Source organism: Nelumbo lutea, chromosome 2 (genome assembly GCF_056320005.1).
Source record: "Nelumbo lutea isolate HS-2025 chromosome 2, American lotus-T2T, whole genome shotgun sequence".
In the NCBI taxonomy this organism is placed as follows: Eukaryota; Viridiplantae; Streptophyta; class Magnoliopsida; order Proteales; family Nelumbonaceae; genus Nelumbo; species Nelumbo lutea.
In genome coordinates, this window is record NC_142685.1 from 32,924,577 (window position 1) to 33,031,715 (window position 107,139).

Genomic DNA, 107,139 nt, shown 5'->3' on the forward strand with positions numbered 1-107,139 from the left:
CAAACCAGTTAGTTACAATAAGGAGAGATCGGATCTGCTCGTCACAGGCACATCCTACGATGTTCTGATGAGGATGCTGTCTTAAAAGTTAAAAATTGGAATTTACATTTACGTGGTCCCACCTTGTATTAGCATTAATCCCATCTGATTTCAATCCAATGGTCAAGAATGTTCCCCCATGTGAACTCCATTGAATCGCCTCCTACGAACGACCGCATCGGTAGGTGCTGATGCTGACTGATGATGTAAATGCTTCATCGTTTTTACTCATTTTGATTCTCCTTGCACGATAAATGCTTCCTCGTACCGGGTTTACATCCTTCTAACAAATTTGCATTTGCTGACTTTGTACTGCGTTCTCTCTCTCTCGTCGACGATTCCGCATGGCACAGTCGCTGAGTCGGGCCACTCTTGGCCTCACTCAACCTGCCAACACTGAAGTTCCTCAGGTCTCCCTCTGTCCCTCCCTCAAAAGTTTTCTCGATCTTAAACCCTTTTTTACGTAATTTTCATTGCTCAAGATTGAAATCTCCAGATGGGTTTTACATGTAATACATTGTTCGGTTTAAATCTTAAAATGTTTGTTGCTTGTTTGTGGGAATTCTCGACAGATTGCTTTCTCTGCAAAGGAGATCGATTTGGTGAAATGGAAAGGAGACATTCTCGCAGTGGGTGTTACGGAGAAAGACATGGCCAAGGATGAGAACTCAAAGTTTGAAAATCCAATTTTGAGAAAGTTAGATGCCCATTTGGGTGGTCTTTTGGCAGAAGCGTCCTCGGAAGAGGATTTTACAGGGAAATCCGGGCAGTCAACGGTTCTCAGGCTTCCGGGTTTAGGTTCAAAAAGGATCGGTTTGATTGGGCTTGGGCAGTGCGCACCATCATCGATCGCAGCTGTTTACCGGAGCCTTGGTGAAGCTGTGGCAGCGGCCGCGAAGGCTGCCCAAGCCAGTGATGTGGCTATTGCGCTTGCTTCTTCTGAGGGCCTCTCTGGAGATTCCAAGGCTAATGCTGTTTCTGCAATAGCTTCCGGTATGTCTTCGATGAGTGGTGCTTCATAGATTGAGATTGACATTTTTGTTATATTTGGCTGAATTTGTTGGGATGCACTTATCGTTACAGGAATTGTGCTGGGAGTTTACGAAGACAATAGGTTCAAGTCAGAGTCCAAGAGACCATTGCTTAAGTCGGTTGAGATTCTTGGTCTTGGTGCTGGACCTGAACTAGAAAATAAGCTCAAGTATGCTGGTCATGTTTGCTCAGCGATAATTTTTGGAAAAGAGCTTGTAAATGCACCGGCCAATGTGCTTACACCTGGTTCGTAAGAGATCTCCTTTGCATCCTTCTTAATTTACATTTCCATATTGGATTTCTACGCATATTTGAATGTTCCCTCATAGTCCTACATAGTCCTACATCTCTATATTGGGACAGTTGCCTACGCTTTGTTATCATCAAGTATCGTTTCTGGCTTTGTATTAATACAGTGGAAAATCTAGTAGTAACTGAAGAACTTGCCTAGGGCTGCAATTAAGTTAGATTTGATTTGATTTGAATATGGATTTGATCTGCTAAGAGCTGGATTTGGATAACCGCCTTGATCCTAACAAATTGGATCGAATTGAAAGTCAATTCAATTAATTAATGGATCGAATTTGAATACACCCCAATTCGATACGTGCCAATCTGATATGTTTATATAATTTTTTGTGTGACATTTATACCCTTAATTTTACACTTTAAACATCATTTATAGGTTTGTCATTTTATATTTTTGTCATGTATAAAATTGTAAATTGGATTATAAGCCTAAGCCTAAAGCCCTAAACCAATCAAAATTATCAAGCAGGGATAACTATTGGTTCGAATCGGATCTGATCAACCCCTTACTGAATTTGATTCGATCTATTTGCAGCCCTAAACTTGCCTTTGGATTAGGAGGACTATCAGACTCCAAGTGATGCAGGAGAGCACAATGTTTTTCAAATAATCACCCTTATGTTTTTTTTAATCTTTATATTCTTATTTTGTCATAGTTGATTGGTATCATTTTATGTAGCAAGCTATATATACTATATTTTTCATAGAAAATATGGCCTATTGTGTGATGTCTATGCAGCTGGCTAGTTCATTGATTTGAGGGACCATTAGGCAGTTGAACTTATCATCATGTACTGTCTGTATGGCTGACTAGCTCATCAATCTGGGGACCCAATTGGCAGTTGAACTTGTTTGTTAGGCTTATTTATCATTGTGTTTGTTGATGCTTGGAGCAGGTTGAGAAAGAATACTGAGTATGACTTGAATTGTTTGGTTTTCATATCCAGGTGCACTGGCGGAAGAAGCTTCCAAGATTACTTCCATGTATGGTGATGTTCTTACTGCAAAAATATTGGATGAGGAGAAATGCAAGGAACTGAAAATGGGCTCCTATTTGGGAGTTGCTGCTGCTTCTGCAAACCCCCCACATTTCATCCATTTATGTTATAAACCTCCCAGTGGGCCAATCAAAGCCAAGTTGGGTTTAGTTGGAAAGGGTTTAACATTTGACAGGTAATTATTTGTTTCCCTCATCTGGTTCTTAGTTCTTACTGAAAAACAGAAAAGGAACTGGTAAATAATTGCTTTAGTAGTATTGCAGAAGTGGAACTACGTTCTTGTCTGTATGCATGTGGTAGATAAATAAGATTTTACAAAGAATATTTGATTGATTTGCCACTACCACCATATAATTCGAATGTTATTTATGTGATATTAGTGATCCATCTATTGTGGTTGGGTTTGACTTATTTTTATAGTGGAATTTTAAATTTATATATGTTTCATGAGTCCAACACACAGCTCTCTCTCTCTCTCACACACACACACACACATACACACACAAACACACAACTTTTAGGGTAAAGACAACTTCTGTTGGACTAATGAAACAAACAGCATTTACTCTTTTTTCTTTTACTTGTTTCAACAATGTTGAAAACTGATATTTACCAAAAAAGAAAATAGGAGTATTTTTGTTTCCTTTTAGGTTTTGCATGTGATGAGGCACAGCCTATATGGCTTAAATTCACTTATATTTTGTTATTCTTTCTCACCAGTGGTGGCTACAACATCAAGACTGGACCAGGCTGTTCTATTGAGATTATGAAAACTGATATGGGGGGTTCAGCTGCTGTTCTAGGTGCAGCAAAAGCTATTGGCCAAATAAAACCTGCAGGAGTAGAGGTAACTGGTTCTTTATCAAGTTCATGTTCTGTGAACAAACAGCCTGTCTGGTCCATAGTTTCTCTCTCTCTCTCTCTCTCTCTCTCTTTTTTTTTAAACTTTTTTCCCTTCTTGTAGCAATTTAAATCAGTTGAGTATGCTTTTGGACATGACTGAGTCTTGTATATCCAGGTCCATTTCATTGTTGCAGCTTGTGAGAACATGATCAGTGGTACAGGCATGAGACCTGGAGACATAGTTACAGCTTCAAATGGTAAAACTATTGAGGTATTCTTCATTGTCCTTTTAGGAAAAGGAAAACATGTAGGCTTCAACTTATAGGAGACCTTATGGTGTTTCTGAATTAAATATACTCTGATCTTTTGTTTTTGATGATTGGTGCTCTAGTAAACTGCTAAAAAGGCTTTATACCTTTTCCTTGTTTATGTTCTTGTAACTTGTCTTCTAGAACTTTAAAATATTTGCTTTTTTTTTATAATTAGATACTTTTATCTGTTTTTTTTTTTTATAATTAGATATTTTCTTCTTTTAATTCCCATATTTCTTTCTTTACTGGGAAAAATAAATAAACAACTTCATTTGCTTGTAGAGGAGGGTGCCTAACAACATGACATACACTATTATACAAAAGGGTAACGATTAGACTATGATTTCTATATATATATATATATATATATATATATCATATAATCATTGACACTTTGGGAAAGAGATAGCTTAAAAATTAAAAACTTAATTCCTACTTATTTTTTCATTTTCTTTTGTTCCAATCGTATCCTTTCCTAAAAACCAAACTGGGTCTGTAATTCACTTAACATCCATTATTGGCATGGTTCCCCTTTGATAACATTCTGGTGGTTAAAGTCAACAGTGCAGATCTAGGCATTCTTATTAGGATTGTTAATTGATCTCAGAAAGAAGTGTTTATGTCCTAAAATTGTGCCCAAGGCAAGTGGTCCAGTATGTTATCATTGATTATGTCAAATCTGCACGGACCTGGGTCTGTTACTTTAGACCAGGTGGGTCAAAAGGCTCCTTGATTGGACTCCAGGTCCAATGAGCAATAATCTTTGCTATCTTTAATGTATTTAGTGTTCACTATTTCATGCTTCATCTAACCTGAAAGGACCAAAGATTAATTTGATTTTCATTTTCCTTGGTAGAAAACCATAGAACAGTGAAATGGTTAGCTCAGTGCTGTTTAAATGAATCACTCTTTGAAGGCAACTATGATTATTAAATCAATGCAGATTTTGTCAACTAGTGACAACAAGTCAACGTTAACAAAGGCAGGTTTTCAACTAAGGGGCTTTTTGATAACAGCTGAGGTAGCTGAACTAAATGACTTGTTACTGTCTTTAGTGAGAGTAGAATCAGCAGAAATGTAAAATATTATAGAAAGAGAAGAAAAAAAAGAAAAATTTGTGAGAAAAGAAGAAGAAGAAGAAGAGAAAGAATGGAAAAAGAAAAGAGAAGCCAATAATGCTGGCCTCCCTCTCCCATTAGCTTTTATACTTTAAGTAAAAAAAAGTACAAAGACATATATGCCCTTAATAGGGTGGTTGGTTCTTACAACTCAAAAAAGAGAGATGAACTACTTCTTAGGTAACTTCTAACTAATAGAATGTGGTCCCAACAAGCTAACTAAACAAAAATAAATAAGTAAAAACAAACTATTAACAACAAAGCAGCAAAATACTCAACACTCCGCCTCAAGTTGGGAGTAAATGTAACACATTCCCAACTTGCATAGATCATGTTCAACCTTATTCTTTTTAACTCCCTTGGTAAAGACATCAACCAATTGTGAATTAAAAGAGACATATGGCAGGCAGACTTATGCAGCTGTCACCCTCTCTCTTATGAAGTGTCTATCAACATTAATATGATTTGTTTTGTCATGCTGGGTTGGATTATGGGCAATATTATTTGTCGCTTGATCATCACAGTATAACATCATAGGTTCTTTTGCATCAATCCCAATCTCACTTAACAAGGACCAAATCCAAAGAAGTTCTGAGACACCATGTGCCATAGACATGTACTCTTCTTTTGCACTTAACCTGACCACAACTGACTGCTTTTTACTTTTCCTTGAGACCATATTTCTTCCCATAAAGGTACAAACTCCTGTTGTAGATCTCTTGTCATCTAGGCACCTTGCCCAATTTGAATCTGTATAGAGTATAGATTTCCAATTTCAAGTGCCCGTGATCAGCAAACAAAATTCCTCTGCCAGGATGTTTCTTTAGGTATGTAAGAATCCTATCAATATCCACCCAATACTAAACCCAAGGAGCATGCTTATACTAGCTCACACACTAATAGCATAAGAAATATTTGGAGAAGCCATGCACAAATATAGTAGTTGGCCTACCATTCTCTGATACCTCCCTACATTCTTAAGCAACTCACCATACGAAGCATTAATCTTGTGGTTTTGATCAATAGGAGTATTAACTAATTTGACTCCTAGCTTTTCAGTTTCCTGTAGTAACTCCAAGTCCAACACATAAATATACCATGTTTGGATTTTGCAACCTCAATCCCCATAAAATAATTCAGCTCACCTAGGTCTTTGATTTCAAATTCTTGAAGTAATAACTTCTTAAGTGCATCAATTTCACTAGATCATTCCTTGTAAGAACTATATCATTCACTTATACAGTTTGCACTAACACAAGTGATCCTCTCCTTTTCACAAAGAGAATATGATTTGATTGAGTCTATGTATATCCAAAGCGGATAAATGTTTCCCTAAATTTGTTAAACCATGCTCTAAGTGACTACTCCAAATCATATAAGAACTTCTTTAGTTTACATACCTTTCCTTCACCAACACCATATAAGTAGCTTTCAATGACAAGAGAATCCAAATTGGACTGATTTTATCCACTAGTGAAAAGGTTTCCAAAAATCTATTCCATAGGTTTGTGTATACCTTTCTGCAACTGACCTTGCCTTGTACTTCTCTATATTGCCATCAACCTTGTACTTTACAATGAACACCCACCTACATCCAATTGTCTTATTCTCTACAAGTAAATCAACTATTTCCTATGCCTGATTTTTAATCAAAACCTCCATTTCCTCATGCATAGTTGTTCTCTACTTAGGTTTAGAGAGAGCCTCACCAACATACCTGGGCATAGATACAAAATTAAGAGAAGAAAGGAAGGCATGGTAGGAGGTAGAGGTGTTGTTAGAGTGAGCCGAATAGGGGTAGTTTAGTAATCTCATGTCAGTTAAGTACTTTGCTTATGTGGCTGTTTTATTAGAGTACTCTGCCCCACACTTAAGTGAGGGCAGTTTAGTCTTTGTAAGTGTAATTAGAACCTAATAAACATAAGGGGGTCGACTGAATGGGAGACTAATCAGTTTTCGACTAAACCCTCCTGTTCTCTCTTTCTCTTGTCTTCTTCCTCATCTTCTTCTTCCTTCTTCACTAGTTCGGATTACTGTAGCTGCTCCAAAACAAGGTATCAGAGCCAGGTTTCTGACCTGCTTCCGCTTGCAAAGCATCTCAGCTGTGTTCGTGGCACCCTCTTCTTCGCTTTTCGTTAGTTAATGGAGAGAGCTGGTTCGTCCTAGGTCTGAGACATCACAGCTCGTTGCTCTCTGCTACGCACAATTTTTCTTCATCAAGGAAGGTGATTTCAGCAGTGAATGGTTGGCTGATACTCTCAAAGGAAGGTTGGTTATTTAGTCCTTTTGTGTTGCTGGTATTTCTAGGTAGGAATCCTTCAAGAATCAATTAGTACTGATTAGAACCTAGAGAATTAGGTTCATTGTTGCCCTAAGAAGGGCTGTGTGTGCAGTAGCCGAATGGTGTAGGGCTGTTGTGAGTTGTTGAGTGGTGTTAGGGCTGCTGTAGGTGGCCGAGTGGTGTAAGGTGGAATGCAGTGACCTTGCCAAGCTCCTTGTGGTCGTGTAATGCCCTCTTAAGTGTGCTAAACAAGTCTGAACCGGCCGAGTGGTGTAAGGTGGAATGCAGTGACCTTGCCAAGCTCCTTGTGGTCGTGTAATGCCCTCTTAAGTATGTTAAACAAATCTGAACTGGGTGTAGCAGTTTGACTGTGTTATGGTGCTTGTGATGCACAATTTTTTTTTATTATTGAGTGGTTGTAAGAGGGCCTACTGTTGTGTTGTGGTGCTTGTGATGCTTATGTGGGTCGTAGGTGTGTGAAGTCAGCAGTAGTGTGAAGAAGAACAAGTGTGTGCTCCCACTGTTGTGTTTAGGGGCTGCAATAGGTGCTGAAGTATCAAACTGTGAACAACATCAATCAGCTTGTAGCTGAGAAGTAAGGTTAGAGGCAACTGTGAAAGAGTACAATGGTAGCAATAGGAGATGGCTACAATGATTAGAAACCTAATGTGGTAATTTCCTCTGACTACCTAGGGGTACAAATGACCTCAATTAAGCTGAATTGGGAGAACTATGCTCCATGGGCTAAATCAGTGGAAGTGTTTTTCAAGGCAAAGAAGAAAGTAAAGCATGTAAGAGATGAGAAGCCACCGGAGGACTCTCCAGGGTTTGATGATTGGGAGCAAAAGATGCTCAAATCATGACTTGGCTGTGGAATAGTATGGAACCCAAAATTAGTGCCAACTTCATGTTCCTTGATATGGCTAAGGATATATGGGAGCATGCTAAGAAGCTATATTCTGGACAAGATAACACAACAAGAGTGTATTAGCTTTATCGGGAGTATTTTGATTTACAACGAGGAACCAAAACACTAGAAGAGTACTATGCCAGCATGAAGAATATAAGGAATGAACTCAATGTCTATCACCCCCTTACTCCAGATATTAAAGTTCAGCAACAGCAAAGGGAGCAACTAGATGTTACAAGATTTTTAGTGGGGCTGAAGTCGGAATATGAACCAGTTAAATCCCAAATATTGGGGGGCTCTACTCTTCCTACACTTGAGGAAGTATTCTCAAGGCTTCGTAGAATTTCTTTGGGACAGACAGAGAACTCCACACAGTCTGATAGACCAGCACTTGTGACAGCTAGAGGGGTTGGACGTAGTACAAGAGGGGGAGGTCATGCTCCCCGAGGAGGCCGTGGCAGAGGGAAGAATAACTCTACAAGGAAATGTACTCATTGTGGTAGAGAGGGACACACAGTGAATTTCTGTTATGATCTACATGGCCCTCCCTTTAAATGGGCTAATCATGCTATAGCAGGTGAGGTTGATATCAGTGACAGTAAATCGGCAGACCGAACTCCTCCCACATCTACATCTACCTCTAGGAGGGAAATGGTGAGCGTACCGTGTGATGAGTATGAATGGTTCCTTCAAACTACTTCATAGCATACCACTGCCACAATTGCCCAATCAGGTATTGCTTGCATGTCATCTAAAACCCCTCCTTGGATTATTGACTCTGGAGCCTCAGATCATATGACCGGGATCCAGGTGTGTTCTCTTCTCTTTTTGAAACATCCACATCACAAAATATTACACTTGCCAATGGGTCATCATCTCCCATATGTGGTGTTGGTAATGTTGCCCTTATCATCTGTTTTATATGTCCCTAAGTTTCCATTCAATCTTATATCTGTTAGTAAAATAACCAAAGCTCTTAACTGTTCTATTACCTTATTTCCTTCCACTTGTGTTTTTTAGGATCTCAAGACGGGGAAGAAGATTGGTGGGGGGCATGAAGCTGGTGTACTGTATTATCTTGATGGTGGTGGATCTTCAATTGCTTTTCAGACTTCACTTACTCCTCTACAATGGCATTGCCGACTGGGACATCCATCTCTCAAGGCTCTCAAGATTTTGGTCCCGTCATTGAGTCATTTGTCAGTTTTGCAATGTGAGTCATGTCAGTTTGGGAAACATCGTCGTGTGTTCTTTAGTCCAAGAGTTGAGAGTCGTATGTTGAGTCGTTTTTCTTTGGTTCATTTAGATGTTTGGGGTCCAATCAAAATAGAGTCTTATAATGGGTACAAGTATTTTGTCTCCTTTATTGATGATTGTTCAAGAATGACATGGATTTACTTAATGAAAGAAAGAAATGAATTATTTTCCTTTTTTCAAAAATTCCATGCTGAAATACGTACACAATTTGGTGTTCCAATCAAAATTCTCCATTTAGATAATGGTCGTGAATACTTTTTTACTTCATTTCAACAGTATTTAGAACAACATGGAATTATTCATCAGACATCATGTGCATACACCCCTCAACAAAATGGGGTAGCTGAACGGAAGAACCGTCAGCTTCTTGAAACTGCTCGGTCTATTCTTCACCACATGAATGTTCCTAAACGTTTTTGGAGTGATGCTGTACACACTGCATGTTTTCTCATTAATCGGATGCCCTCCTTCATCCTTCATGGTCGGTCCCCCTTCTCTATCTTGTTTCCCACTTTATCTCCATTCCCATTGATTCCTCGTGTCTTTGGTTGTGTGTGCTTTGTCCACAATCTGAGCCCTGGAATAGACAAGTTAGATGCACACTCAATTAAATGTGTCTTCCTTGGCTACTCACGGACTCAAAAAGGGTACAAGTGTTATAATCCCATTACCCGGAAGTGCTATGTCTGCCCTGATGTTACATTTTTTGAGTCAGTCCCCTTCTTCTCAAGTCCTGAAGCGCCTTCGTCTCCACCCGCACTTCCTCTTCCTCTCCTTGTCAGTGATTTAGTTCCAGATGTTGTTGTTGGAGTAGATTCATCGTGCAGATCACCACCGAACGTCCACCAATCCGGCAGGTGTATACACGTCAAATGACACCGGCCCCTCCTCCAGCTTCTACCTCATTTGCGGATCCTCTCATGGTTCCTATTGTTGAACCTTCAGACCTTGACCTACCCATTGCCTTACGGAAAGGTAAACGCAGTTCTACCCTCCATCCCATTTCCAATTTTGTTTCATTATCTCGTCTTTCTACATCACATCGCCAGTTTGTTTCCCTTTTATCCTCTATTTCCATACCTAACAATGTTCAAGAAGCTCTCAATTCACCTGATTGGCGGCGGGCAATGGAGGAGGAACTTTCTACTCTTTAACATACTCAAACGTGGGAACTTACTACTCTCCCACCTGGTAAGCATGTTGTGGGATGTAAATGGATTGATACTGTGAAATACTTGCCAGATGGTAGTGTGGAGCGTCTGAAGGCCAGACTTGTTGCTAAAGGTTACTCACAGTTGTATGGAGTGGACTACATGGAGACATTCTCTCCGGTGGCTAAGATTGGTTCTGTTCGTGTACTATTTTCCCTGGCAGTTATGTATGATTGGCCTCTGTTTCAGCTTGATATAAAGAATGCCTTTCTCCATGGTGATCTTGTGGAGGAGGTATATATGGAGCAACCACCTGGGTTTGTTGCTTAGGGGGAGGATGGTAAGGTATGCAGATTGAAAAAGGAAATTTATGGGCTGAAACAATCGTCGCGTGCTTGGTTTGGGAAGTTCAGTGAAATGGTGAAGAGTTTTGGAATGTAGCAGTGCCGGGTAGATCATTCAGTGTTCAACTATGACTCAGAAGCTGGGAAGATTCTATTAGTGGTCTATGTGGATGATATTGTCATTACTGGCAGTGATAAATTGGGGATTGGCAAATTAAAGGTATTTCTACAAAATCATTTCCAAACAAAAGATCTTGGAACATTGAAATATTTCTTGGGAATAGAGGTTGCCAGGTCAAAACAAGGTGTAAATCTGTGCCAAAGAAAATATGTTCTTGATCTATTGGAAGAAACATGACTATTAGGTGCAAAACCGGCTGAGACCCCTATGGGAAAGCTGAACTATCTGACTATCACGAGACCTGACATATCCTTCGCAGTCAGTGTGGTGAGCCAATTCATGCAGAAACCTCGTATACCTCGCTGGGATGCAATTTTTAGAATTGTGAGGCATCTGAAAGGAGCTCCAAACCGTGGACTATTGTATAAACCAGGAGGAAAACTTGAAGTAGTGGGGTATACAGATGCAGACTGGGCAGGCTCAGTGAATGATAGAAGATCTACTACGGGCTATTGCACATTTCTTGGAGGAAATCTTGTGACGTGGAAGAGTAAAAAACAGACGGTTGTGGCCAGAAGTAGTGCTGAAGCTGAGTATAGGGCCATGGCACATACTACTTGTGAGTTAGTGTGGTTGAGGAATCTTCTACAAGAAATTGGGTTTCACATGGATAAACCTATGAGACTGTATTGTGACAACCAAGCTGCACTCCATATCTCATCCAATCCTGTATTTCATGAGAGAACAATGCACATAGAGGTTGATTGCCACTTTGTGAGGGAGAAGGTCCTTGTTGGAGAGATAAACACAGAACATGTGGGCTTGAATGATCATTGGGCAGATTTGTTTACAAAAGCTCTAAACTCAAGGAAAGTGAACCATCTATGTAACAAGCTGGGATTATATGACATATATTCTCCAGCTTGAGGGGGAGTGTTAGAGTGAGCCGAATAGGGGTAGTTTAGTAATCTCATGTCAGTTAAGTACTTTGCTTATGTGGCTGTTTTATTAGAGTACTCTGCCCCACACTTAAGTGAGGGCAGTTTAGTCTTTGTAACTGTAATTAGAACCTAATAAACATAAGGGGGTCGACTGAATGGGAGACTAATCAGTTTTCGACTAAACCCTCTTGTTCTCTCTTTCTCTTGTCTTCTTCCTCATCTTCTTCTTCCTTCTTCACTGGTTCGGATTACTGTAGCTGCTCCAAAACAGGTGTAAATCGGGCCGTGCTGCCCACGGTTCGACACGAACTTGGACCAGCCTGACATGACGGTCTGTGGGCCATGCCAGGCCCGCCATGATCATGCGGGCCATGCTGGGCCTGGGGTTTTAAGTCCACGGGCTGGCACGCCTAAGCCTGCGTCATAGCCCGACACGGCCCATATATATTTTATATATATTTATATAATAATATATAAATTATAATTATATTATAATATATAGTATAAAATATATTAATAAAATAAATATTTTTTAATTTTATTATACTAATTTATTTAATTATTGTATATATAAGCAATTATATACACAAAATTCATATAAAATTAAAACTTTAAGTTTTTTGTCAATTTTTTTTAAATAAATAGATTTGGCCCGATGCACGGCTCGACCAAGCCCAAGGCTCGGCCCAAGGGCCAGCCTGGCCCGTGGCACAGCATGGGCCCACACGGGCTTGGGCCATGGGCCGTGGGCCGTGCAGGGCCGACCCCCAAATTTTTCACCGGGGAGGGCGACACGACACTTTACACCTCTAGTGGGAAGGAGATAGGCTACTGTAAGAAAGATGGTGTGAAATACAATGGACTGTACACTTTCTCTTTACCTTGTGGAGAGCATCGGGAAGATTAAGATCATCTACAACATCATTGTTAGGTACAAGTGTATCATCAATGGGAACAAAACAATAGCAGGCTCAAGGGGAATACTTGGAAAAATATCAACTAAACCTAGAATCTTAGATGATCTAATGGAGAGTGGTGTGGGTTGCCGACCCCCAAAATTTTCACCGGGTAGGGCGTCATGACACTTTACACCTCTAGTAGGAGGGAGATAGGCTACTGTAGGAAAGATGGTGTGAAATACAATGGACTGTACACTCTCTTTCCCTTGTGGAGAGCATTGGGAAGATTAGAATCATCTACAACATCAGTGTTAGGTACAAGTGTTTCATCAATAGGAACAAAAACAATAGCAGACTCAAGGGGAATACTTGGAAAAATATCAACTAAACTAGAATCTTAGATGATCTAACGAAGAGTGGTGTGGGTTCCCTTATTGGAGCATGGGTGGAATCAACCCTCTTGCACTGACACTGAAAAAACTGTGAGGCAGGTCGTAATGGGTCGGGTAGAGCATTGGGATGAGTTGGTGGACAATTGATGGAATTGGTGGTGTAACAAGAGCGCAAGTGACTGGTACAAGTAAAGGAGCAAGAGCAGGAATAGGGAGAGGGATAGATTTTGAACTTCCTTTCACAAAACACTCCCCCTTAGGAGAACGGCCAAAGAAAAAATATGGACTCGAAGAAGGTGACATCCATAGTGACAAGCTTACTCCCTGACACAGGATCATAACGATAGTATCCCTTTTTGTTTTGTGCATAAACAAGAAAGACATATTTCTTGGCCTTAGGATCTAACTTACTATAATGGGGACCAATAATATGAACAAAACAAACATACTCAAAGATTCTCAAAGGTATGTGAAACTTCTCCCCCTCTGGAAAAAGAAGATTGTATGGTACCTTAAACACAAGAATGCGAGAAGGTGAATGTTGATCAAGAAAATAGCCATGAGAAAAGCGTCAGCCCAAAACTAAACAAGAACTAAAGCACACACCTTAAGATTTCTTGCCACCTTTACAGTATGTCTATTTTTTTTTCTAGTACCTCGTTTTGCTGCGATATATAAATATAACTGCTCAAATGAATCACCCCATGCTCCAATAAATATGTGGTTGGATCATTCTTAAAGTAGTCTTTAAGATTTTTTGATTTGAAAACCTTAGTCCTCACCCAAATTGTGTAAGAGCCATTTGATGGAACTATTGCACCAAAGAAAGTATCTCATCATGTGATCTCATTAAATATATATAAGAATATTGAGAATAGTCATCCATGAACAAAAGAAAATAACGATAGCCATTCACGAAAAAAATATGATATAGCCCCTCAAACATTAGTGTGAGTAATACCAAAAGCAGTACTTTTATTACTTGATTTAAAATAATGTCTGAAATGTTTTCCCAATCGACAACTTTCACACTCCAGATTGGATGACTTAACAAACTCAAATAATTTTGGAAACAAACAACACAAAGAACCAAAAGACAATGACCCAAACTATTATGCCATCACATAATTTGATTCATTGACTCTAACTCATCACTCTTGCTACTAACATGATGACTCTGGTATCTCAGAAGCACATCTAGAAGGTAGGTTCCATTCACCTCTTGACCACTCTCAATCATCCTCCTTGACTCTAGATTCTGTAAAACAGAATTACCAGGAAGAAAAGTCCTTGAATAGTTCAAATTCTTAGTCAAACTACTCAGAAAAAGAAGAGCAGTGTGAAGTCTAGGAACTTGTAAAACAAAAGACAAGGTAATGGCATTAGTCACCCTAACTAGTCCTTACCCAACAATGGGAACATGGGAACCATCTACTATAGAGACTCTATCCATACTAGAACAAACTAGTATGAAGTAAATAGGATGGACATATTGGTCATATGCTTAGATGCTCCTGAGTCTATAATCCAGGGAGGTTCCTCCTTACCTGAGATTGAAGCATAATTTGTAGTGGCATATGAACTACCTATATGATCAAAGGAAGTGGTGTGACTAGCCCTTGAACTTCCTATGTTTTGCTGTCCTCCTGAAGAGGAACTACAACTAATTGTATCCTTCTAACTTATAAGTTGCCCATACTTCTCCAATTCTACCCTAATAGCTCTGTTGCTGCAATAGACTCCAAGTTAGTTGGAGTAAGAGGTTTTGATGAATCTCTAGTGATTTCCATGTTAGCATTTCTTTTCTCGTTTCTAACTTGAGCTATATAAAATGTTGATGGAGTTTCCAACATGTATCTCTGGTATGCTTAGGCTTCTTGCAATAGTTATAGACTAGGTCTTTCTTATCTTTCCACTTAATCCCATTACTCCATTACTCCCCTTATCTCCATTGGGCTTAGGTTTGGTGGTGCTAACCATAACTGATTGGTCAATCCTAAACTGTCTCATCATAACATTCCTTCTCTTCTCTTCAGACACAAAAGCATATGCTTGAGAAAGAGTTACACTTTCTTTAGAAAGGATGTGTTCTCTAGCAATATCAAATTCAGGGTTTAGTCCAACGAAGAATTCAAAAACCCTATTCATCTCTACCAACTTTTGATAAGTTGCTACATCGTTAGTACTCTCCCAAACAACAGTCTTTAAGTGGTCCATCTCTTGTCAAAGAGTTTTCAAGATAGAGAAATACATAGCAAGAGTCTATCTCTTTGCTTTGTATTAATCACTTGGTTCCTTAATTGATAGGGTTTGGCTACATTTTATTTATAGGAATAAATTTTAGTTACTCTATCCCATTGTATCATCAGCCAACAAAAAATTTTTGCCAATATGAGGTACCATAGAATTACACAGCCAATACATCACCATGTAATTCTCCTGCACCCACTAGAAAGAATTTGTACCAGGTTTCTTCTCCTCTCCAGTAATATACCCTAGTTTTCCACATGCACTAATAGCCATTTTGGATGATTGTGCCCTTTCTAGATAGTTTGTACCATCCAATTTAACTATAATAATAATAGTAAGGGAAAAATTCTTATAGTACTGTCATGGTTTAGGAAATTGACTAACTCTACCCTTATTGTTTTACATATTGTCTTAAAATACCCCTAAGTTTTTTTGACAATTGTCATCGTCGTTAAATATTGATGGAAAAAAGTAAAATGTCAAATTTACCCTCCATTATTTCTCAAATGTTCAAAATAAAACCCAACTGATGGAAAAGTAATTGATGCTATTTCTGCCACTAGAAAATTCTTTTCTTTTCTTTTTCTCTGTAATGCTTATTCGATGGCTGCTAATCACACCATCCTCAAACTCAACTATCCTCATCCAAGCTCTCCACTTCCCAAACACTTTGCACCTCTCCACCCGTTTCTAGCCTTCAAATGCCACCATGCAGAATTCCCAGAGTTGCACATGACTTGTCATCGTAATTCAGAATTCAGAACCGAACCATTTAAAAGTATATGCGCAAAGTCAAAGAAAACCCTTTCTTTCTGCTGCTAAAAATAATTAAATCTGGAATTGGAAACCATAGCTTGAAACGTTAGAAAGATGACAGATCTCAATGGTTCGGGTCCAAGAAGAACCCAAACAAGGTTACTCGAGGTTAATGGAATGGAACTGTGTTATTGCCTTCATTATCCACCAAAAAATGCGATTGGAAAAGCACTTCATTATCCACCACTCCACTTTACCCAATACCCACCCCCTTTGTCTCTCACTCTCACCTATGCTAGCTCTCTCTCTCTCTCTCTCTCTCTGGTTTGCAGACAATAGTGACTGGTGAGGGGCTTATATCCAAGCAAAATAAAAGATGCCATCTCCGAACCCTTTTTCTCTTTTTTGCACTATTCTTCTTTGCGTACCTCTTGCATTCATCTTCACAGTTACCGGTCCCACCAACAGTAGCAGCACTGGTGATGCCAGCGCCACCACCACCACCACCACCACCAACAGCAATTACATTCGCAAAATCAGGCAAGAAATATCGTTCCAGCCACAAACAATGAGCAAAACAAGAATAGTGGAATCAAAAGGAAAATTGTTTGTAGACCGCAACCACCATCAACAGTTATTCTGAAAGAAGATGAATCTCTGTTCGACATCATTGGTTGAGTAAACTGAAACCCATCACCTACTGGTGCAACAAAGAAATTGGCGTTTATTTTCCTAACTACCTCGGATCTCCCATTTGCCCCACAATGGGAGCGCTTCTTCCTTCCAGATCAAACCCAACAAAAAAACAATAGAACAAAGCCCCCACTTCAATGAGGAAAAACACTTCATTGCCTTCATTATCTTGGTGAGTACTTTAGGGCAATGAATAGACTCGGTGGGTTTTTAAATTTTAATTAGGGTTTTAGAATATTAATACTAGACTCAAAAGTCACCTGTGGCTCTCTGGATCTCGGCCAGAGGCCAGAGTAGCAATTCTGTTTTTTTCAAGGAGAGGAGCTTCTCCCAACCACCCAACCCTTTCCAGAAAATAAAAAAATAGCAGAAATTCTTTTCTGAGAAAGAGAGAATTCAGGAAAGGTTTCCAAAAAAGAATACCCAGAAATCTAGAAATCAAACCAACCCTCTCTCTTTGTTCTTCTGTGTTTCAAGTTGACAGCGCAAGGAAACACAGAATCCTTCTGGAGGCCGTTCAAGTTCTCATGGATCTCGTGCAGGACTGCAGAGCAGATACCATGTAGGCTGTTAATCTCTGCTCTAGATTGCCTCACACGTTCGAGATCTGATTTAGGTGTGCCAGAGTTGCCATAGCGGCTTCCGTCCTCCCTTCGGCAATAGCTGCAGCTGTGTCAAGTAACGATTGCTTCAAATTTTTAAAAGGTGTTTTGCGATTTTTTTTTTTAATATATCAGTCATGTGATGCCACATGTGAACAGAATGTGACAGAAAGTTAATGGCAAGGGAGGTTTTAGACAATTGTCAGAAAGCTTAAGGGTACTTTAAGACAATATGTAAACAGTAAGGGTAGAGTTAGTCAATTTCCTAAATCATAGGGGTAGAAATTTGCCCTAATAATAATCCCAAACCCAAATAGATCACTGCCTTTTCCTACACCTGGGCCTAGGTCACTGGTTGATTTCTGTTCAGCACTACAACCCTCCATATCAAATCAATCAACTTAAGTCAACAAGAAAATCAAATTAAATCACTTCTAGATCAGATCAATCTCACCAAAATAAGTGGGAAGCTCTTTGAGAAGAAGAAAACCCTACCTGGAGAGAATTCTCCCTTCCTGGGAACCAAGAGAAGAAGGAGAACGGTGTGTTGATCCTTCCAGGAAGCCCAGAACTTGTTAGGAATCAATCAACTTAAGTCAACAAGAAAATCAAATTAAATCACTTCTAGATCAGATCAATCTCACCAAAATAAGTGGGAAGCTCTTTGAGAAGAAAAAAACCCTACCTGGAGAGAATTCTCCCTTCCTGGGAACCAAGAGAAGAAGGAGAACGGTGTGTTGATCCTTCCAGGAAGCCCAGAACTTGTTAGGAACTGAGGCCCCATTTTCCATGACAGAAATTCTATTTCTGGTTCCTGAGGAATAACTGAGGCGTTTGACACTTCGTTCTTCGGGAACAAATTCTGTTCTATAGGAATAGAAACAATGTTTGGATAACACCATTGAATCTTTAGACTAGTGATTCAAATCTATGCACACACAAAATGTTGAGTTCAGTGTAGTTGAAACAAGCCTGACAAATTGTAATACATCAGATATAATCCTTTATAGAAGGCCTTGGTCCTTTATTTATAACAAGACTGTCAATCAAGAAGCTGTCATTCTAAATTACACGTTTAGATAGACCCCAAGATAATCTAATTATTAAACTTCACTGGCAAGGGAAGGGATGGAGAACATAAACATGTTATCTTCGGTTAAACAGAGATACAACTGAAGGCATTCCTTTTAGTTCAACCAAGTAAGCCCCATGTTATCTTCAGTTTTATTTTTGAACAAGTACTTTTTGGTGCCAATTTAAGATTCTTATTATAAGAATATTTTGCCAATTCAGGATTCTAATTATAAGAGTTTTTTGTCAATTTGGGATTCTTAGCATATTAATTATTATCAGTTTAGATTGATAAAAAATTATTCAGTTTATTCGTATTTCTAACATTACATGGAGACACCAATGCTGTGTTCTGAGCTTTGATCCAACAAAACTAACATTGCATTTCCAGTTAAAAGCTAAAGCAAACTCAAGCCAACAATAAATGAAAGAGGAAGAGTGAGAGTTCTGAGTTATGAGTTTTGTTCTTGACCTTAACTTGACACTTCAGACACTATATGTGGTTAACAATCTCGTCCAGCACCAGCACTGTACCAAAAAATTGCAAAATTTTGGAAGAACAAATCGTGAAAAAAAAAAAGAGTAGAATAGATATTTCAAAGAGAAAATAATGGCCAGTGAATGATCATTAACAGAAATTTGGAAGGGCAAAACGTTAAGGAGAGGATGACAGATACTTGGAGGATGAAATCATGACTGGTGAATGATGTTAACAGAGATTTGGAAGAGGAAGTCATGAAAAAGAAATTGAAGAAAATCATGGAAAAAAATAGAAGCAAAAGGAGAGGAGCCTGTGGAAATGATCCTTAACAGTAAAACCACTGATCCTGGTTATAATGAGCTCTCCCCTTCTAGTCGATGTCGCGGTGAGTAGAAGAAGAAGATGTTAGGGCTATTTTTCCCCGTCTCTATTTTATGTTGTATTATATCATTGCAGTCGAAATTGCTTATTTAACTATACTCATTTCTCATTGCATTGTAGAAGAATGTTCTGATGAAATTAACTTTTACTTTTAATGCTTATACAGTGAAGTTCTTGAAAGTTATATTTAAGTAGTCCTTGGTTTCATTATTCATTGCAGGTGAACAATACTGATGCAGAAGGCAGACTTACTCTTGCAGATGCCTTGGTATATGCTTGCAACCAAGGTGTAGAGAAGGTATGGTATTCCAATACAAAAAGTATTGATATCAGCTGAATTTATGCAATGATAAAAATTATAATTGTTCTCTAAGAGAACATATGGCCATAGGGCAAAATGGTGGAGCAAGATTTGTATAGCAGGTAAGCTAAGGCCCTTTGGCTTTGATTTTTCCATTTGGATTAAAGCATTTCTTGCACATATCTCTGATGTCTTTAATACATTTACAGCATGCGTACATCTTGTATGCGTGTGAATGTATCCAATGCATTGCTGTGGCTGTAGGTATATAGCATGTTTTTCTGATTTCATTTATTTGAGAAATTAGAAATAACATGACATGTTTTTCAAGAATTAGTGGTTGAAAGTTCATTTACAATTTGATTAACTTTTACGAAGAATCATGTAAAAATACCGAGTACAGACTACAGAGCTGTAAGTTGGGTTGCATGACTTGAACAGTTTCAACTACATTGGGCTTGGGTTAGGTTTTGGTCCTATTGAAAATTTTACAAATTCCCAGCCCAACCCAAGTTGCATCCCTCACTGAGTACCCTCAGTGTTCCCTGTTTACAATTTAACAAGCGAAAAGTATAAAGATCTCTTTTTAACATATAGTTATGTTATCTATTTTTTTTTTTACATATTTTCAACAAGACACAAGATAAAAAGAAATATATATTTTTTTATTTCCTGAAAACTTCTATTATTTTTATTCTAAATTAAATTCAATCTTTATTTTGAAAGAAAAATCATTACAACAGCAGCCAAAAGGGAAAAAAAAGAAATGAAGATTATACACAAGGATGAGGATATGTTACTTGAGTACCTTCTAGAGCTGGATGAGGTGCATCACACTTGTGGTGACTGGTGATTTTGTTAATTGTTGGAGATTCATTTTCTGTTTTTTTTTTTCTTGTCAAATGTTGTTTTATCAATTCTTTATGGGAATCAGTAACATTCATTAAAAAATCAAAACATTGTTTTTTTCTTGTTGTTTTAGCAATTGTTGTTCTTATTATTTCTATTTTTGCTCCATTTGGTGGCACCTTAGTCATGTAGATATGAAGGGGATTAGTCCTGTTAGAGCTAGCCAAATAAGGGTATATTAGTTATTTTATTTCTATTAAGTTATGTGCTTATGTGGCAGTTTTAATAGAGACTTTCTATCCTATACTTAAGTGGGGGCAGTTTAGTCTTTATACAACTAATTAGAGGCTACTCTAAAATATGGTCGACTGATAGGGTTTACCCATCAGATTCGACTGTTCTTCTTCCTTCTTCTTCTTCTTCTTCCTCCCTTCTCTCTACTGGTTCGAACTCCTGAGCACAGATGTTAAACATGGTATCAGAGCCACAAACGAAGGAGAAGAAGGTTGCGACTTCAAGGTTTCCATCCTGTGACTTCAAGTTCTTTCTCTCTCTTCTTTTTTACTTCTTCTCTGGGCTGCGAATCTGAGGTACACAATCTGAATGCTGCTGCATCTGATATTAATTTTTTTTAGGACTGCTGCAATCCCTATTACAAGTATTAGAAAGGTGCTGCAGCCCTAGGATATCAGCCTAATACTGCTGTCACCATGTGTGACAGCCCTAGTCGTGTGGTGGTGCTTGTGGTGTTTACCCTCTACTGAACCATTTCAAGAGGGTTTGTGCGTGGTTGCTCGAGTGGTTACATTGCTGTTATGGTGAATACTATTTCTGGGTTGTTAGTAGTGGTGTGAACAGAATTTTTGTGTGGTTGCTTGAGTGTTGTGTTGTTGTAATGGTGCCTAATATTTCTGGAGTGTCAATAGTGGTGTGAACAGAATTTTTTTTTGTGCTGAAAGAAGTGGCCGAATAGCCTTCATCAATGTTCTAATCTGGATGGTAGCCAAATCTGGTTAAAACATCCAGTTCTTAACCTGAATGTTACTCTACATCAAGTGTTGATTGTGACTAGTTGTGAGATTGTTATCAATGAGCTGTAGTGTTGCCCTGACAACAGTATTTGGTTGGTGTTTGAGAGTTCAATATTAGAGATAGCAGTGGGGGAACATAATGGCAGCAATAGGAGATGGTTCTGGTAATCAGAAACCGAGTGTGATGATCCCCTCCGACTATTTGAGTGTGCAGATGACTTTCATTAAACTTAATGGTGAGAATTATGTGCCATGGGCCAAGTCAGTGGAAGTTTTCCTCAAGGCAAAGAGGAAAGTGAAACACATGAAGGAAGATAAACCATCAGCTGGGTCTCCAAGGTTTGATGACTAGGAATAAGAAGATGCCCAAATTATGACATGGTTATGGAATAGTATGTAACCCAAAATAAATGCCAACTTTATGTTCTTAGATGCAACTAAGGACATATGGGAATATGCCAAGAAGCTTTATTCTGGGTAGGATAATACTACAAGGGTATATCAGCTCTATCAGGAGTATTTTGATCTACAACAAGGGAATAAAACCCTAGAGTACTATGCCAGTATGAAAAACCTCAGAAATGGTTCATCATCCCCTCACTCCAGATGTTAAGGTTCAACAACAACAACAAAGGGAGCAATTGGATGTCACTAGGTTCTTAGTGGGGTTAAAATCAGAGTATGAACCAGTTAGGGCCTAAATATTGGGAGGCTCTACTCTTCCTACACTTGAAGAAGTTTTTGCATGGATTCGCAGGATTTCTTTGGGATCTATAGAGAATTCCACACCATCTGACAGATCAGCATTTGTGACAGTCAAAGGAGGTGGACGTGGTACTAGAGGGGGAAGACATGCCTCCCAAGGAGGTCGTGGTAAAGGAATTTCTGTTATGATCTCCATGGCCGACCTCTTACATGGGCTAATCATGCAGTAGCTGGCGGGGTTGATGTCAGTGATAACCAACAGGCAGATATAACACCTTCACAACATACTACAACCACCCTTGCACACTCAGGTATAGCTTGTCTGGCATCCAAATCCTCTCCCTGGATTGTTGACTGTGGAGCCTTTGATTACATGACCGGGACTCTAGGTGTGTTCTCTTCCCTCTCTGAAACTTCCACATCTCAAACTGTTACCCTTGCCAACGGTTCCTCTTCTCCTATATGTGGTGTTGGTAATGTTGACACAACTTCTCTTTCTATATCATTGGTTCTATATGTACCTAAATTTCCATTCAATCTTATGTATGTCAGTAAATTAACTAAGACTCTTAATTGGTCTATTACATTTTTCCTTCCTTTTGTGCTTTTCAGAATCTCAAGACGGGGAAGAAGATTTGTGGGGGGCATGAGGCCGGTGGATTGTATTACCTTGATGGTGGTGGACCGTCAGTTGTATTGTATTACCTTGTGGGGGACTTCACTCACTCCTCTACAATGGCATTGTCAATTGGGGCATCCATCTCTCGAGGCTCTCAAGATACTGGTTTCGTCTTTGAGTCATTTATGGTATTTACAATGTGAGTCGTGTTAGTATGGGAAACATCGTTGGGTTCCCTTTAGTCCTAGGGTTGATAGCCGTATGTTGAGTCCTTTTGCTTTGGTTTATTCAAATGTTTGGGGTCCGATTAAAATAGAATCTTATAATGGTTATAAGTATTTTGTCACTTTTATTGATGATTGTTCAAGGATGACATGGATTTATTTAATGAAAGAAAGGAGTAGATTATTTTCCATTTTTCAAAAATTCCATGCTGAAATACATACACAATTTGGTTTTCCAATCAAAGTTCTTCGTTCAGATAACGACCGTGAATACTTTCGTTTATTCATCAAACTTCATGTGCATCCATTTCTCAACAAGATGGGGTGGCTGAACGAAAGAACCGTCATCTCCTTGAAACTACTCGATCTATTCTTCATCATATGAGTGTTCCTAAACGATTTTGGAGTGATGTTGTACTTACTGCTTGTTTCCTTATTAATCGGATGCCCTTCTTCATTCTTCATGGTCGGTCTCCCTTTTCTATTTTGTTCCCCACCTTGTCTCCCTTTCCCTTAACACCCCGAGTCTTTGGCTGTGTGTGTTTTGTTCATAATCTGAGTCCTGGGATAGATAAGTTAGATGCACACTCTATTAAGTGTGTCTTTCTTTCTTGGCTACTCTCGGACCCAAAAAGGGTATAAGTGTTATAATCCCATTACTCGGAAGTGCTATGTTTGTCCTAATGTAACATTTTTTGAGTCTGTCCCCTTGTTCTCGGGACCTAAAGTATCGGTATCTCCACCTTTGCTTCCTCTTCCTCTTCCAGTTTGTGATCCCGTTCCAGTTGTTCCAGTTGGGGCTGACCCTTCACCTCTTCCAGTGGAGACCCCTATTGAACGACCACTGATCCGACATGTGTATACTCATCGATAGACATCGGCTCCTCCAATTTCTACCTTGTTTGCGGATCCTGTTGTTGCTCCTGTCCCAGAACCTTCAGGACTTGATCTTCCCATTGCTGTACGGAAAGGTAAACATAGTTGTACCCTCCATCCCATTTCCAATTTTGTTTTAGTCTCTCGCCTTTCTGCTTCACATCGCCAGTTTGTTTCACTGTTGTCATCTATTTCTATACCTAAGAATGTCCAGGAGGCTCATACCTCACCTGGGTGGCAGAAGGCAATGGAAGAAGAACTCTCTGCCCTTTAGCATACTCAAATGTGGGAGCTCACTATTCCTCCCGGTAAGTATGTTGTGGGTTGTAAATGGGTGTATATTATTAAATACTTGCCGGATGGTAGTGTAGAGCGTTTGAAGGCCAGAATTGTTGCTAAAGGTTATTCATAGTTGTATGGGGTGGACTATATGGAGACCTTCTCTCCAGTGGCTAAGATTGGCTCTACCTATGTCTTAATTTCCCTGGCTGTTATGTATATCTGGAACAACCACTTGGGTTTGTTGCTCAAGGGGAGGATGGTAAGGTGTGCAGATTGAAAAAGACAATTTATGGGTTGAAACAATCGCCTTGTGCTTCGTTTGGGAAGTTTAGTGAAGTGGTGAAAAATTTTGGAATGAAACAATGTCAGGTTGACCACTCAGTGTTCAGCTATGATTTAGAAGCCAAAAAGATTTTATTAGTGGTCTATATGGATGATATTGTCATAACTGGTAGTGACAAATTGGGGATTAATAAACTAAAGGTCTTTCTGCAAAACCATTTTCAAACAAAAGACTTTGGAACGTTGAAGTATTTCTTGGGTATAGAAGTTGCCAAATCAAAACAGGGTGTAAATCTGTGCCAAAGAAAATATGTTCTTGATCTGCTGGATGAAACGCGATTGTTAGGTGCAAAACCGGTTGAAACTCCCATGGAGCCAAATGCTAAGTTGAGCAGCGATACAAGGGAAATATTTGATGATCCTAGAAGATACAGATGGTTAGTGGGGAAGCTGAACTATTTGACTATCTCAAGACCAGACATCTCCTTTGCAGTTAGTGTGGTGAACCAATTTATGCAGAACCCTCGGATACCTCACTAGGATGCAGTTCTTAGAATTGTAAGGTACCTAAAGGGAGCTACAGGCCATGGGCTATTGTACAACCAGGAAGAAGACTTGAGGTAATTGGGTATACAGATGCAGATTGGGTAGGCTCAGTGTCGGATAGAAGATCTACCACAGGTTACTGCACATTTCTTGGAAGAAATCTTATGACATGGAAGAGTAAGAAGCAGGCAATTGTGGCAAGGAGCAGTCCTAAAGCCGAATATAGAGCCATGGCACACACTACATGTGAACTAGTATGGTTGAGGAATCTCTACAAGAAATCGGGTTCTCCATGGACAGACCTATGAAATTATTGTACTGTGACAATCAAGCTACACTTCACATCTCATCTAACCCTGTTTTTCATGAGAGAACAAAGCACATAGAGATTAATTGCCACTTTGTGAGGGAGAAGGTCCTCATTGGGAAGATAAGCACATAACATGTGGGCTCAGGTGATCAATGGGTAGATTTGTTTACAAAAGGTTTAAACAAAGGGAGAGTGAACTATATATGTAACAAGCTGGGATTATATGACATATATTCTCCAGCTTGAGGGGGAGTGTAAGAGATAGCCAAATAAGGGTAGATTAGTCATTTTATTTCTATTAAGTTATGTGGTAGTTTTAATAGAGATTTTCTGTCCCATACTTAATGGGGCAGTTTAGTCTTTATACAACTAATTAGAGGCTAATCTAAAATATGGTCGACTGATAGGGTTTACCCATAAGATTCGACTGTTTTTCTTCCTTCTTCTTCTTCTTCTTTTCCTTCTTCTTATTCTTCTTCTTCCTCCCTTCTCTCTACTGGTTCGAACTCCTAAGCACAAATGTTAACAAGTCCTAACTTGGTGGACAGGAAAGGGGAATCAGGTCTTTTATGTTATAAAAGAAAGGGAAATGGATAGATTTCAGATCTGAAATATAGGGAAAGGATGCTATGTTTGGTGGTATATTGGCAGAAGATTAAGGACAACAACTAGAAAAAAGAAAAAAAAACTTTTGAATATAAAGCAAAAGGGGAACTTAGGATTTGCAGCAGAGAAAGTTGCAGCAAAGAGAAGAAAAAATAGTAGAAGAGAAGAGGATGAAGAAAGATTGCACCTTTTAAGTGTTTACCTAAAATACCAACTTTTCTTTAGGCTGTAGTGGGTAAGAGTGTAAATGCAAACATATTCAATGGAAATCCAAATGTGCATGGTTCAAAAAAATTCAAAGTTGGCTTGGTTTTGCGTTGATAACTTTTGTATTCTTTTTTTTTTCTTTTATAGGAAGCGGTAACTTTCTTTAGATAATTGAAAAGATTACAGGCTAAAAAAATCAAAAACTTACAAACAAGCCCAAAACAAAGCCTCCCTAGTAACTCCTTGCATAGCTAAAGTGTCAACCATTCCATTTGTTGACCTTCTTACCCAATTAGAGTGCATCCCAATCTCCCTTGCTAAACTAATAATATCTCTTAGAGGTTGTCTGTTAAGGGCCCGCGAATAGGATCTCGTCACAGGTCGGTTAACGGGGAAGACTTCTTGTTTTTCCTTGTTTTTCCATTTTCTTGAGGAACCTATCTTTAGCGCCTTTATGATGATTTGTTAAAGAGATCACCCACTCTCCTCTGCTCTTTCTTGACTAAAATTATCGATAATTTTATTGAATATCATCTGCTCCTTTAAATAGGAAATTACAAGAAGATGAGAGTCTTTCTTTAGGAACACTTCCTAACAACATTTATCTTTAAATAATAATGCTACTGCCTAATTAATAGGAACACTAAATTTGGCTAAGAGATAAGATAAGAACATTGAATTTAATGCCCATTATTGCTGCTGTCTGTGGCTGTATTCCTTATTACTGCTGCTATCTGCGGCTGTATTTCTTTCCAACAAAAGCATCCACAATATTACTCTCCTCCTGGACTAAGAGCTTATCCTCAAGCTTGAATTCAGGATAGGTGTCTTGAAACACAGTCAAAGGAATCCAGGTAGCTTCAACCAATGGTAAGCTGGCCCATTCCACCAGAACCTCAACAACACCTCGATTAATTCTGGAACGAACAATAGACTGAGGTTGAGGAATGATTTTTCCCTCTTGGATCGGGTTTCAATGAAGAGGGTTCATCCTCATCTTCCTCTTGTTCCACCAGGAGGCAGAAAAGTCTCTTGCACTTGTGCCCTGTTGAGTAAAGTTCATCACAATTAAAACACTGTCCCCTCGCCCTGCGTTCCGCATCTCAGCCCTGGACAAGCGCTTAATAGGGGGTGCAACAACATTGCTTCCCACACTGGATGCCGACTTAGGATTGTTGCTCGTTTGTGGTTTCTGTTCTTGGCTGGCTGCTGAAGATGGAGCCATTTCGAGTGGTTTCAGGGCTGCCCATGTTGTTTGAGGCCGTCCTATACTGATACTTCTACGGTTGAGTTGCAATTTGCGTTCAAAAGCGTGAGCCAAATTCATAGCAGTAACCAGATTGGGGGGATTTTGCATCTCCACATCCACCCTCAAAGTTTCTGCTAACCCCATGGTGAACATGTCAACCTGTTGGTCTGGTCATACTGGAGATGCTCTTGCAAGAAGGGTCTGAAACTGACGTTGATACTCAGCCACAGTTCTAGTCTGTTTGAGGTTGATTAGTTCTCCTAATGGATTGCTTATTAATGGAGGCCCAAATCTGAGAAGGCAGTAGGATTTGAATTGGGTCCAACTGAGCCCAGGTTCCTCCTGCTCCAATTTATAAAACCAGAGTTGCGCCTCCTCTATCATGTGGAATGCGGCTAAGCCTACGTTGTCCCTGTCCTCTGTCCGTTGGTTGCGGAAGAACTGCTCACATTTGTACAGCCATCCCAAAGGATCTCCAGTTCCATTATAGGAAGGAAATTCCAGCCTGCTGTATTTGGGAACGATCGCGGTTCCCTGGGCAATGACCTGCTGCTCGCCGGACGATTCTACCATGTCTGGTCGGCGGCCGTCTGTGGTTGCAGCCCCTTTTGAACTCTTTTCCTTGCCGGAAAAATATAACTCCATCAAGCGCCTCAATTCTCGGACGTCGTCCTTGATCTCACGCACCTCCTTGCTGTTTTTAATGAGTTTGTGCTCCAGATCATGAAACCCTAGTCTTCAATTGCTCAAAGTTACCCATGACGCCCTGCTCCGATACCAAGTTGTTAAGGGCCCGCAAATGGAATCTCGTCACATGTCGGTTAACGGGGAAAACTTCTTGTTTTCCCTTGTTTCTCCCTTTTCTCGAGGAACCTATCTTTAGCGCCTTTATGGTGATTTGTTAAAGAGATCACCCACTCTCCTCTGCTCTTTCTTGACTGAAATTATCGATAATTTTATTAAATATCATTTGCTCCTTTAAATAGGAAATTACAAGAAGATAAGAGTCCTTCTTTAGGAACACTTCCTAACAACATTTATCTTTAAATAATAATGCTACTGCCTAATTAATAGGAACACTGGATTTAGCTAAGAGATAAGATAGGAACACTGAATCTAGCTAAGAGATAAGATAGGAACACTGAATTTAACACCCATTACTGCTGCTGTCTGCGGCTGTATTTCTTTCCAACAAAAGCATCCACAATATTGTCTAAGAGACCACACTCCCAGGTTTCCAGTTTGCATCCACCCTATTACCAGCTTGGAGTCTCCTTCCATTTCTAATTGCTGCATGCCCCATTGTTTCGCCAGTTTCAAACCTTGAAGTAAGGGTTCGGAGCACGGATTCAAAGACTGAAGTACCAAACATGTTTTGTTGTGATGGGTAGAAGCACGGATTCGAAGACTGAAGTCTACCTTTTTCTACATTGTCCATTCTTGAGTGCAAGTTTGCATCCATTTTTTGAATCCAATTTTGCTCCCATTTTGAATGCAAATATTTTTTTTGATCAGTCTTTTGAATGCAAATATTTCAGAAAAAAAAAAAAAAACAAATTTGCTGTCATTTTCAATACAAAAATGTTTTCTAACCAAATGCTTGCAAAACTGAACTGGAGTGCAAATTCTCTTTGGTTCAGTGTTTGCACTCTTACTAAATGCAGTCTTATTTCATATTTGAAAAGTTTCTTCTAGCAGATGGCATAAAGAAACAGATACACACAATTGGTTGAGTTGGTCAGCTCTTGTTCTCTACTAAGAAAAAGATTCAAAATAGCAAGTTTAAGACTATAAGTTGAGGTCCTAGACAACTGGGTACCCTACTAGACAACTTTATGAACCTCTTTTACAATTTCTGAAGGCTCTAAAATACATTCTTTTGGAGATTGACGCCAAACAGAAGACTAAAAACCAAAAATCAACATATTTAAGAATTATTTGAAACTATGAATTACCCTTGGCTGAGTGTTGTTTTCTTTTCTTTTTTTTTTTTCGCTTCACTTTTTTCTAATGATGATTGAATTGTAAGAGTTGGGTTTTTGGTCCCACTAGAGTCCCATGGGCCCCATGTGAGGAAACCCCGTTTGTTCAAAACTAAAGAAACCAAGTAAACAAGATGATGTCTTGGATAAACATGCATATTTAAGTCCTTTTTAATCCTGAGGTTGCAGTTGAGTGGTTGTTGCTCATATTGGTGGGCAAAGCCAAGATGCCAATTTGTAAAGTTAAGGTCCTTGAGCATGGGATCAGTCCACTGAAAATGCACTGTATTTCAACATTTATGAGATGGTACCTATAGTTTTCCACCTAATCTGTTGTTTGATGTGGCAGTTTACAGTTTCAAAATTGCATCATATTTGCATTTTGCATGGATTCACTGTTGCAATCAAATTCAAACTTCTATTTATTTGTGAATTTCCCTCATCTTTGATATTCTTTTGGATTATAGAAAAAAGGTCGATTCTTATTGATTATTTTTTGTACCTTACAATTTGCATAAAACATGGATCTGACAATCTGGATTGTAATTATTTGTCAAAGCCTCTATTCTTTTCTAAGTTCCCCCTTAAATATTCATTTGGATTTTACCTAGGTCTGTCCTTGATAAGATCTTTCTTTGTTTTTATTTAAACTCTTCAATGCAGATAGTTGATTTGGCAACGTTGACTGGGGCATGTATAATTGCCCTTGGACCTTCTATTGCAGGTATATGAACTCATATACCTTACTTTCTGATTCTGCATTTCAGGAACCTTCTTTTTTTTTTTTTTTCTTTTGTCCTTCGAAATAATAAAATTGCTCAGTCCAGTGTTTAAACACAGTGCAGTAGATAGCAAGACTATGTGGTATATTGGCCTATTTCCAGCTATATCCACACTCATGTGAAAATGTTCAAAACTTGTCTAAAGATTTGAAGTTAAGTTCTTGTCCAGCTGCTCAATGAAGAACCTTTATTTGTGAGACAGGAGTCTTTACACCGAGTGATGACCTGGCTAAGGAGGTTTTTGCGGCTTCACAAATAAGTGGGGAGAAGCTCTGGAGGATGCCATTAGAAGAAAGCTATTGGGAGTCTATGAAATCAGGAGTAGCTGATATGGTCAACACAGGAGGCCGCCAAGGCGGTGCTATCACTGCAGCCCTATTCCTGAAACAGGTATCCACATGATTATTTTCTTTGTTATCCCTTCTGAACATGGACTAGACACTTGTAAAGGAAGAGGCTACCTGATAGGGGATTAGAGCACTGGCCTAATAAAGCAACTAAGTTGACTTGCCAAATTTGACATAAAGCTTTAATTGCTCAAAAATATTTAATGTAAAGCTGCCTTACATGTACATTTGCTAACTGGACAACTTGGAATACTGGGAGAAAAAGAACCTAGTAGAATTCTTCAACAAGAATAAAAAACATAGTTGTCTACTTTGGCGAAGACTTTTTCTCATCTGAACTCTATTGAGTGGACTTGTTTCCTGTGATTCATGATCATGAATTGGTTAATTCCCTGCCATTAGATTCCTTCCACCATGGAGGTCTCTCAGGATAAAAGCAAGGAAATTTGAAATAACTGAATGATACTAGCCCTCATATCACATTCCATTTTTTATTTTTGACTAAAAAATTGTCAAATTACTTGTGAAGACCTAGATGGGACATGGTTGGTAATTCTTTACCCACTTCATGTTAAGCATATTGAATATTTTTAGGTCAGGTTTGATAATATGCTATTATGCCTTGCTGAGTCTCACCAAGTAGGGATGGCAACAGGTAGGATACCCGTGAAATTCTCCTTCCCCTTCCCAAACCCTCCTAAAGCACCCTTTATTCCAAACCCATTCTTTTCAATTTCCCAAACCTATCCTGTCCCAAACCCATCATCACAGAAGTGAAATGTGATGTTCCTCTTAAACAAAAATGGTGCGGTAGGCTAGTGGTGAAGACACCTATACTGGGACACAAGGGAAAGGATTTGAATCCCTCTAAACCCTTTTTACTATATCTGCTATTTCTTATTAAACACTTGAGATATATTTATCAGGGTTTGACTATATACAAGAAGAACGTACAAAGTTATAACCAATCAACTGGTATCATAATGGTAACAAATCAAATGTTTTTTGTTAAAATTCACAGGGGATTTTAATTGGTCAAAGCTTTTCCAAATACGTGCCTTCTCGGCATCATAGATTTTCTAATATATACATGGGTTTATAATCAAGTAGTGGGAGTATGTACCTATGTTAAATATAATTAGGTTCGGGTATCAGATACCCTAAGGACAAAATCAAAACCCTATAGGGTTTTAATCTAAAATTCCAAACTCTATAGGGTTTTGATTAACGGGTCCTATTAGGGTCAGGATGGGTCAGGTACCCAAAATTCCCACAAAATGGCCATCCCTATCAACAAGGAGTTAGGGACTTGGGCCATCTGGAACCATGACCAAAGGTCTACATTACCATCTCCAAATCATAGTGGGTTTACTGGGAAATGAATAATTTGATTCCGAAATTGATTAAATTTTCCTTTGCAGTTTGTCAATGAAAAGGTCCAATGGATGCACATAGACATAGCTGGCCCTGCTTGGAATGAGAAGAAACGCACTGCAACTGGGTTTGGTATCTCGACTCTGGTAGAGTGGGTTCTAAGCAACTCTTGATAATTATGGTGAAGGACCTGAAGGTACAGTGATAGGTATAACAAAATTCCAAGAGGAATCTCAATTGGGCTAAGTATTAAATAAAATGTGATGGACAAGAAAGAAGAGGAAGAGGAGAAAACTTGAGATGACTGGTGTAAATTTGAAAGAGGAGAAAACTTGAGATGACTGGTGTAAATTTTAGCTTATGGTGCACAAAGACGATTACAAAAGCGATTCATGGATTGGAATGTCTCTGGCTTTGATGATCAGTCATGCATCTATGGTAAACTTCGATAAGAAGGAATTAGATTAATTTTGGAGCCTCACAGTTCAAAATGATGTGGGTCAAGTTGTTTTGATGTTTCATTTTAATGGCCTGGCCTTGATAAAGTATCAAACTATGCTCCATTTGGTTTGCAGGAATAGGGGTCTGGATTATTCTAATTCCAACTATTTGGTTGCATGGAATCGGAATCCCATTCTCATTCTTGCCGGAATGGCCATTCCCTGCCCGCCCCTTGGGAATGAAATCTCATTTTTGCTGATTCCAATTCTCATTCCTATTCCTGTCTGAACCAAGCAGACTATGGGAATAGATCATTCCGGTTACAAACCAAACAGACCCTTACTTTCTTTACTGCGTGTTTCTTTAATCGGATATTATGTGTAACGATTCATCTTGAACTTTTTATGAAGAGTATTTTATGACTTCTGATACAAGTCTACTGTTGCTAGATGGCCAATGGCCTCTTTTGAGGAATAACCAAGAAGAGGTGGATTCGGCAGTTCAACTGGGCGGTTAGCCTGTTGAGCATCATTTTCTTACAATCTTACCACTTCAACCCATGCTACTTTGGTTTGGTCCTAATTCTTTTGGACCTTCAACTTGTATACATTACTTCGTGTCTTAGATGGTCTTTTCCATAGAAGATGAAACCATCCTAATCTAATTTTCTTCATTTTTCAACCCTTAGAATCACTCCTATGTTTCTTTGAATATGTTCAATCCTGATATTGGCATTTTTGGTTTTTGGGTAAATCTATGGTATTGGAAGAGTTTTGATCAATCAAAACCCACCAGTGAATTTTGATAAAGTCCACTTTATTGGTAACATGTTTATGTTGCTAGTTGATTGATTAAATTTTTTTTTTTGAAAATCACGTCTTTCCAGTATTATAGTATTAGTGTTAGTTTTTTTGTTTTTCTCTCATTTGTCTCAACATTTAAGATGTGTTTGGTTGTAGTGCAATTTTATTTGCATTAATACAAATGCGTGGAAGTGCAAATATAAAAAAATGCAAATTCTTGTTTATTTTTTGTTTTGGATTTTACTTTATTGTGCTCCATGTCTTAATTTACTTTATTTGTACTGTAATCAAACAAAATAAGTTAAAATTCAAAACAAAAACAGGTCAGAATTTACACTCAAATAATTTATACTGCTACGGTTTTGCATCGTGCAAATTTATTTTCATTGCAATCAAACACAACCTTACAATTTTTCCATTCAGGTTTCATGTCCGTGCTACAAAAATCTAATTAAAATATTTTAGGGCCTATTTGATTTGAATTTGAAATCGTAAACAAAATCCTTTTGAATCAGAATGAGAATGATTTATTTTCATAGTCTATTTGGTTTAGACAGGAATCAGAATCGGAATTGGAATAAATTAGAATAGAATTTATTTCCAAAGAGGAGGGAATGATCATTCTTTCAAATAGGGAAATGCCATTCTAGAAGGAATGAGAATGGGACTCAAATTCTATCCAACTAAACAATTGAAATCAGAATGATTTTCCTCTGAACCAAATAGGCCCTTAGTAACATTACATATGTTGATGTTTGTAAATAATAATTGTCCAAATATTTTAATCCTATGTAATAATTGAATTGAATCATTCAAATAATTGAATTAAAGAATTCAATGAAACACAATAAAAAAATCTTTCAAAATCCAATGTCTTTTCATCTTTTTATGGTTTTAAATTTCTGTTATTTGCATGGCATGTCCTTTTGTTAGTATAAAAATGATTTTGACAAATTCATTGTGGTAGGGCTCATGAGTCCTCTAATGTGTACAAGTAATATTAAAAAGATATTATATATAATGATCAAAAAGAATCTTTAAACAACCACTGTCTCTTTTAGCAAAAATTCAACATCAAACCAATTTAACTAATTTAGCACAAATTTTTTTAGCTTTATTTCACTCCTACCACAACAAAACGGAACGGTGAAATAGGATTCTAACCATCTCTTGATTTACAAATAAAAATAGTTTTTACACATCTAAACCCTAACCCCCAAATTTTAAACCCTAATTCCTAAGTCTTAAATCTTAAACCTTAAAATTAATTGTAGAAAAAAAAAAAAAAACATTCGGTGGGACACATATCCTTTGACTGGCTATGAGCTAAAGTTTTTCTCCCAAATTTATGAATACTTGTTGGTTGGTTGCCACTTGTAGGATCGGTGGAGATTATTAGCTTTTTTCGCTATTGTCGTGTCTTTGACATCATAGTGGGGTCCCTAACAAATGTGCCAATTGCTTTTGTGTTCAAATGGTATCTGATTCTCTGAATTCAAAATTGAAATTGATCCCATTAAGGGTGAGCTAAATTCAATCAGATCTAATAAACAGATCTAATACGATAATTTTGATTTGATTCGATTTAAAAATTCATACTCATTCTGTTTTATAGAATTTTTCTTTTTAAAATGCAGATGCTAAAATGGAAGAATGGAAAAATTAAAAGAGATAGGATTAGGAATGAAAGCAGCTATAGGAACTTGGGAATAACTCCATTATGTATTAAAATGAGAGAAAGTAGACTAAAATGGTTTGATCACTTGCATAGAAGACCACCAACAACTTTAGTTAAAAGAAGTTATTTGTTATGAGTTGAAAGAGCTAGAAAAACTAGGGGCAAACAAAAAGGAGACGGGTAGAAAAACTAGTTGATCCCATATAGTTGGGATGAGACATGGATGATGATGAACTATTAGAAAAGTTGACTTAAATGTTATATATTAGTAATTTCCAATTAATTTTGTTCACAAATTATAACATTAAAGTCATCTTTATCATTTTATTAATGCTATATAATATTTTAATCATTTCTAGTTCAATTTATTTATATTATTCAATACCCCATTGCAATGCAAATTCAATTCAAGTCTAACATAAACCCAATTGATAATATCCAATTCAAATATAAGTGAATCAAATTTGCATTTGCATGTGCTTGATTGGAATATCTGGTTCAATCCTTTTGTATCACCACTCATTAGGGATGGTAATTTCTATCCTACCCGGTGGGTGCTTCTGCCCCAACAGTGGCAGGTTCATTTTGATTGAAGGACAAATTTTGGGGTAAGGATGGGTTTTGGCCTTTGGGATTCTACAACACAGGTAGGGTATTGTATAGGCTATAACCAAACCTTTCCAATCCACAATATTGTTGGAAAGCATATAAAATTTATGTATTAGATGTTGAATTTAATAACATTTTAAAGTTTATGTGAAGGATTGATAGTTTATGTATTTTTTATACATCTTAATCAAATAATTGAAAGTTTTATTATTTATTCATATTATTTTACTTATTTAGTATATATATACAAAAAAAAAACTAATAGAAAATTAGATTCGAGTTCTAACCGCCCAACCCTTAAATATAGAGAGAATAAGATTGGGAAGGCTTTTGAATTTTCATATGAAAAGGGTTTGGATTCTCAAAATCCAACTCAGAAGTTTAGGAAGATGGATAGAGAGTCTATTCACACGTGTGTTTAGACAATTTTCCGATTCTTCACGTGCGAGCTTTACGGGGAAGATCGGAGTTCCTTACACGGAACATGACTGCTTCGGTTCAAAAGACCCATGTTTCTGACATGATTCGACTAGTCTCCTTCATTCGAGCTTTACTCAGTTCCAAATTCAATCCAGTAGCCTTGGATTGCTTCGATTTTATCGCAGAGGAAAAGGAAGAAAGCTGCTTCGTTCTGTTGTTGCCAAGAAATTTCATAGATTGATTGATGATCATGTAGAGCTACACTTAGATTTTGATAAAATGAGTGTTTCTCTTTCTGTAATGACCTTCAATCTTCACGGAGATCAGCTAGAAGATAGTCCAAACTCATGGGAGAAAAGGAGAGATTTATGCATAAGCGTCATTACCAGCTATTCTCCCATGATCCTCTGCACTCAGCAAGGTTATTCTACTTGGTTCTTCTTTCTCTTGCTTGCCTTTTGTTGCTCGATCTAGGAGTCCTGTAACTGAGATTTTATAGACGGATTCCTGCTGTAGGTCTAAAGTCTCAGTTGGAGTTTCTTCAGCAGGGTTTACCAGGTAATTTGTCATGTCGGTCTGGTCTTGCGTGTAAAAAGAATAATACTAGTCTTCTGAACTAATGAGCTCCATAAATGTACTAATTTATTTCTCTCTAGCTTGCGTTGGATTTAGTTCATTTTAGCTCTTTCTGAACTTAACCAGCTTGTTTTGGATCGGAAAAGGAAAACTTGTGTACCGTTCATCTACTCAGTTTCTGATCTTTGCATGCATAACTGGCATATCTGTTTGTTATCTCGTATATTCATTGTTCAACTTTATCCAAGAGGCACGATATCTGTTGCATCCTCACAGCCACAGGCATTAAAGTAGCCAGGAAAAGAAAAGGTTTCTCCATCATTGACCTGTATAGCCTGACCTTTGCAAGCCAAGTTAGGCACTCCATTGTGGAATAGAACAGAGACCAAATGTTAGTTATGACCAAACATTGGGTATTTGGGTTTTTAGTTTGGGATACTATTGATAAATCGTTACAGAGGGCTGAGGTATAACCCTGTTCTGAATGAGATGCTTCTTGCACAAGACTCCAATTTAATAACCTCAGTCGTATTGGTAATCATTGGAAGTTTTTGGTTAATTAGTCCCTGCAGCTAGATGCATGACATATTGAATGCGAGGTTACATCTGTTCCCCTCTTTTTAGGAAGTTTACCAAGGTCTTTTCATTTCCTTTCCTTTTTATGATGATCTATTCATAATATCTTCTTTCATTTCCCTTTCTTCCAATCTTCTATTCAAGATCCTAGTTTTGAATTTCCACCCCAATTGAAGACTAGCCATTGCTGTGCCAGTTTTATGAGTGGGATTTAATTTTGTGGTTGTCCTTTATTATATACACACAGGAACTATGTTGGTAACCTCTAGCTAAATTGTTATAGCAGTGAAAAAAATTGTCATGAAGAGTTGATGGCCTGTTCATGATAATCAATATTGGTAGAAGATGAAGGATCTTATATGCATATTTTTTAACAGTAACAATAGAAGTTGGTTTTTATGGATTAGATATGATCATATGAGAAGTATGATTTACAAGGGGGACACCCATCAAATAATAGTGAGACCCATCCAATGTTGCACATGCATTGATGCCTTGCATCTTGAGGGCTCAGGGTTGTCCATGAACTACAGTTTAGTTGTATTGATATAGTGGAATTGCTACTAGTGTTTTAAAAAAGGCCATTACCTGTTGTTGGTCTCAGATATTTGGGGTCTTGGGAGAGGTGGATTGTATATGGTCCTAATATTTGGCATTTTTTTGCACAAAGTGGCCATCTCAGACTTGAACCCACGTTCTCATGCATGACAGCCTGAGGTTTTACCATTACACCAAGAATGGCTCCTTATTAGTGTTTTTCTATCAATTAATGGGATTGAGAGGATTCATCTCAGAAATGAAGAGAATTGAGTGAGATGATATGTTTTGGCTTAAGAATATGTTGAGATTGTGGATGCCATTGCTAGACTCTACACATGTTTCAATGACGCAAATTATCATCTCCTATACTATTTGTTTTAATGAATTGGTCACTTGAACTCTTATATCTTTCTGTTTTAATTGCATTTGGATATGCTACTCTTTTAAATTCTAATTTAAGGTTTAAAAACTTGGATGTGATGGAATGACATATGGCTTAAAGTTTTCTTCTTCTTTTTTATTAATTCATACTTGCACACACAATATGTTACTTTATTTTGAACTTAGAGGAGTTTGGATATGCTGCTGAAGCTTCAGAATCAAATACTCAGATGAGAGACTTGAACATGAGGCATTCATGCAAGTGCATTTTGGTCTATACACAAGAGGTGTTTTGTAGCAATTTTTTTGATAAATGGAAAAAAGGATTATATTATAGTATGAAATTAAAAAGGAGGGCAAGACACCCTCCACTATACAAGTATCACTATATCATGTATTTGACAAAAGAATCACTATACCATGTACATTGATATACAAAAGAAATCACAAAGTAATTGAGTTCCAATCATTTGTAAAATCTGCTACTGAAACTCCAGAGAATAGGTGCAGCACTCTAGCCCACTGAATTAACACCTTCTCTGTTCTGCTTATCACCTCCTCCCATGAACAAATTTTCCTTTGAAACACCCTTTGGTTCCTTTCTTTCTAGCCTGCCAGAAGGTTGCAAAAGGTAGCTGATCCCATAAATAGCAGGCATTGTCCACGTTCATCCCTTTTTAATCAGAAGATTGAAAGTTTGATTTTGACCCCATCCAGCCAACCATAACATGAAAAATGACATTCGTAGGCACCTTTGCTCACCAGATCCAGAGTCCACTAAATCTTGGGGAAATCATCAATCAATACCCTATAACAAGACTTGGTGGAGAAAGACCTTGAGTGCTCCAAGGTCCAGATCCTTTTGTCCCTTGATTGCATGTTTAACTGGACATCCTCCAAACATCCATGAAACTCACCCACCATCCCAACCTCCCAATCATTCAGTTTTCATCTGAACATTGGTGCCCACACCCACTGAGATCTAATCCACTCAATCAGGTATTTTGTAGTAATTCTTCCTTGTGCATGTGCAAATGTAGCATATAGATATGCTGCTGAAACTTTAATAGCAGATACAGACTAACATTGAAGACCATGCTAAAAGAGGATGTTTTTTCCTTTTTATCCTTAAGGTTATGGCCAATTTGGAATTTCAAGAAAAGGATCCCATGACCCTTCAGACGAGCACTGCACCATCTTCTATGACAAGGAGAAGGTATCAGATCCTTTGTCTGGCTTTTTTATTAGATGGTAATAGTACTTTTTTTGAAGGGAATTTTATAAATTATACCCTTTTGCTAAGATATTGTCATATTTAATGAAGGTTGACTTGCTAGAAGGGGGAACTTTTTGGTTATCAGAGTCACCGTCTGTTCCAGGAAGCACATCATGGGGGTCTGCAGTTCCATGTATTGCAACTTGGGTGATATCCTTTTCTAAAGCTCCCATATACATACATACTAACATGATTTCCACACATATACACTGTAACTTGTTTCTTTGACATGATTTCCACACATTTCAACTCAAAGGAGTTGAGCCACCAGGTTTTTCCTTCCAGATAGTAAATACTAACATGGATGAGTTTAGCTCTCGTGCCCGTAGAAGAAGTGCTTTGCTTACATGGCAGCATATAGCATCCTTACCTCCTACCTTGCCAGTTGTATACTGTGGAGGATTCAACACTCAGAAGGAATCAACTACAGGTCGTTTCCTGCTTGGTACTTCAAGGTATCAGTTTTGAAAGTGCCTTTTCATATTATTTATTCAAATATTAAATTTTTATATTAGTGCTTACATCATTTATATTTGGTGTACTTTTCCTTTTAAACTAGAGAATGAACCTGTACCATGTATGGGGCAACTACACCCATATATCATTTTGTTTATATTTTATTTTTGTGATTATAATATCATTTTGAGATTCAATATTTATCTGGTAATTATATCTAATTTGAATCCCTTATTTAATTTAAATATTTAAGTCAAGTTTAATTTGTAATTTAAAAGTCTGTACGAGTTTTATTTAAATTAGGAAATTGAATTACAAAGATTAATACGGGTCATGTATCTTTTGGAGTGGATACTTTTCTTATAGGTAGGTAGCCATGTGTCTAAAGTTAGAACTTTTTTTCTTGTGATTAGAGATAACTACTCTCACTTTTTTGGGAGTGGATAGACACATGTTGAAGAAGAAAGCTTTTATTTGAGAGTAGAAAGTACCCACATTTGGATACTGTTTCTTGAAAAAATAGAATGCCATGTGTTTGAAGGATAAACTCCCTATTAGGTGGATGTGTGTGTGTGTGTGTGTGTGTATGTATCTTCTCATATTATGTCATCCTACAATTTTCCAGTGGTCAAATGATTAATCTGGACCAGACAGATGGACTATTTGGACTTCGAAATGGTTATCAAACTACCAAACCAATTTTGACTAAATCCTGATCATTCTTAGGTCAATCTTGGTTAGAATTCTTTATCTATTTATTAAACCCCCTCCCCCCCCCAAAAAAAAAATTCTATATTTTCTTGTTTTAGTGGATTTACTATTTTATATTCATTCATTGGACGATCCAAACTAAACAGAGAAACCATTTGAACTTTGAAATGTTGAACTTCCATTGCTAATATTTAGAAATTCAATTTTACAATTTGGCAAGTAGTGGGAGAAGTGTGATTTAGTAGTTGGAAACCTTGATAGATTGGACTTCTCATTAGTTCTGAGTTCTGGTATAATGGTCTGATTAGGAATAGAAGGGTGTTTAGGGGGGATGAAAATGCAATGCCATTTAATGGCAAAGAGAATTGGAGAATCTGTGTGTGTTGCATGTTTTACTCATGCTCTTTGGGTTTTATAACCACTATGGGGGTGTTTGACAATATGAATGGTTTTGTTTTCATATGTTTTTTCTTTTTCTTTCTTTTGAGAAAGACAAAGTAAATTTTATTGACAAAAAGAATGATACAACACTCCATTGATGGGCATTCAAGACTACAGAGTCCTCAAACAAACCACAAACATCACATCACATCGGTACAAGGTCAGCATGATACAAATATCGCAATGGGGTAGTCAGTGAGACATCCTTAAAGACTGAGGCCCAGGAACCACTCTGCCTGTGGCTATATTAATAAAGCTCCTCTGCACATTTTGCCTTAGCTTAGAAGATTTTGCTATTCCTTTCAGACCAGATTCTCCAAAGATTAACTTCTGGTACCAAAGCCGGGACTTGCTTTTGGAGCTCTACCTTGAATCTGCTAGGCATGCTAGAAGTCTTAACATACAACCAGCATTGCCCAACACATGTTAGACATTTTGAAGAAGTGGATCCAGATCTGACCAACAAATTGGCAGTGCAAAAATATGTGGTCGATGGACACCAACTCCTTTCAATGGAGAAAGGAGCTCTTCCAACCAGTAGACCGTAAAAAGTAGTTGACAGTTCAATTTGAGAACAGCTTTTGACATTTGAGACAGGTTTCTATGTCAATGATCCAGATGTTCTCCTAATTTGTAAATTTATATAACCAGTTGACCTGATTGAACTTTCCACTATGACATGATCAGTTTTAGAGCATCAGTCATAAGAATGCAGCATTGGTTTTGGAGGGCTTCCCTCCCACTCATCACAGTTTGAAACATTTAGCACATAACCATTGGATGATAAAGATGTAAATGTTGATTTTCTTGTAGTACAGTATTGATTAAAATTTTATTGTTGTATGGGGAAATCCACTTTGTAATCAACTGTTGACTTGCTAGAAGATGTTTGATTTCTTGTATGGGATCTTCCTCTGGTTCTTCAGCAGTGTGATGCTTTGTGTTTTTATTGGATTTCTTGTATGGGATCTTCCTCTGCTAGCAGATGTTTGATTTACTAACACAATTTGCTCATTAATGCTCTTTCATTCAGCTGTCATGCTTTTTCTTTCCGTTTTATGTAATGCCATAGTTGCAATTCATTTTACTAGGATAGATTGGTTTCTCTGATGAAGAAAATTTATTTTAGTATAATGATTTTGGCCTTTCCATTTTTGATAAACTGGGCAATCCCTAATTTGTAGTAAAAAGGGCATGTCTTTTAAGTTTATTTGTATTTTCAATGGGAAGTGCTTGTTTTACCAAATGGAATGTTTCCCTATCCTGTTTTGGAAGTCTGCTACCACTTGAGCCTTGACATGTAGATGCAAGTGCAAACATTTGGACTCAAATGTTGTTTATGTCGGGAATGATGATTGCTGCCATCTCTTCTCGCTACTTGACTGCAGAGAGCATGGCGTTGTGGGTGATATGAGGGATGCATGGCCTAACGCTCGGGTGAGGAAAAATGCTTCACTTATACGCACTTTCCATGGATTCAAAGGTACTCCAACTTTTCTTCCAAGGGTGCTTATTTCCTGATGAAGTTATAATCTACTCAAATTTCATTCGATATTGCAGGTGACAAACAGGGAACTCTTGAATTCCTCAAGTTGATACTTAGAGCACTTTGCCTCTGCTGGGACCGGCAAACTCAGGATCTACATGTGGATTGGGTTCTGTACAGAGGGCGATCTCTAATTCCTGTTTCCTGTGAGGTGGTGAATGACAACATTGATGGATTTTATCCATCATCTCACTATCCAATATTTGCCGAGTTTATGCTTCCTCGTAATGTGAGGCTTCTTGGCGTTCCTGCTCAAGAAAGAAGCTAGGCTTTGGCCCCTTAATTTCCCCCTTTTATTCTACTCCTTTTTTGCCTTCAAAATATAATGCGAATGCTGCTTGTGATATAAGTTGTTTCAATCTGTTATTTTCCTGATGCTTTATGTGTTAAAATACAAATAGAAATTTCATAATTTTAGAAGGGTCTGAGAGGAGTGAAAAGGGATGGTGTTCCAAAAAATGGGGATACCCAGTGACTATATGTGCATTTGGGCATGCATTGGCGTGTTAAAACAGAAATAAGATCAAACATATCTATTCCGTTTCAGTGTACAAGAAAGTCTCAACTGGATTCAAAACTTATAACTGAACAATAGATATGGCATTAAAAAGAATGGAATTAGCACCATCTCTTGCATCATGACCTTATAATATTCCTTTGTTATGAAAAAGCCACAAGGAACCACAGAAGCCACTGGTGCAAATGCAAGGAGTTGGCAGGAAATTCAGACACTGGAAAATAACTATCCGCTATAAGTTTTTTTTTCTCCACATCTACCAGACTACCACCACATCTGAACGACTAAACAGATTATTCCGTTTACCATTCAAAAAAGGAAAAAAAAAAAACTGATTATTCCATTTTTTATTACTGGATGTCTGAGCATTGAGCTTCCTCCCAGCAAGTTTGCTAATTTGATCATTTGTAATTTAATCTCGCCTTCTAAGATTAAGCAATGGTGATTGGGTATTGCGACGGGGTACAGACAGCATTGACTTATTGTGTATGAGTTATAAGCATTAAGCAATGGTGCTTCAGCAAGCAAGCAAGCTTCCCTTTCAAAACTCCCACAACCCTGATTGTGTTTGGAATTGCAAAAGGACTCTTGTATTGGCATGAAGAGTGCAGAACCTAGATCAACATCCATTGTGATAAAGCCCCAAAGCATACTTACTGATTGTTTTACAGCAAAGATTTCTGATTTTGGATTGGCATTTACTCATCTTCTGCCTTGAGACCCCTCCATGTCACCTCTCGTCCATTCAGCTGGAATTTCATTTCAAGCTCATCAGCAAAATTCCAGGTGATGGGCCCCAACGTACACAACCATGGGAGACCAAGTACCACGTCAGCACCTTCAAGTGGTAATAAATAGAAATCAGCCACGATGGTTGTTCTTTGCAGGTTCAATGAGATCCCTGAACAGCGTCCCTGGCTGGTCAACCTTCTTCTAGGGGCAATCACCTCCATCTTCTCACGTGGGCAGCTCACCTGAATACCAGCTTTGGTTGCAATCTTCTCACTCAGAAAATTATGAGAACTGCTAGTGTCTATCATCACCGTCACTAACACTCCTCCAAGGTGTGCTTTGATTCGCATAGTCTGAGATGCTGGACACCCAGTCATGGCATGTACTGAGATTGCTGGAACTTCATATTCTCTCTTTTCTTCTGGTTCTTCCCCATTCTCTTCATGTCGCCCAGCATGGCGATGGGCCTCATAGAGGCAAAGCTAGGCCGACCGCAGACAAGAGAGAGCTAGGTCTCCGAGCCTGTACTTCAACTCTGATGGAGTCCTTGAGACCACTGATAAAACAACTGATCTGCTGAGCTTGAGAAAGCTTCTCTGTTCTACTGAGTAGTCGTTCAAATTGGGACTGATATTCCCTCACCGTCCCCGTTTGTCTTAGTTTGGTAAGCTCCCCAAAGGGATCATCATATTGACTAGGCCCATATCGAGCTCGCAGTTCTTCTATGAGTATCTCCCATGAAAGCACTCCTTTTTCTTGCTTCAGCAAGTGATACCACAATTGAACATCCCCTTCCAGATGATAAGCTGCCAATGGTAACTTTTCATTCTCCTTGATCTTTTGGATCTCAAAGAACTGTTCTACCCTGTAAATCCAACTAGCCGGATCTTCGTTCCCATCAAAGCGAGGGAAATCGAGATTTATCAGCCAACTAGTCGATGTTCCCATTGTCGAACCAGAACTTCTGACTGCGGATTGCTCCATCCTTTGAGTTAGAGCTGCCAACATGTCCTGCATCTCCTTCATCATTCGTTCTTGCGCAGAAACCAAGGTCTCCACGATGGTCTCGAGTTGACTGGTCCATGCACGCTCCCGCCGACGAAATGATTCCATTTGTATCCGAGCTTGACAACCTTTCTTCTTAGAGAGTTACAGGAACACAGGTTCTGCTCTTAGAGACAATCAGGCATCTAAAAGTGAACAAACATAACCAGATCTAAAAGTGAAACACTGCACTATCGTCCCCTTTTTGTTACAGGTCTGGTGGAAGAAAAAAAGCATAAAAACAAGAGAAAAAGATGGACACGATCACAGACGACCACCTATTGCGGAGCTTGACTCTGAACAAACTAACGAACCAAGAGACTCGTTCTACTAACACCACCGAAATGATCGAAATGGATGGGTAGATAATAAGTCACGTAACTGGGAACTCGGGGAAGTCATTGTGGTTGAGTAGGTACATGTCAATCGTTCAGACCTCTTCTGTGTATCTTCTCTTATTTCAACCTTGTGAGACACTGTATTTACCCCAATCTGGACATTTTATCTCTCATGTATTGGAATAGGGATCGCTTTGGCTGCACATAAAACCCAGATGATATTCAATAACAAAAAAAGGAGGACTCATTTTCATAGCGTTTGGCTTAGCATGAAAAAAAAAAACCTGGATTTTGAAAAATATAAGAGTGCCGGGAGATTTTTGAAGCGGGAGGAACTATAACCTTTAATAACAGGCATTCCGGTGGTAATTAAAACCTTTAGCAACAGTTTTTATCGACTGTTGCTAACGTTGTTTTTCTTTTTAAATTTAAATTCATTAGAAGATGTTCTCGATGATATTCAATAACAAAACTAGTCCATGCACGCTCCAGCCAAATTTAAATTTAAATCTGTTAGTACAAATATCTCAGAGTTGTCAAAGTTTTTAGTGACAAGACTTTAAACCAACTATTCCTAAGACAGACTAGAGATACCCATACACATAAAAATGTCTCGTCTCTGTAAGAGATTCAAATTTTGCTCAACACTGCTATTGTCATGTGCTTCTTTCCTGGTTTCATGAACAATTCTGAGAGTAAATCCAAGCTCTTATGAGAAGCAACACCACTTCTATGTTCACATAGGTGAATTTCCACTATGTATTACATTATTTGACACATTTCAAAACCTCGTTAAGAGATTATCTCAACCTCTCATCATAACAGACAAAACGATTTATGTTGCGATGGGAAATTTCTCAATTTCTATGCTAACAATTACATTACAATAACTTGTTGTTAATCGTTAACCCCATCACTGATGTTTTCAGTTTAGGTTGGTTTACCATTACTGGTGACTGAGTAAAGGGTTTTAATCTCATCTCTTTAGTTGTCGTTCTTACCAATTGTCTGAGTAAACCTTTGGTAAGAGGATCAACCAAGTTTTTACTTGATCTCATATAAGGTATAGTGATAATTCTATTTTGAATTAGTTGCCTAACAAATTCATGTCTCAAACTTATATGTCTAGACTTACCATTGTAGGTACCACTATATGTCATTGACAGAGTTGCTTCATTATTACAATAGATGGAAATTAAAGGCATCGGACTAGGCTAAAGTTTTATATCCAATAATAAATGCCTAATCCATTCAACTTCTTTTCCAACCGCCGCTAAGACTATAAATTCATATTTCATGGTCGAATGAAATATGCAAATTTGTTTCTTAGATGCCCAAGAGATCACACCCCCATCAAGGACAAATGTCCATCCAAAGATGGACTTATTATCTCCATTACCAGTAATCCAACTCGCATCAATATACCATTCTAATATAGTTGGATAATCATAGTAGAATAAGCCAAGTGCCAAGGTCCTTTTGAGGTGCCAAAAAACTCACAATTGCCTTCCAATGCTCTGCACCGGGATTACTTATAAACCGATTAAGTTTACTTAAAGCATATGTGATATCAGGTATAATAGAAAGCATAACATACATTAGACTTCTTACTGCATTTGCATACTCAAGTTGTATAATTGTTCTATCAGAATTTTCTACTAGCTTTATACTAGAATCATATAGTGTGTTATATTCTTTAAATCATAAATGCTTAAGGTTTTCAATTATTCTCTCAATATAATGTGATTGGCTTAATGCACAACCCTTACTATGCTTTTTAACTTTTATTTCCAATATTGTATCCACTCCTAAATCTTTCATCTTGAAGATAGGGGATAAGAGTTTTTAATTTCATTTATGCCAACCATATTATATCCACAATAAGCATGTCATCAACATAAAGACATACAATCACACCATAATTTTCAGTAGACTTTGGATAAATGCATCTATCAACACTATTATGCCTAAAACCAAATGTTGGAATGCAAGAATCAAAATTTTCATGACATCATTTGGGTTCTTGTTTTAAACTATATAATGATTTAACCGGTTTACAAACTTTCTTATCATTTCCAAGAAAAACAAATCCCTCTGGTGTTCTATATAGGTTTTTTCATTTAAATCACCATTTAAGAAAACAATTTTAACATCCGTTTGATGAATATATAAGTGATAAATGGATGTTAGTGCTATAAGTATTCTAATAGAAGTTGTTCTGGCCACAAGCGCATAGGTGTCAAAGTAGGCAATCCCTTATTTTTTACTAAATCTTTTGGCTACCAATCTAGGCTTAAAAGTTTGTATAGTTCCATTAGTGTTGTTTTTTTTTTCTAAACACCCATTTACATTTGATTAGTTTTGATCCCAAAGGCAAGTCTACAAGTACCCATGTGTTATTTGACGTTATTAAATTCTTTCATCATTTATAGCTTCCTTCCAAAATGTATTCTCTCTAAAGGTCATGGCCTCATTATGTCTTTTTTTATCATTTTCAATGTTTAATACAATGGGTATTTTATTTAAAACTTTTTTCTTTATCAGCTTCAACCAAAAACACAATTGATTGAGTAGAGATAAAATCAAAACCTAAGTGTTTTTCTATTATTTGTCTTTGACTTCTTCCAGGTTCTACTGTAGATGTTACAGTTGTATCATTTCTTATTTTAATCTCATTGTTACCAATAGGTATTGATATATAAGTTTCTCTTACTGATTCTCTATCATTTTCTATGGATTCATAACATAGTTTATTTTGCTATACTCTAGAAGCCTATAGGCCTTGCTATATTTTGCATATCCAACAAGCATAATTATTTTTATTTTGAGTCCTAACATGGTTCTTTTAGGGTCTGAAACTCTATAATATGCTAGGCACCCCCACACTTTTAGGTATGTTAAGTTAGGCTTTCTTCTTATCCATACTTCATATGAAAACTTATTATTAACTATAGAAACAATTTTGTTATGTAAATGGCAGATTGCTATGAGTGATCCTTGCACAGGTTTAAAGGTGCATTATCTTTCATCAACATACACTTTATCATTTCTGTAAGTGTTCTAATTTCCTTTCAGCCAAGTCATTCTACTAAGGGGTATAAAGATCATAATATTGATGTATTATTCCAAATTCTTCACAAAATGAATTAAACTCATTCTTAAAGTACTCAACACCCTATCACTTTTAAGTATTTTAATTTTATTTTTCAATTAATTTTCAACTTCACTTTTGTATTGTTTAAACATGTCAAAGGCTTCACCCTTAGTTCTCATAAGGTAGACAATATATCTTAAAAGATCATCAATATACCATTAAGTTCACAGATGTCAGAATGAATTAATTATAAAAGTTAAGAATTTAAATTAACACTTGCAAAAGGTTTCTTGGCCATTTTAAATTTTACACATATCTTATATTTGTCATTTAATTCGTTACTATAAGTAATTAGACTAAGTTTATTCATATTCGTTATGGATCTAAAATTCAAGTGTACTAATCTATCATGCCATAAAGAGAAATAATAAACAATATAAGTAGAGTATTTTCTTTCATTGATACTCAATTTGAAATACCATTACAACCATATCCCTTTCCAACAAACATTTCATTCTTAGACATGATTAATTTGTCGGATTTAAAAACAGTTTTAAATCCTCTCTTGTAGACAAGGTTTACTGAGACCAAGTTTTTCCTAATGTTAGAAACATGGAGAACATTCAAGAGAGCAAATGTCTTTTCGAAGGTGAAGTTCAATTCCATGTTGCCTCTTCTAGCAATTCTGGCACATGTTTTGTTTCCCATTTGTACCTCCTAACCATCAATTTATTCTTCATACATTTTGAACAAGGATTTGTTCTTACATGGACTATGGCACCTGAATCAAACCATCACCCAGAAGATGATTCTGCCATATTCACTTCAGTGATCATGGCCATTAGATTGTCTTCCACCATATTTGTAGATTTGGTTTCATATTTTTGATGTTGGTAGACTAAAGTATAGTGCCCCTTCTTTCCACAAACATAGTAAGATCTTTTGTTATTGTTGCTCTTCTTGAATTTCTCGTATTTCTTCTTTACTTGTAATACATGATTAGTCTTCTTTGATCCGTTTTCCACAAAGTTTACCATAGAGTTTAGCATCTTACCCCTACTATCTCTAATTCGAGACTATTGTTTAATACGAAGGCATTGCTAAATTTGCTCCAAAGTAAGTTTTTTCTGCTTTATGCAGAAGCTTCTTCCTGTATTCCTTCCAAAAGAGTGGAAGCTTAAAAATTATTGCTCCCACTTGGAAAGATTCAGGAATGATGATATTAAGTGATCAAATTCTATTGACTATCACCTATAGTTCATGAACTTGTTCCTGTATAGACTTATGGTCGTTTACGGTGAGGTCAAAGTATTATGCAATAAGATATTTGTTCATTCCTGCTTCTTACACCTTGTACTTGAATTCCAAAGCCTTCCAAATTTTTTTTAGAGATGAGAGTTTCTTGTAGAAGTTGTAGAGGTGCTGGTCTAATAAGGCATTTAGTATATGTCTTCGACACAAAAGGTGAATCTTCTCATTTTGTTCTTTCCTTCTTTAGCTTTTCGATGTCCTTGTCGATGGGTTTAGGAAGAGATTGGAGATGTGGATCCAGGAGATAGTACAATTTCAGTATGGTAAAAAAGAAAATCATCTTGTCTTGCCATCGACTAAAATTTACCCCATCAAACTGGTCCAATCGAACAAGGTCTTGGTTCATCATCTTGATTGAAGCCATGCTTGTTTTCACCTCCATTACAAAATAACGTCCTAAAATTGTTGAGAATTTGGGGTCACTGAAACTTGGAGGAGAAGCTCTAAGGCATGTCTAAAGGCATTGTCTTTAGAACGCTATTTTCTCTCACTCAGTTTTACTGAATTTGTTGTTGGGTTATAAGCAAATCCATTCCCATGATACAACAAACCCTTGAGTGAGAATCTACAACTAGCAAAGTTGAAGAGTCTCTGAAGAAACCTTTTGTGAGACAGTAGTAGATCGAACTGAGAGAGATAAAAGTAATTTTAAAAAGCTTGTGTTTATTTGCTTGATTCACGCTCCTTAAATAATTTCTGAAGAGTCATGGAGTAGAGGAAGGTACTGGTTCAAAAAATGTTCATTGAACAATCATAAATTCAAATATCGTGACAAGTTCAAAGTTAATGACTATTAACTTTGAATAGTGCCTCTTGATCACACCCGATTGAATCATGACCATTGAAACATCAACAGTCAGCATCGCACTAAAAGTCAAAGTACACCTCTAAAAAGCCTCATTGCACCGCACACACACACACACACACGTTGTGCAGTAACAAGCCTTTGTACTTTCCTCTTTATTTTGGGGTGTAAATAAGCTCTTATTTAAAAACTTAAAATAAGTTTTGTAATTTTTCAATGTAAGACAAATTGAAAACTGGTTTTAATAAGAGAAAAAATTATTTTTGAAGACACATGTGAAAATGTGTTTTTAATGCAATTGATCAATCAAATTGTATTAAGTTTAATCTCTAATGAGATTAAAATCCAACAAAATTTAAATGCAAATACAATTCACTTGGCCTATCAGAAACCACTGAGTTTCTATCCCTTCCCCTCTCTTAGTTAAACGATCCTAGAGAGAGAGAGAGAGACCACCATGCAATGATCGGATTAAACAATCTAGCATGTAATCTTTTTCGTATGGCGAACTTGACTAATAAATTTCTTGGTCAGGCTTGGTGCACCTTTTTTTGACTATTGTAAGCATTGAAGCCGATTTCATTTTATAGATAGTTCTAATTTGGTGACGGGATCTGCTCCTCACAAATTCTGCATCTCACAGGTACATTTACCATGCATTGGGAACATCTCCCGTGAGTAATAACTAATAACTAGGGGAGATGTTCCCCATGCATGTGCGTGTGAGACGCCTGTGGGGCGCAAGATGTGAAGAACAGATCCGGTTCATTTTCTTCCTACTGTGGCAAGATTCTTGAGAGCGTTGATACTAATCAGGCCTGACCAAGATATAATGGGCATGTAAAATAGCAACATCTCTCGGCCAAAATGCAGCCAGAAAGTGTTGATATATCAAGATTTATCAAACATCAGCTTCAATGGGCAGCATTAGATGATGTCTCCTTGCTTCCAGATGCAATTGCTACACACAATGGGTTTCGGTGGCTTTTGATTTTGCATCTATCTGCACCTGATTATTACTGCTAGGCTGTATTTGCTTTTGCAAGTGAAAGCATTTATCTTTAGGAAAAATATAGACAGGCCCAAGGCCCAATGTAGATTTTTAAATTTTACTACAGACCTATAAACATTCAAAATGTCAATGCCGGTCGTATGTGAATTGACATTAATTCCAAGCACATTTGTCGAGCCTAAAAATTATGACCTTAACTGAACCGTCACTCTCCCTTTATCTTTTCAATGAACCGCGACCAATAAACCAAAGTTCCCCAGCCGTGCTAAACAATGGATTGGATTTAAACGTGGACGTGGGTGACCGTCTGACTGATATAAAAGGGTAAAATTGGGTATTAAGAGATTATTAACAGTGGGGAGGTTTAAGTTCTTTTACCCTTTAAAAAAAGTGTGAACAAAGGGGGAAAATGAACAGGTGTAGCAAATCAAGATATCGAGAATACAAAAAGAAAATGTAAGGACACGTGTTATAAAGAAAACGAAACATGTGAAGCAAATTAAAATTAAACAGAACCCCATTGTATCCAATTTATTCAAAGAGAGTCACACAACAACAGACGATCGAACAAAACAAAACACAACAGACGACTACAGAGTACAGACGCAAGGATATATCCTCTGATGGCAGATGGCAATTGAAAAACACAAAATATCATCCTGATTCCTGAATAAAGTTCACTTATTAGAAGCCACTCAAGCGCAACTCCAGACCAGTCGATCATCATCACCACTCTAAGTCTCTAATTCTGATTGGTTAATTAGAACCTCATCAGGTGGAAACAGGTAGAATTGGTTCATGGAGAGGCCTAACATGCACACCGATTGAATTCAGAAACGAACCAGACGTTCCATGGAATCCAACGATCATGCCACTGGCAGCCTGATAAGTGAAGGATCGTCTGGCTTTTCCAAAACCAAAGGGTCCGTAACTTCTTCTGTTTGTTTCAATTTCAAGTGTGTGAACAACCTTGAACCCTGGAAGCCATACAAAGGTACCATAGGTCACATGGATTGCCGTGATAAACTCGTCCGGGTAATCAAGATCTATCTGCATGATTGTAGGCAGTGAAACAAAGGATTAAAATACCGTATTGTATAAAATAATTTAGATATGATTTAAATGCGGATACAGATATGCTATGCTTAGGAAACACATGGATACATTCAAAAAATATGAAAATGCTTGGATATGGTAGGGAAATGTATACAAATTTCATAAATATTTTATTAGCAATAATTTTAATGTCAAAATAACTATAAATACATAGTAATTATATATTTTAATGATATATATGAAAAAATATATTATAATCAATATAACAGGATGCACAAATAATATATAATTTTATCAATGATGCATCAATCAAGAGTCAAAAGACATATTATATTATGGATTTTTACAAATTAATACTTGTGAAAAGCCATTATTGTTTTATTTTCTATTAAATTCTAAGGCAAAATCATATGCAACTATTATATCTATTATTTCTATCTTATTATTTTTTATTTCTAACATTAACAAAAAATTAATTCTCAAATGTTTGGTAAATAATATTTTCATTTTTATAAACAATAAATATTTTATTATAAAATGTAAATTAAAATAACAATTAATAATTTATAAAAATAAATAATCTTAACTTAAAATATATCAAACCTATTAAAATTTTTTAAGATGCATATCATATGAAAATTCATAAATTTTAATTACTAAAACAATTATTCCAGTATTAATATTTTTATTTTGATAATTTTTCTAAATAAAAAAAATATTTTTTATATAAATGTAGACTAGTCAATTTAATAGATTCAATTTCTAAAATCTATTATATTCTCAGATATCTTGTAAGCAATATTTTTATCTTTGTAAAAAATAAATACAATGTTATTTAATGTAAATTAAAATATTAATTAATAATTTATAAAAACTTTAAGATACATAACATGTGCAAATTTATAAATTTTAAGTATTAAATATTTTATTATTATTTTTTATTTGTATAATTTTTTTGAAATTAAAAAATCATCTTTAATATACATGTATATTTGATAAATTATTTATTCTATCGATTTATAAAATACTAATTTTAAATATTATTTTCTTTTAATTTGTAGTTGGATTTATTGAATATAAGTGTATGCTTGATTGCATGCAGACATTAATATTAATAAAAGTTAATTTATTTCAGCTATTGTCATGAAGTAAAGATGGCATAGTGGCTAAATACGTATGCACTCTACAGTGTTGTTGTGCTAAACGACTTGGGTTCCAACCAAGCTAGGTTTTCTGATATTTAAATCCTTGGGTTATAGTTCTTGTGTATGGTTTGCAGCAGGGCGGAACCAAGATTTGTTTTCTATTTTTTAGGGGGTAAAAGCTAATAAACAACATTGGCGATGCAATCTGGATAGCCCAAACCATCCCCAACTTGACCTAAGATTTTGCATAAGTTGGGCCTAAACTCAGGTTGGGCTTGGGTTGAAGTCTAAGGTGGCCCTAACCTGGCCTAGCCCACCCAACTTGATCCCTCCTAAATAAATACATACATACGCACATACATATATATGAACATTTTTATCTATATAAAATTATCATTTGCCATTATGTGTGTACATACATATATGTGTTATGTATCGATTAATTAACTAGTTTAATTTAGTGATGGGGAACAAAAATGCCTTAAATATATAATTCAATGAGGAAAAATTGGAGATAATACCTTAATGCGGGACTTATAAAGGGATTTAAATTAATTAAATAATAATATTTAAATTACATTTTATGCCCTCACAATAAAATGGGGCGATATTTCAAAAAGATGGTTACTATATAAAATCAAATACGTGGCCCTACCTTAAATTAAATTAAATGAACTGACAACTTGGCAGGGCCACATATATAAATCAAAGGCCTTGATTTTGTGTTTTAGCCTTGTGCTACGACACTGACTAGCAAAAGTTTAATTGATTGTGCTCTCAGTTGAAGAAATGAGCTGTGTCTTATCGTAGATTTAATTTTGAAGGCCCATAGACCTGAGATTGGATTCTTAAACTGCACTACTCTGGTCCATGACAAACAGATAAGGGTTTGTGCTTAGAAAAATTGTCTCAGTTCAAAACTTCCATTTATATAAATATTTTTTTTCATGTAATTAATTTCCATGCACTCTTGTACATGTAACTGGATTAGTGCCCGGATTATAACAAAAAAAGAAAAAGAAAAATCTGTTGCTCACCTCACTGTGTATAATAGGCTATGTAACTAATTATGAGTACACATGGGTGTCCAAGTATTCCATACAACCTGCTCACCACTCTCCCATGTGGACCTGTTTATGAACCGGACTTCGGGCCCAACTTTACATTGTCTTGAGTTCGGACTTTGGACCGAACCTATTAAAATTTTGACAAAAGTCAAACATGTGCCCGACCCATGAAGAGGTCTGTGTGTATGGAACATTGGCCTTGCGTGTTCACTTGTGATATTGGTTATGTAGCTTATTATGCACAGGGTGTTGAATAGATCCTGCGTGGACTACAAGAGCACTATTCTAAAAAAAATAGAAAACTACAAAAACCTCCCTATAGATCTGATAAAGAAAATGTGTAAATATCTCAATAACAGAAATATTAAATTTATAAAAATATATACCCTTACATTTAAGGCATTATCATAGAATTTATGAAAATAACCTTATTATCGTTAAGAACAAATTTGTTTTTTCTTTTTTGAGAAATTTTAATAAATACAAATATGAACAAATTTGATCAAGGGCAAATCTAATATCTTAAAATTTTAAAGAGGTATTTAGATGCTTTCTTTTAATAATACAAGGGAGGTTTTCTTTTTTCAAGAGAAATAGAATATAGAGAGAAGCATGAAAATTTTAGTGTTGAGTAGTTAAGTGGGCTAACCTCGGATCGTGTGCCACCACCCCCTCCGTGCCTCCCAGGACAGAATGATCTGCCTTCATCATCTCCGTACTCGACCGCAATGGAATCAATTACCCATCCATGCGATATAATCAACCGCTTTACGGTTGAATGGGATCCGTCGTCCCACTCTCCCCCGCCACGGCCACCCCAAGGCCCGTCTGATATGATGTTGCCGTTCGGTTCCATCATGACTACCACTCATACACACTAACATTAATCCATGAAAGTTTGCATTTTAGGTATCCATCCAGAAATCAGAAATGAAACACATATAAATAAATGAAAGCCGATAACTTGCTAATCAATGATATCAATGATTTTGTCTGCCTTCGGAGTCTGAATCCCCTGTCAATAAAAAGTGTTCCAACACCCTCCCAACACTTTATGATAGGCCTCAACAATACCATAGTAAGATGTGTAGTGTCTAATCATGTTGGATATTGGAACGTATTTTATTGACAGGTGATCCCAACTCCTGCTTTTTTATTTTATTTTTTTCTGATCTCCTGCTTTTACAGTTTTGGGGCGCATTCTGTGAGTACATGTCCATTTCCACTTGAATTGCAACTGGGTACCCATGGGGCTCCTGTCAAAGCTCAAGACTTCAAGAGCCAGAGTCAACCACTCTCGGCACTTAACAATTGTCACCCACGATAAAGCTGGCCCTCTTGCCTTCATATTACTTAATTGTGTGGTCGGTTGGCTGGTTAGCCTTTGTATTAATGCAAAAGATAACTACGGTTCTTTTCACTGCGTCTTTTCATACAGACTGTCGATTTCTGATAATTTGCCTTTTGATATTTTCTTATTTGATTGGAAAAAAATTTAATTATCAAAAAATTTTGTTCCGAAAAGATACATAAGGTTCATTTTGGACTATTTTTATTTTTTAGAAAGTTTCAAATAGAATTTTTTGATTTTTTCAGCGTATTTTTATGTGAAAAAAAAAAAAAAAAAAAACATCTTAACCAAACGATATTCAAACTACTAAAATCTTAATGCAAAAATTCATATTATCTTTTTGACTGTCAAATCTACTTTCAAAAAAAACTTGACAAAAGGCATCTAATTTGCTAATAGTGCTTCAGCCAGCCTTCAATTACAAAGCCAAGCTTACTTGCTCATCTGCCCACGCTGCAGTGACATGCGTTGTTTGTGGTTAACAAGACCCAAGAAAAAGTATTTACCATCTTGTATTGCTTTGTCTAAGGCTGGAGTTCTGCTTATGTGTACAATTATTTGTGAGAAATCTATGGTGAATATGGACACGTGGCATGATGGCAATAGCAAATGATATTGGAGATATTACTTATTAGGATTGGTTTTGGTTCACAAGTGGGCTTCATTAGTGTTATGGATTTAATTAGTAGAATTTAATGATAAGAAATGAATAAATCTTAAATTTAGAATTAAGTGACAAAATGAGAGTGAATACCAATGTTTTAAAAACTGAACCATTTTTGCCTTCGAGTCGTGGGTCACCAGTTCGACCAGCTAGGTCAAACAGTTCAAACCATGCCAAGTCAGCACATATATGTATTTAAATATGTATGTATATGTATGTATGTATATATATATATATGCATGTGTATAAATATGTTTCAGATATGTTATATTTATTATTCTATATTTAATTTATGTTTTTAATTCAGCTTTTTATTTGTATTTATCAAAAATATAAAAAATTGCAATTTGAGGCCAAAAGGGGGGTTTTTCGTGAAAATAACAGGGCTTGGAACACATAGATCTCAAAAAGTTACCCAAAATAAAAAAAAAAATACTCCAATCGGACACCGAAGTGCAAAGTTGTGGCCTCTGAAAGTTTGCATGCATTGAGTGTGCAACCCACGACCCAATCACCGGGTTGAACGGGTCAATAGTCGAACTAGCCGAGTCAAATGCTTCTTAACTAAGCCAATGGTTTTTTATTGTCTGACGGGTCTTGACTGAATTGGACCTAGAATCCTTACCGGGTGACGGTTCAAACAATTCAACCGGTTGGGTCAACAAAAAGTTGAAAACATTGGTGAATACCTTAAATATAGGACTTAATATGAAAACAGTTTTATTTTTTGTTGGATTTTAAATTTTATGTTCCACATTCGTCATTAATGTGCCCCAAATTTTCTTCGTTTTCTATATTTTTTGTATTTTATCTATTTTTGAATTATTATTGTTTATGGCATCTTGGGTTGGCCCATTTGACCCAAAAGGTTTAACTTCTTACCACCACCTATATGAAAAAAAATGGTTTTGCTTTTGGGTTGATCTTACAAATTTTAGCTTTCATACTATGAAAATTTTTTGCATGTATTTAATTAGTTGAATTTAGTGATGGGGAATAACAATGCCTTAAATATATGATTCAATGAGGAAGAATGTTGATTATTACCTTTATTGTGGACCTTAATGAGAGGGAATTGAATTAACTAAACAGTAGTACTCAAATTACAACTTCTGTCCTCACAATAAAGAGTGACCATATTTCAAATGAAAGGGTATTTTAGTCAAGAAAAACTCCAATAATATAACATCCTATTCATACTTTTTATAGTAATATAGATGTCTAAAATATGTATGTATGCACCTATTAATGAAATTTATACTTATGAAGTGGCCAATCAAATGGTATTCATGATCACTATTTTCAAAACCAGACCAAACCAGATGGCCGGAACAGAAAAACCAATTCCTCCAAAACCGTTGATTTTGGTCAGCAAACCGCTGAACCAGCTGATTAATCATTCGAACCGTTTGAACGGTTTTTGACCGTTTTTCAAATTTTTTATGTTTTTTTATCAGAATGGGCTGGCCATTCGAGTCGAACGATTGAACAGTTCGAACCAGTAACCAGACCCCTGACCGAGTCAGTCACCAGTTCGTTTTTAAAAACCATGTTCATGACAACTCACAAGGGTGCTTTGATTGGTCAAAGCTCTCCCAAAATCATGTGTTTTTACTATCATACATTCTTCCTTCAACAAAAGTATAATCACAAAATTCTTTAAACCCAACCTACCCATCCAAGCCCAGCCTAACCCAACCTGAACCCGAACTCAACCCAAGTTGTGCTGAATTAACCTCAAGTTGGGTCTAGATTAATAAATTCAGGCTTAACTTCGAGTTAAGTCAGGTTTGAACTATATCTTAAGGTTGGGCCTGGGTTGACTCCCAACCCAACCCAAACTATGCGATATCAATACAACTAAGCAACTAACATGGAAAGAACATACTATCTACCAAGAGACCTGGTTTCTTTTACAATTTTTTATTACAAAAAATTTAACTGGAAAATATGATAATAATGTAACAACCAAGATCTCTTAGCTAAGGGGTGTACTGTTTTCAAAGCCGAGAAATCCAATCACAAGAGGGAGATGCAGGCAAAGTGGACTAACCTGAGTTCTTGTGCCTCCATCACCACCGTGCTTGCCAGGCCAAAATGATCTGTTTCTGCCTACATCATCTCCGTATTCGACCTCAATGGCGTCTATTATCCATCCATGCGATATTATGAATTGCTTTTCATGGGCCGGGGCCCGAGCCCGAAATTTAGTCTATATTGTTATTAATGCTGAAGTGGCTAAATAGAGAGAAACTATAAAGAAAAGAATAAAAAATATATATATTGAATTATAAATATATATTTCAATAAATATTATATTATTTATATATTTTATATAATATATAAAATACATATTATATATTTTATAAAATATGTAGTGTTGAATCGAGTGAGGCTTTTTGACAAATTCCAAACCCGACCCGAAACCTAGTCGAGCTTACTGTGTTGGGCCCGAGGTCAGGCCCGCGAGCTTAATTACATGACCAAGATCAACCAGTGTGCAGGCCGGGCCATCGGACTACCCGGCCCATGAACAGGTCTACTCCCCATCATAGACTGCGGCCCTGTTTGAAAGAAAAAAAAATGGTACTTATTTTTATAAGTACTTGAAAGAAGTATTAGGATCATATATTAAGTGGAAAAAAGCACGATAAATAAATCAGATATAAGTGATTATTTAAAAAAAATACTTAACAAATAAGCATGTTGAAAATGGTTTTTTAAGCATTTATTCAAGAAATCTGAAACAGTCCAATCCCTTAAAAAAATCATAATGATCAAACTACCCTCACAGATGGAAAAAAAACCCTTTTCTTCTCTATTCATTCAGTTCAAATAGGACAGCAGTGGCAAAATCATCAAACATTACCAACTACTACTCATACACATACACATTACTCAACCCAGAAATCAACTAAAGGAAGCCGAGAACCTACTAATTAGTGCTACCAATGACTTATTATTTTTCTTTTGAATAACTACGTTGGTGTTTGGTATATCTTTTCAGCGCTGATTTTCAGTTTATGGGAAGTTAAAAAAGACCGAAAAAATCAAAGACAAAATTAGCAAGCTTCAAATGAAATGTCATATCATTTGAAGGTATTACTGAATCAACGTGAGTGAATGTATCATTTTACTGTTATGTAAAGATGATGATTACGGACGGACATATCTATTTTTGAATGTATGATTTCTCATGTTTAAATGTCTCATTCGAATGTTCCCCTTGTTAAATTTATATACTAGAAGTTAGAAAAAACACCCATTCCTTGCTTCTGCGTCAAAAAGTAAAACTTATCCCATTCCTAAAGTGGCGTCCACCAAAAGTAGCGATTGGAAAAGCAAATCATTATCCACCAAACCCCAAATTACCCAATACCCACCCCCTCTCTTGTCTCTCCCTCTCACTCTCTCTCTCTGGTTGCAGACGGTAGTGACTTTGCGACGGGTTCCAGCCAAGCATAAGAAAAAGATGCTATCTCCGAACCCTTTTTGCGTTATTCTTCTTTGCTACCAGCCCCACCAGCAGCAGCAGCACCGATGATGCCGGCGCCACCACCACTACCACCACCAACGGCAATTATATTCGCAATATCCAGGTAAGGAATATCATTCCATCCATAAACAACATTGAGCAAAGCAAGAATAGCAGAATCAAAAGCAAAATTGTCAGCAGACTGCAACTGCCGCCAACAGTTATTCCAGAAAACGACGAATCCCTGTTCCGCATCGCCACCCGAGTAAACCGAAACCCATTACCCACTGGAGCAACAAAGAAATTAGCGTTTATGTCCTGACTACTTCGGATCTCCCATTCGCTCCACTATGGGAGCGCTTCTTTCTTCCAAATCAAACCCAACAACAGAACAATAGAACGAAGCTCTTCAACATCTACATCTACGCCGACCCATCTTCTCACTACGACCAACCATTCTCTGGCGTCTTCTCCGGGCGCACCATCTCCTCCAAACTCACCCAACCGTTTACCCCATCTCTTGTCTCCGCGGCTCGTCGCCTCCTCGCTCTCGCTCTTCTGGACGACCCCTCCAACGCCATGTTCTCTCTCCTCTCCCCCTCCTGCATCCCCCTCCGTTCCTTTGGCTTCACATACAGAACCTTCATTGGATCCGATAAGAGCTTCATCGAGATCCTTAAAGACGAACCAGGCAGCTCCGACCGATACGCTGCGCATGGACCGGACGCGGTGCTCCCCGAAGTACCGTTCGAAAGTTTCCGTATAGGATCACAGTTCTTCATCTTGACACACCAGCAAGCCAGGCTTGTGGTTGACAGGCGTCTCTGGTCTAAGTTCAAGCTGCCATGCGTGCAGTGGAACACGTGTTACCCCGAGGAAAACTATTTCCCTACCTTACTCGGCATCCTGGACCCACGTGGGTGCGTGCCAGCAACTTTAACTCACGTGACGATGGCAACTCGACTGCAAACTTCTGAGGTTTCGCCGGAGCTGATCCTCTCGCTCAAACAAGGTAGGCCCAGATACGGTGACGATGGCAACTCGACTGCCAATGGCTCCGACTCGTCCGTGTGAAACGGCATGACCATGGTGAGCCAGTCAATTATTATTATTCTTATAATAATAATAATAATAATTACTATTGTTCTTAAACGTAAGGGGTTATACAAGACGAGGGTAGCACGACTCCACAAATCACTGCAACAAATAAATACAAAATGCCAACCCAAGATTCAGGGCGACACAATTATCGTTCGACAATTGGACTTCATGAGCATGGTGAGCCAGTCAATTCATAGCCTAATTTGCTTCTCGAAAAATATGTTTGTAGATAATCCCCTTTTTGCACTTTTCCTTGAGCTCCTAATAGTCTTGAATGACACTCCTTAGGTTTTACATGCACGAACTAGACTTGTTAGGATAAGATATCACTAGTTTGGAGTCACCATCAATTATGAGAGGAAAATTTGTGAAATTTAAGACCAAATTATGAGTTTCTCAAGCACTTTAAGCTTTAACCCTATTAATAGAGGTAAAACCTAATTTATAAGCTTTAATATCCAAAACTGCACCCAAACAATTCCTAGCAAGAGCCGCAATTGTGCATATACCATCCTACATCTGAGATGCATCAAAATTAATTTTAATCACACCAAAATCAGGGGGATCCCATCTTATAAAATTATAGTCTTTGGTTAAGCTTTCACCATTAGACTTATTTGAACACTCTTGAAATTACATAAGCAAGTCTAGGACATTATCAATGACCTTAAAATGAGGAGTCAAAAGATTCTTAAAAACCTTCAACTTTCTACTCTTCCACAGATGCCATAACAGGAAAACACATTCTTTCTTTTGCCAATCCTCCTTAAGCAATAAATTCTTTGTAAGGTCTAGTCACCAATCTTTTATGGACCTATCTTGATCATCAAGCCCTTGAATAATTAGAGGATAATTCCCCAACAATTCTTAACAACAAAGCATTTCCTATAAATATGATCCACATCCTCATCTTCACCACAAACATCACAACCACCATTAATGTTGAAACCTTTCCGCCTAAGAAGAGCCTTAGAGGGAAATCGATTGTTCAACAAGAGGAACATAAACACTTGAATTTTAAGTGGGCACTTAAGCTTCCAAATATTTCTATTCCAATTAAACTTATTTATTGATTTTGAAATTCTATCACATTTCAATCTATAAGTAGAATTTGATGAAAATTTGCCATTAACATTAAACCACCACACCAATTCATTCACTTCAGACTCTAATGGGATGAAAATAGTATCAATCTTCATCCAAATATCATAAGGAACAAGATTACATATTTTCTCTCTATTCCAAATTTTTCTATCTTAATCATTCACATCACTCACTAAGAGTCATTCATTATCAATGTTTCCGAACCAAATCAGCAATAGCTTTGTCTCCAATCCATCTATCTCTCAAAAAATTTATTGATTTACCATTACCAATTATCCAGCCCAAACCCTTCATAAGAATTTCTCTAGCCCGAGGATTCCTCTTTAAGCCCACGAGATACATTTCTTAATTTTAATTATAATTATTGTTAAAATGAATAAAAATCAACCCGTGTATTACACGGTCCGGGCCTACATGGTTCAATTGTTTTGTTTCAAAACCCGTTTTCACCATCTTCTTCACCCACACGTTAAAACGGGTCCTACGACAACCGAGTTCATTTTTCTATTCATTCACTTTGCTTTTCGGGTCTTTTTTATTTTTTTGGATTCTTAACTTCTAATGAATCAGTTTGAGTGTCAGAAATAATTTCTTGTCGATTTTAACACACAGAAACATTATATTTTGAAGAAATCGTACCTGATTTATTCTCGGTGCAACTTTAACGCCAGAACTGAGTTTGAACAAAATTTAACGCCAAAACGCACCTGAAGAAACAAACATGTAATGTTACTGCTAAACCGAAAACGAAGCTGAAAAAGAATATTAATCCAAACGAAAAAAATTAAAGAAAAAACCTGGAAGTGAATTTGAATAAGGAGAAGAAAACCTCTGCCAAAGTATTCTCAAACAAACTCTGCAACAAAAAGATAATTTGTTTGAGAGTTGGAACTAGGAGAGAAAAAACAAAACTTGAAGAAAAGAGAGAGAGAGAGAGAAGAGGATCTCAGACATTTGGAACTATCTCTGCAACTAACTATCTGGAACCATCTCTTCATCTATCTCAGATATATACAGATATATAGATATATACATCTGTGTAAACAAAGAGATAAACGAAATGAAGAATTGGTTCCTTTTGGATAACACCACAGTGACCGTTCTTGGGAATTCCAACAGTGGTCAGTGGCGCATCTATCTTTACTTCAGCAAAAGATATTTTCGTTGATTCCCTCCCTACCAGCTCTATTCAACTTGTCATTGGAAAAGAAAACTTGTTGATGGAGGTCTGCTCGTTTTTCTTTTTGAAAAGGAAATTGCAATGTATTCCCTGTTCATCAACCTTTCCGGTTCCCATGAAATCCAATCCAATATGAGTCCCTTGCACCTCTTCATTTACACCTGTATTCGTCGGATATTGGTAGAACCTGACCCAATCCTCACGGATGAAGCAGCTCCAATCTAATTCAATAAATACTTTGGACCTAAGTCTAGAGTGATTCAAGTCAATGTTTTATTGGTCTAACCAATGTGAAGGATGGCAGCACTTTAATAGATACTCTATAATACTTTTGAATTGTAATTATCTATTAATGCCCCGTTCGTTTTTTGGTGAGTCACTGTTTTATAAGAAAGATTTATTGGGCAAGTGCATTTGCCTATGTTCTTTTATTTCTTATATAAATAAGGCAATGATCATCTTAGTCATAAAAAATCCATTATTAAAAGGGGAATTTTTGTCCCATCCAAATATTGGCAACTTTCTCCTATATGAGAAAGTTAATTTACCCACCTCTACCCACCTAGGAGATGGGTATCACTTACTCAGAAAATAAACTTTCTCGGGTAAGTGATACCCAGGAAAATAAACTTTCACTGGTCCCCACATAAATCTGAAAAATGAATAAGGGTTTCTTGGTCAATGGGAATTAAAATCTCATTGCCAACTTTCACCCATCTCAAAATCCAAAAAAAAAGAACGTCCCCTAAATATATTTATACTAACGTATGGGTCCTTACAAAATGACCGGGAAGGTAATGATATTATAAGAGAAATAATAATGTCTTTTCTAAAAAAGTATTGATAAAGCAAACCATATAAAATAGTATGTCATTTGAAATTTTTCAAAAAGAGAATAAATTTTAGGGAGAATGACCGATCAGCCCAGGGTCAGAATTTGTAGGCTCAAAGTACGGTTGGGGTAAGTGCTAGCTCAAAATTGATACCGATTCACAGGTGGGCATTGATGCATAGAGTGTGGATTATTGACCTTTTGAATGTTTATAGCTCTGCAGTGGAAATCAGAAATCTACTTTGGGCAAATCCTTATTTCTCCATAAATTTTATTTTATGCTTTATGAAGAGGAAGTGCAAAACTGCAACACAGATTTTTATATTAATTATGAATATAAATGTTATAAGATACACTGTGGGTGATCATTATTAGCCCAATCTGGAAACCTGGGCCCAGCCCAGTTGGCATATTTTCGAGGTTGAACCAGTTTTTTGTGCTTTGAACCAACCCAGTGTAGGCTTGCATTAAACCCTGTAATTTGTGGGTTGGACCTGGTCCAATGCTTCAAGTCCAATCTCGACCAATATTTTGTGTTTAGGTAAATAAACAAATATTTGGGGAAAAAGAACTTGAGGTTAAACCATCATCAAAATATCTTTTTAAAAGTCATTTAACTAATTGTGTATTCAAAGTGGTTGGTTACAAGAATGCAACCAATATTGTAAGAAATAATATCCCCTTTTCAATTGGGTTTTCTCAAAAAAAAGATAAATCACTGACAATATTGTGTTAGTAAAGGAAATCCTACATCAAATTAAATCACAAAAAAAAAAAGGAAAGGGTATATAGCCCTAAAATTGGACATTTGAAAAGCTTTTAACCATATGGGATGGAGATTCCTTATGAGGTACTAAAGCATGTGAATTTTCCCATGAAACGGTGCAATCTAATTCTTCAATGCATCACCACCTCAGCAGTTTAGTAAAGATTGGAGGGAAGGTTGAGACAAGGTGATCCCCTCTCCTCGTACCTCTTCATTATTGAGATGGAGGTTTTAACATGATTACTCTTACATGCCTTTGCGATTCACTTGCTCCAAGGTATCAAGTTCACAAGGGAGAGAGCCCCCAAATCACCCATCTACTATTTATAGATCACTGTATTCTCTTTTGCAAAGAAGAGCCATTCCAAATCAAAGATCTTAATAGAATATTACAAAACTTTGAGTCACTCTCAGGCCAAGAAATAAACACACATAAGTCCTCTATCGGCTTTAGTGCCAATGTTCGTCGGCATCACAGAAAGAGTATTAGCCAACTGCTGAAGGTAAAGCAACCTTTGTGGGGCACAAAATATATGGGGATTAGAATTTGCTTGATGGAAAAAAATGCGGAATCCCACAAAGAACTAAAGGACAAAATAATAAACAGACTCAAGGCGTGGAGTATATGTCTTCTCTCACAAGCTGACCGCACCCACACTTTCAATTGATCCCTTTGTACCAAATAACAGCAACAATCTTATCTAAAAGCATACTCCATTGCATAATAAAAATATGAGACTTCTGTGCAAATCTTTCCAAAAAAATGCTCAAGATATACAATCCCTTGGAAGAGATTTTGCTCACCTACACCATGTGGGAGGCCTAGGGCTCCGTAATAATGTCTTCATGAACAAGTAAACAAATTTGGAGATTACTGGTAGGAATGAAAATTTTTCCCATTCTGACGGGAATCCGATGGAGTAGGGGATGGGAATTGTTTTGGTGGGGCGAAGATGTGATAAGGATTAATAGGAATCTCTGATCGGGGTCGGGGTTGGGGATGGGGATTGAGGTCCTCGCCCCATCCAAACATGTGTGTTATTTATATTAAATAATATATTATATTATTTTTATATATCAAAACATATTTAAAACATTATTTATAATTAAATTTTTTTATTTATTTTAAATAAATTTATTTTTCAAGAAAATACTGTTATTTAAAAAAATTCAAGGATTCAGGTCCCCGCAAAGAATCCATCCCCATTAGGGATCGGGGATGGAGGACAAATTTTATCTCCAACGGAAATTGAAATTAATTTCAGAATCAGGGTTGGAGACGAAAAATATGATCCCAGCCCCAAACCTGCCCCACTGCCATTCCTAATCACTAGCCTTCCCCAATAGCATATGGAGCTCTCAAATGAAGTCAAAATACTACCCAAAGACTAGCCCAATTGCTCCCGAGAAAAATGGAAAAATATCTCCATGGTAGAGACAAGCCAAAACACTATTACATGAAATGAAACCAAGTATTATATGGCTCTTAAAAGATAGTACAAACATCTCAGTTTTTTGGGGACCCATGGATCCCAACATTAAGTGGAAGAATTCCAGTCCCCAATCCCAACCAACACAGATACTTGATATCAAAGTCGGTGAATTGCTGGAGCCAAATAGTTCATGGGACATGGACAAATTGCAACAATTTTTGGACCCGAATTCAATACCTCATGCTCTTGAGCTCAGTCCAAACACAGAATTAGTTGCTGACACTCCAATTTGGAAAGAAAAGCTTCAGGTGAGCATGCAGTCAGTTCAACATACCAATGGTTTTGCTTCATTACAAATTGATGGATCTTGCAATTCAGGATGCGCTTTCATCCTCCAAGGAGTGCAAGGCAGCCAAGCTATTCGTGAAGGAAAGCCCAACAGAGCCATCAACCCATATGATGCAGAACTAAAGGCACTAATAGCTGGTTTGGAAGAAGCTTCAAGCCTTCAACACAGAATATGGATAGACTTACCTTATATGGCGACTGTAAGCAATTATTATCTTTCATAGAGAATCAATGCTACAAAGTGGATGGTGCATCTACCAATCGAAGATCAAGGGGGTGTTAAGGAATTTTAAGCAAATATTTTTTGTTTTTTAAATAGAAACTACAACCAGGCGATTCATGTTTTAGCATATATATATATATATATATATTTGTGTGTGTGTGTGATCAGATCCGAATATTCAAAATGGGGATATCCGAATCTAATAATATTGGGTCAAATCATGATCTGATCTATTTTCACTCCTATATCATCTGTATGTGCAATGTTTTAATCCGTCATCGATCCAATTGATTAAACCGTTCAAATCATCACCCAACCAAGATTTCAAGTCTGAATTTGATAAAACTTGAAAAATGATAAAAAACTGTTTGACTTTATCAAAACCATCCAAATTAAATGATTGGATCATTGACCCATTTGAAATGAATATATTTACCTTTACCTTTGCAGTAGTGGTTGTATACTAATCTTACTCATCCTAATGTCAGGCCACGTACCACCTTTACCTTTACCTTTACTTGGTGATATAGAACTCAGAAATGAATATATTTTTCGAAAAATAAGCCCAAATTTAGCTTCCTGTCATAAGAGGCTTTTATCGAAAATCCTCCTCACAGGGAACAGAGTACTGAACGAAGTTTGAAAGCCTATAGATGGGAACCTCCCCCTGCAAACTGGATTAAAGTGGTGTTTGGTATCCTGGCAGTTATGAGGCGTTTTCTGTAGGAACTAGGAAACAAAACACCACGCCACACTCAAAACAGCCACAAAACACCTTTAGTGAGACATTCTCTTACCAAAAAGTGTTTTGAGTGAGACACTCTCTGTTGCTGCCACATAAGAATAGTAAAGCCATGTCATCGAACCGTTTGAATAAATGCATGGCTGATGCTTGAAACACGTTTTTGGCGTTTTGAGCGGTGGTGATTTGCATGCTTTTCAAGGCATTTGTGTTTCCTAAAACGGTTCATTCAAATATGATTTTTGACCGTTAAACTTAAAACGTCTACATGGCACCTATGTGTACTCGAAACAGGAACACCGCGCAACGTAGCTGGGCTGCAGTTGGAGGAGGAATAATTTTACGTTCATAATTGGGTGGAACTCGAACCCTAATGGCAGAGTTATGGGAGCTATGGGTGCTCATCAAAGTAGATTTTTGGTTATGTCCATTGCATTTTTACCTGATTTATTTATTAGAAATCGGGAGAGAACAGGTTGGGCACAAATTATAACGCAATAATTGTTTTTGTTTTTTGTTATACATGAACACCATGGAATGCCAGTAGTGATTTCGGTTTTTTTTTTTTTTCTCTTCAAACCGTAACCCTTTTCCACTCCTGTTTCTCGCCCACCTCACCCTCTGCCCCCTGCCGCTCACCATCAAAATCCACCACCGGTGGCTTTCTCTTTCTCTAAACTTATTTTGTCCGTCTTCTTCCACCACGGACACTTCTCTGCATCGCAACCAACTATATCTGTTCATCCAAGTCTATTGCTATCAAATTCCACCACCGGTGGCTTTCTCTTTCTCTAAACCCTATTTTGTCCATCTTCTTCCGCAACAGACACTTCTCCACGTTGCTGCTGCAAATCCAACCAAGTTAACCAACTATATCAGTTCATCCAAGTCTAAGTTGTAAGCTTGATTCTTCCCTCTCTCTCTCTCTCCCCCCGCCCCCTGTTTTGTTCATCTTCATATGCCACAGAAGTGTATCTGCACTGCCGCAGCAAATCCAACGAAGTTGAACCAACTACACCAGTTCATCCGAATCGGAGTTGCAGGCTTGGTCCCGGTCAGTCACCAAGTGCATTTCTCTGGAGATCAGAATGTTCATTTTGTAAACCTAGCCGTGGATCAGAACGTTCGTTTTAGAAAGATGATCAAGCTACCACGTCAAATTTTGTGCTATCTCTGAAAATCGTTTATCATCTTGCTAGTCTGTAGTTGAATTTCTGGAATAAAAAAGGTTTTCCATTTTGCAATTTCATATTTCAAATCTAGAACCACAAACCCTACTTCATTTAGTATCAAACTTTCTGCACGTAAGGATGTAGAAGATTTCCCAGTTCCCACACATGCACACAGAGAGAGAAAATGGTCTACCGGTGATGGAAGTTGACAATGACCGACGACAAAGTACAGGGTGAGGCGGGAGAGAAAGGGGAGAGGAAGAAGATTAGACTGTGAGTACTCAAAAAGAAAAAATAAAATAAAAATTAAATTTTCCAACCACTCCTGAATCCTGTCATTCACTATCAGACGAATTCGCACATAGGAATGACCTTTATCATGTAAAACTGACGTGGACTTTTGCAATTCGCCCCACAGCCCGCTTAACAGCTTGGCGCGTTCAGCTAATTCGAACTCGTGGTCTTGACTCTTGAACATCATCTTTAAGAGTAGAGTAGGATTCAACATTCAAGTACAACTGTTATCAATTGGCTCGATCCATTTTTTCATGCAAAATAGCAATAATGGGCAAAAACCAATAAAAGGGAATAAATAAATAACTTACATGGCTTCTGTATTCGGGATATGTAAAAACTCGCAACAACATTTATATTCAAAACGTGTATAATTGGATAAAAAGCCCCAATTTCAGTGGCACATGTCAACAGTGCCAGTTTGGTAAAGATAGAACCATTTAACAGACGGTCATGAAGATGAACCACCAAATACCTGCAAGAAGAATGATTTAGGCTTGTGTGTAGCAAAAAACAGAATTCCAACCAAGTGATCTAGCATTAATAAACGAGAAGACACTTACTCCAGCCAAGATTTCTTTAGATAGGCCAGACTTTTTTCTCTCCACTGCATTATCTGCAACAGGTCGTGTCTGTGGGAATTGACGAATCACCTTCACTTCCTGTTGCTCTACAGTGGACCCAGAATTTGCATCTGAACCATGTTGAGACTTCTGCTTCTGCATAGTATCAGCATAGATATAATACAATCAGCAACTGTCATGCAATTGATACCTTCTTTTGCATTACTGACCATTATATTGCTTTCCAAATATTCAAGGGGATTTATATGTTTGCACCACTAAATCTTCCAGCAACTACAAGTTTATTTCTTGAGCACAGAGTGGAATTTCAGACAATAATATCTACTTTAAATGAGACTATTAGTATCAAAAAACATACTGGGAAGGTCAATCACTCGATCTGCTGAATATATGCACCAGAAAAATTGGAGATATGATTCTTTTTTTTTTAATTTACATAAGCAAAGTTTGTAATGTCATTCACAAAAGTTTCTTTTTAATACAAACTAGAGAATTATTATATCTCTCAGGGTTAGACCTCATACTAACCCAATAAAGAAACAGGGAGACCCGGTCCCCATGCAGACCCTATACATCAAGCACGTAACAGGACCAGAACTGACCCTGTTATTAATCAGGCTTACGGGTTTGACCTGATAATTAAACAATAAACTTGGGAAATGAAAAGTTTAGACATTATTTGAAGATATTACATGTCAAGAAGAAACATATAAACACACATTAGGTCAGATCTTGCCCTTACTGGTTCAGGACAGGGTGGACCCAGTCCAAAAATCAGAACCAGAGCTGACCCATCACAACAACTGGACCATGTATACTAGGGTCTACTTGGTCGAGGCCTGTCAGGTCAACGTGGATGGCTGGCCCATTGATAGGTCTACAGAGATGATAGGCCTAAAGAGATACAAGCAAAAATGCTATGCCTTGCTTTCATTATCCTAATTCCCACACACAAGGCATCGGGTTGCATCTCTCACTACCTTCAACTCTTTTGATCCTGCTATAGATCAAAATAGTAGTATAATAGTAAAAAGCGGGAATAGCTCCCCATGGCTTCCAGACTATTCTTGACTAAAATACCCCTATTTTTTAAATTGGTCCCTCTTATTGTGAGGGCAGAAATTGTGATTTGAACACTACTATTCAGCCTCATTCTGTTCCCTCTGAATAAGTCCCATTCCCATATTTAAGGTATTAACTGCTATTCCCTCTCATATTTAATATATCTTCATTCCTCAACATTAAATTCCACTAATTATATCTATGAACAATCTCTTCCACTATAAAATGCATGGATCCTCTAACAAGATTTCTGGAATTCTTTTCTGTTTCAGCATAAATGTATGAATCCTCTCACAAGACCTCTAGATTTTTTCTTAGACAAATCTTCACTCTTCATATTGACTGCAAATTAATTAAGGGCAAAAGAAATCCTTTTTTCAGGCTACATAAATTATTTCCTCCCTCCTTCCCTTCCCTCTATATACACAAGAATGAATAAGCATGTAGAACTTCTCTTCTTAACTAAAATACCCCTATTTTTGAATTTAGTCTCCCTCTAATTGTAAGGGCAAAATATGTACTTTATATTAATCATATTAAAGAAAAATGTGTGATAAACAAGAATATTTTATTCATGATGGAAACGAAATACAAAATTTAAAATCAACCCAAAAAAAAATGAAATCATTTTCCTATTTGGTGGTGGGTCAACAGTTCAACCTTTTGGGTCAAATGTGTTAGTTCTTGATGTCATAATTAAATAGTAAAAAACAAAAAAAAAAGCTAAAAACACAAAATTTATAAAAAAAAATACAGTATTTTGTAGAAATCATTTGGGCATATCTATTATTATATATTCATTATATCAAGAAATAAGTGTGATAAATAATTTTTTATACATAAAAATATAAAAAAAAAAATTGTAGAAAATTTGACACATTATTACCATTACTGTCACCATCTAAAATTGTCGTGTGAAAATTTGTTAGTAATAATCAACAGGTATTAGGCAAGGAGACCCCCTCTCCCAGTCTCCCCCTTCCTATTATTCATCTTGATTGCTGAAGTGTTGGGGAGGCTTATAGAGAGGGTCGAATCTAGAAGCTTGGTGAGAAGGTGGAAAGTAGGAAGGGATAGGGTTCTAGTTACCCACTTACAGTTTACAGACAATACAATCTTGTTTTGTGAGGGGAGGAGATCGATTGGGTAAGCAACTTGAAATTGGTGATTAATGTGTTTGAACAAATGACTAATCTTTTTTTATCATTGAACAAATGACAATCTTAAAGTCAATTTTGATAAGAGTTGTGTGGTTGGAATCCACATGAGTGATAGAGAAGTGGAAGAAAATGCCCAAGTTATGGATTGTGTGATTTCCTCAGTGGTTGTTGAACTATTTAGGGCTACCCCTTGGGGATAATCCGAGTAAAATGAGCTTTTGGAACCCGGTGGTTGATAAATTCACCAAGAGATTAGCCTCGTGGAAGAACTACCTATCCCTAGGTGGAAGGATTACGCTGATTAAATGGACTTTGGCCGATTTTCCTATATATTTTGTCAGTGTTTAAGATTCCAAGGGAGTCTGTAGGAGTTTGGAGAAATTAATGAGGGATTTCCTTTGGGAACCTGGGGAAGAGAAGAGAGACCACAGAGTTAGGTGGGAGATAGTTACTAAAACCAAGAATGTTGGTGGGTCAGGTTTGATTAACTTACAAAAGAAGAACGAGGCTTTATTGGGGAAATGGTATGGAGATTGACAGTGGAAAGGTTGTGGGCTAAAGTAATCTTAAGTATACATGGGCAAGCAGCTAAAGGTTGGGATGTAGGAGTATCCACTGGGGCTACAAGAGCTTCTCCTTGGAAATCTATTCATGTCATTCTTCCGACCTTCCTTCCACTCATCAGGTATGATCTTTGCTCCGGAAACCTTGTGAAATTTTGGGAACATGTTTGGATGGGAAACATACCTTTGAAAGAGTACTTCCCTTCTTTATATTCCCTCTCCATGTTTAAAAATGAGCTTGTTTCCACCATTCTAACTTGTTTTCTGCTTTGAATTGGAACTTGGTTTTACAAGGGCTCTCAGAGACTCGAATTGAACAGTGATTCTGCTTTACTTAAAATCCTTGATGAGGTGGTTCTGGATCCCTCTAGGAGGCATAGTAGGATTTGGACCCCTTCCCCCTCGGGTGCCTTATCTTGTTCTTCCTTCTTTAGATAGTTAGTTCTACCCTCAACCAATAATGGGCAACCTTTCCCACTTTTGGAAGTTTTGGGTAAGCCAATTCCTCCCAGAATAGGTGCTTTTTGTTGGGAAGCTTTCTTAGAAAAGTGTAACACTTGTGATTACTCCAAAAGAAAAGGACTAATTGGTGTTTGTCCCCCCACACCGTGTGCCCTTTGTAAGGATAATGGTGAGAGCTGCTATCACTTATTAATCTCTTGCTCTTTTGTCTCTAAAATATGGAGTTGGTTTCTCTCTCTATTTGGAGGAAGACAAACACTCTTATCTGGCCTGTGTACAGTTTGCAATCATTCCATTTCTGTTAATGGGTCAAAGAGGAGAAGCAAAACACAATGGAGATGTGTTAGAGCAGCTATCTGTTGGACTGTTTGGGAGGAAAGAAACCAAAGAATTTCCCTGAAAAAGAAAGAAGTGACGAGGCCATAATAGAAACCATAACTGTTAGGGTGGTTCAGTGGGTCAAGACTATGAAGCTCTTTGAGGGGTTTACAGCAGGAGATATTATTAAGAATTGGAAAGATGTGGCCCATTCAACTACTCTTAAATCTGTAACTAATCCAGTATGGTCCCCTCCAGCTGGTGGGTTCACCAAATTGAATTTTGATGGTAGCAGTGATGGAACCCAGGGCCATCAGGTATTGGAGGAGTTTTCAGGGATGAGGGTGGAAGAATTATTGCCTTTTTCAGGCACCATTGGAATTGGAGATTCCCTAAGAGCTGAAATCTTGGCAGTTTCGGAAGAGGTAAAGAGAGTACGAGATTTGAATATAAAATATCTGATGGTGGAGGGTGATTCAACGTTGGTTATTCACTGGTTGCAGAATGAAGAGATGGGCTTCTGGAAATTTTTAAATGAAAAAAAGAAATTTACACAGCTGATTCAAGGCATGGAAATTAAGTTTCAATGGATTAAGAGAAGTGCAAACTCCTTTGCTGACTCACTTACCAAACAAGGGGTGGGAAGAGAAAGTCTTTTTTGGGCATTGTTGTAATATGGATATCATTTCAGGAGGGTTAAGAGATTTTACCCCTATTGTTTCATGAATTTACTAAAAGCTACCCTATAGTTTGTATTTTACTAAAACATTCCCTTTAGTTTGCAATCTATTTACTTAATCGACCTTCCATTAGATGAAAGTGGAAAACGACAGTTTGAACCGTAACATCCACTCAAATAATTTTAATCAAAATAAACTAAAGAAAATGCCATTTTTGCCCCTATTAAAACACAGACAACCACTCTATTTTGTCAATTTTGTCTTCTATACAAAAAAGTGTTAGGGGTACTTTTGGAATAAACAACCATGGATCCATACCCTTGAACATTTTCCACTCAGTATGGGTCCATGCCCTTAAACATTTCCCACTTAATTTAAGTGATCATGTTACTATTTTTAGATGGAAAACACAAAGAGTTCTTAATGAAAGGTCGATTAAGTAAATAGGTTGCAAACTATAAGGGGTATTTTAGTGAAATACAAACTATAGGATAGGCTTAAGTAAATCTGTAAAACTATAGGGGGTTCTAGTAAATGACCCTTAATAAAATTCTGTTAATTACCCAAAAAATAATAATCTGAAGGGATGTTTGATAACAGCTGAGGTGGCTGAACTGAAAGACTTATTGCCTTGTCTTTTGGTAGATAAGATAATTAAATAATTAAATATTCAAGGGCAAAATAATAAACCCAAGTTCATTTTTAGCCATTAAAGAGCTCACAACCTGCTTATAACTTATTTACTAAAAGACAAGTAATTTAGTTCAGTTACTTCAGATGTCATCAAATGGCAAATAAAAAATCCTCTCAAATTCCAATGAAAAGATAATATCAAGGGTTGGAGATAAAAGCTCAGTTCTAGCCATATAACCAGAGCCTCATAAGGCCTGAAGAAACAAGGATCACCTCTTCTTTACTGCTTCTAAGCTTCTGAAAAACCCAGATTGGACTAGGTTACCCAAATAGCATTCTTGAAAGTTGATTTCTGTAGCAGGATTAGCTGGAGGACCCACTCTATCCTATAGTCTCTAATGAAAGTCAACTGATAAGCCTCTAACTCTCCAACTCCAGCACCTAATGGATGATTCTAACAGAAACAAGGCACTAAGGAGTACCCATAATTAAGTGCATCCCAACATGATTTTTCCCCAAGTACTACGGAGAAATATGGCAACTCTGAAGGAGTTGTCAAATTCCTGAGAAAAGGGGTACTCAATCCAAAAGGAAAAGACATGTCCACAGAGCTTCAAGGCATAACAATATGAACAAAAAGATTATTCACCAATTGCCCACCTTCAACACAAAAGATACAACTTTTAGGGGATAACCAAGTGTTTTGTTTCCTTTGAAGTAAATCAAAGATGTTGAGCTTTCTATGAATCACTTCCTGCATAAAGCTCTCATATTACAAGGGCAAATACCTTCAACAAAATTTTATATCGAGAGGAAATTCAGACTTTCAAAATAAAGAAAATATCAATTTCCTCTTCCTACAAGTAGGCTGTCCATTATATAAAGGATTTGCATACAGAAGCGGAATTAGATAATGTTGGATTGCCTTCTAAAGTTGAGCCTACAGGCGAGCAGTGGGATCAAAGTTGTTATGTTTAGAGCATTTAACTATGGAGTCCCTTGAGACTTAAGTATGAAAAAACCCCTTCTGAGAGGAATCAAGGTGAAAAAAAAAATGTGTAAGAAAACATGATAAAAAATAGTGATATTACAAGAAAAGGTGAAACTGGATAATAGGATTACCTTCTTCACCCGTTCCTGTATAGAATTTAAGGCACGTGACTGATCAACCTTTGAGAGGTAGAAGTCCCGCTCCTTCTTAGCAGCAGATATCTCCATTGCTAGCTTCTGCTCACGAATGGCATTCTTGTAAGCTGCATTGGCATGTCTTGGCTTAGGGAGAGATAGCAGTGTTAAAATACCCAGTATATCATAGAACAAAATATGAAAACACTCCATACCAATTTCTTCAGTAAGATCATCCCATTTAAATTTGCTTAAATACTTGATGTTCCAAAGGTCATAATAGAAAGATGATCTCTTCCTCCCACCTGTGTACGAGGAAAGCAAGCAGGTTATGAAAATTCAGGTAGGAACTGGAATTAGAAAAACAAAATGAAGTTAATAGGTTTAGGTTGATATTATATTTATTAATTAGCAACTCAATCAGCATAAGCCTGAATGCTTGATTGATAATAGGTAGTCTAATTTTAATCCTCAATCAGCAGAAATATTAAAATATATGGCTATAAAAACAAGCCCAATCTACTTTTCTGGTTAAGAATTATGAAAGAAAACTAAAAAAGAAGCCCAATCAATCTGAGTTCACTTTGCTAATCTTTTAAAATAGAGTGCACCTCTAAAGTGGGATATTTTCCATATGACAAGAGATGAAAGCCCCTTGTTTAGCTAAAGAATCTGACAAAGCATTTGCCAATCTACTAACCCATTGAAAGCTAGCTGACATGGTTCTCGTAAGCCATTTGACTTTTTTGATGATGTCCCTATATCCCCAAACAACAGTTTTTGGGTCCAACATTCATCCCACTATCACCTTAGAGTCTCCTTCAACTATCAAATTAGTCACTCCAAGTTGGACAGAAATATGTAGCCCTTGTATCACAGTTAATATCTCAGCCCTTGTAGAGTCTCCAAAACCCACTGGACCTGAGAATAAGGACAGAATTTTGCCATACTTATTCCTCAAGATCCCTCCTATACCCGAAGGCCCTGGATTGCCTTGACTGCTCCCATCAAAGTTCAACTTTACAACTCCTTCGGGAGGGGGTAACCAACTTGCTTGTGTTCTGTTTTTCTTGGATGATGTGGAGGCCACTGCTGCCCAACTCCTTCAAAGGTCATCACTAGAGTAATCCACAAAGAGATCAGTAGTTTTTAGCAAGGTTCAAAGTATCGACACGTATCGGCCCGTATCAGCCGATACGTATCATTCCGGACCCCTATAATACGCCCCTATAGTGAGTGTATCGGGGGTCTGACCGGTTCAGGGGGTGGAGGAGCCCTAAACCGGCCCCCCTGAACTTGGTTTTTAGCCAAATGATTGCCCTTGTCAATATACAATCCTTTATTTCAGCAATGCTTCTCTCCTTCTCCTGGAAAATTTTGGCATTTCTTTCCTCCCAAATGGTCCATAAGAGGGCTGCCCCAATAAATTTCCACATTACTTTCCCTCTCTCTGTTGGCCAACCAAGACGGATCAAAAAGCATATTTACTTCAAGAAGCAGGTTCCACCTGTACCCACACAGCATAAAAACCCAATTCCAAATATTTACTGTAAGAGAGCAAGAAATCAGTAGGTGATAACAGTCCTCATTCTGCACTTTACATAAAATGCACCAATTGGGGGACAAGCATGAATAAGGTCTCTTTTTCTGTACATTGTCCACAGTATTAATTTTACCATAATACACTTCCCAACAAAAACCAGGAATTTTAGGTGGAATTGGCCTTAACCAAACTTCTTTAACTGAGAACAACAAAGGGGAAGGAATAGAGCATAGGGATTTAAGGAAAGAAGAACAAGAGAAAGAGCCACTCGATGTCAAAGACCAAATTCTTCTATCTGGTTTAGGAGGGTCCAAACAAACAGAATCAAGTAAAAGTAAGAGCTCAAAGGCAAAAACCGATTTCTCATCCCTCAACCCTCTACGAAACCCAAAATCCTAATTAAGAGACAATGGGAGAATGGGGGAAGAAAGAAACCTCGAAACAGGCTCCTTTTTATAGAGGGAAATAGAAAAAAGGGAGAGATAGAGGTCTTTCAATGGTTGGTTGCCCACCCAAACATCTTCCCAAAAAAGCACAAAATTACCATTGCAGACATCATACCTTACAAACTTGAGAAATTTTGGGAGGATGCGAGTGTGGCCCGTTGAGATACCCCAGTATCCCAACCAGATTCAAAACAGCCATGGATACTATCCACCACCTCATGCCATAATCTCTCTCTTTCCAGAGGCCACCTCCATAACCACTTGCCCAAAAGAGATTCATTCTTATTTACTAGGTTCCCTAAACCTAAGCCCCCTTGTTCCTTGCTTCGACTCACCACCTCCCATCTAATCAAATGATCATTCTTCTCTGCACAGGGCTCCCACAAAAAATCCCTCATCAACTTTTCTATCTTCTTGGCTTCCCTAACAGGTATCCTTAAAACAGACAAAAAGTAGATGGGTAAGTTTGCGAATGTGGCCCTAATCAAAGTTATTCTACCCCCCAGAGAGATATAGTTCTTTTTCCAAGTCACTAGCCTTTTTTCAAACTTCTCTACCACCTAAATGACCATATTTATATATGTAGAATATTATCAATATAACAAAAGATGAGAGCAAGAAAGGAATAACATACCTATTTGTTGACCATTTAACATGCTAGCAACCTGCTTTGCAATACTTTTCTTGGTGAACTCAACCCACCTACATGTGACAAAAATTGTTAAAAGATCATATGCAGATAATGACTACATATATAAATACAATTTCACAAAGCAAAAGCTGATATGAACTTTCATAATTAAAGGAAGATTAAACAGAAGATTTGCAAACTAAAAAATTATACAGAAGAGTCTTTCAAGAAGGAAAAAAAAAGCATAAGCGACTTCCAGAAGCCAATACAATACTTGCCAACTTGTATCTTATTACAGTGCCAAAATAGAGCAAATTGTTATAAATTACAAGATAATTTTACTTAAGGAATATCTATAGTTAAATAACACACCCTTCTGTAAATTGTTGACCTCGAAAGCCACCTGCCCGTTTACGATGTACTTGAGCCACTGGATCTGCCAGGCAAAACCAAAGAGTTCTTCTATTAGGAAATGATAACTATAGCCTTCATTTTATTAGGAAATGATAACCCATTTACTAATAACTATAGCCTATAATAAGATAATTATAGCCTTATCAATAACTATCTATAAACTTGTGAAGAATATCAGATCTATGAACCTAGCATGCATAAAGTATTAAAACATAAAAGCTGAAATTTTCTCAAGAATGGATAAGTCAACTATTAATAGGCTTACAGGTTCACAAACAACAAACAAGAGCATAACCAAAGAATTCCAGAAGCACTCAAAAAAAAAAGATTTTAAAGAAACAGCCATCTGAAACTATTTATTACTTTCAGGTGTAAGATAGATTCGTTCTATCTCTCCATACTGAGACAGAAGCTGGCGAAGCTTCAAAGGATCCATGTGAGGAGGAATACGACTCAAATAACAAACTCCGCGTTTGTCAGCCTTGGCAGCTTCCTCCAATAAACGTTTATTCTTTTTATTTTTCCTTTTTTCCTTCCTTCTATCATTTGTTTGTGCACCTAATGCATTTAATTCCTCTGAAGGTCCTGTCTTGTTTCCATCTTTTTCATCCTCAGCCATTTTAGCATCTGGGAGATAATGCAAAGAGAACACATGAATAAAACTGAATAACCACAAAAGTGGGTAAAATAATACTTAGAAAGTAACTATACCATTAATTGATCAAAAAAAAAAAAGTAACTATACCATTACGGATTAGGAATATAAAGTACAACCAATAATGTGAAGGAACAGTTCGTAATCTGTCAAAACAATTGAGTACTGGACACATTACAAAGTCATCTAAAACAGATAATAGGAAGCACAATACAAGTTCGTGTATTCACAGATAAACTGGAAAAGGCTATGAAAGTTCTCCGAAGAAACTGATAGCATTAGGATCAGTTTAGGAAGAGTGCAAATACAAATATGTACAATGCAGAAACTTGTATACAGTATTTCTAAACCTTGTATTTGCACTCTTTTTTTATGAGTACTTTGTATTTGCACTCTTCCCAAACTGAGCTTAAGGAAAGAAGTTAGCAAGGCCAAATATAAGTGCAGTCCATATCAATCGGACACAGCCAAGACTTCTCAAGTTACTGGATGTTCGGTTTGGAGGGGGATTTGTAAAACATATCCTTGTTTCACTAAAAAAAGGAAGTGACTTAGACAAAAAGAGAAGCAACTTGGACAAAAAGAAATGAAGTGACTTAGACAAATCTTGCTTGTCGATAACCTCGGACCAATCAATCGAATAGGGACTTGTGGTTCTCCAATAGGCCACTAATGGAGCTGTTCCCAGGCTAATTTCTGATTGCGGAAAATAGGAACTCTTCTGTACCTTTTGTTTTGAAGTTAACCATGGGGTTGTATGGAAACCCAGGTTTACGAGAAATCTTAATGATTGGGAACTGGTGGTGATGAAGGAGCTCTCTTAATTCTCTACAAACAAAAGCCAAGTATCTCTAAGCCAAGACTGTAGAATATGGAGATGGGACCTGAAAGCGAATCTCTCGACAAAATCTTTCTTCTTATACTTAACTAGGGGAGACAGGATGGTCTTCCCAAAAGACGAAGTTGGGTTCCAGCTGTTCCTTCTAGCCTTCTTGGTTTGGACAGCCTTTGGGAGAAATACCTCGCAGTAGACAAACTGAACAGGAGGGGTGTGGAGATTACTAATACTGGATGTGTAATGTGCTCCCAATCAGAGGTAAGTAACAATCACCTGTTTCTGCATTTTCTAAAAGGCTTTGTGTATTCTCTGGAGCTTCCCTGAAAACCTAAAGAAAGCACTCTGGTGCTGGCAGATAACAAGGAAAAGAAGCAGATTATTATGGTTCTCTACAGCTGCAAACATGCGAGTGATTTGGAACAAAAGGAATGTGTGTGTTTTCAATAATGTCTTTTCTGAGGATATGCTGAAAAATAAGATATCTGGCAGTTGGCACCATATGGTCCTGGATAGCAGTATATCCTCTCTTCAGGGATTTCTCTTTTCCATCTCTTTTTCTTTATTTCAATGTTATATCTGAGCATAGATGACTTTTTTTGTGAACAGTATGTCTATACTGATTTTAAGATGTACAGCATCCCATTCTACTTACCTATAGATGTTCTTGTATACTTCATGATTCAGTAATGGAATCCTTACATTACCTTGTTCAAAAAAATAGATAAACTGGAAAACTAAAATTGTTCAAACAATAAATAAATACAACAATGAATTTAGCACCACGTTGCAATGCCAGGTCCCCTTGTCACTTTCTCAATGCAAACTTTAGAGATATTAGAGGTTGATATTAAATTGTAAATTTGTAATTTGTTGCAGAGCAACTAAACTCAAAAAAAAAAAAAAAAAAAAAAGGCAACATTACAGTTGGATGAACCTGACAAAATAGTACTAAGATTACTCCAAACCCAAGGGAAATATGGAAATAAGTGGATAAACAAGCCTGACAAATTGTAATAGACCAGATATAATCCTTTACAGAAGGCATTGTCACTTTAGACTCAGAACAAGACTATCAATCAAAGAAGATAAAACATTGGCTGTCATTCTAAATTACTCATTTAGACTCCAAGATAAGCTAATTATTTAGTTGATTCACTGGCAAGGGAAGGGATGATATGGTAGGCCTCAAGACTGCTTTGGCATCTGTATTTCTTTCACTCTGTCAGCTGTAAGTTGTATATGATGCAGAGCATCAACCTGTGCTACTGCAAAATAATCAATTGCAGCTCATTCAACCTCCATCAGAAGACCCCGAATGGAACACAAGTCAGTTTAGAACCACCCCAATGTGTCTAAGGTGTATTCTCAAAGGGAGTGATAACAGCCTAAGGCATCCCTTTTAGTTCAACCAAGTGAGCCCCATGTTATCTTTGATTTTATTTTTGAAAAGGTCCTTTTGGTGCCAATTTGAGATGCCTATTATAAGAATATTTTGCCAGTTTATGATTCTAATTATATATATAGGTTATTTTATTAAATTGATTAAAAGTGGATTAGTACAATTCGATTACAAGAGTGTATTCCCCACTTACGCAAAGTAGATTACAAAGATGCCCAATAAAATTGCTGCCTTGCGGCCCCTTGTTTTGCTAGGGCATCAGCCAACCCATTTGAAGTCATTCTAACCCACTTGAAATCAGCATTCAAGTCCTTTTCCAGCCTTTCAACTTCCTTGGAAATATGTTCAAGAGTCCAAGGAATTTGTCTATTGCCAGACGCCCATGTAATAACCACTTTTGAATCCCCTTCCACCTCCACCTGTCTAAATCCCAATTGCTTTGCCAAACAAAGCCCATGAAACAATGCCAAAAGCTCTGCTTTCACAGAGTTAGTAGTGCCAATTGGTCCTAAAAAGAGCCAAAAATCCTGCTCTCCGAGTTTCTGATTGCTCCACCTATTTCTGCCAGTCCTGGGTTTCCCCAGGAGCTGCTATCAAAGTTCAGCTTAACTTTATTGCCTTCTGGAGGTATCCATTCCAATCTTATTACTTCTTTTGTTAGAGGACTGTGCTACTTTCTTCCAAGTTGCAATCCAAAGTCTTAACCCAAAAGGCAACCTTTACTTTTATGTTGTCTATTACCTCCTCCACAGTCCTACTCTTTTAATTGAAGATTCTGTTATTCCTCTCTTCCCACATCACCCAAGCTATTGCTGCCTTAGTAGCTTTCGGCATTATTCTCCCTCTCTTCTTTTGCTGCCTTAGGAAGCTTGGGTTGAAGATATCCACCACCTCTTGAGGGGGAACCCACCTGCAGCCAAATAGAGAGAAGAAAAACTCCCAAATACAACTCTCAAAAAGACAAGAGATTAATAGATGGGCAAGGGTCTCTCCACTGTCCATACGTAGGAAACAAATATGAGTAGAGATGTAACAAGAAGGCCTCCTTTTCTGCAGCATAACACAAGTATTTACCTTTCCAAGGAAAATAGTCCAGCAGAAAGCTTGGGTTTTTGGTGGGATAGGCTTACACCAAATTTCTTTCACCGGGAGGTCCACCCCTTGAAGACTGGGTAAAACTAGATGTCTGAAGAAAGAGGAGCAAATTAAACAGTCTCCAAGAGTCCAGAATCCTCCAAATTTGGGTCCACGGTAACTGTCTCCAAGATTTTAAGAAGGTCAATCAATAAGTTACACTCCCTTTCCCTAAGACCTCTTCTAAAACCAAGCTGCCAGTTGAGGCCTGAAGGGGAAGGAGTGCCCAAATTAAACAGTTTCATTTTTGAGAATTGAGAGGGCAAAAAATTCAGGAAAACTATCTTTTAGTGGTGAATTCCCTATCCAAAGGTCTTCCCAAAAACAGATTTTTATCCCCTCTGCCCAAATCAAAGCTGATAGAGTTGAGAAAGATAGGATATACCTTGTGAATAGCTTTCCAAGGAGAAGCTGAAGTTGCATGAGAAGCAACTTTCACATCCCAGCCATTGCCTCCCAAGCCACGAATGCTTACAATTACCTTGTACCACAGCCTTATCTCTTTCAAAAGAAAACCTCCAGAACCATTTCCCCAACAGTGCAGTGTTCCTAAGCTCAATGTTTCCTAATCCTATGCCTCATTTTTCTTTTAGTTTACTAACCTGTTCCCATTTAACCAAGTGGTCCTTTTTCCCTCCCCCGACTCTCAAAGGAAATCCCTTATGCATTTCTCTAGTTGTCTTGCAATTCTAGAGGGAATGCAAAAAGTTGAAAGAAAGTAGATAGGTAGATTTGCTAAAGTGGCTCTAATCAAGGTGATTCTTCCCCCTAGGGAAATATAATTTCTTTTCCATAGAGTTAGTTTCTTTACAAACCTCTCTACCACCGGTTTCCAAGCCATCAACTCTCAGGTTTCCCCCCAAAGGTAAACCTAGGTAGGTAATAGGCCAATTCCTTATCTCACACCCCAGCACCTCTATAAAACTCAGATTTTTTATCAGTAACTCATAAAAGGAATTTATTGATTTTATTTTTTTATCAGAATTTCCCCATCCTCCAAATTAATTCCTCAACACCTTTAAGTTTTTCACCATTTCCAGATCGACATCCTCATAGAATAAGATTATATCATCAGCAAATTGGAGGTGGGAAACAATTACTTGATCTCTCCCAACCCTCCAACCCCTAAACTGTCCCGGTGGGTTTGCAGCCATAATCATCCTACTCGGGACCTCAGCCACTAGAGTGAAAAGGAAAGGGGATAGTGGGTCCCCTCACCTTATACCTCTCATTGCTGGGAAGAAATCCTTTACCACTCCATTGATAAGAACTAAATAGAAAACTGATTTAATACAACCTTCACCTATTTCCAAACCCTAGCCTCTCTAGAGTTTCTAATAAAAATCTCCAATTCACTAGATCATAGGCCTTTTCCAGGTCCAATTTGCAAACCAAACCCTTCGCTCTACTTCTTTTTTTTCTCAACAACACATTCATTAGCCACTAAGATTTGGTCCATGATCTATCTACCTCCCACAAAAGCCCCTTGGAACAGTGAAATCACTGATGGTAGAACCAGCTTTAATCTCTCCAATAGAACCTTTGAAATTATCTTATAAAGACTCCCAATCAAGCTCATTGGTCTATAGTCCTTCAGAGATTTTTTTTGGATCAATTATAGAAAATTTTATTAATTGATTGAGAAAATTACAGAGTAAGGGACATAAAAACTTGTAACTCCTAGATACAGCCAAGATACACCCAAAATATAAGAGCAATTACAATTGAGCCCAAAAGATAGAATTTCTGTTCACCCCTTGCCTAGCTAGGGAACCAAAGAGATAAAGGTAGCATTTGCTCCAAAGGGGTCTAATGAAGAATTCTCCAAAAACTTGCAAATGATTTGACTTAAAAAATCCCAACATCGTGGTAGAAAGCCATAGAGAATTCATCTGGTCCTGGGGTTTTAGATCTATCCATTGAGAAAATTGCTCCCTTAATTTCTTCCAAAGAAAAACTTCTTCCCAACATTTGGTGGTGCTCCTCTGATATTTTAATCCAATTTAGGATTCTAATTATAAGAGTTATTTTGTCAGTTTAGGGTTATAAGAGTTATTTATCAGTTTAGGATTCTTATCATAAGAATTATTTTCAGTTTAGATTGATCAAAAATCATTTTCAGTTTAGGAGTCTTTTTAACATTAGCTTCCTGGTTGTTTTCTAAGTATGGTAAGGTCTATTTAAGACAGATAGAACAGATAGTAAGGCAGTTATTTCTGGAAGGAATAAACGAAGTATTTTTTTCCTTTGGATTTTCTCTTCTCTATTCTCCTGCACAGAGCAGAGGATATCAGCCCTGGCTTCAGTCAAATTCTTCAAACCCTAGCGGTTTGACACTACTAAAACCAAGCCCCCTCTTCCCTAAACAAGTAGTTTAGAGACTGCTTGGTGGACTGTATAGCAGGGCTACCCATCGCCCCTGTGATGCAGGAACTGAAGAGTTGAAATTGGAATTTTGTGTATTTCTGTATTTTTGGACACTGGGGATAATTTTTCCATTTTAAATTTTTTCTGTAGGGTCCAATAATATGGTTTGATTGTCTATTTATAGTTTGTTTAAGTTAAAAATTTCAGTCATTGCATAAGTAGGATTAGAGTTATTGAGTCTTCTTTGAATTGAAATAGGATATGACAGCTTAGTTTGAGTCCTATTAGGATTATTGAGTCTAATAGTTCGACTCCTAAGACTGTTATGAGTTTAGAGTATAAATATGTATGGACGTTTTACATAGAGCAATGAAGTTTATTGAGTTTTCTTCAGCTTATGCTAATTATGGTGAGTGATTCCCATACCCTAGAGTAATTCTAGGCACCCCATGAATGATTCAGGGTATTTTCTCTTTTCTTTCTATTCCTATTTTCTTTCCTGTTCCTTCAAGAAGCCATTACAGCCATCAACAGCCAAAAATTTTTTTATCAAAGAAGACCATTCAACATTAATGGTTGTTGGTGGCTGTAATGGCTTCTTGAAGGAACAAGAAAGAAAATAGAAATAGAAAGAAGAGAGAAAATAGCAAGAATCACTCACAAGTTGCCTAGAATCACTCTAGGGTATGGGAATCACTCACCATAATTAGCATAAACTGAAGAAAATCCAATAAACGCCATTGCTCTTTGTGTAAAACATCTATACATGTTATAGACTCTAAACTCATAATAATCCTAGGAGTCAAACTGTTAGACTCAATAATCCTAGTAGGAGTCAAACTAAGTTGTCATACTCATATCCTATTTTAATTCAAAGAATAATCAATAACAATAATCTTAGTTATGCAATGACTGAAATTTTTAAAATAAACAAACTATAAAAAGCCAATCCAACCCTATTATTGGACCCTACAGAAAAATTGTAAAATGGCAAAATTATCCCCAATGTCCAAAAAGGCAGAACTAAATAAAATTTCACAAATTTCGAATTTTGACTCTTCAGTACCTACATCATTCTCCACCAGTTCAAAAACACTCATCTTCAAGTTTTGAAGAACTTGAGGATGAAAAGTTGGTATGCCCCAATGACAAAAGGCATAGGACTTCCCACAGCTGCATGCTTGGATTGTAGAGTAGAGGTCACACACATAACTAGAAAAGGATCTTGAAAGAAATGTATTTCTAAAACACTGCCTTCCATAGCCATCTTTGTTAAATCATCAATACATTACTTCTTGAACACTTAATTCATCAACCTGCCATTGTAATGAATCTTCTTCCTCGCTTATCCATAATCTCAACTGCAATATTTGGAACTTTTCCTTCAATCTCTAGATTATGAATCACTCAATCACCATCTTTATGTGTTATGCTACCCTTGGTTCTTCAACATACTCTAGGACTTCTTCCATTGTTGATGTTGGTGGAACTTGTGTCATATCAGGTTGTAATTCTTGAATTAGTTCTAGTTGAACTTGTAAGGTAAAGTCAGTTACTTCCTTACTAGGATCTACTACAATCAGCACATCTGTATCTTGCACCCAAAATTCTGAAACTTGTTCCACTTCTATTTCTTCTTGATTATTAACCTCAAGCTGATTATGGGTTGGAAACTCCTTCAGCAATTTCTGTTTTTTCTTGGCTTGTACATATTTAATATCTACAACTTTTATGGCTTGAAGTTCTGGTTCTTTAGCTTCAACCTCAATTTCAGATCTAGGATAGGCATCAATATGCAAGGAATCATTTACTTTCTTAACTTTGTACCTTCTTCCCATTGACTTCAAGTTCTTTGCTGTAACCTGTTGCTTCTTCTCTTGCTTGAAATTAGTCAACTTCATAAGCATGGAAGTCTAATGGGATGCACTTTCCTTGCAAATGCCTCTTCATCTTTGCCCATGTACTAATAGGATTATCACCTATTGTTTTCTAGCCATTGTTCAAAAGATCTCCATACTTTAGCATGACCCATCAACTTCATGGGTGCAAATCTAATCCTTTGTTTGTCAGCCAAATCATGCCAATCAAAATACTCGAGTTCAGCAACCCAATCAAAGAATGATTGCGGATCATCATCTCCTTTGAAATCTGGTATTTCCCTTTCTCTTCTAACATGTTTGAAACCTTACTCCCGTAGCCAACATTATTAGATATGTTTTCTTCCACCATCTTCTCAAATGAGTCAACCAAAGACCATTCATATGGTTCAAAAACCCAATCATCATTGATTCTAGACATGTAAGATTGTTCAAAAGAGACCCTAGGCCCATAGAATCAATCACTTTGTGAAAACATAGTGAATAACCATTAGCTCTAATACCAAACTGATGAAGGACCAGCTCAATCCTAGTCCTTAGAGAATGTTGAATGGTTATCTTTGATCATAAATTTGTGACTGTTGATGGCTGCAATGGCTTCTTGAAGGAACAAGAAAGAAAATAGGAATAGAAACAGAAGAGAAAATAGCTGGAATCACTCACGGGGTGCCTAAAAGCACTCTAGGGTATGGGAATCACTCACCATAATTAGCATAAGCTGAAGAAAACTCAATAAACATCATTGCTCTTTGTGTGAAACGTCCATACATATTTATAGACTCTAAACCCATAACAATCCTAGGAGTCAAACTGTTAGACTCAATAATCCTAGTAGGACTCAAACTAAGTTGTCATATCCTATTTCAATTCAAAGAAACTCAATAACTCTAGTCCTGCTTAATGACTCTAAAATTTTTAACACAAACAAACTATAAATAGACAATCAAACCCTATTATTGGACCCTGAAAAAATTTGTAAAATGGAAAAGTTATCCCCAGTATCCAAAAATACAGAAATACATAAAATTTCACAAAATTCCAACTGACTCTTCAACACCTGCATCACCCTGTTTGTTGCACCTTAAAACAGTAGTTAAATCTTGGTAGCTGCATTAATATACTAGTTCCCTATAGTCCACACTACAAGTAGTAGTGGTTAATTTACTTTCCTACACCAGACAAAATTCTTTTGATTGTGGTTGCTGGTAAAAAAAGAATGAATTCCACAGTTGCCAATTTGCAGTCCAGATGAAGTTGTCTATAATTATAAATGCCAAAATGAAATTGAAAAACACAGAAAAAGAAAACAAATAATGCAACCAGGAAGAAAATAAATCAAGATAAGAAATATTGCATGAAATAAAAATTCATGGATCTCCTTTATCTAATATAGCTCAGTTTTCTTCAACTCCCGTTTGCCCAGGCCTATATGATCAATCTTTAAATGCTTTTATGGACTACATGACTATGAAGCCAAATATATTCCTTTTTTTAGCTTTTAATTGTCATGCACAACAAGGGGAACGCAACCCTATTATTCTTTTTTCCTCACCATTTGCTTAAACAATCTGTAAATATTTGTATAACCATACGCAATAGAGTTCATCAAATAGGAAGATTACAATAAGACATTATGATAGTGTTGAAATGGATTTATTCTATTGTTTTTGCCAATACAAATTTGTATTGAAGTCTAATCAATTATAATACCGTATGGTATCAAATGGGTTTGGAAGAGATCGAAAACATAGATATCAGATATGACAGTTCCTAGTAAAGCACTCTAGATAGTTACATATGTATGCTAGCTGCTTTGATCAAAGAAATTCTCGCACAGTGGCGTGTAAGCTCAAACGATAGTTATTCTGTTTGCATACAAAAAGGCACGAGAAAGAGACAGACAGACAGACAGAGTCGGGAAAACTCACCGGACATGGAGCTCGTCACTCGTCAGTGATGGAAGTCAAAGAATATGATTTCACTGTTCAATGGGACCAAGAGAAAAATCTTGAAGGCAGAAACAAAAGCATGGTACAATTAGAGATATGCGAGGCAACTAGGAGAGAGATTACCAGGAGAAGAGAATATCAAAGAGAGAGAGAGAGAGACGAAAATAGAACATACCTTGGTCGATTGGTGAGAAAAAACGGTAGGGCTGCAAAGTGCAAACGCATATAATCGAATCGGACATAGACCGATCCAAATTCGATTCACTTAATCAGATCTTTCAATTGAACGGTTGGACCGTCCAACCCGCCACCGGCAAAAACCAAAGGGTAAATTGCCTATTAATTTGGGGTTATCTCACACTCTCACTAATTTTATTTGAAACTAGCGGGTGAAAATTGGAATTTTGGTGCCTTATCCAAAAAAAAGAAAAAAAGAAAATTAGAATGTTGGTTAATTTTATTAATTACTAGCAGAATTGTTTAAGGTTAGAAACATGGGTATTTTATGCATTTTAGATTTGACCAGTTTGTCATGTAAAAATAAATAAATAAAATTATTTTCTTTATCAAAAATGCAAAAGATTTTCATATAAATTACGGCAAAATCTATAATTTTTAAGTAGTTAATTAATCTAATAGTATGAACTAATAAATGTATGTTTGTTTGGTAAATGGTATTTTGTTTGGTAAATGATATTTTGGTTTCCTCTCTAAGGTTTTAAAACCGTCTTGATTCGGACGGTTGGACTTGAACCATTCAGCCTGAAAACCAGCTGAGGTAGAGGTTCTATTTCATCTTTGAACTGTTATTTTTCCAAAAACCTTTAAATTAGTATGCATTTAGTTTTGTGGATGTTTATTTGCACTTTTTTACTTTAAACGTTTATTTATACTTTTTCATTTTAAATGTTTCTTGTTTTTGTTGTTTGGTTGAAATTCATTTTAAATGTTTTTTACTTTCTACCTCAGATTATACCCATTAAACTACGCCACATTAGCATTTGGTTTCAATAAACATTGGGGCGTTGAGGGAAACAAGAATTTAACGTTTCCCCAAATGCCCTGTGCACAAAAATCAAAGTGTTTCACTTCTCTACTATTTATTTGATAAACGGTGAAGTCAAAAAATTATTTCATTTTGCTTCACCTATAATAAATGTCAACACCTAAGTGGCGTTGATGTGGTAGCGTTTTTTCAGTAAATGCCAAAGGAACCAAACATCACCTTAGTTGGCGACTTACTGATTTGAGAGATCAAACCATCAACCTATTCAACCTAGGCAATGGTTTCTCATGGTTTTTGTATTGATTTTGTTATTTTAATTATTTTTTTAAATATCAAGGACCAATTTATTTAAATTGAACGGTCAAACCGTTGACCATGAAACTAATGGCCAAATGGTTTAGAACACTTTTTTTTTTGTTTTGCAATAGAGTTGTCCATGTATTGTATTGGGCAAATCGAACATAACAAATCCAACTCAACCGGTCTAATATAGGATCTTTTTTTTTTGTACCCACGAACTTAATTCATTAAGAAAGCTAGACTTGTTAATGTTACCTAAAAATCTTAGGCCTGATTCGACACCTCATGAATTCAGATGATGTATTTATGTAATCAAATCATATATGAATATTACAATATACATTCGTTTAATAATCAAATCAAATACGGATTTGACCCCATCCAATCTTATTAAAATCTGAATCTGATTATATTATAATATTTATTGATTTTAATATATAAATGTTATATAGTTAGATTTAAAATTAATATATTTTGTATATTATATTATATATGAATTTATATATATAATAAATTCAATATGTTATATTGTCATGTGCAGCAATTTACCTTAGCTATTAACCCAGCCCAAAATAACTAGTTGTAGCAAGCTAGAGAGTTACTATTTCTTTTAGTTTCTATTTTCTTTTAGCAGTTGCTATTTTCTACTATTTAGCGGTTGCTATTTTCTAGAATTGCTATTTCTTTTAGTTTCTATTTCCCAGAAGTTGTTTTCTTTTAGTAGTTACTATTTTTTGTAGTTGCTATCTTTTAGTAGTTGCTAAGCTTATTGGGCCTGTAAGCTATAAATATCAATGTTCTCAAGTAATGTGGGGGGGATGAAAACTTTCAAAAGGCTTGTCTTGAATTCTGTTCCATAGATTCTTAAGTTCTGCTCTTACCTTAGCAACATAGCTCGAGGTCGAGGTAGGGGGCGAGGAAGGGGTCGGGAGCGTGCCATCAACCCAAAACGTGACAAGTTGGTATCAGAGCCGGTTATGGCTGATGATCAGCGACTCCAACGGCTTGAGATTCAGGTGGAGAACCTGAGCTCAGGTCAAGAGAAGTTCCTTAAGCAAATGGAAGAACTAATGGGGACAATGAACTCCCGATTATAATTGTCGGAAGAAGGGTCCGTCAATAGGAATCGGGAACCACATGGACAAGGTGGTGTCAGGAATGCAGGTGGAATGGTGGCTCCTAAGCTTGCAAAGCTTGATTTTCCTCACTATGATGGCTCGGAAAATCCAACCTTATGGATTTGCCACACAAAACAATTCTTTGAATTTCAAGGGACATCATTGGAAGATCAAGTTAAACTAGCAGCCTATCACTTAGAGAAAGATGCTCAGTTGCGGTACTAGTGATGCAAAAACCAAGGACACTTGGTTATCTTGGGAAGGAATGAAGGCGGGATTACTAGAGAGGTTTGTTGTAACCGAATATGAAGATTTCTTTGGAGATCTGTGCAAGTTTAAGCAGACGGGGACTATTTCAGATTACCATACTCGGTTTCAAAGACTTATAGCTCGAGCTGGTACCTTGACAGACAAACAAGAAGCTGAGTGTTTTATTAGTGGACTAAAAGATGGGCTAAGGGCTGATGTGAGAGTCCAAAACCCCCAAAGTCTATCCGCTGCAATCGGGCTAGCACGTACCTATGAACTCAAGGCCCAGGAGGTAAGGCACTCCACTAATACAACCTTTCATTCTTCAATTCGCAACTCCAACAGCCAATGGAACCATTCAAACCCGAGTGGTTCTAAAAACCCCACTCCATAAAAAGATTTTACCCATCTGTAAATTATCCCCAACTGAACTCCAAAAGCGGCGAGAACAATGTTTGTGCTACAATTGTGATGAAAAGTACACCTTGGGTCATCAATGTAAGAAACTATTCTTCATTGAATTAGAAGAAGAAGATGAAGAAACCACTAGAGAGGAATATGTAGAAGAGACACCGGCTATCTCTTTACATGCCTTGGCGGGGGTCCAATCACCACAAACCATGCGTGTCCACTCACAAATTGGTAAAACACCATTAACAATTTTAATTGATTCTGGTTCCACTCACAATTTTTTGCATCATAAATTTGCCAAAATCAGCGGACTCAAGCTGGAAAGAGGCTGCTTGTTTAACGTGGTGGTCGCTAATGGGGAAAAATTGTCAACTCCGAGACATTGTAATGGAGTAAAACTATCCCTGCAAGGCATTCCAATTGAGGTAGATTTTTTCTTGCTTCCTTTAGAAGGTTGTGACGCTGTTCTAGGAGTACAGTGGTTGGGTACTCTTGGCCCGATTTTATGGGATTTTAGAAGGATGCAGATGCAGTTCACTCTAGCTGGACGAAAGGTGTTGCTACAAGGTTCAGCATCATCAGAACTTCGAGCTCTTGAAGGCGAAACTGTTCCTAGAACATTAAGGCAAAGTGATGGTAGGGGAATTATCTTACAACTGTGGGCAATCCAGCAAGAGCATACAGATTGTGAGGGTTTACTGCCTGAAACAATGGGGCCTTTACTCAATGAGTTCAGCGACCTGTTCGAAGCACCTATGGGGCTACCACCTCCGCGCTCTCATGATCACAGGATTCCTCTCCAGCCAGGAGCAGGACCAACTTGTGTATGTCTGTATCGATATCTGAACTTTCAAAAACAAGAGATTGAGCGCTTGGTGGAGGAAATGCTATCACAAGGTATAATTCATCCTAGTCAAAACCCATTCTCCTCTCTAGTACTTTTAGTACGGAAACACGATGGGAGTTGGATATTTTGTATAGACTACCGAGCACTAAACCGGGTGACGGTCAAAGATAAGTTCCCAATTCCTGTTATAGATGAATTATTGGATGAGCTACACAGCGCCAAATTCTTCACCAAACTGGATCTCAGATTCGGGTACTTCCAAATACGGATTAATCCTCTTGATGTGCATAAGACAGCCTTCCGAACTCACCATGGGCACTTCGAATTTCTGGTAATGCCTTTCAGCCTCTCTAACGCCCCATCTACATTTCAATCACTCATGAATGAAATTTTTAAGGTTCACCTAAGGAAATTTATCTTGGTATTCTTTGATGATATTCTAATTTATAGCAACACATGGGTTGAACATCTGAAACATGTTAGAATTACCTTTTCTATTTTACTATCCCATCATCTTGCAATCAAGAAAGAAAAGTGTCAATTCAGGCAAACCCAAATCAAATATTTGGGGCATATTATTTGTCAAGACGGTGTGAAGGTGGATCCAGAAAAAATAAAGGCAATGGTGGAATGGACACAACCAACAACCATTAAATCCTTGAGAGGTTTTTTAGGACTAACGGGCTATTATCAAAAGTTTATTGCAGGCTATGGCAGGCCTTTTCTTGGTCCCAAAAGGTAGAGGAGGCATTTGAATTACTGAAGCAAACCATGACGCAAGCTCCAGTTTTAGCCTTGCCAAATTTCAAGCTCTCGTCTATGGTGGAATGTGACGCATCAGGGAATGGATTAGGGGCAGTCCTAATGCAAGAACAAAAACCTCTTGCTTATTTCAACACCTCCTTGAAAGGAAAACACTTGTTGCTGTCCACTTATGAAAAGGAACTTATGGCACTGGTTCTCGCAGTGAAAAAATGGCAACTTACTTGCTTGGACGTCACTTTGTGGTTCGAACTGATCAACGCAGCCTCAATTTCCTTTGGGAACAACGAATAATGACAGAACCACAACAAAAATGGCTGCTCAAATTAATGGGTTATGACTTCTCCATCGAATACAAAAAGGGCAAGAATAATATGGCAGCAGATGCTCTATCAAGAAGAGAAACACATGGGGAGTTCAATGCAGTCTCTAGCCCTCTTCCTCAATGGCTGGAGTCCATCAAGGGCAAGAACCAGTCACACCTGGAGCTGCAACAAATTCATCACTTATATGAGCAAGGAGAAGCTATTGGGCCATGGGAAATTCGACATAGCGTAATGTTCTTTAAGGGACGTATCTATCTTCCATCAAACTCATAACTCATTCCAATCATTCTCCAGGAAATCCATGGTGTCGGGCATGAAGGACTTTACAAAACTCTTCATCACATAAAAGCGATATTCTATTGGGGGCAGATGAGGAAAGTTGTACTGGATTACATCAAGCAATGTGATGTATGTCAACGCCATAAGATAGATCATCAGAAACCAACCAAACTTCTCCAACCATTGCCTATCCCTACACAGGTATGGGCAGACATCTTTATGGATTTTATTAATGGCCTTCCCCCATCTAAGGGGAAGATAGTCCTCTTTGTGGTGGTAGATCGTTTGTCCAAATATGCACACTTTATTCCAATGTATCACCCATACACTACACCAAAAGTGGCCCAAATATTATTTGAAAATGTGTTCAAACTCCATGGCATGCCAAGTTCAATAGTATGTGATCGAGACTCCACTTTTATAAGTGCTTTTTGGAAAGAGCTTTTCAAATTACAGGGGACTAATTCAACTTCAATTCATCTTATCACCCCCAAACAGATGGCTAAACAAAGGCAGTAAATCGAACTCTTGAGATGTACCTGCGTCGCTTTACTAGTTCAAGACCCAAGGAGTGGGTCCAATGGGTTCCTTGGGTCGAGTTCTGTTACAACACTAGCCTACATGTTCTACTCGCAAAACTCCCTTTGAAGTGGTGTATGGAAGAGAGCCCCCCAATTTTCTTTCCTATGTTCCGGGTATGTCAAAAGTCGGGGATGTAGATGGCATGCTCCAAGCAAGAGATCAAGTGGTGAAAGACCTAAGAAGCCAATTACAATAAGCACAAGCTGGAATGAAGACTGCTTATGATCAAGGAAGAGTCGAGAGAGAATTTGAGGTGGGTGACTGGGTATATATGAGATTACAACCTTATCAGCAAACTTCGTTGGCACTGAGAAGATCATAAACTATCCCCGCAATTTTATGGGCCATACCGGGTGTTGGAACGAATTGGATCGGTGGCTTATCGGCTTGATCTTCCGCTAGGAAGTAAGATTCACCCAGTTTTCCATGTGTCACTCTTAAAGAAACAGCTGGGTACAACTGATAAAATTGATTCTTCTCTTCCATTAGTATCAGAAACATCAGGTCACCTGCAACCTCAGCCAATAGCAGTTCTAAACTTTCAAGGCAAAGGGAATAAACGTGAACTACTTATACAATGGCAGGGGCTTCCAACAACCGATGCTACTTGGGAGGATGAGATTAAACTTCGAGAGAAATTCCCAGACTTTATGTGTCCTTGAGGACAAGGACGTTTCCACGGGGAAAGGATTGTCATGTGCAGCAATTTACCTTAGCTATTAACCCAGCCCAAAAGAACTAGTTGTAGCGAGCTAGAGAGTTACTATTTCTTTTAGTTTCTATTTTCTTTTAGCAATTGCTATTTCCTAATAGCTGCTATTTTCTAGAATTGCTATTTCTTTTAGTTTCCATTTTCTTATATTTTCTATTCCCCAGAAGTTGCTGTTTTCTTTTAGTAGTTACTATTTTTTGTAGTTGCTATCTTTTAGTAGTTACTATTTTTTGTAGTTGCTATCTTTTAGTAGTTGCTAAGTTTGTTGGGCTTGTAAGCTATAAATATCAATGTTCTCAAGTAATGAGGGGGGGGGGGGGGGAGATGAAAACTTTCAAAAGGCTTGTCTTGAATTTTGTTCCATAGATTATTAAGTTCTGCTCTTACCTTAGCAACATAGCTCAAGGTCGAGGTAGGGGGCGAGGAAGGGGTCGGGAGTATGCCATCAACCCAGAACGTGACACACACACACACACACACACACACACACACACATATATATATATATATATATATATATATATATATATATATATATATATATATAGATTATATTTACATTAATTTATTATATATAAGTTGAAAAGTAATTAAATTTTTTGTTTTTTTTGGTATTTTAAAAAATGAAGTGGAATTGGATTAAATCCAAATCCAATCCAAGTCTAATAGGGTTCAAATTTGAATCTAAGGTCTTTAATTTCGATCGAATTTTTGATCAAATTTGGATGCAAATTCTCAATAATCTGATCTTATTACAATCATAAAGAAAGCAAGCTTGGGGGATAGCGAGTTTGGATACCAAAACCAATCACTACAAATAAAGCGAAGCTCGTCAGGAATCTAAGATTTCGTTAAATGTAACAGTTATAATTTGGTTGATCAGATCAATTTTGGTTGTTCTAAACCAATGAAAACCTAAATTTAATAAGGACATTTTAGAGAGGTGCAATAAAGGGATTAATGAATTTACAAGGATAATGCTTCGAAACCCAAAAGTCTATCATGGACGAAAACAGACAGAGCGAACTCTTTCTTTTTATATAGTAGTAGCAGAAGGGCACATGCTCATGTACCTAATATATATATATATATATATATAATAGTAAAATTATTTAATATGAAAAATAAGTTCTTAAAATAGAATAAGGAAAAATAATATTATGAAAGCTTAGATTTTTTTATAACGATAAATGTACAATGATTATTACAACTTGGAAGAATAATTGACCACATGATAATTATTCTAAGGGTAATTCTCTTCAACTGCTCATAAGGTTTATGAAATTGACTAAATGTACTCGTATTGTTTGCATATTCTTTGTTAATACTCTTAAGCTTTTTGATAATTGACATTTTCGTGAAATTGTGACAAAAAAGACGAATTGTTACATTTACCCTTGGACTAAATTAACAAAAAAAAAAAAGAAAAATGATAAAACATTTTATTTAAGGAAATGATTGTCTTATCCTTTCGATTTAAATCACCCAAAAGGGTTAGACAAGTTGTTTGGCCAGTGAACAACGCCACAACTCTCTACTCCCCGTTTAGCTGAAACCCCAAACCCTTATTACTCCATACCGAATGCCTGTGACCATTGCGATGTTTGGTTTGGCGGTTGTGCACCATTTCGAAAGGCAACGGTAAGCAACTTAACCTATCTATTTTATTCCCTTTTTCCAACTATAACATAAAATTCTTAATTTTCCCTTATTTTTGATGTTTTGTAGTGGGATCAAAGATACTTTTTTATCCAAGAGATTGATCGTTCTGAAGTATGCACAGAGTACACATAGTGTCTTGTTGCTTCCCCTTTTTAATGTGGTGCTTGTGGGAGACCATACAGTGAACGGTAAGCACGGCATTGACTGCCACATTCAATGACTTTAATGGCTGTGGAGGGAGTTTGAGTGCAATCCCAACAAAGGTTTGAACAATCAGTCGTAACAACATCTATAATTGTACATTTGGAATCTGCAATGGTTGTTGGTTGTGGTGGTTGGACCTTGCACTGGGCCTCCTCCCAACATCTATAATTGTACATTTGCACTCACTCATGTTTTTTGTTGGTTAGGGTAGTATATATGATCATGTGTTTTTGATATAATGCTTTAATGGCATACGATAATATAACATGCATGTTTAGGTTATTTTGAGTAGGTGATTGCATATCATCTAATTAATGCATTTAGTTTGAATAGGTGCTTATATGATAACATCTTTATGTTAAGCAACACTCAAATTTTAAGTGAAGTGAGCTAATACATTATAACACTCTAATTTTAATGGGGTTACACACTGTGTTTATGTTTATGTTTTTGTTTTTGTTTTGGCACGTATACCTATATATTTATCAGTACACATTAATTACACAATGAGCTTATACACTATGTTTATGTTAAGCACTGTTTACAAAACTGGACCGGACCGGAAAAATTTGGGAACCGGTCACCGGACCGGTTCTGTTTTCCTCTAAAACCGCTTTTTCCCCTACAATTATTGATTTTGATCAGCAAACCGTCGAACCGGCTGGTTAACCGTTCAAACCATTCGAACGGTTTTCATCATTTTCTAATTTTTTATATTTTATATTTTTATTTTATTTTTTTGTTAGAACAGGCCGACTGTTCGAGTCGAACGATTGGACCGTTCGAACCGGTAACAGACCCCTGACCGATTCGACACCATTTTAAAAAAACATGATATTAAGCATGTTTTGATTGAGAGGAGAAATGCATTCTCAATTTTTTAATCTCTAAATTTGCATATATGGAATCCCTTCTGATTTAAAGAAAGAAGGTGCAGCTTATAGTTGATATCCACAAGAAAGTTGCTACTCATATGTATAGCATGTTTTATTTCTATTAGTTTGAACTGAATGAAATGAGGCTAGTTGGGTTAACATTGATCCATGTATTTGATATGGTATAGCATCATGTTAAGCTTGCTTAATGATATGATTATTAACACATTAATTACACAACGGGATTATACTCTATCCCATAGGGGTCCATTATACCATATCACTTGACTTGGGGTGTATGTAGGTGTATTTGATCTCGTGTAGTATCATGTTAAGCTTGTTTAATGGTATGATTATCAATGCATTAATTAAGCAGCGGTGGGGTTACATTCTATCCCATGGGGGTCCCATATACCATATTAAATACAAAATTCATCCTAGTTTAGCCTTGTTTATGTGTTGAGTTATGTATGTTGGGTTGCATTTATGTAAATGTATATATTTCATGTTCTTGAATGCATGTCATGTATTATGTGAAATCCCGATTCATTTAGGGACACCTCATTATGTAATTGATGTTAATCTAGAATTGCATATGTCAGATGAATCTGCTCTCTCATTTAGTTGCACCAAATGTAAATTGTGATGTGCTCCATATCTCAACAATTCATCAACCATATCTTGATTGAAATTGTGTTTTCATTTGCAGGGCATCTATGATGGCAAGTATATGTTTATTGTAAATTATGGTGGAGAGTGGATAACAAAAAATAAAAAATTAGAATATGTGAATGGTCATGTAAGGTATGTAAATAATGTTGATAGTGATAGAATTTGCTTTCTTGACATTCTTAATGACTCTTGTAGGTTAGCTGCTATACCTGCTGGCAACATGGTCATTGTTAAATACAAAATACCCAGTGGGAAGCTAGAACCTAGAATAGAAAATAGGAAAATTTGATGGTGAAAGTGACTTGTTGGCAATATTTGCCATCCATGGGAGGTTGCATGAAATTTTGTTCTATGTCACTGGTACAAATATCAGATGTATTAATTAGACCTATTCACGGGTTGGGCCGGGTTGGGCTTTTATTCTTCATAAACAGGATTTTGTTAGGCCCGGGCCCAAGCCCAACACGACCAATGGGCCTACAATTTGGGCCTGAGCCCAAAGATAAGGTCGGTTCCTATGTCTGTGTTTGCTGCCGGTGCCTGTGTCTGTGTCTGTGTTCGCCCAGGAAAACAATAAGAGAGGAATAAAACAAAAGGGCAAAGAGAGAGTACTCACTGTCGGTGCCTGAGTTCGCGTCTGATAAATGAGTTGAGCTGAAATTATGGGAGTGAGAAGAAGTGAGAAGAGGAACAACCGAACAATGGAGAGAGAGAGAGAGAGGACTCACTGTCGGTGCCTGAGTTTGCGTAAATCGCATTTGATAAATGAGCTGTTGAGATTTTGTGAGAGGAGGAGGAGTGAGAAAAGGAACAGAGAGAGAGAGAGAGAGAGAGAGAGAGAGAGAGAGAGAGAGAGAGAGAGAGAGAGAGAGAGAGGACTCACCAGTCACCGCTGGAGTTCACTGGTTGCACCTGTGAGAGTGTTCGGCGATTCTGTCTTCCTAAGAGTGTTTGGTTGTGTGAGGCTGCGACTGTGAGAGATGAGGTCTTTCGACTAAGAGAAAGAGATGAGTGAAAAGAGAGGGGTTGAGAAGAGAGGAGTTAGCCAGTTAGAATATTTAGGGTATTTATACAAAAGTCAAGCCGGGTTGGGCTTTTTTAACAAATCTTGAGCCTGGCCCGTAAAATAGTCTGGCTTAGGCTTTTAGGCCCGAGGTCAAGCCTGATGGAGCGCGATCCGACTGGTCTTAGCTGTCCGCTGCCTTGCTTCCGAACAGGGTAGCAGGGAACCTGAAACGGAGGAGATGGGAAAGCTTCGGGGGGAACCCGGTTTAGAGGCTCCGAAGCTCAAGTTAGAATCCTTCAAAAGCAAGGTAGTACCAGATAGCGCAAAGTTTGCATACCTCCGTTGTCGGGGGGCAAGGGGCTCTTATAGTCACTTCGTGTACTCGTCCCGAGGCCCTTGTCAGATCGGGTATGATTACCCTTGTGCTTGTAAATTCGGCCGTCGTCCTTTCTACTGAGACAGAACCGTCACTGCCTAACCGTCTAACTGGAGATGGCGGCGTCAGTGGCGGTGGCAGGTGGCCGTTTAGAGTGCATGGTACGACTTGTTTGGCATTGGTGCCCAGAAGGTGATGCGAAGTGCTGAGCGAGGCGGTCTTGAGCTCGGAGGTATCTATAGGGCAGGTCTGTTTCGGCAAGGTGTATCCCGAACTGTTACAAGGTGGGTCAGTTCGGCAAAGTGTATCCCGAGCTGTTACAAGGTGGGTCAGTTCGGCGAAGTGTATCCCGAGCTGTTACAAGGTGGGCCAGTTCGGCGAAGTGTATCCCGAGCTGTTACAAGGTGGCAGTTCGGCGAAGTCTATCTCGAGCTGTTACAAGGTGGCAGTTTGGTGAAGTCTATCCCGAGCTGTTACAAGGTGGGTCAGTTCGGCGAAGTGTATCCCGAGCTGTTACAAGGGTCAGTTCGGCGAAGTGTGTCCCCTTGTTCCCACCTAGGCTTGGCCCCTTTTGTCGAGCTGTTGTTTCTGCCACGTGTCACATAATAGAGAGGTCGGGCCAAATCTTCCTTCATCAAAGCCCGTGGGCTAAAATGCATGCTCAAGCCTGTCTGGGGGCCGGGCCGGGCTGGCCTATCAGGCTACCCGACCCATGAACAAGTCTAGTATTAATCCAATTCAAAGTCTAGTATTAATCCAATTCAAGAGCTTGGAAGAGAGGAAGCGGAATTTGTGGATTTAGGTGATCATGGTGAGCAAGTTGATGAAGTTGAATATATGTTTGAGGGAGATGAATGCAATGAGGAGGAGGATTCTTATGAAAGTTATGTAGGGGAAGATGACCATGATTCTTGGGATGAATATGCTAAATATTCAAATGAAGGATCTCAATTTGAAGAAGACGAAGAAGAGGATGATGGTAGTGGCTATGAAGACATTGGCTATGGGGTTGGTGACAATGTAAATGATATGTTGTACGATTATGAACTTGTTAGTAAATATGAGAGTCCTACAAGTTCAGATGATGGGAAGTTAAGAAAGTGGAGAAGGGAGAATGCCTATGAATTTAACTTTGAATATCCAAGATTCCAAGTAGGAATAGAGTTTGCCAATGTGAAGAAATCCAGACATGCCTTTAGATAATATTGTGTGGTTAAAGGCATTGAGATTATTAGAAAAAAAAAATGAATGAAGAGAGTAGGTTCACTGCAATTTACTGTCAAGGGATGCAAATGGAGAATACATACATCTCTTAGCCATGATGGAAATATAATTTTTCCTGTGAAGACTCTTGAAGACACTCACACTTGTCTTCAGGTTATAACCAACAAAGAATCAACCAACACTTGGATCTCAACAAAGCTAAAGGAATATTTGCGTGTAGACCCAAATATGTCAGTTCATGCACTTAGGGTTGAGATCAAAAGACTATTTAGTATTGCACAATTTTTGCACAATACTAGAAGAAAATTCATAAGGTCATGTTAAAGGCCTTTGAGAAGATCAAAGGGTGTTTGAATGAGTCATACACCATGCTGCCTCAATGTTGCACAATTTTGTTGGCTAACAAGATCCAAACATAGTTGGGACCTTTAAAAGAGTGTTCATTTGTCTAGGAGGATCAGATAGGGGATTCTTTGAGGGTTGTAAGAAGATTATTGGTTTAGATGGTTATCACATGAAGATAAATGTAGTTGGAGGTGTAATTCTATCAGTTGTTGGCCTTGATCGAAATGAAGGTATATTCCCTCTAGCATATTTTGTTGCATAAGTTAAGAACAGGGAAAATTGGATATGGTTTTTCACAGAGACAAGAGATGCATTGGGTATGGATGACCTACATAGGTGAACTTTTATGTATGATAGACAAAATGTGCATGCCATATTGTTATAACTATGATTTCATCCATACTATTGAACCACATGTTTTTGTATATGCCTAGTGCTAACAATTGTTAGTGTTTGTTAGTACATGCCTAGGACTAATAGTAGTTAATGTTTGTTAATATCTATTTACTACTAACAATTCTTGGTGTTTGTTAATTGGGGATAATTGGTGGTATTTCAATATGCGTGCTTGGGGTTAACTATAAGTTCTGTTGAGGTACTTATACAACAATTTTAAGAAGATATACAAGGGCAAGGCTTCGAAAGATGATGTCTAGGTTGTTGGTAGGGCTTACACACAGGCTTATTTCAATCATCACATGGATGTTGTGAAGAGTTTGTCAAAGGATGCTTATGATTGACTTGGTAGAATATCTCGAAAACATGGTCTAGGCATGAGTTTAGTCCGATAGTTAAGTCAAATGATTTAACTAATAATTGGGCTAAATCATTTAATTAATGGATTAGGGAAGCCAGGGCAAAACCAATTGTTCAAATGTTGGAAGATACTCATAAGAGATGAATGGAGAAGATTAGTGAAAGGCATGACAAGGCCAACACCTTTAGTGGTGAGCTATTGCTAATGGTACAACGTCATTACTAGGAGGAGAAAAGAAGCTAGGTAATACATAGTTAACTTTTTTTCTTAACAATTTGATTGTTTTGAATGGTCAATGCATGTTAGTAAAAAACAGTTACCTATGTATACTAAGAATGAGAGGGTCATTAGGTCAAGGCCACATGAGTATCAAACTTCAAGAGTGATTTGGTAGACAATGTGACAATAATGGATGCCAAAACATGCACATGCAAAGTATGGGATGTTAGTGGCATCCCATGTGCACATGCACTAATTGTGTTGACATTCATTAAGGGCAAAACCAAGGACTTTTGTAACTTGGCATTCCATTAGGAGACTTACAAGGTGTATAGCCACTTTGTGCATCGTATATTAGGTGATAAGTATTGGCCATAAGTAGAGGGCCACCAAATCAAACTTCCTTTCATGAAGAGGAGACATGGTCAACCTCCAATCATTAGGAGAAGGGAAGAGGGTGAATTAGGCTCATCATTACATGCCCCATTCCAACATAGGACGGTGAGATGCTCATTGTGCGAATGGTTTTCTCATAATAGAAGGAATTGTCATGCTCTTCCCCTTACCCACACACTCCAACAACTACAATAGCAAAGGTGAGTCTATTCAATTAGTAAGTAGTAACATATGAGTTTATTATAGTAAGGGGTTGCCAAGTCTAACCAAATGATGTATAATACAGAAAATTATAACTAATCAACCTCAGTCAGCCTCAGCCTTAGCATAATGTTTTATGTTCGACGAGGGGGAGTATCTCACAAACAGGTCAACAACATACGTGAAGTGTTTTCTTCATTTAGGGCTACTCATGATAGTATTGTGGTTGGGTATAGGGGTGGTGGCTTTAAGGGTATGATTGGAAATGAAATGAGGATGGGATCAAATGGAGTGAGGCATCCCATTCAAGTCCCTTAATGCAATCAATTCATTGTAGCCCCAGTCAATTCATTGTAGCCCAGTCAATGGCAATCCAATCCAAGCCCCATATACAAGGATGGTTGGTTCATCTTCCATATTAGTATATGTAAGTGAGTTATTCCCTATGTGTGTTTTCTTTTCTTTTTTTTTTTACATTTTACAATTTATATGTGAGACATTATAGTGAGATTTGTAAAATATGTGCAAGTTTAAGAGCAATATTGCAACTAAGACATTAGATTTTCTTAAACATGACTTGACTCTCTCAAGACTTCAATTGTTTTCTTTACACCACGAGTTCTTTATGGGGCATATCAAATTCTTTATTCTTTATATTCTCCCTAGTACATTGATTTTTTTTGTTAGTATCCAATCACATAATCAATGTGGCACTTCTTGGAAAATAGTTGAATGGTTATGTAGTATAAGGGTATAATTGCTATTGTACTTTTCAGGAGTATAGTTTTACCAACATGCGATAAATAGTGATTTTTCCACCCTTGCAACAAAGACTTCACATTTTTAATAATTTGGTTCCCTTCCTCTTTCCTAATAATTTTAATTAAGCAAATAACAACCCTGATGTTTTTCTTTTCCCTTTATGGGACTTATTCCTTAATAACGTAAACGTCCATGGGCCCATGCATGCCTACATAAATCTTCAGGCCCATCGAGAAAACCTAACAACCTAACTATAAATAGGGTTGATTCGACCCTAGTACATACAAGTTAATCAAATCATTTTCTCAATATCTTTAATATTTGATTTATGTTTTTCTGTTTTAACTTGGTATCATAGCCATATCGATAGAGATAGGCGCACATGGTAGCAGCCCAACAGCATCCAACAATGGCTCAACATCAAGTAGTGTGCTCCCTTCAATCCAAAACGTCACTCATTATCTTCTTATCAAATTAGGAAGCGACAACTACCTATTGTGGTGTGCTCAGTTCCTTCCCATCCTTCGACACTACCATCTACTGGAACTCGTAGAAGAGAAGAAGAAGCCACCACCTGAAGTTATACCCAATCCAGACGGTACAAGGATGATTGCGAACCTTGAATTCAAAAAATGGACAAACATCGATCAGCTTGTGTTGAGTTGGTTGATTTCCTCTCTCACTAAAGGAGTTATGGCGCAAGTGGTAGGTCTGTTGACATCATCTGAGATATGGACTTCCTTTGCTCACAGTTATTCTACACACTCCCGATCCAGGGTACTATAGTTGCGAAGACAATTACAAAATCTTAAAAAAGGGTCTCTTTCTATTTCTGCCTATATACAACGAGCAAAATCCATTGCTAGACTTAGACAATCGACTATATGATATTACCAACCTTAGTAAACTTTAGCCAGTGACATCTAGAGTCAGGAAACCGATTCCTTAGGCTTCTATACTTAGAAAATTCACATTTTAGCTCAAATAAAGTCTAGGGAAAGCTTAACCACCAAAAAATAAGTTAACCATTGGTCTCCAAGGTCTTGGTAATGCTAAGGTCAATCACAATTAAGTCCAATGTTATGCATCTTGCTTATGATTGCATCAAGTCTTAAATAAATAAAACACATAGAAACCACTACAAATTAATCCTTTAATTCTTATTATTCTTTCTTATGTTGTCATGGTGGCACTTCTTGCTCATCTATCTTTAGAAAGTGTTTAGTCCATTAATCTATCTTTGAGTTCAATTGAGGATTCTTTTGTTATAGTTGCACACTTATCTTTCCACATTTTTAGTGATCTTAGTGTGTTTGTTATCATTAAATCACATAAGGTCAACAAATACGTTCTTCCAAGTTTGCTTTATGCTACGTTTGTTTGAGGTGTAAGTGAGAACCGAGTGAAATTTTACATCCTGGTCCAATTTTGTAAGTGTTTGGTAGAGGTGTTAATATGCCTCGTAAATCAATGTAAAAGTCCATTATTTTCAGTATTTACATTGAAAATCAGTGAATTATCGATGTAAACTATCCCTTCTTCTCCGTCAAGTGGTCTCCTCTCTATATGAACAAGCTTCGCTCCTCTTTGTCCTACAACGTTCTCCTTTGACCAACAACCAAAAGAAACACATGCCGGTGATGGCTTCCAATGAAGTTGATGGAATGTTTGGTTCATTTCACCCACACATATTCTCAACCTTGGTTGAGAGAGCGCGAGAGAGAAAAGAAGAGATAATACATCTCAATCTCAAATCTATCTACAACCATGTTGCTACTCGTCAAGAAGACTTCCTCTAATTGTCAATACAAGGTCAAGGGAGTTCGACCTCTCTCAACCATTCTTAGACTTTTAAGGGAGCCAAGATCACCAGCTCGCTCCACATGATGATCCAGACTATGATTTTGATTAAAACCCTAACTGCCCTTGGTGTTGAGATTCGTGGGTGGTCCTGCAACATTTTCTCCACTCAGGACCACACCACTATTGCCATCATCCGCGACAACGCTTCAATATTCAAGTGGAAGGGGGAGATCCTTTAGGAGTATTGGTGTTGTATTGAGAGGGCACTCAACTGGGGTCCTGGTGTTGGTCTTGATCTCATCGTCAATGACGATGGTGATGCTACATTGCTCATCCATGAGGGTGTGAAGGAAGAGGAAGAGTACACCAAGACCGGAAAGTTGCTAGGTTCATCATCATCAAACAATGCCAAGTTCCAAATTGTGCTCACAATAATCAAGGATGGGTTGAAGATGGATTTGATGAAGTATCACAAGATGAAAAACAAATTGGCTGGTGTTTCTAAAGGGACAACCACCGGTGTCAAGAGGCTTTACTAGATCGATGATAAAGAGAGTTTCAGAGCAGAGGAGTGCGAAACCTTTCACTTTTACACTGGAACAACCAAACAACATGGGAGAAAATTTTCAAAACACCTCATTTCAATTTTCCATCGATCACTAAACTGGGTCCAAAATTTCCATTGGTGTAAATTTGAATTTTCACCTCAAACAAACACAACCTTTAGGGGAAATGCCCTTATATAGAACACAAAAAATGTAGTAGCCATTCATACTTGACGATTACCTAAGTGGTGTCACTATTTAGTAACATATATGCACTTTCTTTACCAAAAGCTTATAAAACATCCATCTCCACTCAATTGTGCAAACATTCTCCATTGCCCAACATCTATTACTATTAGCTTAGTATATTGAGGCTTCCCATAGCATTGGTAATTGACATTCTTACCCCCACCGTGATATACTCTATCTAGGGGTGACCAAAAAAAAAAAAACCCGAATTGATTGAATCGGACCAAAAATTTGGTTAACCAAATCGGTTGGTTCGGTGTTTTAAAAAACCGAAGGTATCGGTTCGGTTTCGATTAACCAATATAAAAAATCGACAGTTAATCAAATCAACCGGTATACATGTTTTTCTATATATTTTTTATGTATTTATGTATATTATATATATTTTATATATTATAA

General features: G+C 37.4%; 3 protein-coding genes, 2 long non-coding RNA genes and 1 pseudogene across 8 annotated transcripts; 3 read left to right on the forward strand and 3 right to left on the reverse strand.

The window, feature by feature from the left end:
- Positions 1 to 229: 229 nt before the first annotated feature.
- Positions 230 to 32,243, forward strand: LOC148869694 (leucine aminopeptidase 2, chloroplastic-like). Its single transcript, XM_088967802.1, has 10 exons — positions 230 to 449; positions 612 to 1,032; positions 1,123 to 1,317; positions 2,328 to 2,553; positions 3,099 to 3,225; positions 3,397 to 3,492; positions 19,401 to 19,478; positions 29,913 to 29,973; positions 30,234 to 30,421; positions 31,800 to 32,243. The coding sequence occupies exons 1-10, from the start codon at positions 384 to 386 to the stop codon at positions 31,923 to 31,925; spliced, it is 1,584 nt and encodes a 527-aa protein (XP_088823928.1). The 5' UTR covers positions 230 to 383; the 3' UTR covers positions 31,926 to 32,243.
- Positions 32,244 to 35,615: 3,372 nt separating this feature from the next.
- Positions 35,616 to 42,646, forward strand: LOC148869695 (uncharacterized). Its single transcript, XM_088967804.1, has 7 exons — positions 35,616 to 36,124; positions 36,220 to 36,261; positions 38,910 to 38,992; positions 39,101 to 39,202; positions 39,293 to 39,507; positions 42,049 to 42,143; positions 42,221 to 42,646. The coding sequence occupies exons 1-7, from the start codon at positions 35,983 to 35,985 to the stop codon at positions 42,472 to 42,474; spliced, it is 933 nt and encodes a 310-aa protein (XP_088823930.1). The 5' UTR covers positions 35,616 to 35,982; the 3' UTR covers positions 42,475 to 42,646.
- An 8,912-nt stretch (positions 42,647 to 51,558) lies between these two features.
- On the reverse strand, positions 51,559 to 55,362 carry LOC148869696 (uncharacterized). The gene is made up of 2 exons (XR_016106666.1): positions 54,977 to 55,362; positions 51,559 to 52,109 (listed from the first exon to the last, which is right to left on the reverse strand). It is a non-coding gene; the product is annotated as an uncharacterized LOC148869696 (long non-coding RNA).
- A 3,033-nt stretch (positions 55,363 to 58,395) lies between these two features.
- Positions 58,396 to 63,025, reverse strand: LOC148869697 (uncharacterized). Its single transcript, XR_016106667.1, has 4 exons — positions 62,975 to 63,025; positions 62,820 to 62,878; positions 62,662 to 62,729; positions 58,396 to 58,906 (listed from the first exon to the last, which is right to left on the reverse strand). It is a non-coding gene; the product is annotated as an uncharacterized LOC148869697 (long non-coding RNA).
- On the forward strand, positions 59,780 to 61,220 carry LOC148869698 (glycosyltransferase BC10-like; annotated as a pseudogene). Its single transcript, XR_016106728.1, has 2 exons — positions 59,780 to 60,829; positions 60,976 to 61,220. The product of XR_016106728.1 is annotated as a glycosyltransferase BC10-like (transcript).
- Positions 63,026 to 69,181: 6,156 nt separating the features above from the next.
- Positions 69,182 to 89,044, reverse strand: LOC148869699 (RNA-binding (RRM/RBD/RNP motifs) family protein). 3 transcript variants are annotated; one of them, XM_088967806.1, is made up of 9 exons: positions 88,832 to 89,034; positions 79,379 to 79,434; positions 78,997 to 79,260; positions 78,592 to 78,655; positions 78,223 to 78,290; positions 75,815 to 75,904; positions 75,597 to 75,727; positions 69,576 to 69,731; positions 69,182 to 69,487 (listed from the first exon to the last, which is right to left on the reverse strand). In XM_088967806.1, exons 3-9 carry the CDS (start codon positions 79,250 to 79,252, stop codon positions 69,464 to 69,466), a joined length of 789 nt encoding a protein of 262 aa, XP_088823932.1. In that variant the 5' UTR covers positions 79,253 to 79,260; positions 79,379 to 79,434; positions 88,832 to 89,034; the 3' UTR covers positions 69,182 to 69,463. The 3 variants fall into 3 exon arrangements, with proteins under 3 accessions (XP_088823932.1, XP_088823933.1, XP_088823931.1); XM_088967807.1 differs by lacking the exon at positions 88,832 to 89,034 and adding an exon at positions 80,400 to 80,468; XM_088967805.1 differs by lacking the exon at positions 79,379 to 79,434 and having other exon boundaries at positions 88,832 to 89,044.
- Between the last annotated feature and the right edge of the window lie 18,095 nt (positions 89,045 to 107,139).

What these genes read in the sequence shown, in the direction of transcription:
- LOC148869694 (XM_088967802.1), top strand. Translation starts at nt 384, where the DNA reads ATGGCACAGTCGCTGAGTCGGGCCACTCTTGGCCTCACTCAACCTGCC. An exon ending in TGTTTCTGCAATAGCTTCCG is followed by an intron (nt 1,033 to 1,122) that starts GTATGTCTTCGA and finishes TTATCGTTACAG; the next exon opens with GAATTGTGCTGGGAGTTTAC. An exon ending in GGCCAATGTGCTTACACCTG is followed by an intron (nt 1,318 to 2,327) that starts GTTCGTAAGAGA and finishes TTTCATATCCAG; the next exon opens with GTGCACTGGCGGAAGAAGCT.
- LOC148869695 (XM_088967804.1), top strand. Translation starts at nt 35,983, where the DNA reads ATGAGTGTTTCTCTTTCTGTAATGACCTTCAATCTTCACGGAGATCAG. An exon ending in TTCCTGCTTGGTACTTCAAG is followed by an intron (nt 39,508 to 42,048) that starts GTATCAGTTTTG and finishes ACTTGACTGCAG; the next exon opens with AGAGCATGGCGTTGTGGGTG. An exon ending in CACTTTCCATGGATTCAAAG is followed by an intron (nt 42,144 to 42,220) that starts GTACTCCAACTT and finishes TCGATATTGCAG; the next exon opens with GTGACAAACAGGGAACTCTT.
- LOC148869699 (XM_088967805.1), bottom strand. An exon ending in GTTAAATGGTCAACAAATAG is followed by an intron (nt 75,905 to 78,222) that starts GTATGTTATTCC and finishes CCTCGTACACAG; the next exon opens with GTGGGAGGAAGAGATCATCT. An exon ending in CTAAAGAAATCTTGGCTGGA is followed by an intron (nt 69,488 to 69,575) that starts GTAAGTGTCTTC and finishes TTCTTCTTGCAG; the next exon opens with GTATTTGGTGGTTCATCTTC.